Genomic DNA, 126,503 nt, shown 5'->3' with positions numbered 1-126,503 from the left:
ATGTTTTAGCAAACACTGGCAACAATTGGATATTTTTACAGGAAAGTGTTTCATGTAGTGTAAAGTGAGCTAAATCTGCATTTTGCTAAGAGGGCACACAAGCAAAGAAAGAGGGTGCAGCAGCGCCCCCTGTTAATATATATATATATATATATGTATATAACAACAGGACAACAGTACACACTATAAAATATAGTATATACAAACTATCCAGCTCCTCCCTGTGCAACAATGTGTTTAATGCTCCATACCTGTGTCATACCTGTGTCATACCTGTCATACCTGTCATACCAGCGGTGAAGCCACCTCCTCCAGGTGTAGTAAAACTCCGCTGACACACCCAGGTCACACCTCCCTGTGGAATGTGGGCAGCAGGACACCTGACACATGCGTTTCTGTCACACCTGTGTGTATCAAGTGTGTTTATGTTGCTGTGACACAAATCTGTACACATATGTGTGGATCGTGTGAAATGACTGGTGCTTCCTCTCTGTGTTGATGACATGTCACATGTCAGTATGTCAGTTCATTACAGACCAGAGACCAGTGTGACTCTTGAATGATTGCATGTCACTAATCTCAGCTAAAGAACGATTAGGCGTTGATAAACTAAGGTCGTGTAAATATCACGCCCCTGTGTGCAGCAGTCACAGACCTGGAGGTTAGGATCATAGGTCATTTATCTGATCTGGAGTTCAGTGGAATGTTTTGGTTTTTTTAAGCTTTACTTGTTAAACACGAGTCAAGGCTTTTCTGTTTTATGTCAAAGCAGCTGCTGCCTCTGGATACGCAGTGGTTTACTGAAGCTATGTTTCCACTCGCTGGAAACTCTTCAGTTTTCTTGTGTTGCCATTAAGAACATATCCCACATAAGCAGCAACATAATGCTGCTTGTTTTTTTGGCACCCTTCCTTTGGGCTACCACAGTAAAATGGTCCAGTACGGTGGCTCCACCCATCAGCTTAAATCTAAAAACAGTTAAACCTGTAGACTAACGTCAAACAAAGCTTGACAAACAGCCACAAACTGAGCTGCTGGACGTCCTCCTTTGTTGTCTGTTGTGTCGCGTTAACGTCGTTCATGTCCGTCACACCTGTGTGACGTCATGCTACGTGGCTAACTGACGCAGCACAGCCCGCTGTTTGCATGAGTTCTGCACGACTTTGTCTTTGTGTGTGTGTGTGTGTGTGTGTGTGTGACTGGACCTCACCCCAGAACCAGAGTGAAATGAAATGTCATTTTTATAAGCAAACCTTTGTAACCTGGTGACATGTTAGCATTTATTTGAAGTGTTTTATTACATTTTAGGATCAGACACAAATGATTTTTTATTCCACTCTTTAATGATGATTATCTTTCGTTGCTCATAGTATTTATTTTATTTATTTTAATGTACTGATCTGTTTCATTACAAATAAGATTTTATATTTGGGCTGTTTGTGAGTTCCAGGATAGCGTTTCCTCACTTCCTTTCCTAGCGTCCTTCTCTTCATCATGACTGTTGTGATGCAGAGCAGTTTTTATCTGTCAGGCACAGAGTTCCACTCCCTTGAATGAAATAAAGTTTGACTGATTCTGTAATGTTTGCATGAGATTGATGTTATTCCAGCGTTGGAGGACTCCTGTTATACTGTATAAGACTTATAATATATTATATATAATATAATAATTAATAAACCAAGACTTAAACTTCAGGAGAATGACTTGAACATTTCATTTTTACAGCACTGGACGCTCACTTTTATGAGCCTGTGTACAGACCTGTCATTACGTCACGTGCTGGAGCTGTCTTTGAATCAGTGATGAAAAGTTGACTGTTCTTGATGCTTGAGACTCGTCTGTGTGAGTCAGAGCCACCTCGGACTTGTTCACAGCTCAAATGAACTTGTGTGCTCTTGTTAAGAGTGTTCCACCCAGCACAGTTATTCTGCACCACTGAGAGGGAGGAACCCTCGAGGGAGACCAGCACGACTCTCTGCAGCTTCCAGACTTGGAGAGAGAAACTCCACAGTGCTGTGTGTGTGTGTATGTGTGAGCAGATGAGCATCATGTCCACTTCTTCTCCTCATTTCTCACTGAGGTCACATTCAGGAGCACCGCAGAGCTGTTCACAGACTAAACTGTCCCCCTTCACCTCAGCAGCAGCAGCAGAGTTCCAGCCTCTCTGGATGAATGAAACATGCCCTCACTCATGATCAGAATGCTGCTGGACTCGTTTCACAGAGCACACATTCCAGCCCACTGGACTCCACCCTCCTGGAATGCTTCACCTGTCATCACAAAGACAGACGACCTTTGTCTCGGGAGTATTGTTGCTGTTACGATGAGAAACTAATGACAATAAATACAACTTTCAGTGAGGATCAGTTCACTGAGAATGCACTAAAGTTTCTGTTGCCCTGAAACACAATAAAAAAAGGTCTAAGGGCAAGAACATCTCCAAACAACAGCCTTGTGTTTTGGTGTAGACTTCTTGGACTAAAGTATGATGTCATAGTCCCGCCGCTCTCTTTGTTCTCCCGTGTCGTTGACTTTTTAGAATGCTTTGCTTCTCTTCACTAAATGTCTGTAAGATAACTGTTAGCATGTGTTTATCGCAATGAAAAGTCATTATTATGGAATATTTTGGACTTTTAATTCTCCACATCTCACACACATCTGTGTCGTTCACAAGCAATTTTAGTTACTTATTGAAACCAATTTATTTCCTAAATGAGTTTTTTTGTAGAATAAAATCAGGTTTTGCCTGATGAAGATGTTTTGACTTTTTCCGTTGCTTGGAAAAAATCTGACTAGCTGACCCCTGATCCACACACACACACACACACACACACACACAGCATAGAAACACTTACATAATCTGGGAAAATCTGGATTCTGACTACAAATGGAACTCAGCATAAATTACCTTCACCTTTGAGAACTGAGGGCTGTGTGGATTAAGACAGGATTTTCTGGTTATTCTGGCTGGATTATGCATTGACTTGGTTTCGCTGGCACAAAAGTTACCATGGAGATTTATTTTGTGCAGTGAATCTGATCCAGATCGTGTTTTTTCACTTGATTTTCATTAAAAAATGTTTGATTCCATGTTAGGTTGTAGGTTATTGATGAAAAACAGAAATGACACGTCTCTTACACAGTCATTCACATGCAGCTTTATTTATTATATGATTACAATAACACGCTGCTGCTGCTGCTGCTGCTGCTGCTGTCACATGGTTCCACTTTCAGAATCAGAATCAGAATCAGAAGAGCTTTTATTGCCAAGTATGATTTGCACATACAAGGAATTTGTTCTGGTGTCATAGGTGCATAACAAGCATACAAAATTTAAAAAAAGTTAAGTGGAACAGTAAAAGTTAAGTGAAACAGTAGAAAAGTAAAAGTTAAGTGAAACAGTAACGTATATATACACAGTATATAAATGTTTTTTGTTTGTTTGTTTTTTTTTTGGTTTTTTTTTAAAGATGAAAAAGAGAAAAAGATTTATCACCTTTAGCTGTTGAATCTTTTTGAACTCTGAATTATGGAGATGTTTGTGTGACTGCACTGTTTTCCAGAATCAACGTTGTATCATGTTGCAGTTTTAATTTGTGAGCGTTTCCAACAGGGTTTGGCAAATGGTTAATGTTTAAGCATGAAACAGTGAAGCGTGATAACACTGTGAGGTAAGATAAGTAGAGCGTTCAGAGGGTTTTCTCTGTGAATGCTCTCCGTCCTCTGATTGGTCACCACTGTGTCACATGCTGCATGTTTCGGATTCACTCTTTGAACCTTGTGATGAGTGTGACTGCACTGCTCTCCAAGAGAGAAGGGTTTTTCACAGGTGAGGGGAGGATGGAGCAGGAGACAGGCAGGTAGACAGGCAGACAGACAGCTACAGAGGGCCTTATTGATCTAATCATCAGTGCTGGACCGACAGTGCACTGTGACTCACAGAGTGAGCTTCCTCAGCCTGAGGCCACACACAGTACATTTCTCCATGTTTTCAATGATAAAACATGCTCTTAAATACTCAACTGAATACAATACTTCAGGAAACCGATACTCTGGAGGGCTTTTACTTTGAAATTGATACAGGATGTGCTGTGTTTGTTATAGACACTGAAAATGTGAACCAGGCCGTACATCTGCTTCTCCTGTGCACAGCGTCAGGATCTTCCTGACCACCTCCCACTACAGGTTTCCTGGAACACCTAGTGGAAGGAGTTACAAAGCCCATGGAGTCTGGGGAAGCCTCAGGGTTCCTCACCAGGAACAGGAATGTTTTGCTGGGGAAAAAGAAAGAACCTGTGTAACCTGTCAAGGTTTCTTTGTCATACATCACAGGGTGAGGAGACACTGGGATGTCCCCCATAACACCATTAAAACCTCCACCTCTGAAAAAGTTGCCTCATACTCGTGCACGACATCTCCATGTGCCAGAAGTGATCAATGAAACGTGGTTTGCAGAGAAGACATTTGTGGGGCTGCAGAGTTCACTCATGCCTGTGCATGTCATCACCTGCAAACAGAAACCTCATACAAGTGAGACTCAAGAGAAGCAGCATGCAGGGAGTGGATGGATGAAGGACACATGATCCTGAGCTACAGATCAGACACAGACTCTCCCCCCCCTCCCTCCCCCTCTCCTGCCCATGTGCATTTGTTTTCAATGCAGTCGGACAACACAACCATCATCAGTCACGTCCATGCTGATGGAAGAACAGAGACCCGCCCACCCGCTGAAAACAGACCAGCAGCAGTTTATAAAAATTATCAAACAAAAGTACAGTCCTCACACAGAGGAATATTTCGATGATGTGTCTCATGTCCTCACACAGAGGAATATTTCGATGATTTGTCTTACGTCACACAGAGACACTGAACATAGTACCTCAGCTTCGCGGCTGAGACACAAACAGATCGCTGTCGTTGTTGTGGGCGAGTGCGTCTGCAGTTATAAAACCGATCAATGATTATTAGACTAAAACATGAAATATGCTAATTCTGATTTTGATCATGTACTCAAAACAGACGGAGCAACATAATGAAGACAAGTTAGGTTTGTCTATGATATGTTTGTAGTCGAGCTGTGATATTAAAACGTTTTACTTTTTTATGCTGCCACACTGTGACGTCTGTGACGTCTGTGAAGTCTATGGTGTCTGTGAAGTCTATGGTGTCTGTGATGTCTATGATGTCCGTGACGTCTGTGACGTCTATGATGTCTGTGACGTCCATGTCCGTGATGTCTGTGACGTCGGTGATGTCTATGATGTCTGTGATGTCTGTGACGTCGGTGATGTCTATGATGTCTCTGTGATGTCTGTGATGTCCGCGGACGCCTGTGAAGTCTATGGTGTCTCGCGATGTCTATGATGTCTGTGATGTCTGTGACGTCTATGATGTCTGTGACGTCCATGTCCATGATGTCTGTGATGTCTATGATGTCTGTGACGTCTGTGATGTCTGTGACGTCTGCTGATGTCCGTGATGTCTGTGATGTCTGTGACGTCGGTGACGTCTGTGACGTCTGTGACGTCTGTGATGTCTTTGATGTCTGTGACATGTTAGAGGACGAATGACTGTAGCTCAACATTAAATAAAACCACCGGACGTTCTGTAGTCTTTCTGTCTCCTGTGGGTTGGGCTTATCCAAAATACTGAAAACAAGGGGGGTGTTCTCTGAAGACACGCTGTGATCTGTGGAAAAGGGGTGCTCTGAAAACACCCCCATTAGCACTTGGTACATTCCTCCAGATGAAATCAAATGAACCATAGACTGTATGAAATTAACACGGCAAAGAGTCGACTTATCAGAATTTGAGTGGAACCAGAAAGTATCGACTGATTAATCGACCTGTCGACCGAGATTTTACAGCCCTACTAATGACTGAGGTCCTTTAAACGCAAACTCAATGGGGTCAAAGGTCAATATATCATAAACTCTGACTCACAAAATTGTTATTATGAGAACAAACCGGTGGCAAAAGTGGGAGGGGCAACAGCTTCACAATAAACTGAGCAACTGAGCGTGTTCCACTCAGGTCTACATGCTGTGGGATTATTGGTTAGTTTTGCAGTTTATGGAGAGGAACATTTGTCACAGTAGAATAAAAGCAGCTGCTGTCTTCTGAAACTACACCCGGGAACATGTATCCTTCCATGGTTGTGAGGTCATGTGTTCACAAAGCCATGAGGTTCCACTGAAGCTTCACATGAGTCCATGAGTAAAAGATTCACACTCATTACACAGTCTTTTTTGTGGGATTTGACTTTGCAGAGACAAAGGTGCTGCTGGTCTGTGTGATGATGAGGCAGCAGTGGATCAACAGCTCCTCTATGGACTTTGCTGTGGGAGCGAGCTAGAAAACTAAAGATTGTTTGGACTTTTGTTAAGTGGATCAAATCTGTTTTTCCTCGCTGTGTAAGCCGGACTTATACTTGTACACCTGTGACTCAGCAGCAGCAGCAGCATCTGTACATTTAAACATTTAACCATCCTTTAACTCTGCAAACGCTCTGTGAAGTTCAGCGACAGTGAATCCTCACAATCATAGAAAGGCATGGAACACATGGGTTTACAACCAGGCTCACAGACACACAGCATTCAAACAGTGGGAGGACACGGTCGAGTTTGACTGGTTCAGGCAGTGCTGCGCTGCTCACCACACCCCACACACACACACACACACACACACACAGTTTCACTGTTCATCTGAACTTAAGTGCATGTAAAGTGATGTAAAGTGTAGAAGGACAAATCCTTCGTTTCTGTACTTAAGTACTAAATGTTATGTATATTTCTCGTAACTTTTACTCAGAGTTGTTAAGGCTCTGTATTTATATGGTGTTCTATTCACCCATTCACATAAACTAGTGAAGCTGCCAGGCATGTGAATGAACCTTCCAGTTAAAAGACAACTCACTGTACCACTGAGCATTCTTTACTTTATAAACTCTACTTTTAGATCAATAAGGCCCTCCTATCAGAAAATGACTTTTGACACTTAAGTACAGAAAATGTTATACTTTAAGACTTTTACTGATGTAATATAGTACCCCTTTAAGGTACTTTAAGGTACTTTATACAAGACTGAAAGTGACTTTGTCAGCCCACAGGAAAATGTGTTGCTAACCACTTTGCCAAATTTGAATGATTAAAAAAGTTGTCGTCAGTGTTTGTACAGAATATAAAGTAACTGTCAACTGTGACACACACACACTTTAGTGGGGACCAAAGCAGGTAAACATGGCTGTTCATTCACGTTCATTCCCCATTAATATGACCACTTACATTCAGTGGTCTTACATTCCACAGCCACAAAATTGGCTCGCATTTCTGCTTATTTCGGATCAAGCACAAAAACCTGGTACTCTGCACTGCCCTCTAAAGGAAGTATTGTGTCAATGTCAACCAATAGAAGTCTGTAGGCTAGTGAGGGAGATCAGGTTTGGACAAAAACAGACAATAATGGAGTATTAATGGCCTTTAGGCTGCTGGAGAGAAACTGTCTTCAGAGCATCGCAGGGAGAATGTGCAGAAGCCACGTTCTGACGAGTCACTGCAAAGCCAAGAGTGCCAACCACTGTTCCACCGTGTGACACTGCTCTTTTCTATCATGTAGACCCTTTCATTGTATACAAACATTCACAGCCTAGCAAGAATGCACGTGCAGTTTAGAGTCAGAAAACGTCAGGTAAGCTAATAGCATGTATGCCCACGCTCCACCACACAATCATTCTCAATATGTTCTGAATATATTCTTTCAGACCACGAACAAAAGTCTGCCCGACCCAGCTTCCATAAAAGATTGAGTACATGATATTAGCAAGTGGCCGGCTATACGCCTTACCTATACGCTTACCTTATAGATAAAGCTAGCCTGTACATGCGAGAAAGTCTACACAAGTCTTACAAGGAACATTGTTAGCACACCATGATTACTAGCCGGCTGGCAGCTAACTACAAACTAGCTACGTCACACATAAACATGTTATTACTACAACTACTACTAATAATAATAACAACAACAATAATAATAATAATAACAATAATAACTAGTACCGCAAGCGGTAATTAACGGGTTCGAGCTTGACGGCTCGCGAGTCCCTGTGCGTCCACGTCGCAGCGCGAGTCCTCTTCCTCATCTTCCGTTCATTCACCGCTTGTGGTACTGGTTATTTTCAGCTGCATCCCTGCGCAATGTCATGCGTGTCCTTTTAAAATGGCCGTCTTCCTGTTGGGTGAAAGGCGTGTCTGTAAACGTGTTTAGGGAAGGTACCTTGACTTACATAACAAGGGTGCATTTTCTCTTTTTTCCCTCTGTTACTTTTTCGCTCTTCCCATTTTCCCTGGGTTTTTTTTCCTTGGCCCCTCTTGCAGTACCTTTTGCCCCATCTTTCCCTTTCAGAGCAGCATGAGAAACTGTAAATGTTAGATTTGATAGATTTGTAGGCAAATGCCTCCATCATGTGGCGAACAAAGGTTACTGCACTGACGAACCACTCAGTAGAGTTGATCCTGTGCAGTGTTCTTATGTCAACACCGTTGAACGATTTGTTATCATATTCAGCAAGCATCATCTACCATGTGTTTTACATGTTTTCATTCATTTTGAGTATGATACAATGAAATTTGTTAAAGTTATAAGGGAAATTGTGAACTTGTATTTTCTGTTACCACCAGAAGGCGCTGTTTTAAAATGTACAGTTTTTGCATAAGCATCTTCAGCAAGATCCCATCATCGATCGTCACGAGTTTGGTTAAGATCTGACCTTCCATCGCAAAGTTATAAGAGTTTGTTGTTGTAGCGAAATACCAGACGTCATATTGTCTGCCGTCAACAGGGGGCACTATTTTTGAAAGTGAATATTTTCATATAGGCATCTTCAGTGATTGACTATCATCAATCCTAGCAAGTTTGGTTCAGATTGGAATAGCATTCGCAAAGTGGTAGCAGTTTGTTTTTTGTCGCAAATATCTGACTTTGCAGTGTTGTCATTGCAACACTGTTGAACAATTTGTTATCATATTAGGCACGCATCATCTACCATGTGTTTTGAATGTTTTCCCAAATTTTGAGTTTGATACAAGGAAATTTGTTAAAGTTATAAGGGAAATTGTGAACTTGTACTTTCTGTTACCAGCAGGTGGCGCTGTTTCCAAAATTTACAGTTTTTGCATAGGCATCTTTAGCAAAATCCCATCATCGATCATCACAAGTTTGGTTAAGATCTGACCTTCAATCGCAAAGTTAAAAGAGTTTGTTGTGTGTTGCGAAATACCAGACTTCCTATTGTTTGCCACCACCAGGAGGCGATGTTTTCAAAATTTACAGTTTTTGCATAGACATCTTTAGCAAGGGCCCATCATCGATTGTCACTTGTTTGGTTAATATCTGACCTGCCATGGCAAAGTTATGAGAGATTGTTGTGTGTTGCGAGGAATCGTGATTTTCGCCAACTTTGCCGCCCTTCTTCTTGTTCGCCGTGAAACTTAATGAAAAGATTTTGATACCTTTGGATCCTCAACTTGTCCACAGTGACCTCACAAAGTTTGAAGGTGATCCCATGAAAGCTCTATGACAAGTGCGTTCACATACCATTGGTGCGAAATGGCCAAAATCAGCAAAAAATGTACTTTCAATCCAAGATGGCGGCTTTCCCGTTCGTTTTAGAGCATAGGCTGCTTTGAATATTTTGACCGTCCTGACCTAAGGAACGCGTGAGTACCAAGTTTAGTGCATGTACATTAAACGTGCTCCTCAGGAGGACAAGTTTTACGGGTTGTAAGAGTTTCGCCTTTTGTTGTGAAAAATATGAATGAACGCCAACTTTGGCGCCCCCTATCTCAAAAACCATGTGACATTTTAAAAAACTTTTAATAACTTTAGATCCTCAACTTATTCACAGTGACCTCAACCAGTTTGAAGGTGATCGAATTAAAGCTCTATGACAAGTGCGTTCACATACCATTGGTGCGAAATGGCCAAAATCTGCGAAAAATGTACTTTCAATCCAAAATGGCGGCTTTCCTGTTCGTTTTAGAGGTTCGGCTACGCTGACTTTTTTGACCGTCTGGACCTAACGAACGCGTGAGTACCAAGTTTCGTGCATGTACATTCAACGTGCTCCTCAGGAGGACAAGTTTTACGGGTTGTAAGAGTTTTGCCTTTTGTTGTGAAAAATATGAATGAACACCAACTTTGGCGCCCCCTATCTCGTACACCGAGCGACATTTTAAAAAGCTTTCAGTAACTTATGCTCGGCAACTTGTTCACAGTGACCTCACTAATTTTCAAGGTGATCGCACAAAAACTCTAGGACAAGTTCATTCAAATATCAGGTGTCATAGTGGCTGCTGTCACAAGGGGGCGCTGTTTTTGAAAGTGAATATTTTCAAATAGGTGTCTTCAGGGCCAGACTATCATCAATCCTAGCAAGTTTGGTTCAGATTGGACTCAGTTTCGCAAAGTTGTAGCAGTTTGTTTTTTTGTCACAAATATCTGACTTTGCAGTGTTGCTATGGCAACACCGTTGCGCCATTTGTTATCATAATAAGCACGCATCATCTTTCATGTGTTTTAAATGTTGTCACAAATTTTGAGTTTGATACGATTAAATATGTAAAAGTTATTACCGAAATTGTGTATTTGTTGTATTTTCTGTTACCACAAGGAGGCGCTGTGCTAAAAATGTACAGTTTTTCCACAGACTTCTTCAGCAATGGTCCATCATCAACCCTAGGTAATTTGGTTGGGAAGTGACCTTCTATCGCAAAGTTATAAGAGTTTTGTTGCCTGTGGCGAAAAATAAAAATTTTCACCAACTTTGCCGGCCCCTTTCTCGTACACCATGATACTTATTAAAAAGTTTTTAGCAACTTTAGATCCTCAACTTGTCCAAAGTGACCTCACCAAGTTTGAACGTGATCCCATGTAAGCTCTAGGACAAGTTCGTTCAAATACCGATGGTGCGATATGGCCAAAATCGGCAAAAAATGAATTTTCAATCCAAGATGGCGGCTTTCCTGTTCGTTTTAGAGCATAGGCTACGCTGACTTTTTTGACCATCCCGACCTAAAGAACGCGTGTACCAAGTTTCGTGCATGTACATTAAACGTGCTCCTCAGGCCCACAAGTTTTAGGGGGTGGAGCAGTTATTTGCCCCGCCCACTTTCATTTTTTAACGCACATTCCCCGAAACATTAATATACGTAATTTTACACCAGGTCTGATGGGGTTGCAAAATTTGGTGAGTTTTGGGGCATGGGAAAGGCCTCAAAAACGCAATTCATTTGGAGGAATAATAATAAGAATAATCTTAGCGATTATAATAGGGTTCTTGCGCAACCAAGTTGCTCGAACCCTAATAATGATAAGCATGGGTGAGAGCAGTCGCTGTTTCTAATGTCAGGTGTAACACAGTCTTAACACAAGTGTCTGTGTGTGTGTGTAGGGTGTGTTGCTAGGCCCCGCCCCCTCCTCGATGACTGACAGGTCTACTAAAGGAAAAGTGAGTGGAGCAGGTGATGAAGGTGCATTTCCGCTGCTGCCGAGTGTGTGAGTGTGTGTGGGAGGAGACGCTGTAACATTGACGTGGGTGTGGGGACATTTACTGTGGATACACAGACGTTACTGTGGGGACACATTGACACAGGGAGCAGTGGAGCGAGCAGCAGCCTGAGGATTGTCTTACCGTCGGTGACCTGTCTGTCACCATGTTCAAGAAAAAGAGCAAATCCACCGTGATCACGACGCCCAAAGCGACGTGAGTACAAGTGTTGTGTTGACTTGTATCATTAGCACCTGTACTAACGTAACCTAAACTTTCTCTTTAGAAAATATAGTCGCCGAATTGAAAAGTATAATAAAGTTATTCAAAAACAGTGTAGCCTTTATTCCAACAATGTTTTATTTAGCGCGCAGGTATGATTCTTATTTATTAAGGCATTTATTTGAATGGAGTTTGGTTGTGTACGTGCTACAGGAGAACGGCTGTAGGTTGACTGACATGTCAAATGTGCTGCATGACTTCAGTCCATGTCATGTTTGTGAAGTGAAGGTGAAAGAGTGAACTAACGTGAGGGTGTGGCTCAGAGACACACACGAGTAAAGGAGTAAGAACTGGTTTGATCACCCTGCAGCTTCACATGCTCCATATAATGAATAATGAAGAGCTTTCACAGCATCTGACCAACTTATTTATGTCATTAAACATACACAGTTACAGGTGTGTGTGTTTATGTTTACATTTCGAACATTTAGAACAATATTCTTTCTCAAAGTCACCTTTGCTTCAAACTAAAAGTTACCAAAATGTTTTGATTTGAACATGTGAACGGGCTTAAATCAGTGGAAACACATTTATTTTATCATCATTTTTGGCTTCAAAGACTCTCAGGCAGATGATAATAATCCTCCTCGCTGTCACACCACCGTACTTCTCTCCTAATGAAAATCACTCTATTGTTGGCTTCTACTCATCACTGAGGTTGAGATGGTGAAGATAATTGTAATCTTTGACAAACAACTTCCAGATAACTGTCAGTGGAGGAATTCTGAAGCTGAGGCTGAAACTGGTTTTACTGTGATCTCAGCTGTCAATGAAAGACATGTTCATTTCAAATGATGCATCTCAGGCCACTCTTACTCTGTCTGCTCCGAGCTTTGTGTTCCTGACGACGTCTGTGATCCCAGCACAGGAAGAGCAAGTTTATCACAATAATATTTTCAATTGCATTTGCTTTTGGTCAGGATAATCGTGACAGAGGTCAGAGGTCAGAGGGACAATAAGTAACTGTAACACCACAGTCATGTAGGTTTAAGTGCAGATGCAGAGACAGCGTTCTGCTTCTCGTTTTAATGTGTCCCTGTGGAAACATGTGACCTTCCAGAACCAGTTCCTCCCCAGAACCAGAACCAGAACCAACACAGTCACAGCCTGTGAGACTGTGGACATCACACAGATACTAAAATATGAAAATCCTTTGGAGGAGAACATTTCAGTGTCTGAATCAACATGTTTTTGTACGTAGTTATGCAACACAACAGAGTCAGTGGGTGTGTCTCATGCAGAAGAGGGCGGGGCCCGGTTAGTATCATCTGTTTTGAATTTTACATCATACGTTTAGATCATACACATGCACAAAACAACGAGAACCAGACTTTAAGACAAAGAAACATCATGCTAGTGTGACTGAAACTGTAGAAACTCTGGGACAATGTGATTTAGTTGTCTCCAGCCAGCATGTCCATGTCCTTCATCTGTGTCCATGTCCTACACCTATGTCCATGTCCTACATCTGTGTTCACGTCCATGTCCTACATCTGTGTCCATGTCCTACACCTGTGTCAATGTCCATGTCTTACACCTGTGTCAATGTCCATGTCCTACACCTGTGTCCAAGTCATACACCTGTGTCCATGTCCTACACTTGTGTCCATGTCCCACACCTGTGTTTATGTCCATGTCCTACACCTGTGTCAATGTCCATGTCCTACACCTGTGTCAATGTCCATGTCCTACATCTGTGTCCATGTCCTACACCTGTGTCAATGTCCATGTCCTACACCTGTGTCCAAGTCATACACCTGTGTCCAAGTTGTACATCTGTGTCCATGACCTACACCTGTGTCGTGTCCATGTCCTACACCTGTGTCCATGTTGTATATCTGTGTCCATGTCCTACACCTGTGTTTATGTCCTACACCTGTGTCCATGTCCCACACCTCTGTCAATGTCCAAGTCATACACCTGTGTCCATGTCCTACACCTGTGTTCATGTCCATGTCCTACACCTGTGTTGTCCATGTCCTACACCTGTGTTCATGTCCTACACCTGTGTCCATGTCCACCTGTGTCCATGTCCTACATCTGTGTCCATGTTGTACATCTGTGTCCATGTCCCACATCTGTGTCCATGTCCTACACCTGTGTCCATGTCATACATCTGTGTCCATGTCCTACACCTGTGTCCATGTCCTACATCTGTTTCCATGTCCATGTCCTACACCTGTGTCCATGTCCTACACCTTTGTCCATGTCCATGTCGTACATCTGTGTCCATGTCCTACACCTGTGTTCACATCCATGACCTACATCTGTGTCCATACACCTGTACCACACCTGTGTCCACGTCCATTTGTGTCCATGTACACCTGTGTCCATGTTCTACACCTGTGTCATGTCCTACATTTGTGTCCATGTCCTACATTTGTATCCATGTCCTACACCTGTGTCCATGTCCTACATCTGTGTCCATGTCCTACATCTGTGTCCATGTCCTACACCTGTGTCCATGTCCTACACCTGTGTCCATGTCCTACACCTGTGTCCATGTCCTACATCTGTGTCCATGTCCACTTAGAACCTGAGGTGTAAAAAATATGCTTGTGATACTTTTCAGGGAGCGATGGCGACTGACGACACTTGAAATGGAAGCAACAGCCAAATAGAGAGACAGCTGTTCCTCCGTCTCTGTCCTCGCCGTTAAGACGTCTCTGTCTTTGGCTGTCTCTGTAGGAGATTGTGTAGTATCAGTCACACAGCTCTGTCTTTAGAGGAGTGTCTTGCTTACACAAGAACCTGTTGCTTTGAAGGTTTAGGTGTGAAAAGTGTGTGTTTATGATCCCGAGTTTGTTTTCACACAAACCTCCTGCAGGCTGTTTTTCTCTTGGATTGTCCTCGTCAGGCGTGAACTCTGCAGGAAACACCCGTTCAAACTTGTTTAGTCATTGTTTTATATCAAATCCAGCTGCAGAGGCTTCTGTCAGTCAGTTTCCAGGCGTGGGTGTGGATGTGACACAAAGACCTGTGTTATATTGTTGTGTTCTGTAGTTCATGTCTGAAGGATTATCTTCACTATTAGTGCAATTCTTATTCATAATTAATAATCGTTGTAAAAGTGCTTTAAACTCTAAAACGATGGTGAAAAATAAGAATCTCAAACTAGAGCTTTAGACATCATGAGGTCATGGATTGACGAGAAAGACGCCAGCTCCCCCTGGTGACTCTTCAGTATATGGCAGTTGAACTGTACGTGTGTGAGCAGTCACTCATGGGAAATATTCAAGATTTTTAGCATTCTCAATTATGTTAAGACAATGTAGCACCATCAATGTGAGGGACTTTTTTTTGCTACCCTCACCACTTTATTAGGTACACCTGCTCAACTGCTCGTTAACTCTAATATCTAATCAGCCAATCACATGGCAGCAACTGCATTTAGGTAAAAAGACGTGGTCAAGACCAAGCATGTGAATGAGGAAGGAAGAGGATTTTTATATAAAGGAACCACGGTTTTTCTGTGGTGGTTACAGAGTGATGCCAGAGATCAGAGAAGAATGACCAGAAACTCACAAAAGCTTGTTACAACTGAAGTATGAAGAAGACCAGCAGAAGATCACACCAGTGTGCCTAATAAAGTGACCTTCATAATATGGCACTTTTATTCATAGCAGCATTGATAGCAGCAGTATCATGAATGCTATGACATGTAATCTCTTCCTTGTCACATGTTTGATATGGAAAAATATTTTCTTTTTTCTTACCAAACGTCCTGACGCCCTACACACACATAGCTTCACAGTGACAGTTGAACACACCTGTGCAGTGGGTGATACCTGTCACAGGTGTGTCACTTTCCTGACACATCAGACACAAACCTGCTCGGCCAGTTTGATAAACTCTCAGGAACAGAGTCGGTCAGTCAGTCCTGTGTGTGTGTGTGTGTGTGTGTGTGTGTGTGTGTGTGTGTATGGTGCACCTGCCGGTGTCTTCTCACTGTTAGGCTCACAGTAACTATAATATCACACAGTACAACAAAGCAGTCGTGGTGAATGCTGGTGAATGCAGTGATGCAAAATTCTATCTTTTAAATTCAAATATTAATGTTTGATGGGAATGTATTGTTAATATTTACTGGAGTCAGGATTTAGAAGCACATGTTCATTGTGTGACGTCACTTTATCGTCAACTACAAGAAATTGTCCAGAAAAGTGGTTCAGAACTGACGGAAGACACTGAGGAAAATGTGCTCAGGTCACTTCCTGTTTCAGCGCAGTTTGAGACCATGGTGTGAGACCATCACACCATGACGCACTCAGATCAGTTGTGCTTCATACACTCTCTGCACTCTCTGTACCTTCTCTTCAGGTCCTTCTCTTTCCAACTGACATCTGACATCACTGACATCACTGACAACAGTGACACCTCTGACATCACTGACAACAGTGACATCACTGACATCTCTGACATCACTGACAACAGTGACATCTCTGACATCAGTTACATCACTGACACCAGTGACATCTCTGACATCACTGACATCTCTGACATCAGTTACATCACTGACATCAGTGACATCTCTGACATCTCTGACATCACTGACATCAGTGACATCTGCATCAGTTACATCACTGACAACAGTGACATCACTGACATCTGTGACATCACTGACATCTCTGACATCACTGACATCACTGACATCAGTGACATCAGTGACATCAGTGACATCAGTTACATCACTGACATCAGTTACATCACTGACAACAGTGACATCACTGACATCACTGACATCAGTGACATCAGCATCACTGACATCAGTTACATCACTGACAACAGTGACATCACTGACATCAGTGACATCAGTTACATCACACATCACATGACAACAGTGACATCACTGACATCTCTGACATCACTGACATCAATGACATCAGTGACATCTCTGACATCAGTGACATCAGTTACATCACTGACATCAGTTACATCACTGACAACAGTGACATCACTGACATCACTGACAACAGTGATGTCAGTGACATTCAGACCAGAGGAAGCTCTGAAGTTCTGCTAATAATTATTTTGTCAAACTAACCCCCAGGGCTTTCGTCTGAGGGCTCAGTTCTCTCTCTCTCTCTCTTTCTCTCTCTCTCTCCCTCTCTCTCCCTCTCTCTCACTCTCTGTGTACTCGGTCTATGAGTCTGCATTTCTGAACGCTTTGCTAAAGGGAATTACCCAGAGTTCATAGTGTTTGTGGATAAACAGACCAAATGGCAATACTGCAATAAAAGTAGCTTGGAAGCGCAATTAACTCATTCCAAAGGTTTTTATTTAGTCAGAGCAAAGTAAGAACACACTCTGAGAAACTCTTTACATGTTTATGTCATGTTTACGTCATGTTAACGTCATGTTAACGTCATGTTAACGTCATGTTAACGTGACATTTTAGAGCGTCCTCCTGTTGTCAGTGTTTATCCCACTGCTGTTTGTTATGAACACTCTTGCAGCAATGACTCTAACAGTCGTTCAAATTGTTAGTAAAGTCATGAAAAGTGTAAGTTTGTATGACAGGTCATTATAAATGAGTGTGTGTGTGTGTGTGTGTGTGTTCCAGGGCTCCCTCCACAGAACTGAGCGTCCTGATCGAGAAGCTGCAGAAGAATGCCGACAAAGTGGAGAAGAACATCTACGACGTCGAGCAGAACCTCAACAAGGTAAACTCTGAACTCACCTTTTATTATCAGAAAAGTTCATTTGTCAAAGTGAAACTCTGGAGGAAGTTTAAGGCCGTCATGACTCACAGGACGGTAAACAGTGCAGACATCAAGCTGCATTATAAAATTCACCCTCTCCTCTGACATCCATACAAGTCTATGTTGCTTATTTATTGACCTTGAACATGATAATTATGCTTAATGATGTTCTATAATGATAATAATAAAAATGATGCATTTTATTTACACTTTACAAAGACAAACCAGAATGAAAAGCAGACAACAGGACGACAAGTAAACTGATCATGGAGAGTCAGTGAATTACAATAACATGATAACCCCAGAATTTATGTCACTAATACTTCAGACCACCATGTCATAAATGATTTTTATTTTGATTTAAAAAAATAAAAAACTCATCACTGTGTGTCCTCTGCTGCAGGACGTCAGTAAGATCAACGAGGGGAAGCAGCCGCTGTATCAGGATGACGCCAACAAGAGAATCCTCAACTCTCTGGAGCTTCTCACCGGTCTGGACGAGGACGCCGTCAACGCCAAGCGCCTCAAGCACCCGCAGGCTGAGATGATCGAGCAGGAGTGAGTCACACGCACGCTCACACACATACACACGCACACACGCGCACACACGCCACACACGCACGCGCACAGGCATACACGCACACGCAGCGCACACGCGCACACACATGCCACACAGGCATACGCACACCTGCGTGCACATGCACACAGGCATACATAAGTCACAGGACACAAGTCACAGGTCACAGGTCACAGGTCACAAGTCACAGGTCACAGGTCACAGGTCACAGGTCACAAGTCACAGGTCACAGGTCATGGGGTCACAAGTCACAGGTCACAAGTCACAGGACACAAGTTCGACTGATTGATTGGCTGATTGTACTCGATTCCATTGTAAATCGCTTTGGATAAAAGCGTTTGCTAAATGACATGTAACATACATGAGCTTTTTTATTCTTAATCACTGTCCCTGACTCTCATGTGGAGGATAAAGCAGTAGAACATGGATGGATGGTATGTTTCAGCTTCTTAAATGTGATTAATAATATATTCAAAACCATGAAGACGTCATTATTTCAACATTTTTTTAACATTTTCCAAACCAAACGAGCAACGACGGAAAAATAATCGCCATCATAATAAATGGATTATGATAATAATGCTGTGATACACCATGATTATTGACTATGATTGTGTGTGTACGTGTTCAGCATGAGACAGCTGCGGGAGAGAGTGAAGAAGCTGAGGGACGACCATGACCGCATCTACCACCTGGTCCGTACTGAGGGGGTTCCCACCATCAACTGGGGCAACATGATCGATGAGAAGATGGTAGGAAGTTCTCCTGCTGCCTCACACAGCACATTCACTCATTCACACATAAGCTTGTGCAGTGTTGCATTCAGATGTTGTGTTGATGATGGAAGATCTCAGTGGGTTCAGGTTTGGACTCTGAGGTGAAAATCATGTCTCGTGCTCCCTGAACCATTGTCATTGTGGAACATCCCTGTGTCATCAGGTCAGCTGACCTCATTGTTTGGGCACAGTGACCCCTGACCCCAGGTGCTGACTGTGGCCTCTTCAGGTATGAAGGCCCTGAGAGTTCAGTGCACACAGAGATCAAGCAGTATATGGCAGAATCTGACCTTACACTGCCCCCTGGTGCCTTTAGCGAGAACAGAGCGGACAATGTTACGTCTTCAGACTCTGATCAATTTTGTCTCATTCTGTGTCAGAGAACACTTCTATAAGTCTGCAGTTCAGAGGGAATCTTCAATTAAAGGGCCAGCTTCAGTGCATTTCCACCGGCTCTTCTCGCCTCGCCACGCCACGGTTTAAGTAGCGTTTCCACTAGCATAGCACCTGGTACCAGGTTCTATTTTTAGTACCTGCTCCCGTGAGGTTCCAAGCGTGTAAGTAGGTAATTATGCGATGATTGGTCAGACTGCCGGCCGTTGACTGGCCAGAGTCGTCCCACACACAAACAAGCCGAACAGTGCTGAACTGTAGATCACTTCAAACTACTGAACTATCTTAAAAATGTGGGTCTTTGAGTGTCCAGAAAAGCGCTATATAATGATGTATTATTATTATTATTGTTATTATTATTAATCGCCAACAACTACAGACGTGTGGTGTAAAGTCACTCGTCACGTGCAGAGTAGAGCCATTAGTGTCTGTCCCAGGTATAAAAGGATTGCATGAGAGCAGCTGAGGTGAGACCTGACACGGGGAGAAGATGAATGCAGCCAGGTCCATGTGTCACCAAGGAAGTCAAGTTCACACGGATGAAAAAGTTATGAGCTGGATGACTGAAAACCTTCAGCCTGTTTATTCAACGCAGCGAGAGGACACGAGTGTGTGACAGTGAAAGCACAGTTTCAGTCCGGTTGTCGAACTGGCCAAACAAATAACTTTGACACATATCTGACTTTATATGTGAGCTTCTCATACTTGGTTTGCAGAGCACTGTGAGCTTTGAGCAGCTCAGAGAAGTTACCATTGATCTGACTGTGTTTGACACAGAGGTGAGTGTATTCACTCTGCAGGTTCATCAGAGCTTTGGTCATCTGAGCCACTTCCTGCTCTTTGAGCCTGAGCTCGCTGTCGCCCACGTGTCCCATGTGTCCCATGTGTCCCATGTGTCCCATGTGTCCCTGAGCTCTGTGCAGGATGTCGGCCGGTCGAGGTTGTTCCCTCGCTGCCTTGGTCTCATAGAGCTGAGCGTGGTAGTGCTCGTGTGTGAGTGTTGAAGCCTGTAACACAGAACAGTGTGTGTGTCCTTTAGGCTCCGCCTCTGACTGATGCATCATAAACATGAGCTTGGCAAAGGTCGCTTGGTTCTTCGTCATGTTGTCGTCGTTCTCTGACGTCACTTCTGTGTGATACTGTGAGACAGAGCAGTGTTTGGCTGTAATTCGGTCATATTTGGTCTCCACATGCTCAAACCCCGCCCAACTCTTGTCCTTGTCCATCGTCAGCGTGGACATGTCGTACCTCATGCTGTCTGTGGCTGCGAAGGCTTTGTTTTGCGTCTCCAGTTTTTTGTACGCTCTCATGAGACAAGCGTTGTCCTTCACTTCCTTCTCCAGTCTCCTGTAAGCCTCTCTGTTGTCATGGTGTTGTTTCTGAGCGAGCCGTCTCTCACTGAGGGCGTCCTGCAGGTCTCCCTGCAGCCTCCGGTTCTCACTAGCCAGATGCTGGTTTTCCTGAGTCAGCAGAGCCAGTTGACGTGTGTCCTTCTCCTGAAGACTCTGAACCTGAAGGTGTAAAGCCTGGATCACTTTGTCTTTCTCAACATTTTCTTCAGTCAGCTCTGTGATTGTGACACAGTTCCTCCTCAGCTCAGCTCTCAGTTTCCCGATCACGTCCTTGTTATCTTGAAGATCAGCTGACATTCTGCTCATTTTCTTTGCATGTCCGTGCTGCTGCACTCTCTCTGAGTGCTGAAGATCAGCCAGCTGTGCCTTCAGACTGATGTTCTCAGTTTCTTCTTTCTTTAAAGCGTTTACAAGCTCAGCCTTTTGTTTTTCCTTCTGCTTCAGAGCTTCTCTCTGTGCTGCTCGGTCTGTTTCGCTGGTCCTCAGATCCTCTGCAAGAGCGTCTCTGTCTTTGTGTGTCTGCTGCAGGTCTTCTGTCTGTCTGGACAGATCTCTGTGAATCATCTTCAGATCCTCTGCGAGAGCGTCTCTGTCTCTTCGTGTCTGCTGCAGGTCTTCTGTCTGTCTGGACAGATCTCTGTGAATCATCTTCAGATCCTCTGCGAGAGCGTCTCTGTCTCTTCGTGTCTGCTGCAGGTCTTCTGTCTGTCTGGACAGATCTCTGTGAATCATAGTCAAGTCCTGTTCAAGAGCAGATTTGTCTCTTCGCTCCTGCTTCAGGACTTCTCTCTGTCGATCTAGATCTCTTTTAACCGTCTTCAGATCCTCTTTAAGTGCATCCTTCTCTCTCTGCTCCTGCTCCAGAGCTTCTTTCTGTCTTGCCAGATCTCTCTGAATTATCTTCAAATCCTTCTCAAGAGCAGATTTGGCTTGTTGCTCCTGCCTCAGGGCTTCTTTGTGTTTGGCTGAATCTCTTTTAACCTTTTTTAAATCCTCTTGAAGTGCATCCTTCTCTCTTTGATCCTGCCTCAGGGCTTCTTTGTGTTTGGCTGAATCTCTTTTAAGCATCTTTAAATCCTCTTGAAGCGCATCCTTCTCTCTTTGCTCCTGCTCCAGGTTTTCCTTCTGTCTTACTAGATCTCTGAGAATCATCTTTGAATCGTCTTCCAGATCAGGTTTGGCTTGTTTTGCCGTCTGTAGGCCTTCATGTCCACCATCACACTCACGTACCAAATGCTTACTGATCTCCTCTAACTCGTCACTATTTCCCTCCTTCGTTTCCTTTCCATTTTGTATCACATGACCGTTTTTCTCCACAGTCTCCTCCTCAGTCTCCTCCTCAGTGTTGGTCGGAGGAGGAGCTGTGTTTGTGTCAAACAGAGTGTCTCGTCCTCCATGACGACCTCTCCAAACTTCCATCTCTGTCCATTGAAGACCTTTGCTGCACGGTGGATCTGTGATGTTGGAGTTTTGACTTTGATGTTTAAACCTGTAATGTTGCATCAGTGTGTGTGTGTGTGTGTTTGTCAGTTGGCGTTGCTACTTCATTCTCAGGTTGACACCATAAAACTTTGAAACTTCTCATCTTTAATTCAAGTGACGTCCTCTATGAGTTCTGTCTGAGATCAAAGATCAAAGCAATGACTCCTGATGTTCATCAGGTTTGTCATGAAGAGTCTTTTATTAATAATTCTGGAAGTCTGTGCACAGAGGTGTGATGAAGAAATGCTAAAACCACCACATGACAATAAAGCATGCTGAACTGACACAGTGTGTCAGGTTTCTTATTCCAGTCTTCTGTTCATTATCATTTCACTGAAGAATTCTCAGCACAGACACAAGAACAACATCTAACTCCACACTAAAAGTTCAAAGTCTCCTGGTTGAACTGGGATCTGAACTTGTTCTTGCTATAAGGAGGAAGTCGCTTCTCTGTGTTTAAAGGCAGGAGTAAGAAAACTAAGGATGCACCGATTTTAAAATTATGGCCGATATCAGATATTAATATTGCTGTTATGGCCGGTAACTGATATCTACCTTAATTAAAAAAGAAAAAAAAAAAGTTTTGTACAGACTGAAAATCATGAGTTTTTGAATGCCTTCCTTTATTGTCCAAATAACAATGTTACAGGGCTACGGTAAAACACAAGTGAAGGTTTTTAGAAACCTTTACCATACACTTACAGTTAGTACAGTTTAACTCCTGTGCCGAATATTGGCCGATACCTTTATTAATGTCGATATATATTGTGCATCCCTAAAGAAAACCCCTCCTCTACTTGAGTACTTAAGCAGGAAAGAAAAGCCTGTTCCACAGGAGTGAATGAAGCACAGATCAAAGGCAAATGTCCCATGGGAAGGATTTGAGAGCAAAGATCAGTCCCACACAGTGTTCCATGCTTTTATTGTGGCTCTGCATACGTGATCCGGATCATGGTCTGGTTGGTTGGAGGTCTATCCATTTGCGTACAGAGACATTTTGATCTACGCTCATTGGTCACGCCCCTTGGAAGTGGGAGGTGACTTGACCGTTTCCAGGCAAGCATCTGACGTTAGTCAGGATATTCCTCAAGATTAACCACTGAACCACACTGTATGAACTCTTGTGTTACTCTGTCTCTGCTGTAAATCTGTCAGAGGTGTGAATGAAATAATCCAGAAATCTAGAGGTTTATCACCTGACCAGCTGTTGTGTGCAGTGGACTGAGAGTCTTTCTTTGTCTCCTTGTCCAGGACAACCTTTCAAACAAGGGCTTTGGGCAGGACCTGCCGTCTGTGGAGAACGAGGTGGAGGAACACAACATCTTCCACAGTGAGGTGGAAGCTCTGGCCCCTCATATCTCCACTGGAGGTGACAAGGTAAATAAGACAGATCAAATCATTGAGCCATTTATGTTCATAATGTCATATATGTACATATAGTACACTGAATTCATATATACATAATATCCACATATGTACACATATGGACCTGCATCTGGGTTTATTTAAAAGTGTGTAGCACTGTGTTGAATCATTTTTGACCTGATCTGTAATTAAACATGAACGTGATCTGTGTGTTCTCAACCTCTCTGCTCCCTGTGTTTGGCAGGAATACGTCAACAGTCTCCAGACCAAGTACAACAAGCTGCTGGTAACACACACACATACACACACACACACTAACCCTGATCCTAAAACCAGGTCTTAACCCCCAAAAATCCCTTTAAAGTTAGAAGTTAGTTACAAAATGTCGTCAAAAAGAGAGGTCTGTATGTTTGCTGGACCTCACAAAGATAGAAATACGAGTACACACACACACATTCTCTATTCTCTATAAGTGTCACAATGATTTTCATACTCCATGAATCTGTGGAAATTCTCGAAACAGTTTAAATGATTTCAGAAAATATTCACATTTAAGAAGCTGAAGAATCACAAACGGATTTATCCAGAACTAATTAATAATCCATTAATAATTGAATAATCGAGTAATTGAATAATATTTGCAGACAACCGTGTCCCAGGATCTCAGTCCCCGACAACTGTGTGAATCATTGAAACATGCTTTTATCACGTCTGCACACAAAGATTTTACATTTCATTTAAATAGAGTGATTTACACCTGAAAACAGGAAAGATTCTTTGTCAATGTCGTGCTGGCGCCCCCATGTGGCCTGTGAGACACAGAGACTGTCAGTGACGAGTGAACGTGTCTCCGTGGTTTAGGCCACGTCAGGTTCCCGTCAGCGTCACCTGCTCAGTCTGCGCGACTACATGCAGCGCTGCACCAACGAGCTCTACTGGATGGACCAACAGGCCGAGGAGAGGGTCAACTACGACTGGAGTGACAGTAACCTGGACTACCCCGCCCGCCAGAGGCAGTACGAGGTAACACACACACACACGCCCACACATGTCTATGTGTGCACAATAGTGAGGCAACAAATATATACAGAGGCTGTATGTCTGTCTTTACGTCTGTCTTTAAGTCTGCGTTTACGTCTGTCCTTAAATGTCTGTGTTTACGTCTGTCCTTAGTCTGTCTGTCTTCACGTCTGTGTTCGTCTGTCCTTAAGTCTGTCTTTAAGTCTGCGTTCGTCGTCCTTAAGTCTGTCTTTATTCTTACGTCTGTCTTTATGTCTGTCTTTCGTCTGTCCTTAAGTCTGTCTTCGTCTGTCCTTGTCTGTCATCTGTGTTTACGTCTGTCCTTAAGTCTGTCTTTACGTCTGTCTTTACATCTGTCTTTAAGTCTGTCTTTAAGTCTGTGTTTACGTCTGTGCTTAAGTCTGTCTTTATGTCTGTCTTTAAGTCAGTGTTTATGGCTGTCCTTAAGTCTGTCTTTACGTCTGTGTTTACGTCTGTCTTTACGTCTGTGTTTATGTCTGTCCTTAAGTCTGTCTTTACGTCTGTCTTTAAGTCTGTGTTTACGTCTGTCCTTACACCTGTCTTTACGTCTGTCTTTAAGTCTGTGTTAACGTCTGTCCTTAAGTCTGTTTCGTCTGTGTTCACGTCTGTCCTTAAGTCTGTCTTTACGTCTGTCTTTACATCTGTCTTTAAGTCAGTGTTTACGTCTGTCCTTAAGTCTGTGTTTACGTCTGTCTTTACGCCTGTCTTTACGTCTGTTTTTAAGTCTGTCTTTAAGTCTGTCCTTCTGTGTCCTCCCTACAGAACTTCATCAGTAAATGTCTTGAGAGTAAAGAGGCCACCATCACTAAGCTGAACGATGATGGAGAGAAGCTGATTGCTGCAGAGCATCCTGGGAAGAATGTCATTGAGGTACAGATTCATACATTTATAGATTATTGAACAGGTGGTCTAATACCTGACCACCAAGAAACAATCATGTGCTTTACTCTTTAATGTTTTTACATTTGAAAAGTCATAGATCACAACAATAATAATAATAATGATATTATAACTTTAAAAGTCTGTATGAACCATGACATTTACATAAATACAGGCTCACATGGAGGCGGTCCACGCCGACTGGAAGGAGTACCTGAACCTGCTCATCTGTGAAGAGAACCACCTGAAACACATGGACGAGTATCACAAGGTGAGACACAGAGGACACATGTGGACACATGTAGACAGATGAAGACGCACATACTCATCACTGTCTGTGTGTCCAGTACCATAAGGAGGCTCGTGACACCCAGGACCTGCTGAAGCGTCTGGACACTGAGGTCAACCAGAAGTACAACCCTGAGTTCAAAGACGTGTATCAGATGGAAGGTCTCATCAGGGAGCTGGATGTGAGCATGTCTTCACCTCGACGTCAGTATATACATGTACCATGTCCACAACAGAGGACAATAAGCTGTGTGTGTGTGTGTGTGTGTGTGTGTGTGTGCGCAGGACCAAAGCAAGGCCATGGACCACTTTGATGAGCGGGTCAAGGCTCTGCAGAAGCGCAGCCTGCAGGTGTTGCCTCTCAAGTACCGCAGAGAAACTCCTCAGAAGCTTCTGCCTGTTGAAGCTCTGTGTGAGTTTGACACGGACGAGGTACGTCAGCAACGTCTGCAGCATTTACAGAAACACAAAGAACTAAAATGATTTATGAAATTAAAATGATTGTGATTTCATGTTGTCGACCATGTGTGATGTGTGTGATTTCCTGTTGTGATTGTTGACTGTGTGATTTCATGCTGTGATTGTTGATCGTGTGTGATTGTTGACCGTGTGTGATTTCATGCTGTGATTGTTGACCGTGTGATTTCATGTTGTGATTGTTGACCGTGTGATTCATGTTGTGATTGTTGTGATTTCATGTTGTGATTGTTGACTGTGTGTGATTTCATGCTGTGATTGTTGATGTGATTTCATGCTGTGATTGTTGACCTGTGATTTCATGATTGTTGATCGTGTTTGATTGTTGACCGTGTGATTTCATGCTGTGATTGTTGACCGTGGTGATTTCATGTTGTGATTGTTGACCGTGTGTGATTTCATGTTGTGATTGTTGATGTGATTTCATGTTGTGATTGTTGACTGTGTGTGATTTCATGCTGTGATTGTTGATCGTGTGATTTCATGCTGTGATTGTTGACCGTATGTGATTTCATGCTGTGATTGTTGACCGTGTGATTTCATGTTGTGATTGTTGACTTTGTGATTTCATGTTGTGATTGTTGACTGTGTGTGATTTCATGCTGTGATTGTTGACCTGCGATTGTTGACCGTATGTGATTTCATGCTGTGATTGTTGACCGTGTGTGATTTCATGTTGTGATTGTTGACTGTGTGATTTCATGTTGTGATTGTTGACCGTGTGTGATTTCATGTTGTGATTGTTGACTGTGTGATTTCATGTTGTGATTGTTGACTGTGTGTAGGGGCAGATTGTGCGCGGTGAGCGGTACACACTGCTGCGTAACAACGGGACCAAATGGGACGTGAAGGATGCAGCTGGACGCAAAATCACTGCCCCCGCCGTCTGCTTCATGATCCCGCCCACTGACCCTGATGCAGTTTCCATCTCTGACAAGTGAGTGCATGCTAATGTAATAGTGAAAACAGTAGATTTAAAGATGTTAATTCAGCTTAATGTTATCAAATGAGATAAACACATCCACTCTATGATTACATCACAGTTATATGCTTTGGCTGGTGTGAAGCACTGCTGTTATTCAGCTGAATATCATAAATAAGACCTGATCTCAGCCGTTATGTTGACATGTGTTTGTGTGTGTTGCAGTCTGGCTGGTCAGCAGAAGTCTCTCAAACAGAAGATGGGAGGCAGTAAGGCGACTCTGCTGAAGCGCTTTGATGAGCTGAAGAGGGAGAGTGGCACAGGTACGTACCACATCCTCCAGGGTGAGGGTTCAGTCTCTTCTGACCTCTGACCTCTGAGAACTCTGCTCACTGAATCCGTTTCGGATCATTATGTGTGAAAATCTCTATTGATAATTGATAATGGTGAGTTCCATTTACATCGGAACGTTGAAGTTGGAACCCAGTTCACTGCGTCTGCACACAGACAGCCGAGTAACACAATCCTTTGTGTATGACTGATTTACATGTGTGTGTACAGTGGCAGCCATCTTGGTGTTGGTGAGTTTATTTCTAGTTGAAAACCAGAGTTCAGGAGAACTTAAATTGGAACGCACCAGAGGTGAATGCTAAAAATGACACTGCAGCTGTAAGTGTCAGGAAAAGCCCTTTAAATTATTTAAAGTTGAAGTGGTATTTATAAGGGCTTTAAAATAATAATAATAATAATGATGATAATAATAATAATAATAATAATAATAATAATGATGATAATAATAATAATAATAATAATAATAATAATGATGATAATAATAATAATAATAATAATAATAATAATGATGATAATAATAATAATAACAATAATAATAGCAATAATAATAATGATGATGCACTGTGATTGTGTGTGTGACCAAAGACAAGCAGGAGCAGCAATGCCGTCAGCTGATGGCCGGTCTGGATAAAGTGGTCAATGATCTGGACAAACAAGAGAAGGCCATTCATGGACGAGTGCGTCCACCACTGGAGCAGAACAGGCCTCTGCAGGACAGCGCTGACCGTCTGCAGGACATGGGGGTATGACCTCTGATTAACACAAAACACTGATGATAGTAGACGCGTGTTTTTACCTGAATGCTCTGTTTCAGGACATTGCTGCAGCTGTCCGCAGGATTGAACCTGAGAAATCCTCTAAAGTTCAGGATGCAAAGAGTTTCCTGGTCTCAAACCCGACGTGCACCAGTGCTGCTCAGCTTCACAGCAAAGTCGATGAAGCCAACAAGAAGTACGACAGGATCGAGGACCTTCTGCAGTGCTCTCAGGAGAAGTATGGAACCCACTTATCTCAGCTGAATCCTTATGTGTGTTCCGTGTTCTAATAGCTGCGCTTCACCTTTGTTTAAGATTGAAGAATTCCAACCAGCTGGAGACATCGCTGCAGAACGGGAAGACTCTGCTGTCGACCTACGAGAACAAGCTGGCCAGAGAGGAAGTGGCTCCAGCTGACATGTCTTCACTGGAGAAAACTCAGCGTGAGCTTGGGGTGAGTTCTCAAACTGCTCTATTTACACCTCGTATTCTGGCACCTGAGTGGATGAAGGAGAGACATAACATTTTCATATCACATGATGATCTCTTTTTTCAGGATGTTGCTTCAGACCTGAGGTCCAAGAGGTCAGTGATCTCTGACACGGAGCAGAACCTGCGCTTGGCTAAAAACAGCTGTGACAACATGGCCACCAAGTTCCAGGAGCACTGTCCAGACATCGAGCGTCAGGAAGCTGACGTCCAGAAACTCAACAAGCGTTTCAACAACCTCAACAGACAGATCGACACCAGGTGAGTGAAGAGTTTATCAGAGGCAACATGGAGACAGACATCTCCACTTCTGTTCTATACAAGGACATTTACTGTTTTGTTTCCTTTTCTATGCACTACAGTCAAAATTCCCCAGCTCCACTCTGATCACTATAAATATATATACATATATATGTATATATATTTACAGTGGGTACTTTCTGTACCCACTGTAAATATATATGTACAGTGGGTACAGAAAGTATTTTTTAAAAAAAAGAAAAAGTGAAATATCACATGGTCATAAGTATTCAGAGCCTTTGCTCAGTATTGAGTAGAAGCTCCTTTTGAGCTAGTACAGCCATGAGTCTTCTTGGGAATGATGCAACAAGTTTTTCACACCTGGATTTGGGGTTCCTCTGCCATTCTTCCTTGCAGATCCTCTACAGTTCTGTCAGGTTGAATGGTGAACGTTGGTGGACAGACATTTTCAGGTCTCTCCAGAGATGCTCAATTGGGTTTAGGTCAGGGCTCTGGCTGGGCCAGTCAAGAATGGTCACAGAGTTGTTCTGAAGCCACTCCTTCGTTATTTTAGCTGTGTGCTTAGGGTCATTGTCTTGTTGGAAGGTGAACCTTCGGCCCAGTCTGAGGTCCTGAGCACTCTGGAAGAGGTTTTCTTCCAGGATATCTCTGTACTTGGCCTCATTCATCTTTCCTTCAATTGCAACCAGTCGTCCTGTCCCTGCAGCTGAAAAACACCCCCATAGCATGATGCTGCCACCACCATGTTTCACTGTTGGGATTGTATTGGGCAGGTGATGAGCAGTGCCTGGTTTTCTCCACACATACCGCTTAGAATGAACGCCAAACAGTTCAATCTTGGTCTCATCAGACCAGAGAATCTTATTTCTCATAGTCTGGGAGTCCTTCATGTGTTTTTTGGCAAACTCTATGCAGGCTTTCATATGTCTTGCACTGAGGAGAGGCTTCTGTGGGGCCACTCTGCCATAAAGCCCAGACTGGTGGAGGGCTGCAGTGATAGTGGACTTTGTGGAACTTTCTCCCATCTCCCTACTGCATCTCTGGAGCTCAGCCACAGTGATCTTTGGGTTCTTCTTTACCTCTCTCACCAAGGCTCTTCTCCCACGATTGCTCAGTTTGGCTGGACGGCCAGGTCTAGGAAGAGTTCTGGTTGTCCCAAACGTCTTCCATTTAAGGATTATGGAGGCCACTGTGCTCTTAGGAACCTTGAGTGCTGCAGAAATTCTTTTGTAACCTTGGCCTGATCTGTGCCTTGCCACAATTCTGTCTCTGAGCTCCTTGTGCAGTTCCTTCGACCTCATGATTCTCATTTGCTCTGACATGCACTGCGAGCTGTAAGGTCTTATATAGACAGGTGTGTGCCTTTCCTAATCAAGTCCAATCAGTTGAATTAAACACAGCTGGACTCCAATGAAGGAGCAGAACCATCTCAAGGACAATCGGAAGAAATGGACAGCATGTGAGTTAAGTCACAGCAAAGGCTCTGAATACTTATGACCATGTGATATTTCAGGTTTTTTTTATATATATTTACAAACATTTCTACATTTCTGGTTTTTTTCTGTCAAGATGTGGTGCTGAGTGTACATTAATGAGAAATAAAATGAACGTTTTTGATTTTAGCAAATGGCTGCAATGAAACAAAGAGTGAAAAGGGGTCTGAATACTTTCCGTACCCACTGTATATCCCCTGTCTTCTTCTGTGCTCCCCTGTCGTCCTCTCACCTGTGGTTCTGTGTGTTGCAGGTCTCAGAGTCTGCAGAGAGCTAAGATGTCGTACAAGAACTACCGTAATGATTATGATAACCTGAACAGCTGGCTGTCTCGTATCCCAAACTACGAGCCTCGTGAAACTGACGACACCAGACAAGTGGAGACCAAGCTGAAGAATCAGAGGGTGAGTGATGAGCAGCAGATGATGAACACATGAGAGGTCTGATAGAAAACTGTCTAAATGTCTGTGGTGTTTCTGCAGAACTTGCTCTCAGATATCGCGAGAAAGGAGTCTGACCTGAACAATGTGTCCAAGAATGCTCAGCTGTACCAGCAGGCTGTCAGAGTAAGATCTTCTTCTACTGATCATCACTGTGAATGTGGACAAACACAGAGTTTGATAACTTACTCATCATTCTCTCCAGGACTATGAGATTGAAACAGAGAAGTATAGATCCCTGCTTGACCTGGAAGACGGACTCGTCCCTCAGACTTACAAGAGGAGTCGACTGGAATCTCCTGCAAATACAGTCAAGGCAGAGGTAAGTGAGGCACAGCGGTTCTTTACATGCCCCTCCTCTAAATGTCTTTTTATTATGTCAGTCACCAGGGACACATGGTGGAATAGTGGCTAGCACTATAGCCTTACAGCAAAAAGACCCAGGTTTCACCTGGTCCCAATGAGCTGTATGGAGTTTGGCTTTTGGCTTGTTCCTCTCCTTGTTCCTCTCTGTGATGGACTGTTGTCGTATGTGCACTGGGATTAGCTCGAGCAGCCCTGTGACCCTCATGTAGAGGATAACATTTTAAGCCTGCATTTCCCATAATGCAAAGCAATAGCAGCTTTGATTTAGACGACCCACCCCCATAAAAAGATAAAGGGCAACATATTTCATCTTCACACCGAGCCTCTACACTGGGCATGGGCTGGAAGTGGTGACCAGGTACTATTTTTAGTACCAGGTACTAAAAAGTACCTACTTAGCATGCTTGGAACCTCGCCAGAGCAGGTACTAAAAATAGTACCTGGTACCAGGTACTATGCTAGTGGAAACGCTAGTTAAACCGTGGCATGGCGAGGCGAGTAGAGCCGGTGGAAATGTGCCACTAGTGTCAGCTGGAATGTAACATGCCGGCCATGCTGGCTGGACTAGTTTCTATTTGAGAGTGGAACCTTTTCAGTTTTATTGAATCTGGAATCAGTTTACAACTTACCTTGGGGCTGACAGAGAAGAGATCTTTATTGTCTTTTTTGTTTATTGTGTATATGGTTGTATGATGAAGATGAACCACTGTACCGCCATTTTAATGTGTATGTGTTATTCATGACTCATGACTTCACCGTTTACAGGAAGCTGCCATCGAAGCTAAATTTACCGAGGTCAATGCTGTGCACAACCAGAGGCTACAGAATCTGGAGTTTGCAGACAGTCTTCTTAGACAGGTAAAAGATTTACTTTTACGTGTTTTCTATTGTTGAATCGAAGACAATAATATCTATATCAGAAATTTTTTTAAGAATGATTATGTTTCCCTCCACAGCAACCAGATACGTCCATAATCCAGTCTACTCATGTCAAATCAGTCCATGCTGCCCCAGGAGAAGAGCCTTGGAGATACAGGAAGCAGCTGGAAGATGAGATCCAGAGAAGGGAGCAGTTAGAAAAAGAACTTGAACTCATCCAAACTGACATCTATGTCCTTGAAGGACAGAAGCCCCAGGATACAATTGTCAAGAAGGAGCTGATTAAGAAGGTTCCTGACCCCCAGCTGGATGAAGAGATACACAAAGTCCAGCAGAGGCTCTCAGAGGAGCGACGCACTACTCATGTTCTGGAGAACGACCTGGAAGTGCTGAAGCTGAAGCTGCGTGGCCTCGAGACCGAGGTCAAAGAAGGGGCTCAGCAGTACACTGTGAAGGAAGTCCTGCGAATAGAAAGAGACCGTGGTCAGGAGGAGGAAATGCGCCGGCTTCGAGAGGAACTGGATGAGTTGAGAAGACAGAAGCTCATCAAAGACAACGAGCTGATTCAGATCCACAAGCAGGTTACTCTTCTGGCTGAGGAGAAGAACAAGGAGCAAGAGGTGATCACTGAAGAGGAGGTGATCAAAGTTCAGAATGACCCTCAACTTGAAACAGAATATCGGGTTCTCCTCGACAGGAAGCAGAAGGAAATGGAAGGCAGGCAGCAGCTGGAGGATGAACTGAAATTTCTTCAGGAGAGGCTAAGAAGGCTAGAGAAAGAAAAGGCCATGGCGGAGGAGAAGATTTCCATTAAGGAAGTGCTGAAGGTAGAGAAAGATGTTGCCTTTGAAAGAGAGGTAGACAACCTCAGAAGACAGTATGAAGATGAGAAAACGAGACGTAGATCATCACAGCGAGAAAAGGCTGACCTCCAGAGGAAAATTACCAATCTAGAGGAGGACAAGTCCAAAGTTGTCATTCAAGAGAAAGTGCGGGAAATTGTCCGTCCTGACCCCAAGGCTGAAAATGAGGCGGCCAATCTGCGGCTTGAACTCGTGGAGCAGCAGAGACGCTATAGAGATGCAGAGATGCAGTTTAGGTCCCTGCAGGATGAGTTGACCATGCTGAGAAACCGAGGACCCCAGGTGGAGGTGAAGGAGATCATCAAAGAAGTCATCAAATACAAGACAGATCCTCAGACTGAAAGAGAACTGGAGAGACTTCGCAATGAAATAGTGGATAAAACCCACCAGACAGAGAAATCAGAGATGGAAATCCGCCAGCTTAATGATGAAATTCAGAGATGGAAGGACACCAAACCCCAAGTGCAGACTAAAGAGGTGGTCAATGAAGTGCTGCAGTACAGAGAAGATCCTAAGACGAAGGAGGAGATTGAGATTCTGAAGAGGAAACTGGCTGATGAACAGACCAAACGCCTCGAGCTTGAAAGAGACCGGTCAGCCCAAGAGGAGAAGATCAGACTGAAGAAAATGGACCTGTCTCAGGTCCGTGAGAAGATTGTTCAGCAAGAAGTGGTGAAAGTAGAAGAAGACCCTATCCTCAAGTCAGAGTGTGACTCCTTCTCACTCAACATCAGCAATGAGCAGAAACAGAAGGATAGCCTGAAAACTGAGCTTTACCAACTGCAGAGGCAGAAGACTGACCTGGATCTGCAACTGGAAGAATTAGAGCGTGAGCGCAAAGCAAGACGAGATGCAGAACTGGAGATCCAGAGGCTTCGCATCAGACTCAATGAGCTGGAGATCCGAGACAAAGAGAACAGAGAGAAGGTGACAGTCAAACAGAAGGTGGTTCTGCAGCAGGATCCCCAACAGGAGAAGGAACACTCCATCCTTAAACTGCAGCTCGATGAAGAGAGGCACAAGCGTGTCCTGCTGGAGAAAGAGCTGAATGCCCTCATTCAGCAGCAGCTCACCCTGGAGAAGATGGATGTGAAGGAAAGAGTTGTCCGCACTGAGAAAGTCCAGGTTGAGAGGGACCCAGAGGCTGAGCTGGAGATCCAGAACCTTACTAGGACTCTGGAAGAAGAGAAAAGGAAAAAACGAGAACTTGACCAGGAGCTCTCTGTCCTCATCACCAGGATCTCTGATATGGAATTCACCAACACCAAGTCAAGTAAAGAACTGGACTACATCCGTGATGAAAGTAGCCGACTGCAGCAAGAAAACCAAAGGCTGCAAAATGAGATTCGAAAGCTTCGGTCTGAGATTGAAATCACCAGCAAAGAGACTCGGATTATCACAGAGTCTGCACCGAGGGAGGAAGGGAAGAACCTGGAGCTGAGGCTTGATTCTCTACAGAGAGAACTCGCAGATCTGAAGCATGTGACCACCACGAAGGAAGAGGAAATTGAAAGGCTTCAGAAGAGCCTACAAGCTGTGAGAATGAAGAGGGAGCAGAGGGAGAGCCATCTCCGCAGGTCTATCGTCGTCATCGATCCAGACACAGGGAAAGAGATGCGACCAGAAGAGGCCTACAAACTCGGTCTGATCGACTGGAAAATGTTTGTCAACCTGCAGAGCCAGGAGTGCGACTGGGAGGAGATTACAGTGAAGGGTCCCAAGGGGGAGTCTTCAGTTCTCCATGACAGAAAATCAGGGAAGAAGTTCTCCATCGATGACGCACTGCGTCTCGGGCACATCACAAATCACCACCTTCAGCAGTACAACAATAAAGAAATCACCATCCAGGAGTTTGGTGTTATGGTGTCGGGCAAGAACAAATAAATGACAACCTTTTAAAGAAATGCATTTGAAAAGCTTTGTATACACTTGCTTTTTATTTTACTCCTATTCTGACTTAAATACAGTGGTGAGTTGGCATTCTTCTGTTCTTTATCCATGTATTTATTCCCCTTTGCATTTTCAGTCTGTGGTACTGGCATGAATAATATGGATTGATATTAATATTGTTCTGGCTAACTACAATAACACTATGGTTGACTGGGTACGAGGGTTCTGAAATCCTTTGATTTGCTGAAATTAACAAAGGTACTAAACATTTGATTTATGGAATATGGATGTGTGCAATGCAAGCTTTAATAAAAGTAGAATCAAACTAAGGAAACTGTGCATTTTTTTTATTTCTCATCCAATTAAAGACTTAGATGTAGAAAAATACACAGTTCACAGACACCACATGCGACAACAATACTGCAGTTGTTTTCGATGGTTCTCCTGCCACTGAGTCCATCAGCCATTAATTATATAGCAAGATTCAGACAAATCCATGCAAGCAAATATGCGTATGTGTGTGTGTGTGTAGATATATATATATATCTATACACACACACATATGTGTGTGTATTTATATACATACACACATATATATATACACATATGTGGGGGGTGGAGTGGCTCAGTGGTTAAGACTGGTACGCTGTGTGCGAAAGACATCATGGTCTCAAGTTCGATTCCACCCCTGGCTGATTGAACTCGATTCTCGGGGAAATTTACTGCAAATAAAGTCAAGGTAATAAATAATAAATGTGCATTAACAAAAAAAGTACAATATATAAAGATATTAACTATAGGAAATAGAATAGAGTATATATATATATATATACATACATACACATATATGTATGTAGATATAAATAGGTATATACGTGTATATTATGGTCTAAATGTGGTTGCAGTCTCGTCTTCATATCTTTCCTAACTTCAGGGTGGAATGTGATAAACAAAGCAGAAAAGCGGATGTGACGTAGACAGGAAGGGCTGGTCTTCACGTGTGATCAGTGGGGGTGTGTACGTGTGTGCGCGAGCGTGTGCGCGCGCGTGTGTGTGTGTTGTCTTCCCCCCACATTTACTGTGACGTTTTATTAAAGTTGTAAGATGGCGACGGTGCATCTGAGGATCGGGGACCTGGTGTGGTGAGATCTCATTTAAACACATTTAAACGCACCAGCGTCTCATTAACGACACTGCGCTTTTATACGCGGAGTTACACGGTTTAGTTTTATGCTCATGTTTGTCAGTAGTGTTCGGCTGAAGGAGGTAGTGTTCGAACACTAGGTTAGTTGATGGTCAACCCAAACAAATTGCTAACCGAGCGGACTCAGTCAACAAGCGTCGACAGCTGCGAGCTCAGTCCTGGAAATGTGCGCTTTCGCAAACTCAAACCACGTCTTTTTTTCGACGACGCCTTCTTTGGTAACTTTTGTCAAACAGTTTGTGTTCCACTGTTGTGGTCTGTGACGAGCTTTGCTAGCATAAGCGGGTCTCAACTGTGGGGTGTTTTCGCGTGTGCTCGGCTTCCGTGTTCAGCTCCACTGGACTAGTTCTCTACGCAGCTCCTGTCGAGTCCATTTAAACCCATTTGAAGCCATTTAAAGCCATTCTCCAGTCTGATTTAGGTGTCAAGTGACGACATTTTGACATGTAGCCACACTTCTCAACATTACAACACAGAGAAAGTAGGACAGGTTGTCGTGTACGTTACATTACTCACACACACGGTTTTACTTCAACCCAGTCTACGGAGCATGTTAGGAGAAAAGGTAGAAAGTTATATTTAGCCTTGTTTGGTTTTAATTTCAAAATTAAAAATGTTGATATGTAACTGCGCAGTACAACATACTTGACATATATAAGCAGTTTTCATGTTTTGTTTAAAGGTCCAGTCTCTATAACCATAAAAATAACTTTAATTTAACATAAATACTACTTTTTTAGTATGTATTCTTGTTTTTTCCCGCTGAAATCAAGTGCGTAGGTTTGACTTCAATGTACTAAATAAAAAAACAAAATAACAGTCTATTTAGCGCCCTGTTTTAGTCATTAGTCATATGGTGGGACCTTGCCCTGTTATCATGTCTAATCATTTGCATCCCTAAGTAGGATTCCACCAACACTCTGAAAAATGCACCATATGATTAATTCATTATCTTCATATAATTATGAAGAATTAATTGCCATGTTGCATTTTTTCTGTATTTAAATTGGACAATTCAGATGGTAGATTATAATTTTTGCCATCTTACATTTTGACAACCGAGAGAAAATAGATGATTCGTATTTTGTTGTGTATGCTGCTTATAACAGGCGTTAATTAGATCAGTGGTTCTCAAAGTACCACCTGAGAAAATATTGAGCTCTCAAAGTAACACCATTATCATCAACGTTACAATACAGTCGTAAAAATAGGCCGAGCAAAGTCAGCTTCAGACCTTTCACTGGAGGTAGATTTATTCATTAAGATGATTTGCTCTCTCATCATCCTCTTCCTCACATATACTTCACACACTGGTATTGTGAAATTAGATTAAGATGAAATGAGAGATAAAGTGACTTATTATTGTCTTTCTTTAAAAAAGTTTTTATTTGTTTCATTTTCTATGATCTTTGCTCTACATTCCTCCGTTCCACTCAGTATTTCTGATTTCTCTGGTGATACACGTACCATAGTTTGAGAAACATAGAATTACATGATACACGTTCAAGGTACACAGTTCTATAAATACATACATACCGTACATTGCTCATTAGCAAATGAAACAAAAGAACAATTCCAAACACAAGCAGCTCTCGTAGAGCTTCTCACAATTTGGATTTGAGTAGGAACGGGTGTTTAAATAGCGCAGTGTCTCGAGTCAATGGTTCCAGCTAATGAGGTGCATTGTAAAAATCCAGATCCTGGTAAATTCCAGCATGTCTGCCGTGTCTACAGCATGTTGAGCTTGAAGTAGCAGCTTCAAGATGCAAGAAACTTAACCCCCCAAGTGGTTTTTGATGGCTGTGCTGGCAGCGTGTGAATGGATGTGATGTGAATTCTGATGTGATGTGTTGAAAAGGCTGCACATAGATTTGCTGTTTGTAAGTTAATAGGAGAATTGCAGAAACTGTGTTGTAAAGCAGCTTTTAAATGACCATCAAAACTTAAATCAAATCTGTCTTAACTACAAGATACTTGGTGTATATTGACATATATATATGTCATCCTGCATGACAGAGTCATTTAAATGTTCAGTTTTATGTCTGGTATTTGTACCAGACATATGCTGAGGTTAAGCAACAGCACAATGTTTACCAGGAGTAAATATATAACCCTTTTTTATTTCAGGGGGAAGCTTGGCCGTTACCCACCATGGCCAGGAAAGGTAAGCAGTGAAAGTTTCAGTATATTCAGATACTTGCACAACACTTTTTATTCTATTGTATTATATCATATTTCAGGTAGTAAGCCCTCCAAAGGATCTGAAAAAGCCCAGGGGCAAAAAATGCCACTTTGTGAAGTTCTTTGGAACTGAAGACCAGTAAGTTTGCCTCATATCCACGTGTGGTCACTGACCTGGCAGTTTACCCTCTCCACAAAGTGTTTAAAAGCTGTGTTTCTGTGTGCCTTCTTGTCCAGTGCCTGGATTAAAGTAGAACAGCTGAAGCCCTACCATGCCCACAAAGAGGAGATGATCAAGATAAATAAAGGCAAGCGCTTCCAGCAGGCAGTGGATGCAGTGGAGGACTTCCTGAAGAAGGCCAAGGGAAAAGAACAGGTGGGAAGAGGGTTTGTTTCTTTGCTATACCACTCATTGCATTTGATGAACACATCTGTTATATACCAGCCAAGTAACAATTATGGAACGTAAAAGAAAAAAAAGCGTGAGAGGAGGGGGAAAATAGCAAAGCCACCTCGTGCTGTTGGATGTAGTACATGTACTTTTACTTGTAAAATATTTGCCTCAGAAGACAATGTCATCATCAGAATAGCTTCCAATTAGTTTTTGATTGATTAATGAAGCTATTTAACTGCAGTGGGAATTGTGTTAGTGAGAGATTATGTAACCCTCATCAGTTTTGTTGAGTGTGACAGGCCATCTGCAACCAGGTCTTTCAGCATAAAGATTCAATGTCATTATTTTTCTCAAAAATACAAACACATCTATCCCTGCCCTGTTAGACCTGGTTAGGGAATTTGGTAAGATTTCAGGCTATAAGATTAATAAATCTAAAACATCAATAATGCTGTTAAACCACAAAGAAAGGGGAAACCCACCTACAGTAGCTGCACAATTTAAAGTTGCTGACTGCTTCACTTATTTAGGCATTCAAATTGTACCAACGCTCAATAATATTGTAGATGTTAATTATGGGCCAGTTATGCAAGAAATCTCAAAATCTTTGGATAGATGGGTGTCTTTACCAATGTCATTAATAGGGAGGATAAATACTCTCAAGATGAATGTGCTTCCTAAGATTTCATATCTATTTTCCTATATGAAAACACTTTTCACCAGGTTTCTATGGAAACTGTGTGTAGTTTTCCATAGAAACTATACACAGTGTGTCACTATTGTATTTGCCCTATGATAGAGGGGGACTTAAATGTCCAAATCTGCTCTGGTATTATCTGGCTGCCCAGTTGAGAACACTGATGTTCTGTTATACAGAAATGGATTCTCCGCTGTGGAGGGAGATGGAAGATAATGCACTTAATTTGCCTTTACCTATTTAAATGTACTCAGCTAATATTAAGAAACTTAAAAGGAACACATAAAACCAGATGGTTAGAAACATGATTAGTGTGTGGCACCAGTTTAGAAGATACCTTAAAGAAAAAGACTGCCTTTCCCTTTTTAGTCCAATATGGGGAAAAAAGTCTTTTCCCACAGGAAGAGGAGATGGAGGATTTAAAATCTGGGCTTGAAGAAATCATTGTCAAATACAATGTTGTCCGTAGCCAGTTCTTCAAATACTTACAACTGCGGAACTTCATTAGAACACAACAAAATCAATCATTATCCAGCCCGGTATTGTCTACAATAGAAGAAATAATGGTTAACGACTGCCATGGAAGGGGCTTGATCTCCAGAAACGTCGCCAAAAAGGCTGGTGGCATGGAGAGAAGATTTGCAGGAAAACATCAGTGACGAGTGGAAGAGAGCTTGTGCCAAGGCCCAGTCACAAACTTTTAAAGGGGACATATTATGCAAAATCAACTTTTTAACCATTTTAATACTGATATTTGGGACTCTGGGGGCCCTACCAGTCGCCAAAGTGTGGAAAAACAATACTCAGTCATGTTTTCGTGGTTCCGCTTAGTGTAAGTATAGGCGATAAAACGCTCGATGTTGAATTCCCTGCGCTTATGACGTCAGCATGCGCATTTCACCGCGAATGTTACCGCCCCACCAGTAAGTTTACTTTGCGAGCTCCACCTTAGCTCCACCTTGTCCCTGCGAGAGTGCAGGCGAGGGAGGAAGAGCGGTATTATGTCAACGCGGAGGGACAAGTGTGCTGTTGGTGGCTGCACAGTGGAGCACAGTGTTTTACAGAGGATTTTATATATGAAGCTAATGTGCCGGATAAAGTCAGCAAACGTGTGTTCGCACCACTTCGCATCAGACTCTTGCCTGAAGCTCTTACTTACTTCTAGCTCTTATATGTACCCAAATGTTTAAATGCACTTTTGTAAGTCGCTTTGGATAAAAGCGTCTGCTAAATGACATGTAATGTAATGTAATGTAATCAGACTGCGGCCAGCGGTCACCGTATTTAGTCAGGCGACGTATTTCACCAATGTACAAACACACAAATTGTTAAGAAAAGATCACATAGAGCTCATAACTGACCATTCTGACACATCCTAATTAAACATATTTGTTCAGTACGTCCTCCATGACCGGAGCACAGACTCAGTCTGATACAATCACATAAAGCAGCTGTTTATGCATCTCGCCGCTGACGATCGCTGAATAAACTGTATGTTGCTATATCAGACCGGAGACTGTGCTCCGGAGACCTCACCACCACTGACCAGCTCCGGTGTTCCTGCGAGCTGGCGATCAGCGGTGGCGATCAGCGGTGCTGCACTCTCTGTGTAGAGCGGCGATCTGCCTAAACTGCCGCTGGCTATCAGCGGTGACACAGAGAGTGCGGCACCGCTGATCAGCGGTGGCGATCAGCAGTTCTGTTCATAAGTGTTTTTAACTGATTTACAGTTCGACAGTGTTCGGCTCGATCCTTATGTAGGACGTCTCTTCCTGTGACGGCACTCTCGCTGTTTTCTGCGCACGCTGCCATGTTGATATTGTCAGAGAACTAGTGGAGGGAGGGGGAGACGAATAGAGCTGTAAAGCGCTGTAAAGAGGACAAATCAGAAACCCCCTGGAAGAAGTGGGTGTGTGTTTGCCTGTGTCTCATTTGCATATAAAGGGACCATGCACGAAAACCGAGCGTTCTGAAAGGGGCGGGTTTAGCATGGTTATTGAACTACTATGATTCTTCATCCTTATGGTATTTTGACCAAAGCATGTCACTGACATGTTCATTAGGACACCAGGGAACTATTTTAATGGGGGAAATAGGGTATAATATGTCCCCTTTAACACGCGCCTTAAACTACTGCAGCACAATTGGTTAATGTGTACATATCTGACTCCAGATAAACTTAATAAATTCAACAGTGCCATACCATATGTTTGTATAAAATGTGAAAAGGAAAAGTGTACACTTTTTCACTGTTTCTGCCAATGTCCTCAAATTAAAAATCTCTGGGAAGAAGTGAGACAGTATATTGAGGATATACTGTATTAACCATACAATTACCTCTAGATCCTAGGTTTTTTTATTGAGTATATGCCCAACTACCTTCAACATTAGAAGAAATCATAGAATATTTTTACATATAGGCTTACTGTTGGCCAAAAGAGTCATTGCCTTAGCATGGAAGGAGGTGGATAGGTCAAGGATAGGTAAATGGATTTCAGAATTATCTACTTCTTTACTAGAAAAGATAACATACATATTAAGGGCAAATAATCAATTTTTGAAAACATCTGGGGACCCTTTCTTCCGTTGTCTAGTAATGGACTGACTTATCCCGTGTGGTGGAAACACCTAGTGGTGATTTATAATGTAGCCCTTTGTAGCCCACCTGGAGGAGATGTATAGTAGTGGATACAGAATTAGTAAGCATTGATTGAACATGACATGGTGCTCAACAAACAGTTTAATGTAATTGTTTTTTTATTATTCTTATTTTTTTGTTTATTATTTTACTAATTCATTTTATGTGTATGTTTGTATATTTGTAAACTTTTCGGGATATGGGATAATGTTTTAAGGAGTGTTATGTGTATGTTCAGATGTGTTTGGACTGCTTAGTGCGTGATAAACTGTTAAAAATAAATTTAAATATTGTTGAAAAAAAGTTTTCATTCATGACATATTCACCACTTTGGACCTGCTGAAGATGTATTGCCAAATGATCTGATGTTTGATGTCTGGTGTTTTTGACAGAACTCTGAGGGCAAAGGAGACTCGAAAGGAAAGAGGACGCCCAACAAGCCACTAAAAATACTGGAGGAGGACGACGAGGATCTCAGTGCGCTGAAAGACCCCTCTGAGAAGGTCAGCAGTACTTTGACGAGTAAAAGCAAACAGGTGTTGAAATCAAATCAGTTTTTCTGGTTGTTTCGTTGTCTGTACGGAGGTTACTCTTAAAGGTCTAGTGTGTGGCTGAGCTCTATACACAACTTTGTTTTTACTCACTGGACAAATTAAACATCTTTTGAGGTTCGATGCCGACTGGGGGGTTACATAGTTTCTCCAACGCGCTTGGGAGGAAATGGTGATGTGACGGCTGTTCAGTTGCATGTTTATTTGTTGCTTATTGTTTACACACTGTATCTGTAAGTCAACAAGGCGTTAGACTCCACCAAACTGGAAATGTACATTTAATGTCCTACAATTGGGCAGCCCGTGGCCAAGTGGAAAGGGAACTTGACTTGTAACCAGAGGGTCGCCAGTTCAAATCCCCACCTGGCCAAAAAGGGCTGGGGTACCCCTGAGCAAGGTACCCAACCCCCAATGCTCCCCGGGCGCCACTCAGTGTGGCAGCCCACTGCTCCTAATTCTAGGATGGGTCAAAATGCAGAGGAATACTTTCCCTAAGGGGATTAATAAAAAACTAAAACTAACTTAAAAAAAAACTAAATTGAAGTGATCATATCCCTGCCAAAGCATTGACATTCTTAATCACACTTCTTGATTAAGTCCATAATTCACGCACACAGCTGTATGTTGAAGGAAATCAACCACAATGTTACAGTCCATGTCACTGGTTTATACCGCAAGACCAGTATATGAATAATGGACTGGTATATGACTAATGGAATGTGGCTCAGCAACACACTGTTCGAGGGGGGACCCTTTTCACTGCTGCACCACACATGCGAAAGGCTAAGCTGAAGTGGGGTAGTAATTGCAGCTATGATCATTTACTCCACCGCCTTAGAAGATAATACATCTGAGAGAACCAAGAGTGTATATAGTTACGTTATCAGACACACACTCAACTGAGCTTCTCACTCACTGAGCGCTAAAAAAAATTCCAGTTGTATATAGGGATGGGAACGACACAGTATTTTGAGAGTCGATTGTCGAGGCACCCGTGTCGAATTTTTGTCGAATTGTTGGTCCTTTTTTTTTTTTTTTTCAAAGTAGCAGCGTGGAGGGTGGAAAAAATTCTCCACTGTACGACTTCATTTTAGGCTCAGAAACATGGCTGTAATGTCCAATATTCACATCAGAGCAGTGAACAACAGCTACACCAAACAAAGAGATCAATCATGCTAATCTAATCACAAATACACAAATCACAAAAACATAGATACTTAGAGTTGCGACCACTCGCAGCAATGTTTTTTTCAACAAGTAATACCCGCACCCGCCAGCCACCTGATCATCATTCATTGTAGCAGAAGTCGGATAAATATAATATGTTGCTGTGCAGATCCTCTACGTTAACTAATTTCTGCCTCATTTCAGATCCAGTCAATATGTTAACCTACATATTATTTATTTGTTTATTTATTTCATCCACAACCCACCCGCATGCAATCCATTATTGATGTCCGTGGGTGTAACCGCCAACCATGAAATCTTTAACAGGTGAACTTATCTCACCATTTCGGCCTAGTTTTTGTCCAAGAACACAAGCACGTCCACGTGTTTGGGAAGAAGGCGAGGGCTGAGTCTCTCTGCTGGCACGGATGTGTCAGGGATGCAGAGGGTAGGCTCATGTTTTTGAACCTGTGCTCGTTAAGTGCCCACCAGTGTGCAGGATCTTGACTGGGTGAGATGCCGTCTTCATTTATGTAGCGCACTTTATGATTTGCCCTATGTTTATTTCAATAGGCAATGCATTAACTTGAAAGACAAAATACAATTCACAAATACACATGACAATCCCACAAGCCCCGTCCCTCGACATTTGTTTCCTACCTTTTTTTTTTTTTGAGGTTGCAAAAAAAGTCCCATCCCTAGTTGTATACCTTGAAACCGTTAGAGTAAAATACAGTGATAAGAATTTAGTTAAATATCTGGGGAGGTGCATGTCATGGGTATGTAACTACACATAGGAAGAGAATATGCAAGCATAAATCTGTCAGGCTTTACCACCACAAGCGATTGTTATCATGTTTCGAGCAGACGTGGAACCACTATGTCACTAGTGCACCTGTAATAACCAGGGCGGTCTGTACATGTCAGTAGTGTTTACATTCACACTGAAGGTGAAGCAGAACATATTCTTTATACACAGCCAAACAATGCAGGGCATACATAGTTACACATGGACCCAAGAGTTTTAAAATGTCTTAGTCCAGGTCAAGTGAATTTAATGAATCCATTAATGAAACTTTGGTTGATGTGATCGTGGAAGTGGTATTAAAGCCCAGTCTGTGTTTTAGTTGTCTCAGTAAATCCCAAAGAGACTTATGTTAAAATGCTGGAAAACCTGGTACTAGCAAAAATGCTCTTTGAATATTAAATGGTATTATTTGTCCAATATTTAAATATTCTAATCTTATGAGAGTTAACTTTAGCAGCTTAAGCGACACATTAAAAGACCCTGATTAATTTCGTCACTCGCACCACAAATTAGGTCATCAATGGAGTTCATCATTTTCAATCATTGATAGAAACATTTGGAGTTTGTATATTTTTAAATATATTATGAAAAGTCACAGTAACTGATTTTATATGCTCCCTATTTGGTACCTTAGACAGGATGAGAAGCCCCAGGTGATGTTAAGCTCGTATAGTATAGTATAGTATACATTAGGGCTGTCAAGTGTCCTCTATAATCCTATTCCAATTCCATTCCTCTCCACAATTCATCAATGCATCAGATTCTTAGCAATAAAGAAGGAAATGACTGTATTTAGGTCATTGGGTATTTGTGATGCATCCTTTAGTTGTTTGCATTACAGATGATGTGATGAACCCACTGAGAATAGAAGATGTCATTTTTTTTCTGCCATTGTTGCCAAATGCTAAAGGTGCAACCAACAGATCACAAAACCTACAATTTAGATCAAATCACTTTTTTTTGAAAAACAGGTTGGATCATTTTTTTTAGATCTAACCAAAAATGATTATTCTTGAATTAATTTAAACTATCTATTTTGGCTCTTGTTTCTACATCGGCTTTTATTACATTTACCATTTCATATTTTTATTACAGGTATTATATATTTCTAATTTGCAGTCTGCTTCCATGTCGTCACTAAACTCAGTCAATCTGATCACATGACTGCTGCTGCTCTGGTGACCAGAGTTTTCTCTCACTAACTCGGTTTGTCTCGACGGCTCACTGCAGCTCTGCATCTATATTTAGGGAATTATTAGGTCAACTTTAGAAAGTAAAATTTACAATTTATCGACCGTGGTTACGGTAACCTTCACCGTCGAGAAATTTTACTAAGACACTGGTAGCTGTTTCATCAAAGTCTTCTGGGAGTGCAGAATGTTCTGTACATGACTTTCCAACATCATGCGTTACACTGAAACACAGAAACTCTTATGTAAAACGATACAAACACCATGGTTCTGGTCTGCTTTTATAGATGAGCATGCCTATTCAGGATGGAATATTCTTAACTCCAGTACACGAGAGCTAGTGAAAGTAATGCAGGGTTTACAGCAGGTCCCTCTAAAGGAGCAGCTAACGAGATGCATTCAAAGACCCTGGTAAATGTCATCACTTCATCGCGATCTACAGCATGTTGAGCTTAGAGGAGCAGTTTCACGATGCATTTAAGAAACCTCTCAAATTTCTTTTTATTTTATTTTGAATAGATGCAGTAACTGATTAACATTTTATAATCAAGCATATAATCAAATTTTCATGCCTATCTGCGGTGCGTGTATTTATTTGGGTCTAACATGCAGGTGCTCAGTTTTGCATTTTGCGCCGTTAAATAAAACTTGTTTATTTAAACTGTTTTGGCTTCACAGCACATGTCTTCTTTCCAGATACTGCCAGTGTTACAGCAGCCGTGGTTGTAATGCACAAACAGAGTTCAGTGCCATCTGCTGTGTTTTCATCATGGTACAGTTCGGTTTGAAATGGTAAAGCCCTGGGTCAGGCTTGCGTTTCCACTGATAACAGTACCTTTACTCGGTAGGCATGGTGTCGGCTGCGCATGATGGCCGAGCCAGCAAGATACGCTGCATGATGTCGTACTGGTGCAGCAGCGAATGTGGACATCGGCACACCAGACAATAATGGAGGACATCCAGCAGCTCTTCTTTTCCTGCTCAGTTTGGAGTTGTTGTAATGTGGGTGTTGAAGAGAAAGACGGCCAAACAACAGAAAACTCTGTTGGACAATCAGCTGACTGTCATGGGGGGAGTTGGTCTAGCTGCACCCTGACCTTACGGTACCATTTTCCTCTGGTACCCCAAGAGAAGAGTGACAAAAAAATGGAACTGTATGGGGCTAGTTATTTTCAGACTATTCCGAAAGGAAACACAAAAATAACCCCTAAATTGTTGCTCTTGATGGAAACGCGTCTATTGTCTTAAATGGCTGGTTCACTCAAATGTGCGACCCGCATCTCCAGTGGTATGACCCATGTCTCCAGTGGTGTCCATCTTTGCACATCAGTCAATGGTTTTGAGATGGAGGTGAATAGAAGTTGCTCAACGCCATCTCTTTAACACATGGTGGAGAATCAGCCGTCCCCAACTACAGCAAACAGGCAGCAAACTCACCCTTTGATTTTAGAAGGTGAATGTGTGTCTTTCTCCTCCTTAAGGACTTGACTGACTCTGACCCCGAGCCATCAACTGTTGAGAGGCTGGGGGCTGGACCTGGCTCAGGATTCAAATGGGAAAGCAGTGTAGGTGAACCCCAACACCCCCCTCCCACAAAGCCTGACTTGCCCTGCTTTTCTTTCCTTTCCTCCTGACCTTTAACCTTTGGCTTTACTCACCAACAACTGCAGACCTTTCCCTTTGACGTGTGTGTGTGTGTGTGTGTGTGTGTGTGTGTCCGCCCACCCGCCCACCCACAATAGGTGTTCTCTTGATGAGCCTTGTGGCCTGTTGCTCAGCTTGCTGTTCAGAAACCAGGGTGAATGACCACTTGTGTATTTAATGCTCTGAAGGCAGTGTGACCCACACGTGCACATGTACATACAGAAACATTGGTCTGGTCAGCTGATCTCGTGTGTCAGTCGCCCATTTGTCCAAACCATCTAAAAAGCAGTTTTCAGCTGCAGTTAAAGCACAACAACATCTAAAGTCTGAAAGGCTTCCTGAATTTATTCTGTTATTTACTGTTGGCATTGTAGATGGGATTGAGATGCAGCTTCACCTCCTAATGCAGCACAAAAATGAAGCCAACATATCCCTGATACAAATGTGCTCTGCCTCTGCTCTTGGCTTTCTACTCTTATTGTAGTTTTTTTGTATCCCTGTCAATAACAACAAGAACTCTTCCTAGAACTGTATAAAAAAAAAAGCAGGGTTTTTAAAGTCATCGTACAAATGAATTGACTGAAGTCTTTTTCTGTTGCAGCCTGTGAAAGATGACCCACATTTCCATCACTTCTTGCTGAGCCAGTCTGAGAAGGTATGAGGCAGCATTTCTTTTCAGGTTCAGAGTCGGCGCTTTATGGTCTGTCAGTGTGATGCTCTGGTGTTATTTAATTAGATTTCTATGTGATATGGGAACAAATCTTATTGCAGTATACTTTATATATAATTTATATAATTTGATATAAATCAAATCAATATTTCTGTAAGGCTGGGCGATTTGGTGCATAAATAATATCTGGACGAGATATATGGGGTAGAGTGGCTCAGTGGTTAAGACCGATGCCTTGTGTGCAAAAGACTTCAAGGTTGCAAGTTCAACTCTACCCCTGGCAGGTTGTACTCAATTCCCTTGTAAGTTGCTTTGGATAAAAGCGTCTGCTAAATAAGTAATGTAATATATGGGGATATAAAACTGCACACATGGTGTTTCCCTGTGCTCATGAAAGGTTTTCTTTTGGGATGTTTGTGCTTCTCAAAGGAGAGTGACAATACATGGTTTATGATCTTAAAATACTGAATAATCAAGATCATATGTAGTGTGTTTCACAAATGTGTTCAATATAATAAATCTGATTATTAATGCAAAACCGTAAAAAGTCGTCACGATATGACAGCGTCCAAAATCTAAGACCATATCATGTCTCATGTTGTGGATATTGGTATAATAGCCATACTACAGAGTTTAAAGTTTATAACTTTTAAACATAAACAAGCACATCGTTGGATTCAAACTGTTGCCAAATGAGTTCACAAATGCTGCTTAAGCATATCCACTCTACATGACTCTCCCCGTCTCTCATTTCAGCAGTTTTTTGGTTTTCATGACACTTCTGTATCACCACTGAGCAGGTGAGGTGGAAGGCTCTCAGAAACCTGGTCGCCGGTTCTTAAAATATGGGCTCCCAATCTGCCTGCTAGCAAAACCAACAGGGGGTGATGTAATTATGGGGGTGTCACGATTAGGTCACAACTCGATTCTCAATCATTTTTCTCTCTTTTAGTGCAGATGGATCTGCCATTTTTAGTCTGGGATCATTGGTTTAACTCGTTTCATTTTTGAATTCCCATTTCGATTGTGTACATGTCATGAGTGATATAATATCCATTTGTTTGGACTGTACCACACTGTAGTCAACTGGAAACCAACTATAAAAAGAAGAGAAGTCATAGAGGGTCATGTAGCTTTGGCTGCTCTGACTTTACTTGAGCAATCTGTTGTTAAAGAAAAAATGCATGCAGGACGTCACACTGGGGGTGTGGTTAAATCCTTGATTACACCTTTGCTTTCAAAGGTCACTTTAAATATTCACTTCTATCTGGACACACTCGGGCCGAGTTTGCCCGTGGAACCTGCATTTCTCGCGACACAGTTCAACCCCCACACCCGTTCCTCATCCCCGATGTAGGTCTTTTGCAGTTTAACTGAAACAGCCTGCAGCTTAACTGATAAATCCCCGTTCTTTGTCATCCTGTGGGGGATTTGCTGAATGGCATTTCTGCACTCGGTCCAGGTCTGTTACTGCAGACGACACAGACGATACTATTTAATTACATCGCTAAATGTACAAATCAAGGCAATTGACAGCAGAGGTTTAGTACTTGGTCTTAATTAATCATGTTTTTTATTCATTTAAATTGTATTTGTTTGCAATTCACAAGTCCGTACTAACAATCTCTTGATTTGGAATTAGGTCAATAAAATGATGTCATTTTATTCTTTACCAGAACATGTTGTTTCATTCTCACTTAACCAGTAAAGTCAATCATTTATTTATTTACATGGAGGGTGAAGCGTCACTGCAAGTAAACAATGATGATGTATGATGGTGCTTAGTGTCAAAGCTAATGTTGCAGCTAAGTCACACTAGCAAACCTGTTTCTCATGAGTCGAGTTACTATAATTTACATGTTGGTCAATTGATACAGTTTGTTGCACTTAACAGTAATAACAGACCTCTTAATGTTGCTATTAGCCAGTCATCACTGCACTGCTGCATGAAACTGCAGTGACTTTGAGTGACTAGTGACTTGTAAAGCAGTTGTTTTCAGTGTAAATGAAGTGAAAACGAGTTAATTAAAACTAGTTGTTCAGTTCTTCCTCCATGACCGCCACAGGGTTTGTGATCAGCAGTGCTGTCTCTAAATACACCAGACTTACAGTTCTCAACGGGTCGGGCCGACCTGACAAACCTGACCTGAAAAAATGCACAAATGAGGCAGGTCGGGTCAGGCCTCAGGGCTTCCTTTTTTCCACACATTTATTGCTGGTTGTAAATTATATCTCGTTTGTTGTGAATCATCGCTGTTCACGTGTGGTGAAGGTTAAATCTGTAGAGGGGCAGACCTGACGCACTGTATGAGTAACCAGTAACAAAACTGTAACATTCCTGTGGCCGAAATTAAACCAGTTGCGGATGCTGCCGTTTTTAGGATTGTTAAGTCTTTTTAACTGATCTACAGTTCACCATAGTTGGACTGGTTCTTGTGTCGGACGTCTCTTCCTGTGACGACACTCTGACCAGTCAGTGGTCAAGGTATCACCTCAGCTCACTCTGAACCTCGCCAGAGCAGGAACTAAAAAAAGTATGTGGTACCAGGTTCTATGCTTGTGGAAACGCAACTTAACCGTGCCAAAGCAAGTCGAGTCGGTGGAAACACGCCATAAGTGGTTGCTCCACAGCCTTTTCGCTCAAGTCGCATTACATTCTAGTTTGCAAATGTATTCATTTATGGATCACTTATGACTAAGTTGTGGTTACACAGGTGGAAATACAGAAAAAGAATAGTACCAACTGAAGCTGTCAGTATGGTAATCCTAGTCACACCTTCTTATCTTTTCTTGTGCGCCTGATTTAGCGTTGAAAGCGTTTCCCCCTTAAAAATATCACATCAATGCCATTAAACAATAAACATGCACAATGACTCCAAAAATACCAAAATGGTTTGAGTTCATGTAAACAATGTTGTTCTTTGCTGTTTAATCGTACTCTCAACTTTCTTAGTAAATACAAGAAGGCAGACTTGGAGTGTTCTCTTTACAAGAGCGTGTTTATCATCTCCTGTTCATCTGCCTTCCTGCTCACAGCCAGCCTCATCCATGGAGCCCATCAGCAAGCGTCTCAAGGTCATTGAAGAGGTAAAGTAACTCGTTAAAAGTAGTTTAAATGTTTTTTTACATGTGTAGAATTATCAGGTAACATTTTTCTTGTTGATTGTGCAGGTCACGGGGTCAACCTCTATCCAAGCAGCAGACAGCACAGCCATCAATGGCAGCATCACACCCACTGATAAAAGGTAGTAACACATTGTCACTATAGCATTACTGAATACCTTTATCAAGATGACCCACTAAATGTAGCTGGACAGTTTGAAAGACTACACCACAGCTCGGGTTGAACCATTTGGAGATAAAGTAAGAGTCTAGGTTGAGATGGTTTGGTCACATGTAGAGGAGGGATAGTGATTACATTTGACAAAGGGTGTTGAAGAAAAGAGGATGACCACAGAGCCGGATCATGGACGTTGTGAAGAAGGTAACTGGTGTAACGGAAGATAACACAAGATGGAGGCAGGTGATCCACGTATGATCATGTTTTCTCATGTGTTTAAAAGTTTGTTCTCCTTCCAGGATAGGGTTCCTGGGTCTGGGGCTGATGGGTAGTGGCATTGTTTCCAACCTGCTGAAAATGGGTCACGTGGTCACAGTGTGGAATCGCACAGCAGAAAAGGTGTGTGGCAATTTCATTATTGTTGTTGTTGTTGTTATTATTAATACTGATGTTTTCTTTATTCATTATGTGAAAAACTAAATGGACCATACATAGACATAAGCAACCACTCATTCACAGAGGCTTATGCTGCAGTCACATGGTAGCAGAGCATTTTCTTTGCATCATTCGTTGAAAAGCACAAAGATATTTTTGCTTCATACAATGACCCCGAAAAACAATCAGCACTGAGATTCTCTGACTAACGTCAAGGCCGTGTCGGACACATATTCTCAACTCTACTCCCCTAATCTCAATATAGCTTCACATTCAAAGAACACTATATCTAAGAAATCTTCATTTTTTTAAAATTTATTCTAAAACAGAATTTACTATGTATGAGTAACGCATGAACATTATTGAAGCACTGTTAAAGGTCACAGGCTTCTGTCATATATGAAGCAAGCAAAGGGACACGAATAAAAAGTAAAAATAAATATATATCTGTGCGTGTGTATACAATAAATACTTAAGTCAGTGATAATAGTTAAGAGCATGATTGATAATAAATAAAACCTAGTTAAACATAGTTCAAACCAAGCAGCATGCTAAAAAAAAAAGAACGTGCATCAATCAGTTTCCATCAGAGAACGTGCAGAGGACGCTTCAGGGAAGAAGCTACCCCTCTGAACTGAGAGGTGTATAGAACTGTATAGAAACTGTCCTAAACAAAACATCCACATCAAAAAACAAAGATTAAACAGTGCTGTGTTGGAAAGTAACTTAAACCGAAAGAAAAAAATGTTGCAACATAACTGTGACAGGAAACCTGACTGACACATTTTCTTTCCTGTGACTATTCCAAAATAACGGCTGTGTTTCATTAGTGAAATACCCGCAGACCCATGTAGGGCTGCAACCATTAATGATTATTAAATCAATCGTCAAGTTATTTAATATTTTTATATTTTAGCATTGAAACTATAATTTTGGTAAAATAGCTTCTACATATGTTTATATTAACCATTACATAAACCTTACACTGGGTGGTGGTCTAATACATGTGTTACAGTGTATATCAGTGTCTATTATCAGCCCAAGCGCTCCCAATATATTAGCCTATCAGATATCGGCAAAAGTCCAATATGGTCCATGCCTAGAAACAACTACTTGGGGTTGTGGATTTGATTGTCATCAAAACCAGTTTACAGGTGAATGACTGCCACCTACTGAATGTGAGTGTGGATCAGAAACCTAATGCACAGCCATGTGGCCATGTGCATGCTGACTCTACTGCCTACTGTGTTCCAGTGTGACCTGTTCATTCAGGAAGGGGCCAGGTTAGGCCGCACCCCTGCAGAGGTGGCCTCAATGTGTGACATCACCTTCTCCTGCGTCTCTGACCCAAAGGCTGCCAGGGATGTGAGTATCAACTCAACTGCACCTCATGGCTTCTTTTTGTAATGTCTCTGGATTATGGGTGAAAAACCCTGTCTGTCTGTCTGTCTGTCTGTGTGTCTGTGTTGGTCCAGTTGGTGCTGGGACCCAGTGGAGTGCTGCAGGGAATCAGGCCAGGAAAGTGCTATGTAGAGATGTCCACTGTAGACCCAGAAACCATCACAGAACTCTCACAGGTACACACACACACACACACACACACACACACACACACACACACACACACACACACACACACAAAGAATGACAATGTTTACATGGATTCCATTGTTTGTATTTCAGGTGATCACCTCACGGGGAGGCCGTTTCCTGGAGGCTCCAGTGGCAGGAAGCCAGCAGCTCTCCAATGATGGGATGCTGGTCATCCTGGCAGCAGGTGACAGGACGGTGTATGAAGACTGCAGCAGCTGCTTCCAGGCCATGGGCAAGACTTCCTTCTTCCTGGGTCTGTATAGAGTTGATTCCACATGAATGACCTAGACTGTGGCAGCCATCAGCTGACTAACCTGCTCCCATAATAACAGAGGAGCTCCAGAGCTGTGTTTTAGATCCATGCACAGAGCAATTAGCAGCAGTGTTTGCTTGTGCTAGGGCTGAGCATTTAATCAATGTAATGAGTGAATTCAGTCATTCAGCAGAGTCGCTGCTAATATTTAACATGATTATTATCAGTGGGCAACTGTGCAGCAGCTGCTACGTGTTGCAAGCAGCAGTGGACGGGGCACCTGGACTCAAGACCTCTCACCTCTCGTCCAAGAGAAGTCTTGAGTTTTGAGAAACGTTGTCCAGTTCGGTCACTGACCCTTTGACCCAGTCTCAGGTGGTTACGGTCACCTGAGAGACACACTTTCCATTGTGTATGTGCATACGTGGGAGTGTGTGGTTGAGTTGGACAGTTGAGTATGTGAAGCATGAGAAGCTTGGTATTGCACCAAGGTAACATTAGCAGAGACAACGAGAAAAGACCGTCTTCTGTCATTGCTTTGAAGGTGAAGCAGGGAACGCAGCGAGGATGATGCTGATCCTCAACATGGTGCAGGGCAGCTTCATGGCCACCATTGCAGAGGGTCTAACTCTGGCCCAAGCCACCGGCCAATCACAGCAGACCTTCCTGGACATCCTGTGCCAGGGACAGATGGCGAGCACCTTTGTAGACCAGAAATGCCAAAGTAAGTCATGAAGAGTTATTCATTGACACACCTGCACTGTGCACATGACAGTATTCTAACTCTTGTTCCTGCGTCTTGTAGATATTTTACAGGGTAACTTTAAACCAGACTACTATTTGAAACACATTCAGAAGGATCTGAGGCTAGCCATCTCCATGGGAGACATGGCCAACCATCCAACTCCAATGGCCGCAGCTGCCAATGAGGTACATTCATTCATTCATTCATTCATTCATTCATTCATTCATTCAGTCATAGGTCTCCACGTTTCTTAAATGTCTTGAATTGTGCTGAGGAAAGTCTTCACATCAAAAAACATATAAAAGGTTTTAGGCAGTTGATTTTCTATGAATGAGCTTATGTAAGAAAAATCTCTATCAAATCAACCCTAACTCTGATGAAAGGATTCTCCATCCATGTTCACTATATATGACTTTATGCACTTTTTTTGTCTATGTTGTGAAGAAGTAAAGAAATCCACGGATGTTTTGACAGAAATGATGTGTCTGTGTGTGAATGACCTTTGACCTCAGTAGCAGAGTCTGGCTGCAACTTTTACTCAATTAACTATGTTGATAATGGATTCATTGCTTTTATTTAAATAAAAAAAACGCTTTCTCTGATCTTTCAGATTCTGGAATGCAAATGTTTTCTGGTTTCTTTGCTTCGTCTCACAAAGAAATCATTGAAACTTAATCATTTAGGATTGTTTAGAAACCAGTTGATGAATGGAGAAAATAATGTCATCATTAGTCATGATATCATTAGTTGCAACTCAAGTGAAATATTGAAACGTGACCAGTGGAGACCCGTCAGAGAACCTTGCCTCGGGTCCAGAGCTGGAAATATGATCCAGGTTTGCATTGACTGAAGCTTTGAAACCTAACGGCACAACAATAGCTGTTCATCACAGGGCAATAAATACTACATTAAATAACCATGAGAGAGCTCTCACATACACACACATACACACACACACACACACTGCTCACATGAGGAACAGAAGAAATGATTATTCTATCATTTACTGTGAACAACAAATGTGGTGGAAAATGTTGATGTTGATGAAAGTAAATGACCTCTGCTTTTAAAATGATACCAAAGACAATATTTGAAGTCATTAAAAAATGTCGTGATCTGAAGCGACTGTGACACAGCTGCCAGTGAGCAAAAAGATGATCCACAGACATGGTCATCGTTCCTACCCTGAGTAGTTCTGGAATGTGTGACCTGGTAGAATTCCCTGCACACAGGAACTGACGAGGGCAGCAACATATGAGAGCATAGCTGCAAACAAAAGTCACTTTTCATGTTTATATGTTCCACACTGCAGCTGTAACACTTGAATGTAACTGAAGCTGCGGTTTGTTTTTGTGTTGCTGCACAGGTTTATAAGAGGGCTAAGGCGCTGGACCAGTCAGACAACGACATCTCTGCAGTCTACAGAGCCTACATCCACTAGAGTGCAGTCTTTGATCTCTTCTTCTTTTCTCCTTCACCATTTACTGAGTTGTTATTTTCCTCATGGAAAAACTTTTTTTTTATATATAAATTTGAGGCAACCTTGAGCGCTGTACTTGACTGTGCTGATGGTGTGTTCAGACCAACTGTGTGTGAGTGTCGTGCAGTAGATAAGTCATGGTAGATGTAGATTTCAGGAGCTAACCTGGTTATCCTGCTCCATCTCAATTTCAAATGCTTTTATTCTCCATTTCTGACTCGTCAACATCTGACAGGCCATCTTTTTTCTTCTTGACAGATTGTAGCCATTTCCTGAAAAAGTCTAAACAGAATGTTGACACATGATAAAAGCAGCAGGAGCTTACAGGACACGAGTATCGCGAGGTTTTCCTGCTGTGTTCTCTTGAGGACTCAGACGTGACGTAATGATTTCAGTGCTGGTGTGAGAGCAGCTCATAGTATTTGGTCTGAACACACTGTGAGTGAGTTGCTGGTTTGAAGACACCAGGGCAGAGCACACTGACTCCGTCTGTTAAAAAAAACAACCGTATGATTTTTTTTTTTGTTTGTGTGCAAATGAAGAGTTTATTTAATTTAGTGTGATATTTTATTTCCTTTTTTTTTTTTTAATCAATGAGAGAAAACACCAAGAACACGTCACTGCATTGCCTTAATATTGTAACCCTCTCAATGGTCCATGTATTTATTTCTGCTTGTTTCCAGGTCTGATGTGTGCTTTGATGTTGCTGTTAAAACAGAGCAACAGGCCACACGAGGCCTTTCGCATGCAGTAACAATCAAATAGCACTCGTCATGTTCAGTCCCTTCATTCTGTTGTTTTATTGGAAGAATTTTCAGTGTTTTTTGTTTTTCTCTTTTTTTTTTAATATATTCCCCTGCAACAAGATTAATCTAGTTGAGTTGTATTTTAACTGAAGTTTCTAATGAATCATTAGTGTCATGTTTTCTTATTTTAAGTTATAAAAACAAGTGTTTGGCTTTAGAAAAACATGAGACTTGCATTAAAGAAACAAGCTAATCAAACTGTTTGATGTGGATTAGTGGAGGCAGTGTTTTACAGTCAGAGGGAGGGCTCTCTCTGACCTGAGCTCCTCCTACCACAGGAAGTTGTGAGTGGGAGCTTATGTCATTCCAGCCTTAGTCAGACACTGAGGGTCATTCCTTCAACAGGAACTGTGATTTCCAACTGGGGAAGTCAGATCAACCCCGACATGGGATTTAAGATGGCTGCCACTCACATAAACACCCCCACCTCCTGATAATAACCCTTGTGTTACAGTACTCAGTAACTGTCTATGTGTGTAGAGTGTTTTTATTGACTGCTATTGCTTTTTGTCAACAAAAAAGGAGTAAAACAGATCATCTGCACCATCATCTTAGTTTACTGAATGAGTTTTTGCTGTGTGACTTGTGGGGACTGGTGCTGAGAAATGACAACATGTCAGTATGTCCGCACGTGAACATCAAGCTTATGCTGCATTCCATTTACATCGCAGCTCAGAAGTCGGATTTGGGAGTGACGTCACCGCTGCGCACCGTTCTCCTGGCAGAAGCAGTCAATAACAAAACTGTGCAGTGAAGCCACATGCCTACAGTCGTACTAATATTATTATTATTATTGTTATTGTTATTACGTGTACCACTGACTTACTGTGAAACAGACGTGTCAGTGTCTGTGGAGCAGCCGTCTTGTAGTCCCATGCAGGGTGTGGTGAGTGTGCTCTTAGTTGGACTGGAACATTAATGGGAAAATCCAAGTTCTGACCTAAAGTGGAATGTACCGTTGTATTAAAGATAATTTAGAATGCATGCGTCCATCACTGCGTGCTGTCTAAAGCAGTTCTAAAGCAGCTGAAACACGTTTGTAAACGTCTAAAGTAAGGATCAACACTGGGGTAGACATGGAACCATGTGACTGAAATAACTGCAGCTCACAATATTCATCTGTAAAAAAAAAAAGTCACTCGTTAACGCAGTTATTTTTTGTTTTTACATCGTAGACAGAAACACGAGGTATTTTTGGCGTGAGTTAAGAGACGCAGACTCCCCGGTGAGACTTAATCATTAAAACCATGTTGGTGAGCTGGACCAGTGGTTCTCAAAGCTTGGGTCGGGACACACACATGAGTCATGGGACTTGGTTCACAGCCATTTATCAGTTTTGGGAAACACTGGCATAGATGGCATATACAACATGTATAATATATTATTATTATTATTATTATTATTATTATTACAGTCCTGCTCTTCTTCCACTGTATCGTGAAATGAAAAAAAGACCTATCCATGAATAAGTAAATGAGTCTATCATTAACAAAATAATGCACTTGTGTATGAATTATCCCACATCCCATTTTGAAATATTTGCCAACATGAATTATATTTGATGTTTTTAACTGAGGTAAAGAACTGTTTTTAGAAGCCATGTAAATAGTTTTAGGTTGACTATAGTCTTTCTTCTATGTCTACAATAACTAGAATTAATGACGTCAACTTGTCTTTAGTTTGAAATGCAACAGGACAACAGCGTCACCTTTTTCTTTTACCAGTCGATTGTTCAAGTGTAAATGGTTAATTGATTTGTGGCTTAAATAATAAATCATTGAGTTAGATCATGTATGAAGAAAGTGTGCTTTTGGGGGGAGCTGTATGATTTTGTGTACATGGGAAATATCAAGACACGAGTAACAGGTTGTTTAATAAATCCTCCCCTGATCAGTGACATGTTTTTATCATTGAATATTTTAATATTTCAGACAACAGATGCTGATGTCTTTCCCAGCTCCAATTTGCTAATCCCGATGCAAATGAAACACAGCATAATTCCATGATAAGCATTGCATTATAATGCACTTACTCATAGATCACATCAGGTGTGTATCCAGTGGATAAATCAGTGGATAACAACAGCTTTTTATAATGTCTTGTAATGTCAGGGACAGACTGGGACAGAAACTTGGCCTTGGTATGTTGACATTTAAGACATGTAAACACCTTATCGTGACAGACAGATACAAGCCTTCACCAAATAAATCATGTAAATGTAACTTTAACTGTTAATAAAAGAAGGTCTGAAGGGAATAAAAGTTTAAATAATATATTAAAATCAAAGCTTGGACGACCCTGACACTCAAATCCAGCACATCTTCAGAAGTGGGCGGGGCCACGTTAATAGTGAACGTGTGACCAGCTTAATGCTGCATTCAAGTGCGTCGTGTTAAAACTGAAAACACTGCGTTTCAAGTCTGAATGAACAGGTAAATGCATCATTCCCAGTTCAGTTTTGTCACAGACTGAGTTTTCTTTCATCAAAAGACTTTCGGTCTCATTGCTTTCAATCACATTATTTGTCACGTTTTTCAAAAATCTGTATCGTTTCATGTGTGTTAAAGGACGCTCGCAGGATTCCCCACCGTCCTTGAAGGCAACACACCCTCCGCTAAACTAGGCAGTGGTGAGACTCGTTCATTCACAGGAGCGGAGAAACGCAGTGGGACGTGTTTTTCTCTACGGTTTGCGTCTGTAAACTGCGCCAAATGTTAAACCCGCAGAGGTCTCTGTCCGAGCTGCCGAAAATGTCCGCTGCCAGTCAGGTGGAGAGAGCGGTGCTGGTAAGCTGCTCTGTGTGTGTGTGTGTGTGCGTGTGTGTGTGTGTGTGTGTGTGTGTGTGGGGCAGACACTGAAAAACAACAAACACGACGCAGTGTTGCCGCTGTTAGCATAGAGGGACCAGTAGCATCCGCGCGCTATAACGCAGGCTCGCGCTGTCAGTCATTAAGTGATGGTGATTAAAGGCCCGCGCGTGGACTTTGTATTTACATCCTCGTGAGGACCACTATGGTTTTCTGTCCTTACAACTGTAAAGGGACTGTTGATGACGTAAGACCTTGTTTTAGGACAAGAATTATATTTAATGTGTGTGTTCGTTCGTCAGATACGAACATCAAATCAGCGACTGTTTACTGTAATTAAAATAACTGTGTTTGCTTTAAATGCAGTGGCGTGCACAGACATTTATAAGAGCAGGGACGGAAATGAAAAGGGCACCTACCTGGTGCCACAAGTGTATCATGAACCACATTCTCACACAGATATACAGGGACATCACTTACTATGACCAAGATGTTAATTTTCTATAGAGGAGGGAACGTCCTAACAACACGTTTGTCTTTTGCAGGACAGGAAATGATGTTACACCGGCATCGTATAACAAAGAAACATTTATATTTCACTTTAGATGCCACAAATGAACATGTTTACCTCTTCTTCCTCATGTTTTTACCTCTTCTTCCTCATGTTTTTACCTCTTCTTCCTCATGTTTTTACCCTGCCTCATGCCTTTACCTCTTCTCTCTCTCTTCTTCCTCATGTTTTTACCCCTCTTTCCTCTCTTCTTCCTCATGTTTTTACCTCTTAACTTCCTCTCTTCCCTCTTACTCTCTTCTCCATGTTTTTACCTCTTCTTCCTCATGTTTTTCCTCTTCTTCCTCATGTTTTACCTCTTCTTCCTCACATGTTTACCTCTTCCTCTACGCTTTTTTACCTTTCCCTTTCTTCCTCATAAGTTTTTACCTTTCTTCCTCCGTTTACCTCTTCTTCCTCATGTCCTTTCCCTCTTCTTCCTCATGTTTTCTTTCTTCTCCTCTTCTTTTTACCTTTCCCTCATGTTTTACCTCTTTCTTCCCTCATGTTACCTCTTCTTCCTCTACACATTTATCATGTTTTTACCTCTTCTTCCTCCTCACCTCTTCTTCCTCATTCTCTTTCTTCCCTCATGTTTTTACCTTCTTCTAGATACACGTTTTACCTTCTTCCTCACATTTACCTCTTCTTCCTCATGTTTTTTACCTTTCTTCCTCATGTTTTTTACTCTTCTTCCTCACGCTTACCTCTTCTTCCTCATGTTTTACCTCTTCTTCCTCCTGCGTTTACCCCTTCTTCCTCATGTTTTTACCTTTCTCATGTTTTTACCTCTTCTTTCCTCACATGTTTACCTCTTCCTCATGTTTCCTCATGTTTTTACCTCTCTTCTTCCTCTTTTTTCTTTTTCCTCCGCTTACCACTTTCTGTTTTACTCTCTTTTCTCTTTAATGCACCCTTCTTCCTCACCATTCTTCTTCCTCATGTTTTTACCTCTTCTTCCTCCTGTTTACGTTTACCCTTCTTCCTCATTTTTACCTCTTCTTCCTCATGTTTTACCTTTCTTCCTCATGTTTTAATATTCTTCCTCTCTTCCTTTTCTTCCTCCGCATGTTTTTTTACCTCTTCTTCCTCACCTTTCACTCTACTTCCTCAATGTTTACCTCTTCTCCTCTACCTCTTCTTCCTCATGTTTTTTACCATGTTTTTACATATTCTTCCTCATGTTTTTACATATTCTTCCTCACATGTTTACCTCTTCTTCCTTGTGTTTTACCCATTCTTCCTCATGTTTTTACCTTTTCTTCCTCCGTTTTTACCTTTTCTTCCTCACCTTTAACCTCTACTTCCTCACGTTTAAACCTCTTCTTCCTCACGTTTACCTCTTCTTCCTCACGTTTTTACCTCTTCTTCCTCGCGTTTACCTCTCTTTCCTTACGTTTACCTCTTCTTCGTCATGTGTTTACCTTCTTCCTCAGTTTTTACCTCTTCTTCCTCATGTTTTTACATGTTCTTCCTCACATGTTTACCTCTTCTCCCTTATGTTTTTATATGTTCTTCCTCACATGTTTACCTCTTCTTCCTCATGTTTTTGCATATTCTTCCTCACATGTTTACCTCTTCTTCCTCTGCGTTTACCTCTTCTTCCTCACCGGTTCACCTCTTTTTCCTCACATGTTTACCTCTTCTTCCTCACGTTTACCTCTTCTTCCTCACATGTTTCCATATTCTTCCTCACGTTTTTACCTCTTCCTCATTTTTTTACCTCTTCTTTCTCACATTTTACCTCTTATTCCTCATGTTTTTACCTGTTCTTCCTCATGTTTTTACATATTCTTCCTCACATGTTTACGTCTTCTTCCTCATGTTTTTACCTGTCCTTCCTCATATTTTTATATATTCTTCCTCATGTTTTTACCTGTCCTTCCTCATATTTTTACATATTCTTCTTCACATGTTTACCTTTTCTTCCTCACGTTTTTACCTCTTCTTCCTCACGTTTTTACCTCTTCTACCTCACATGTTTACTTCTTCCTTAAATCCAGGGTTTCGGTCTGCGTGTTGTTCCTTTGTCTTTTATTGATGGACACAGAATCCCCTTCATTCTTTCATTGGACATTATAGCCAATTGGTTCGTCAGGTTATTTATATCAAGATGTGCTTATAGTATGCAATATTTATTAAACATGATTCAAATCTACTGTAATATAAAGTATTAGAAAATGTCATTTGGACAGGCATTATGTAGTGTGGACGGATTTTCCTTTAGCTTTAACACTGACATCTGTAGCTGTGTGACCACATGACTGAAAGTGCAGGGTTCAAATGACAACCTCATAAAAGACATAAAGCTATGGAATAAGGTGTGTGTGTGTGTGTGTGTGTATTAGAGGCTGAAGGGTTTATTAAAAAATCTGTCTAGTTCGGTACACTTCTCACGGTTCAGGACACGTGTGTACAATTCGGTTTATGACGCGTAACGTAGCGTATCCTTGCGCCAGTAACCCAGTGGAGTTTTTTTTTATATGTGTACATGTATTGTTGACCTGCTCCAATACACCTGATTCAAATGGTCAGCTCTTCACCAAGCTCTGCAGAAGCCTGATATCGAGCTGTTCATCTGAATCAAGTGTATTGGAGCAGGGTAGTGTTCCCTGAGCACCAGGGTTGGGAAACACTCTCTTATCTCATGTATCTTTCTTGATTTTGTCAGGAAGAGGAATTCAACTGGCTGTTGAAAGAAGAAGTGCATTCTGTCCTCAAGCAGCTGCAAGATGTCCTGAAGGTAAGTGGTCTACAGCTAATGTTCATGTGGTTGAAATGATGGTTCTTAAAGGACCAGTCCACGTGATGATATGTTGACTGATCTAAAACTGTCCACTGTGGCTCAACATGAACTTTGAAGGACAAAATGACAAGATACAATGAGACAAACAGCTGCTGCACAACCACGTTCAGAAATACACTACAAATGAAGAAATGCAACTCATTAAAGAAAGAGTACAGAAATATAGCCTCATACACACATTTACACAATTGAAGCAGCCAATTAAAATAAGAATCATGACTAAAGTAAATTTTTCAGTGAATGCCCTTTGAGTTTTGAGTTCTTCTGCCAACTGTGAGCAAAGGTGATGATGATCGATCTCCCATCGTGCACTCAGTCCTTTCCCACTTTGGAGGGAGTCTGTAACCCTTAAATTTAGATTGTGGCCAAAGTGATGAGTAAACAGTCACTGTAGGGCTCCAACTAACCATTAACGAGATTAAAGGACAGCTCTAGTAGTGCAAGTGAAGAGATAAAAGAATAGAAGAAGAAACAACAAAACAGTGCACCAATACCTTCGATGAAAATTAGAAGGATATGTAAAAAAGTATTCAAAGTATTTACAGTGGGGGCCAGTAAGGGAAATATGCAGTATATGATAGTGCATACAGTACATTGTACAGCAGAGTGGATAGATGTTATTTTAAATATATATATTGCACTTGGTAAAAGGAGAGGAAAGTTGCACATTTACAATACAGTATATACAATACATTCTGTACAACGGTAGATGTACGTGGATGTTCATCAGTGTTTCTCAAACCTGGAAATGAAAATGTTCTCAGATGTTCTTGTTTTTTCCAAAAACCATTGTGTTTTAATGAGAATCCCAGAAGGGGACATATTATGCAAAATCAACTTTTTAACCTTTTCAATACATTACATGTCATTTAGCAGACGCTTTTATCCAAAGCGACTTACAATGGAATCAAGTACAATTAGCCAGGGGTGGAATCGAACTTGCGACCATGATGTCTTTGGTACACAAGGTAGGGTCTTAACCACTGAGCCACTCCACCCCAATACTTATATTTGGCACTCTGGAGGCCCTACCAGTCTCCAAAGTGTGGAAAAAGAATACTCAGTCATGTTTTTGTGGTCCCCCTTAGTGTAAGTATAGGCGATAAAACACTCCATGTTGAATTCCCTGCGCTTATGACGGCAGCATGCACATTTCAGCGCGAATGTTACCGCCCACCAGTAAGTTTACTTCGCAGCTCCACCTTAGCTCCACCTTGTCCCTGCGAGAGTGCAGGCGAGGGAGGAAGAGAGGTATTATGTCAACACGGAGGGACAAGTGTGCTGTTGGTGGCTGCACAGTGGAGCACAGTGTTTTACAGAGGATTTTATATATGAAGCTAATGTGCCGGATAAAGTCAGCAAACGTGTGTTTGTGTGTTCACACCACTTCACATCAGACTGCGGCCAGCGGTCGCCGTATTTAGTCAGCGACGTACAAACACACACATTGTTAAGAAAAGGTCACATAGAGGTCATAACTGACCATTCTGACACGTCCTAATTAAACATATTTGTTCAGTACGTCCTCCATGACCGGAGCACAGACTCAGTCTGATACAGTCACATACAGCAGCTGTTTATGCAGCTCGCCGGTGCTGCACTCTCTGTGCAAATCAGTTAGGGGCATAGGGACGCCACCGCTGATCGCCAGCAGTGAGCGGCGAGCACCGCTGGCGATCAGCGAGCTGCCTAAACTGTCGCTGTATGTGTGAGTGCCGTCACAGGAACAGACCTCCGACACATGGATACTTAGGGACATCACCGCTTATCGCCAGCTCTCCGGAGCACCGGAGCTGGTCAGCGGTGGTGAGGTCTCCGGAGCACAGTCACCGGTCTGATACAGTCACATACAGCGGCAGTTTATTCAGCTCGCCGCGCGCCGCTGGCGATCAGCGGTGGCGATGAGTGGTGCTGTTCCTAAGTGTTTTTAACTGATTTACAGTTGGACAGTGTTCGGCTCGATCCTTATGTAGGACGTCTCTTCCTGTGACGGCACTCTCGCTGTTTTCTGCGCACGCTGCCATGTTGATATTGTCAGAGAACTAGTGGAGGGAGGGGGAGACGAATAGAGCTGTAAAGCGCTGTAAAGAGGACAAATCAGAAACCCCCTGGAAGAAGTGGGTGTGTGTTTGCCTGTGTCTCATTTGCATATAAAGGGACCATGCACGAAAACCGAGCGTTCTGAAAGGGGCGGGTTTAGCAGGGTTATTGAACTACTATGATGCTTCATCCTTATGGTATTTTGACCAAGGCATGTCACTGACATGTTCATTAGGGAGCTATTTTAATGGGGGAAATAGGGTATAATATGTCCCCTTTCATTTTATTAATCCCCTTGGGGAAAGTATTCCTCTGCATTTGACCCATCCTAGAATTAGGAGCAGTGGGCTGCCACGGGGAGCATATGGGGGTTGGGTACCTTGCTCAGGGGTACCCCAGCCCTTTTTGGCCAGGTGGGGATTTGAACCGGCAACCCTCCGGTTACAAGTCAAGTTCCCTTTCCACTTTTCCACGGGCTGCCGTAAACTGAGCTGAGCTGAGCCGAGCCGAGCCGAGCCGAGCCGAGCCCATACTAAAATGTGACGTCAACAAACTGCCGGCCACTGATTGGTCAGAGAGTGACGTCAGTCACAGTGCTGAACTGTAGATGAGATAAAAAGACTGATTAGAGCACCTGTTCTCCTGGACATGTTTGGATGGGTCTTTTTAATGTAGGTGATTCATACTGAGGCTGGAGGTGTCTCTCATGACATGCCACGTCTTCAGCTCCAGCATCTTCCATCATTATTAGGCAGATAATTAGCGAGGGGCTGCAGGCTTCATTTATTTGACATATGCGCAGTACACTGAGCAATGAACTTCTAAATAATAATAATAACAATCTGATAATCGACCGGTGTTTAAGCTGGGCTCCTCCACGTTAGCGCGAGCTGCGAAGCTAGAGGTCTCGAAGTGTGCAAAAAAGGAGTTAAATTCCTCTGCTAGCGAACGATCCACAGCAGCCGATGATTCTTTACGTCCTCTATAGTCCGTGATATTCCAAAGTCCCTGCCACATATGCCTGCTGTCCCGATCGCTCAGTGATGCCTCCACTTTGTCTTTGTGCCGCCGTTTGGCAACCCTCACCTTCCTCCGGAGCTCGTAGGACGCCTCTCTGTAAGGGACCATGTCAGAGCCTTGTGAATAGTTCCATCGACCCATGGTTTCTGGTTTGGGAAAACCTTCACAGTCACCACGAGGACGATATCATCTATAAGCTTAGCAATGAAGTCCGTCACCACTTCCATAAACAGACTGACGTCATCACCGGAGGACTCCTGGAACATGTCCCAGTCCACGTGGCACAGTGCGTCCTGCAGCATGGCCTCTGATTGGGCAGACCATCGTCTGACCTGCCTCGTTGCCGGGGCAACCATCCTTAGCTTCTGTAGCCTTGTAGCTGTCCTTATAGCAGTGGTCCAGTGTGTTACCTCCTCTGGTTGTGAATGTCACATGCTGGAAAAGGTTCGGCATAACTTTTGTGAGATTAGCTTTGTTGAAATCACCTGTCACGATGAGGGCAGTGTCCGGGTGCTTGTTGTGGTGTTTGTTTATTGTGTCGTGAAGTGAAGCCAAAGCAGTGTCCGTATCTGCATGTGGTGGGACGTAAACAGCAACAATGGTGACATGAATCGCTAGATGTTCCAGATGTGGCGAGCAGGAACGTGAAAGGACTGAGATATTCCTTGGATCACACCAGTTGTTGTTTGTCATGAAGCACACGCCTCCCCCCTTGCTTTTACCAGATTCCTTGGTCCTGTCCATGGGAAACATGGAGAAAATATCTGCAGGAACAATGGAGTGGTCTGGCACAGCGGTGGTCAGCCGCTTTGTTTGACTCCGTGAAACAAAGGATATTGCAGTCCCTTATGTCCCTTTGGTAGCCTACACAGGCCCTGATCTCGTCCAGCTTGTTGTCCAGGGACTGGACATTAGCTTGCAGGATATTGGGCAGCGGTGGAAGGTGTGCACTCGCTCGCAGTCTGTTGCGGATTACGGCCCTTTTCCCCCGATGTTTTTTCCTTCGTTTCCGTGGAGGTTAGGGTGAAGGTCCATTGTTTGGGGCTGCGTCCCATAGGATCTCCTTCGGCCAGATAGAGCAGAAGTGTTTAAATCCTAAAATCGTGAGTGGAGATGTCCCTGTGACACTCAGAAGTAAACTGCGGTCACAGACTATCGTTGTAGAATAGAATAGAATAGAATATACTTTATTAATCCCTTGCGGGAAATTCTTTCGTCACAGCGCTTGTGGGAGACGTTTTCACAAGAGAAAAGATGAAAGTCTCATAAATAACAAAAAAAGCACAGTCTCAGAGGAGCAGTTGCGACGGCATCCGGACTCACCCACACCATCTTGGTATAAATGCTTTATGTGGGTGTTGCCTCTCTTTATACAGAACTGTGCAAAAGTCTCGTTGTTGTTTTTCTTCTCATTCTCAACGCGTTTGTGTTGGAATGATGGAGTCTTCATACAACATAACAATAATAATAATGTCCACATGTGATATTAGGACAAACACAGATTATCATTAGTGCTGTACATGTCTTTGTCTTACAGAGATGTAGCTGCTACTAAAAATACTCACAACAAAACCATGTCTATATGTGCTAATAAATACAAGCAAATGTATATAAATACTTTTGTTTTTATTTGGATTCTAGATGAGTGAGATTCAGTTTTTTCTCTGTAATAGTTTACCATGCATGTATGTTATGGATTCATGCTGATTTCTAAATGTGCTGTTGTCAGCAGGAGGCCTCCAGACGCTTCTCAATGCCCACTCCAGGCCTGGAGAGTCAGCTCAGACAGGAGAACTTCATCCTTGGCAGCTCAACGTAATACTTCACTTCAATCTCTAAGCATTTCACGTCAGAGTGGCGCAGACGTGCTGTCTGTTAGAGCTCGTCTTTAGCAAAGTGGCTGCAGAGAAGTCAGGTACAAGGTCATTGTAGACTCAGTCGCACCATGGCTGCAACACATCTACAACATAAGGCAACGTTGAAATGTTAAAAACCAAAGGTGCTGTTGTGGTCACTCTCACATGCTAGCTCAACTGCAATAACTAATAATCATAGTTCTTATAATCATAATAAGTTGAGTTTGAGGGAGGTGATGGTGCTTTAGAACATTTGAGGTGAAAAGGCTTCCTCATGGTATTGTTTCCCCTCCCATGAGTCATGATCCTCTATATAAGGATGTGTATGGATTTTAATATATAATCATGTGACATCGAAAGATAAACACAGCTTGTACTATTATCATGAGATTTCTAACAGGAATATTGTTTTCTGCCATCAATTTTATATTTGTACAGAAAAACAATGGGTTTCAGCAGAGTAATGAGTAAGAGGGCAGTCTCAGGAGTCCTTTTCAAAGTCACTGAGGCTCCATTCAGACCTGCTTTCAAAATCTGTCCCTAGACCTGTTGCCCATTGTGCCTATGTGGCTCAGCACTGCCCCCTATACTTTCTGCCTCACCCTTTGCATTTTAAATAGGTCTCGCACATTCATTAAATATATTAGACAGACTGTAGTACGTGTAGAATCAAACAAAGAGGCAGCAGTGGGCATGAGCCAACTCCTGCTTCAGTCAGTGTGTGCGGCACAGAGTGGAGCTCAGCTCATCGCTGCCTCACCTCACCGCTCTCTCATGTATTTGAACAGGAAATGTTTAAATTCAGAGATTTTGACCAACGAAATGTTGAAATCATACAGAAAACTGATCTCTAAAAACCTGAAGTCAGATGTGAGCATTTGTTGTTTTGCAGCATGGATCAAGTGAAGGGTGTGCTGACTCTACAGGGAGAGGCTTTGACTCAAGCGGTAAGTTTGACTAGTTCAGCCTTTCTATATTGTTTGTTTGTTAAATTAAAGTGTGATTGAAGCTCAATGTATACCTTAATGATTTGTTTTTCTCAACAGGACATAAACCTGAAGGTTGCCAAAAGTAGCCAAGTGCTGCATTTTCAGTTCAGAGAGGACAAGCAGTGGAAGCTTCAGCAGGTCAGTGTTTCTACATATATCATTCATTCATTCATTCATTCTCTCTTTATCAGGTGGATCACTGACATGAATCCATGGACAGAGAGAGAAACCTATTGTTTGCACATTGTTCACGTTTTGCGGGGTGTTAATAATTGATTACTTATCTTGGATTTAAATACAGACTCCAATCAGACCTGGTGTCAGTCTGATCCTGGGTGATCATGAGTACAGGTCTGTCCTGAATGTGTCCCCAGATCCAGTCACAAAAACCCTGTTCAGAGACAGTCTGAGTGTGCATAAACCCTGTCTCTTTAGCTTTTACATACTGTATATATAGAGTGGCAGACGCAAAGCAGTGGATATGGGAGAAGTTCAGAGCGGACATGGAGAAGGACTATCGGTCTGCAACAAGGTGTTCCTGGAAAATCATTTTGGGCCTCAGGAGGGGAACGCGGTGGACCATCCAAGCTGTGTATAATAAGGATGGGACACTGTTGACCTCGACTGAGGAGGTAACTGGACGGTGGAAGGAACACTTTGAGGAACTCCTGAATCCGACATCTGCGCGATCACATTTCTCTTGGGGCATCACACTTCTCAGCCTCCCTGGTAAGGTTTACTCCAAGGTGCTGGAAAGGAGGGTTCGACTGGTAGTCGAACCTCAGATTCAAGAGGAACAATGCGGATTCTGTCCTGGTCGTGGAACAACAGACCAGCTCTTTACTCTTGCGGGGATCCTAGAGGGGGCCTGGGAGTACGCCCATCCGGTCTACATGTGTTTTGTGGAGAAAGCGTATGATCGGGTTCCCAGGGAGATACTGTGGGAGGCGCTGCGGGAGTATGGGGTGAGGGGGCCACTAGTTAGGGCCATCCAATCCCTATACACCCAAAGTATGAGCTGTGTCTGGGTTCTGGGCACTAAATCAGGCCTGTTTCCTGTGGGTGTTGGGCCTTCGCCAGGGTTGGGCTTTATCACCAATCCTGTTTGTGATTTTCATGGACAGGATATCGAGGCGTAGTCGTGGGGGAGGGGGGTTGTGGTTTTGGCGGGCAGAAGAAGAAATCTCTGACAGAACCAGGCTCAGAGATATGCAGTCATCTGCCTCGACTGGTTGGGGTGAAAGGAAAATGGGGGACAGAGTAGAGGTGGGGGACAGAAAGGGGGGAGCGAAAGGACAAGAGGGAGATGAGGTAGAGGGAGAGACCAGGAGCAGATACACAACAACTGTATCAAGTTACAAGTTTATACAGTCAATGATTACATGTTTATAGCAATACAATGTAATTTATAAGGCAGCAGCAGAGAGTGTTGATAAAAATTGATAAATGAAAAATTATACCAATATCGACTTTAAATTATAGCACAATAATGATGGTGATGATATGTATGATATGGATAGCCTCGAAAACTGGATCTGGATCCTACAACTTGCAAGATGAGAATACAGAGAGAGAGAGAGGGGGAAGGAAGGAAAGACACAAACTAGGGAGAGAAAGAGACAAGATTAATGACATATACAAAGTCATATTCATGCCCTGAGTGTGAGAGAGTGAATGTACATGCCCCACAGGACCCACATTTTTAATGTTAGGGTCAGAAGGCCAATACAGCCCATCATGAACACGCAGGCAGATGTTGGAGGTAGCTGCTGATTTAGCCTACAGTTGTATGTAAGTGAATACATTTTAAAGCTAATATTTGCTGAAAAGCGACATTGTGCCAATAATATGGTGCATCCTGGGGCGAGACGCTGAAACTGTGAAGCAGATGAAAGTGAAGCGTGTGCAATGTGAACACACTCATCTGTTAACATGGAGACAAAATGATAAACATGACCAGGCCGTACAAGGAGTGAAGAGTGAAGAGAGTTCATTAAACACACTCATTCATTACTGTCTCACCTCCCTCTGGTCTTGTCCAGATCCAGGATGCCAGGAACCACGTGAACCAGGCTCTGCAGCTGCTCACCAGCCGTGACGACACCTACCACTTCCAGACGGGGGCCGAGGTCAATAAGGTCAGTCCCACCTCAGGGCAGCTGGGTCCAGACCGCTCTCTGTTACTAACCTGATGTTTTTGCTGCTGTAGCTCATGGATGCAGTGATGCTGCAGCTGACGCGAGCACGAAACCGGCTCACCACCCCGGCCTCCATGACCCTGCCTGAGCTGGCTACCAGTGGTCTGATGGTAAACAGAATGAATGGTGGTTACTTTGTTTGTGTCCACTTCCTGTTTCACCGAGCACACACATGTGGCCATGGTGGTGAGAGCTGCCATCATATATGACAGTGAGACCGGTGATGAGAGCTGCCGTCATGTATGATAGGGAGACAGGTGACATATTTGAGATAATTACGTAATTGACAGCTCAGGTTTAGAGATAAAGTCAGAGAGTCAAGGTTGAGATGGTTTGCTCACGTGCAGCAGAGAGAGTGATTATACTGGGCAAAGGATGTAGAAGATGGAGCTGCCAGGCAGGAGGAAAAGCAGAAGAGCAGGTTCATGGATCTTGTGGAGGACATGAGGACAGTTCAGAGAGTGGAACGCTTCAGTTTGGTGGGGGCTAAAAAAGGTAAAAAATTCTTTTTTGTGGTAAAAAACACTGTAAGTAACACTGTTGCGTATTCTTTTTTACCACAATAACCAGCCCCCACCTTTTTATGGCACCCTTCCCTCGGGGTACCAGAGTAAAATGGTATGGTTTGGTCAGGGTGGAGCTAGACTGGCTCCACCCACCACAGTCAGCTGATAAAACATCACTCGTCTGATACTTGTCTGACACTCGTCTAATACCCGTCTAACACTCGTCTAATACTTGTCTAACACTCGTCTAACACTCGTCTAATACTCGTCTAATAATCGTCTAACACTCTCTTACAGAAAATGTTCACTCCTCCCATGCCTGGAGATGTGATGGTGAACTTTTACATCAACCTCAGCAAACTGTGTCTGACTGTCTACCAGCTTCATGTGCTGCCACCAAACACCACCAAGGTTAGACACTGAGTTACACACTGAGTTACACACTGTTACACATCGTTACACACAGTTACACATTGAGTTACACATTGAGTTACACACTGTTACACATCGTTACACACAGTTACACATTGAGTTACACACAGTTACACATCGTTACACACAGTTACACATTGAGTTGCACACTGTTACGCATCGTTACACATCGAGTTAAACACTGTTACACACTGAGTTACACACTGTTACATACTGAGTTACACACTGAGTTGCACACTGTTACACATTGTTACAGTTACACACTGTTACAAGTTGCACACTGAGTTGCACACTGTTGTTACACATTAGTGTTGTTACACACTGTTACACACAACACACTGTTACACAACACACACTTACAGTTTCGTTAAATACTGTTACACACTGGAGTTACACACTCGTTGCACACTGTTACACGTTAACACTGTTACACCAAGTTAAACACTGTTACACACTGAGTTACACACTGAGTTAAACATTGAGTTGCACACTGAGTTAACACTGAGTTAAACACTGAGTTACACACTGAGTTACACATCCTTACACACAGAGTTAAATACTGTTACACACTGAGTTGCACACTGTTACACATCGGTACTGTTACACACAACACATACACACAGTTACACAAGTTGTTACACACTGAGTTACACACTGAGTTGCACACTGTTACACATCGTTACACACTGAGTTACACACTGTTACACACTGAGTTACAAACTGAGTTACACACTGAGTTACACACTGTTACACACAGCTCCATGTGACTGATGTTGGTTTGTCTCCATTTCAACAGAACTTTAAGCCAGCAGGAAGTTCAGTGCTGCACAACCCTGGAGCCATGTTGTAAGATGTTGAAGCTTTTAATTGTAAATGTTTGAATGTGCTGTTAAACCAGAGAAGCCAGCAGATCATTTTCACAGCAGACAAGTTGTTTCTTCTTATAAATGGATTAGATTATTTAGCCATTGACTACAATCTCGTAGTGAATAGTGTTAAAAGCAGAGGATAAAATTGCTAAAAACACTGAAAACAAACCATCTCTGCAGAAACATGTGAAGAGTAGAGCATTCCACAGCTGTCATTCCTCAGTGCTGTCTCTTCTCTGGAATACCTTCTCCCACAGCGAGCTCAACAACAACCGCTTCGAAGTGAGCCATGTTCACAAGGTGGAGTGTGTGGTTCCCTGGCTCAGTGACACGCTGGTGTTCTTCACCATCTCCCTGCAGCTGTGTCAGCAGCTCAAAGACAAGGTGCACGACAACTCTTCACATTCACTGTTCTAAGCTGACTCTATGCAGTCCCCTTTATCCCCTCATGACATGGACATTTAAACCCCTTTTTTCCTTTTAGACCACTAAAAGAAAATGTCAATGTTTTCCACCAATATCATAAGATTTAATCACTAATGTTACCTTAAAAAGACCCAAGATTCCACTCTGAGCCGGTCTGTGCAGGTCTGAGCAGGTCTCAGCATGTCTGTGCAGGTCTGAGCAGGTCTCAGCATGTCTGTGCAGGTCTCAGCAGGTCTGTGCAGGTCTCAGCATGTCTGTGCTGGTCTGTACAGGTCTGTACAGGTCTGTGCTGGTCTGATCAGGTCTCAGCAGGTCTGTGCAGGTCTGCATCACCTGCATTGTAGTTCAGGACAAACACACAGTCATGTTTTCTAACAGAAGCTTCAGGGTTGTCAGAACGAACTGTACCATGTTTAACCTGTAGAGGGAACCAGAGAGTGAGCTGAGATGAAGTAGCATTAGTTTCTGTTTGACCTGCTTTACATGTGAAAGTTTATTCTGTTTTCTGATTAAACTTTAAACATCTGCTCTACATCAGGAAGGAACTGTGAAAAATAATATTAATTATATCAGTGGACAAAAATACTTCTGAATGTATGAAAATATAAACGACCAAATACAGCTGTTTGTGTTCAGTAACAGATGTTTCACTGTAAACCATGAGATTAAAAATAATCCTATCATTGTTTAATCAATGAAGCTGCTTAGAAGCCAATCATGATGACATCATTAACAAAGTGACCTTGTCATTTATTGTATATGATAATATAATAAAGATCATTGTGTTTGTGTGAAGTCCTGTTCTGGTGATGTCATCACACTCTTCTGATGATGTCATCACACTGTTCTGATGATGTCGTCACACTGTTCTGATGATGTCATCACACTGTTCTGATGATGTCGTCACACTGTTCTGATGTCATCACACTGTTCTGATGATGCACACACTGTTCTGATGATGTCACACATGATGTCATCACATTCTGATGATGTCATCACACTGTTCTGATCATCACACTGTTCTGATGATGTCGTCACTGTTCTGATGATGTCATCACACTGTTCTGATGATGTCGTCACACTGTTCTGATGTGATGTCACACTGTTCTGATGATGTCATCATGATGTTCTGATGATGTCACACTGTTCTGATGATGTCATCATGATGTTCTGATGATGTCATCATGATGTTCTGATGATGTCATCACACTGTTCTGATGATGTCGCACACTGTTCTGATGATGTCATCACACTGTTCTGATGATGTCGTCATGATGTTCTGATGGTGTCATCACACTGTTCTGATGATGTCATCATGATGGTCTGATGGTGTCATGATGTTCTGATGATGTCATCATGATGTTCTGAAGATGTCATCACACTGTTCTGATGATGTCATCACACTGTTCTGATAATGTCATCATGTTCTGATGATGTCATCACACTGTTCTGATTATGTCATCATGATGTTCTGATGATGTCATCACACTGTTCTGATGATGTCATCATGATGTTCTGATGATGTCATCACACTGTTCTGATGATGTCATCATGACGGTCTGATGGTGTCATGATGTTCTGATGATGTCATCACACTGTTCAGATGATGTCATCATGATGTCCTGATGATGTCATCATGATGTCCTGATGATGTCATCATGATGTCCTGATAATGTCATCATGATGTCATCACACTGTTCTGATGTCATTATGATGTCATCACACTGTTATAAAGGTAATGACACACATTGTAATCTCCTGCACTGAAATGAACAGAGTATTATTGGATGTTTGCTCGTTAATCTGGACTAATACAAACTTTTTTTTGTTTTTTCAGATTTCAGTCTTTTCCAGTTTCTGGAACTACAGACCTTTCTGATCCGCACACACACGCACGCGCACACACACGCACACACACACACACACACACAGTATAGTATAAGGGACATCCTGAAAGTTAGTTCATTGTTAGTTGTGTATTTGTTATGTATTTGTTTGTCATTGAATGGTTCCGTCTAACCCTAACCATGATGAGGAGACGGAGCCAATCAAACCTCACCAGATATGAATATTTGCCAGTGGTGTGGACCTAGTGACCAACGTCCATCAAGAACTGTATCTCTTTATCTTTGTTTGGTTTACATTCATGCTACGTAATACTAAGTATTGATCCTAAAGTTGTGGTCTGAGCTGATGTGTACTGTGTACTCAGGGTTAGAAGACTGACACAAGCTCATAGTGGGAGTTTATTTTACAATACTTGATGTTTCCATTGCATGTTCTTCCGCACCTTTTTAAAGACACTCACGTTGACGTCATTGGATTTTCTTGAATGAGTCTCTTGAAATGGGAGTTCACAATCATGGCTCTGTTGAGTTTGCATGTTTTCCTCGTGTGTGAGGTTAACTGGACACTAAACTGACCATGGTTTTGTCTCTGGCGACCTGAGCTGAACTTTCACCCCCTGATGTGGAGGTTAAAGCAGTGGACCGTGAATAAATGTGGAAACAGCACTTACTCAAATCCAACACTTCAGAGTTTTCACAAATGCTGCTCAGGAGTTTGGAAAAAACCCTTTGTTTTCATTCATGTCATCTTTGTTGAAACTAAAATGACATTCATTAGACTTTCATTCAGATATACACAGTAATACAGATGACACACAGGACTGGATCACAGTGCAGTCATGTTGTTGTGATGTGTTTGTGGTGTAAACAGTGAAGTGTTGTCAAAAGCTCCCACTGTGGGTTCTGAGAGGGTCAACGAAAACCAGTCACCATTAAGCTGCCGGTTGTGTTGATGATTGTTTATGTTTGTGTTGTGTATGTCATATTTTTGTCTTTTTTTGCACTTTGTCGAGTCCATGTTGAATCAAAACACTAATCCACTGACACAAGCAAAAAGTGTTATTCTGAGAATCTGTCTATCATATAAATATATATATAGATATTTATATATCTATAGATATTTAATTGTGGAAATAAGTGATCTGTGCAATAAAATATTCTATGATGATCAGTCTCTCTTCATGATTCTGTGACAGGAGCCTCGGTGCTGACCCCTGACCCTGTGACATCAGAGAGTTTCAGAGAGCAGGTTCAACAAACTCTGAGTTAAAACCTTAACTCTGAGCTGTGAAACTCTTGAGTTCAGCTGATCAGCATTAGTTCAGTTCACTCTGAGTTGAGTGTGTGTGTTGGGAATGAAAAAAGCCATCATCAATGGAGCTCTGATACTACGATTCTCCATGGCAACAGGTAAACAAAGAGCACAGCCTTTTGAATCCAGTTAGCAGAAATATGAACATGTGACATTTATGTGAAGAGAGGAGTCAATAAATGAACACTATTACATTTTATACAGTGTAATTCACTCATGCATCCTTTCATTAACGATGATAATGCTGCAGTCCTACCATTATGTTACATTTGATTTGATCTTTATTCAGCTGGAATCTGAAGACACAAACTGAAGATGAGAAAACCATCATTATAAAAGTGTCCATGTTCAAACTGACTCACTTTTTTCACTCTATTTTACATGAAACATTTTGCTCAACACTATTTCATGAACATTGTCAAACATTAAGATTTCGTCTGGGAGATTCTAAAAGTCACTTCTAAACCACACTAAAGTTAAAGTGTTTCCAGCTGCATCATCATGATGTGTTCAATGACAGGAACATTTAACTACAGTACAGAGTGTCTGCAGTGATGATGAGCCTACAGTAACACACACAGTCACAGTCTTGTCCACATCATCATATATTCATCATAAAAGTGTTTATATCACAGAAAGTCCTTGGGCTGATGAAGTAACCATGGTGTGAACTATGGGGGTGTCAGGAGGGTCTCACCCCCCCAATGAGACATGAGCTCCCTGGAAACATGATTTGTGAGATTTTGGGGCCGTCTCTAAAATATAGTTTTGTGTGTGTGTGTGGAGGTTGGATATTTAGTGATATATGCTGACTTAAGACAAGTAGACGTACAGACTTGTCATAATGGCAAGGTTCCGTCCCACAACCCCTCACCTCTCTCTGTCTCTCGGTCTCTCTGTCTCTCCTACAGAATCTGAGTGACTGTTTCACATGGATAATTCCCTGCTTTTAGGTCAGAGGTCAGTAACACACCTGCGTTAATGTGGGCTGTATTAACACAGCATATGAATAAGTTGACACTTACCGACATTTATCCAGGCACCAGCAGGACTTCCATGGTTTAATCAATCCAAGTCCAGGGATTTGGGATCTTGCAGAAACTTTTGTGATTTAACGTGACTTCAGAATAGAAGCAGACATGGAGGCAGACTGTCGTCGTCAGTCAGATAGAACCAGGGGGGTATTCCATCAACGTAGCTAAGAATTGCCAGACTTAGGTGTAAGCTTGAAGCTTGACTAAGCTCCACCTCCCAATCTAGCTCCAAGTCGTTCCATCAAGTGAAATCAGCTGGCTCCACCTGACGCTTAGTCAAGCCTCACCTGTTAAGCCTCAACTTGTGCACGCCCACAGGGAAAATAAAAAGCCCATTCTAGTCGAGCGCGATAACTGTCAAAAATGCCGAAAAGCAAAGGAAAAGAGCGTGCAGAGATGTTCTCCTCATGGAGGTATATGAGGATTACAGCCACATAATCTGAAAGAAGGGCAATACAGCGGCAATCAATAAAGCGAGGGATGTGGCGTGGCAGAATATTGCCGACAGGCTGAATGTGTAAGTGACAAAGAAAATGAAGTATTTCAGTGTCATCATGTTTTATAAATCCTCCATCAAAGGGACAAAATATATGTAGACAATAATCTACCAATTGATTTCCTGATGGTTTTTGTTTTAAACTAATCAATTATGTGGATCTATTAATGCAACCAAACCCCTAAAATGAAAAGGAAAATCCCCAAAGAACAAAAAGACAGCCCTAATAAGTAACATTCATATGAACATAATTAAAATAACATTATTGTTTCACTGCAATTTATGTGAAATTCTCCATATTTGATCATTTGGCAGCCCTAGTAGTAATGTTAGAAAGTGATATTCATCACATTCATCAACTGATTGTTATGCAAATCGATGGGATAGCTTTCATTTATTTCCTGCATGGCCAATTGTATAGAATTGATATCATTTTCATTTAAGCCTGTCATTTTTACATGCTGTATTTTGTCCCACATGCTATATATTGAATTGTTGTGTTTTCATTTTATTTTATGTAAAGCACTTTGAATCACCTTGTGCTAAAATGTGCTATATAAAGTTGCCTTGTCTACATTTTTGATAATAATAGGCTACATTTAATCAAAGTATTTTACATGACTCATCACATTTATCATACAATTGATGGTAGATTATTACATGAAGAAATGCAATGTTGGTTATCATTCTATAGGAAATAATCATATGACAGATCTATTGATTATTTATCTAGAATCATTTAGCAAATCAAGCAATTCAATGGAGACGAGGACCCTATTACAGTAAGTGAATGCAGGTGACAGCAAATCAATCATCTATCTCATATCAATCAGAGGCACTAACCCTTGTTACATCAAAACAATGATCTCTTTAAAAAAATCTTTTTGAATTTTTACTAATTAGTTTAGTTTTGTATTTATTTGTGTCTTATTTTTTATTATATTTTATTTTGGTGATAATGTTCTTTGATGTACTTTGATGTACAGAACTCAAGACTGTTCACTGTCCTCGCTCCCAATCGACATCCGTACAGCGGAAAGCCTCCACATCTTCCGCCGCCGACTAAAAACACATTTCTTCCGACTCTACCTCGACTAAGACGACAATGAGAAAAAAAACAAAAAAAAACAAACAAAAAACGTATACATCGCACTTATGACTAGCACTTCATAGTTTGGTTTACTTGAAGCTCTTACTTACTTCTAGCTCTTATTTGTACCCAAATGTTTAAATGCGCTTTGGATAAAAGTGTCTGCTAAATGACATGTAATGTAATGTAATGTATAATTATTAGTATAAATAATTTCCCTATTTCGTGTTTGTACGTTGCTGACTAAATACGGCGACCGCTGGCCGCAGTCTGATGTGAAGTGGTGCGAACACACGAACACACGTTTGCTGACTTTATCCGGCACATTAGCTTCATATATAAAATCCTCTGTAAAACACTGTGCTCCACTGTGCAGCCACCAACAGCACACTTGTCCCTCCGCGTTGACATAATACCGCTCTTCCTCCCTCGCCTGCACTTTCGCAGGGACAAGGTGGAGCTAAGGTGGAGCTCTCCAAGTAAACTTACTGGTGGGGCGGTAACATTCACGGTGAAATGCGCATGCTGCCGTCATAAGTGCAGGGAATTCAACATGGAGTGTTTTATCGCCTATACTTACACTAAGGGGGACCATGAAAACATGACTGAGTATTGTTTTTCCACACTTTGGCGACTGGTAGGGCCTCCAGAGTCCCAAATATAAGTATTGAAATGGTTAAAAAGTTGATTTTGCATAATATGTCCCCTTTAAGCAAATCAAGTGTGTGGACTGGACTTCATTGGACTTGCCAGTAAGTGTATCCAGCGTATTATTAAGTTTAGCCTGTCCTATAGCCCCTCAGTGGCTTTAAGCTGGGGCTTAGCCACTACAGACATCATCAGACTGCCGGTCTCTGATTGGCCAGAGAGTGTCGTCACTGAAGAGTCATGAGTGCGACGTCAAAGCCAACAATGTCCAGCTGTTGATCAAAGTTAAAGTCCTGAAAATGTGTGTTCATCTCCATCGTTTATCAAAGCAATTGTCTGGTGTATCAGAGACAGCTATTCTGTCAACATCTTTTAATCTGAGTCTAATGAGTGTTTGTGTCACATATAAACCACGTCACAGCAGGTTTGTGCAGCTGTGCAATGCTGACCCCGCCCACATTGAGGAGGAGTCATGGAAAACAATGTGTCTCATACCAAAGTGTGTGATGGAAAAGAGCCATGAGTGAAGGAATAAAGACAGATTTTTACTCCATATAGATTTGAATTTAAGCTTCTGATGAAAACATGAGCATCCCTTTAAAAAAATACATACAGGAAGTTCTATTAAAATCCACAGGGACAAGCGCTGTATCCTCTCTCTGCTGTATCCTAGCAACAACCGTCACATGGTGACAAGTCAACAACATCAGTGAGTTACAGTTTTGTCACTCGGTCATAAGGTGCAGGTGAACAACAATTCATCTTCATGTTAACAGACTAATGATTGGCACAATCTTCTTCTTCTTCTTCTTCTTCTTCTTCTTCTTCTTCAGTCATCTGTGCAGAGCTTGAGCTATCAGGGCTCCAGAGCCATGTTCTCCACACCAACCTTCTGCCGCCGAGGCTGCTGACGAGAAAACAAGAACAGTCAACCACTACACTGATATCTGCTTGCAGCACCATGTCTACAAATACAAATGAGACACTACTGTGTCACAAGACTGTTTCACCAGAAAAGAAGCAGTGGAAACAAACCCTCAAGCACAGGTCTCACACTGTGTCAAAGAAGTGTTGAGTCAGGACGGAGGGTGGCATGAAAATGTACCTGTGTGTATGTGTGTGTATGTATATATACACACATACATATATATGTGTATATATACACATCTAAGCTTAACCATAACTACTACTGGCCTAACTCTGACACTAACCTTAACCATAACTGACGATAAGGAAGTGGAAATGTGTAACCAGATTAAAGTTAATGAGTGACAGAGTGTAGCTGACCTTGTGATCGTCGCAGCAGCAGCAGCAGCAGCAGAAGCAGCGGATGATCACCATGACGACCAGCAGCAGAATCATACCTGACAACACACACACACACACATACAGATGCAGTTATGCTGTGTAATCCAGCAGAGACAGCAGCAGGAGATATTCACTGTTTCTCTATTGCCTCATCACTTTACTCTTACTCGTGGACCAAACCAAGCTGTTCTTCTCCAGAGAATCACAGCTTTAAACCTTTGGAAAAAGTTTAAAAAGTTTAGATTTTATTGAATAAGCGGGAAGGAAACTTCCTCTGAACCTGCAGACACCTGTAGCGCCTCCTGGAGGAGAGTGGGCTGAACAGTCTGTGGTTTGGTTGTCTGCCTCAGCTTCACAGCGCCCCCTCTCACTCACAGTGCTGTGTGAGTGAGAGGGGGCGTGGCTACAGTAGAGCGGCGAGAGCCAGTGATCGCTTGTTTTAGCGATTTATTTAACGATATCTTTTGCATGACTTGATCCAAACAACGTCAAACTTGGCACTGCACTTACTCATGCCCGTAACAAGACACCTGTTACGTTTGAAATTAATCGAGAGATACACGAGTAACACACACACACACACACAAACGTTCCTAGAATTTATAGATAGATGAGAATCTGAAAGCTCCTGTCTCTGAGCACTGTACAAACACAACTACACCACCTCAGCTGCATTAAACACAATCATATGGATTATTCGTTGAATATTGTAAACTCCAGCACATGAGAGCTAGTGGAAAGAATGCAGGTTTACAGTGTGTTTAGATAACGAGAGCAGCTTCAAGATGCAATCGCTGATGAAACGTTTGTCTATTTTGTAATAGAATAAACACATTAACTGTACAACTTCTTATAATCAATTAATGATGTCCATCATCTAACCACTTCTAGTAGTTCAGTCACTTCTACAACTGACCTTTGTGTCCTTGGGTAAGACAAGTGCCCAAGTTGCCCCTGACAGCTGTGGCACCGCGCTGGTCTCAGTCCCCGGGCTTTACCGTTCCAGACCAAACCATGGAACCACTGTCTGTCTTTGTCATTACGACTCGACGATTGTTCTGCATTGTCTGTCACTTTCAATCATCCACGTCTATTTAGTAGGGCTGAATGATTTTGAATAAATATCTAATTGTGGTTATTTTGACAGGAATTGCGATATGATTCGTCATATCAGAGGCAACGGTCATTTTTATATCATTATTCTAATTTTAATTTAAAAAACCAACATGTTTAAAATGATTATTGTGTGATGTTTGTGCAGATTTGTGATTTTGAACTTCCTTCAGTCTGGAGAATTACACGTGCATGAGGCAATAATTCATCCAAAATGATATTTTGACGCTTCCTGTGATTTGAAAATTGCAGTAGGTCATATTTGTTCAGCCCTGCTCTTTAGGGCCATTTTCAAAGGTCCCATTTTCAGGGCCTGGATTTTTTTTTTTTTTTCAAATTCACAAACTTTCAAGGATTTCAAGGACCCGTGGGAACCCTGTGTAAATGACCTGACTACATGTGTCTACTTTGTCTTTGACTCACCAATGAAGATGAAGAAGACTGCAAAGGAAGCGATGTCCCAGTCCGACTGGAAGAAGTGTTTGGACTCAAATCTGGAGATCACGTCATTGAACTGGTTCTCAAAGTCGTCCTGGAGAGTCCGGTCCATGGTGTAGTCTGCGGTCACACACACACACCATATAGCAGTTAGTTTCTTATGACCTTCAGTGACAATAAAAAGGTTTTCACCTCTCATTCACTTTTGAAATATGTTGCTGGTGCATGGATTATAAAGTTTAAGTAAATATAAAAATAAAGCTGATGGTCATGAATGAATGAATGTAACCAGCTGGAAATAGAACAAAGTTTCATATCCATGCAAGTGAATGTTTTCCTGTCTCAAATGTCTTGTTTCTGTCCATAAATGAACAGAATAGCTTTGTTAATGGTTTCCTGGTTTCATGAAGCAAAGAAACCAAAAATGATTCACATTTAAGAAGCTGAATAATTGATCTGATTATTAATTATTATTAGAACCATGACTGTGTTTAAATGCACAGATTCTACAGAGGCTCGTCACATTTATATAAACACACCTGAGCAGAAACTACTCACAATGTTTCAAATCAGATTGAATTTGTGAAACTTGGAAATAGGTCACTTCTGCACAATCATTGCTGCTTTAAATCACGACTACAAATCTAATCTAAAGTGAATCCTAACTTCACATGAGTCATCTGTGACTTATGAACAGCCTTACTGCTGTAACTGAAGTAACAGTGTCATCATTCTTGTTATTATTACTGATGTCGCAGACGATCATTAGCGCACACCTGTTTGTTGACAGCTAACAGTCACGTGACGCCACTGAACGCCGTTCACAGGAAATAAAAGAGTAAATCACGTCTTCATGTTCAGTACATGCAAATGTTGTGAGGGATAATTTCTATAATTTCTCTACCTGTTACAATGTTTCCTTCTTCACAGGAACAACACGTTTTTTTACCTGGAGTTGCGTCGCTGTATTTTCCCTCCCTCACTTCCGGGTGCGAAGGACGAACCTGTGCTCGCTCTGTCTGTCTCTCTCTCTCCCCCCCCTCTCTCGCTCTGTCTGTCTGTTTCTCTGTCTGTCTCTCTCTCTGTCTCACTCTCTTTCTCTCTCTGTGTCTCTGTTTCTCTGTCTGTTTCTCAAATCAAATCTAAAGGGTCTTTATCGTCATGGTAGCGTGCATCTTACATTGCCAAAGCATATCAATATATATGTGTGTGTATATGTATATATACATACATATGTATGATATATATCATATATCATATCAACATTGTTCATACACTCTTATTCACACACTATATACAATATGTACAATATCTGTATAAACACATACTATGGGTAGTAAATACAGAGAGTAGCTGTTCAGTAGGTTACCTGCTGGTCGGTAGGTTAGATGCTGGTCAGTAGGTTAGATGCTGGTAGGTAGCAGGTTAGCTGGTTGGTAGGTAGGTTTGCTGCTGGTCGGTGGTTAGGGTTGGTAGGTTAGCTGCTGTCGGTGGTTAGCTGCTGGTCGCAGGTTAGCTGGTTGGTAGGTATGCGGTCAGGTTAGCTGGTTGGTAGGTTAGCTGGTCGGTAGGTTAGTCGGTGGTCAGGTTAGCTGCGGTCAGTAAGTTAGCTGGTCGGTAGGTTAGCTGCTGGTCGGCAGGTTAGCTGGTTGGTAGGTTTGCTGCTGGTCGGTAGGTTAGCTGGTTGGTAGGTTAGCTGCTGGTCAGGTTAGCTGCTGGTCGCAGGTTAGCTGGTTGGTAGGTAGGTTTGCTGCTGGTCAGTAGGTTAGCTGGTTGGTAGGTTAGCTGCTGGTCGCAGGTTAGCTGCTGGTCAGCAGGTTAGATGCTGGGTCAGGTTAGATGCTGATCAGTAGGTTAGCTGCTGGTCAGTCAGGTTAGCTGCTGGTCAGTAGGTTTGCTGCCGGTCAGTAGGTTAGCTGCTGGTCGGTAGGTTAGCTGGTTAGGTTAGCTGCTGGTCGGTAGGTTAGCTGCTGGTCAGTAGGTTAGATGCTGGTCAGTAGGTTAGATGCTGATCAGTAGGTTAGCTGCTGGTCAGTCGGTCAGTCGGTTAGCTGCTGGTAGGTTAGCTGCTGGTGCAGGTTAGCTGGTTGGTAGGTTTGCTGCTGGTCAGTAGGTTAGCTGCTGGTCCAACTGTAATGCTGCTTTCAAATTTGATATAATGTTGTCAGATTTTTGTAGATGTCATTTTTAGTCCTAGGTATGTGTGTATGTGTATGTGTATGTGTATGTGTTTGTGTTTGTGTATGTGTATGTGTATGTGTTTGTGTATGTGTTTGTGTATGTGTTTGTGTTTGTGTATGTGTTTGTGTTTGTGTATGTGCTTGTGTATGTTTGTGTATGTGTATGTGTATGTGTTTGTGTATGTGTTGTGTTTGTATGTGTTTGTGTTTGTGTATGTGTATGTGTATGTGTTTGTGTATGGTTTGTGTATGTGTATGTGTTTGTGTATGTGTATGTGTGTATGTGTTTGTGTTTGTGTTTGTGTATGTGTATGTGTGTGTGTGTGTATGTGTATATGTTTGTGTATATGTATGTGTGTGTGTGTATGTGTATATGTTTGTGTTATGTATGTGTGTGTGTGTGTATGTGTATGTGTTTGTGTATGTGTTTTTGTGTGTTTGTGTATGTGTATGTGTATGTGTATGTGTGTATGTGTATGTGTGTTTGTGTTTTTGTTGTATTTGTGTATGTGTGTATGTGTTGTGTGTTTGTGTATGTGTGTATTTGTGTATGTATGTATGTGTGTGTGTGTGTATGTGTATGTGTGTATGTGTATGTGTATGTGTTTGTGTGTGTATGTGTATGTGTGTGTGTGTTTGTGTGTGTGTATGTGTGTGTGTATGTGTATGTGTATGTGTTTGTGTGTGTATGTGTATGTGTATGTGTTTGTGTATGTGTGTGTGTGTGTGTGTGTATGTGTGTGTGTGTTTGTGTGTGTATGTGTATGTGTATGTGTATGTGTGTGTGTGTGTGTATGTGTATGTGTATGTGTATGTGTGTATGTGTTGTGTGTGTGTGTGTTTGTGTGTGTGTGTGTGTGTGTGTGTATGTGTTTGTGTATGTGTTGTGTGTTGTGTTTGTGTATGTGTTTGTGTATGTGTGTTGTGTATGTGTTTGTGTATGTATATGTGTATGTGTGTGTGTATGTGTGTGTATGTGTTGTGTGTTTGTGTATGTATGTGTGTGTGTATGTGTGTGTATGTGTGTGTGTGTGTTGTGTGTGTATGTGTTGTATGTGTGTATGTGTATGTGTGTATGTGTGTGTGTGTGTGTGTATGTGTATGTGTGTGTATGTGTATGTGTATGTGTGTGTGTGTTTGTGTATGTGTTTGTGTATGTGTTTGTGTATGTGTATGTGTTTGTGTATGTGTTTGTGTATGTGTTTGTGTGCTCAGCGTGAACTGGGGTCTGGTTCTCTCACTCTGAAACAACATGATGTTTGAAGGTGGTCTAGGAGCTGTTGTAGTCCCTCAGCAGCACTAGATCATCACATTACAAGAGACATTTGATCTGTATGTTGTTCAGGATGAGGCCTGGAGCTGACACTCATCTCATGTTAATGTAGATGTTGAAAAGTGTTGGGCTCAGATTATTTCCTTGCATTACTCCTCGGTTCTTTAGTCTTCAGTTTTGACTGCATGTCATAGGTTTTTCTGTAATAATTGGAGCAGGACACCCTCATGCCAGATCAAATGTCAAAGCTTTTTCAAAGTCTACAAAACAGGAAAATATTTTTGATTTATTTTGATTTAAATGTTTCTCTATAAGAGTGAGTAGAATGTGGTTCTGTGGTTGTGACTGTGAGAATACTGTGATCAGTGAGGTATTGCTGTAATCTGCTGTTGATCCCTCTGTAGTTGTTAGGATCTAAGTTATCTCCATCTTTGAAGATCTGCTCCAGATGTTTATATTGTGTAGTGTGTTTTGTTTTGTTTTAGGTACAGGGTGATTTTGTTGTGGTCTGATAGGGGGTCAGAGACTGTAGAGGCTCTGAGGTGATCTGTTATCACCAGATCTGTTATCATGTAGTCGACGGTGCTGCTGCCGAGGTGGGAGCAGTTTGTGTGTCTCCCATACAAGTCTCCTTTTAGCCTACCATTAACTATATACAGTCCTAGTGATCGACACAGCTGTAGTATTGTGATGTAATGTGATAGCTGAGGGAAGTTAATGTCTGATTGATGTCTGTCTCCATGGTTAGTAATGTTGTTCTAGCATTGATGTCCCCACAGACAGGGTAAGATCCAGGGTAAGACCCAGGATCTGGGTCTGGTAGTGACTGATATCATCCTCTAGCGAGGAGAAACAGTCTTCTTTAAAGTATGGGGTTTCAGAGGGGTTTATATACATTGCACATAAGAATATCTTTTCTTTTATTTATTTCTTGTCTCCCTTTGTATTTTAAGTCTATTTTTACTGCTTGGATGGAGTGTGTGAGGTAAGTTGTATCCCCCCTGAATCTCTGCCTTGAGTGACTCCCTTCTCTAACAACAAACCCTGGATTCATCCTGAGATAAAGGCTCTCCTTAAGGAGAAAAAGAGAGCTATGAGGAGCTGAAGTCTGTACAGAGGGAGCTGATGAGAAAGATCAGGGAGGGGAAAGACAGCTACAGGAGGAAGATGGACTCTTCCCAGGATGTAGGGGACCAGAGGTGTGCTAATGACCTGAACTTATTCTTCAATAGGTTTGATCAGCCTCCTACCCCTCCCCTGACCCAGCCAGCACTGCTGCAACCCCTTTCATCTAAATCACCAGTACACTGCCCAATCTCCAGGCCCCTCCCTACTGTTCACAGCTCACCTCCCACAAGCTCAACTCCTTTCATGTCACAACCCCCCTGCTCCAATCTGTCCTTCACACCTAACCAGGTGAGAAAAGAGTTAAGGATCAAGGCGATGAAGGCTGCAGGTCCTGACGGCATCAGCTCCAGGCTCCTCAAATCCTGCACGGTGCAGCTGTGCGGGATTATGGGGATCATCTTCAACACAAGCCTGAAATTGGGGCGAGTACCACAGTTATGGGAGACCTCCTGTGTGGTACCTAGATTATGGATTATTTGAGTGATCGACCCCAGTATGTGAGGACTCTGGATTTGTGTATCCGACACGGCTGTCTGCAGTACAGGGGCCCCACAGGGAACGGTTCTGGCTCTGTTCCTCTTCACCCTGTACACTGCAGACTACTGCTCCCCCTCCTGTCACCTACAGAGGTTCTCAGATGAATCTGCAATTGTTGGCCTCATCACAGATGAGGACGACAAGGAGTACAGGAACTTGTCCAGAACTTTGTGGACTGGTCCCTGCGGAACTGCCTCCAGATCAACGTGGGGAAAACTAAGGCACTGGTGTTGGATTTCCGCAGGAGACGACACTCTCCTACTACACCGGTGAACATCCAGGACATGGACATTGAGATGGTAACATCTTACAAATACCTGGGTGTTCACATAAACAATAAACTGGACTGGTCTGACCATGCTGCTGCGCTCTACAGGAAGGGTCAGAGCAGACTCTACCTGTTGAGGAGACTAAGGTAATTTCGAGTGCAGGGAGAACTCCTTAAGACCTTCTATGACTCGGTAGTGGCATCAGTCATTTTTTATGAAGTGGTCTGCTGGGGCAGTAGTACCACAGCTGCAGACAGGAAGAGACTGGACAGACTGATTAAAAAAGCCAGCTCTTGGATGTTCCCTTGACCCAGGAGAGGTGGTGGGAGAGAGGAGAATGGCTACCAATCTATCATCTCTGATGGACAATCTCTCCACCCCCTGCAGGACACCATCACAGCACTGGGCAGCTCCTTCAGTAATAGACTGAAACATCCTAAATGTCTGAAGGAGCGTTCTCGCAGGTCGTTCCTTCCTGCAGCTGTTAGACTGTACAACAAGCACTGCTCGTAGTAGACCACACATAACCAGGCGCCTCACTCCTTCCGTCTACATTCAATTCTGTACACAAGCACAATATACTATTTATGCTGTAAATATACTGTGTATATTCTTGCAGCCTATAATGTACATTCTACATTCTATTTTTTACATTCTAATTGTTTATAGTCTAAGTGTTAATATCTTCTCATATTGTAATTTTCTTTTTTGGTAATGCATATTTATTATTTATGATCTTTATGTTGGGTATGTGGTTGGGTGGAGTGGCTCAGTGGTTAAGACTGGTACCCTGTGTGCAAAAGACCTCATGGTCACAAGTTCAACTCCACCCCTGGCTGATTGTACTCATTTCCTTGTAAGTTGCTTTTGATAAAAGTGTCTGCTAAATGACATGTAATGTATCTTTACTGTCTTGCTGCTGTAACAATGTCAATTTCCCCACTGCGGGAAAAATAAAGCTTATCTTATCTTATAGTAGTTTTGTCATCAAATCTGCGCTATATTGCCGACTTTTATTCATTCAATGAATTTCATTTAATTTCATTAATTCATTCAACCGTCCTCAGCGAGCAGCTGCAACATTATACTCAGTATGTTTACATGCACAGTTTAATTGTCTAACTAAGAGTCTGAGTATATGTGCCAAGGAGAAAATCCATTGTACGGCGCTGTATCACTTTAAGCTAGAGCGTAGTGACTCAGTTTCAAGGAGTTGTCGGACTATGGATCGTAATACCCTCATATGTTAGTCCGACAAAGACTAGTTTGAGTTCAGCCGGAATAACATAAGAAAACTGAATTATTGTCTGAGGTACGGAAGTTGCTAGTATTTGCACAATGCTGTCATGAAAGCAGACTCACTCTGTTCACAGATATGTGGAGGAAACTAAAACCTGTTCCGCCCAAACAACAGAGTCTGACTGTAAGGTTGATACAGCTCAGTTTTTGGACTGGCATGATACTTTTTGTTGATGGGATGTTTCATGGTTTTTACTACTTGGCTATTTTTTTGTGGAGATATTTCTGTAACCCAGTTATGTTGTGAAGTATACAAATGTTTCTTTTCCTGGTTTCCAGAGAAATTCTGTTCCCATAATGTTCCAGTAGACACTCTGCTCTTATTTGTATTGATAAAAGCCAATGAAGGTAAATACTTCTGTTTATTCAATTATGGACTCCAGCGATAACATCTCTCACCAAAACACTGCTAGCATCACTATGGCCTTCCCTCCATCAGTTGTGGCATGTCTCCACAGACAGGAAAACAACACTTCTATATTGAGAAACAGAGAGCAAATAGGCTTTGTGTGAACTCATTTGACATTTTTGTTCAAAGATTAGTTTTGAATACATAACATGATGCAGTATAATTGTTTTAAAAAGGTGTGATAGGAATTTTAGTTTAATTGTCCAAATTACAGATTTAATTGTCATTTGGCCTTACACTCTTGCATGATAAGAAAAGGTGTCTACTCCATATCCTCTTCCCCTTCCTCATCAAACTCGCCCTCTTCCTCAGCAGTGGCGTCCTGGTACTGCTGGTACTCAGAAATCAGGTCGTTCATGTTGCTCTCAGCCTCAGTGAACTCCATCTCATCCATACCCTCGCCTGTGTACCAGTGGAGGAAGGCCTTGCGGCGGAACATGGCGGTGAACTGCTCTGAGATGCGTCTGAACAGTTCTTGAATGGCTGTGCTGTTGCCAATGAAGGTGGCAGACATTTTGAGGCCACGGGGAGGGATGTCACAGACCGCCGTCTTAACGTTGTTGGGGATCCACTCCACAAAGTAGCTGCTGTTCTTGTTCTGCACGTTCAACATCTGTTCGTCCACCTCCTTCATGGAAAGACGGCCTCTGAAGATGGCTGCTACTGTGAGGTAGCGCCCATGACGTGGGTCACAAGCAGCCATCATATTCTTGGCATCGAACATCTGCTGAGTGAGTTCAGGCACTGTCAATGCCCTGTACTGCTGGCTGCCCCGACTGGTCAGGGGGGCAAAGCCTGGCATGAAAAAGTGCAGTCTGGGGAAGGGAACCATGTTAACGGCCAGTTTCCTCAGATCAGCATTGAGCTGTCCAGGGAAGCGCAGACAGGTGGTCACACCACTCATGGTGCTTGAGACAAGATGATTGAGGTCACTGTAGCAGGGTGTGGTGAGCTTGAGTGTGCGGAAGCAGATGTCATACAGGGCCTCATTATCAATGCAGAAGGTCTCATCTGTGTTCTCAACCAGTTGGTGCACAGACAGGGTGGCATTGTAAGGCTCCACTACTGTGTCTGAGACCTTGGGTGAAGGAACCACACTGAAAGTGTTCATGATGCGATCTGGATACTCCTCTCGGATTTTGCTGATGAGCAATGTGCCCATGCCAGAGCCGGTGCCTCCGCCCAGCGAGTGTGTGAGCTGGAAGCCCTGGAGGCAGTCGCAGTTCTCTGACTCCTTCCTCACCACATCCAAGACAGAGTCCACCAGCTCAGCTCCCTCTGTGTAGTGACCTCTAGCCCAGTTGTTACCTGCTCCAGTCTGCCCAAAGACGAAACTGTCTGGTCTAAAGATCTGGCCAAATGGACCAGACCTCACAGAGTCCATCGTCCCTGGCTCCAAGTCAAAAAGCACTGCACGAGGAACATACTTCCCACCTGCTGCCTCGTTAAAGTACACATTTATTCGCTCAAGTTGCAGGTCGTTGTCCCCATGGTACGTCCCAGAGGGGTCAATGCCATGTTCGTCACTTATCACCTCCCAGAACTTGGCTCCAATTTGGTTGCCACACTGGCCTGCCTGCAGGTGTACAATTTCCCTCATTGTGATCAAAATTTGAAAGTCTTGATCAATGATGCAGAGAGACCGATTATTCGGTAGAGTACTGTGTGGACTGAGAAGGTTTTACTTAACCGTTTATCCTGGTGTTTCATGGCATCTGTAATTTTGCCTTGAAAGACGTGATGTCATATTCCTTTGAGGTATAAGATGCCTTTTATCTGAGGTACCAACTGTCCTCCTTCACAACATCCATGGATCTTCTCTGTGGTATTCCTCCTTTCCTCCTGCCCGGCAGCTACATCTTCAACATCCTTTTTCCAACATAATCACTATCCCTCCTTTGCACGTGACTAAACCATCTCAACCTTGCCGCTTTAACTTTATTTCCAAAGGGTTCAACCTAAGATGTCACTCGAGTAGCTAATTTCTAATCCTGGTATCCTGGTCACTCCCAACAAAATTGCCTGAATCACCCACATCGTCTACCACACAACATATTGCCAACTTCTTTTTCTTCTTCGTCCTCCATGGGGTTTAATTGCAGCTTCCACCTCAGCACCACCAATGTGTCACATTCTTTCTGTTAACCCCGTTACTCTTGAAAAATGTCAGCAGCTACTATCCTGACCATTCCTACCACACTTCAGCACACACTTAACATCTCTTCCCGTCATCCCTGGTTGTCTCAGTCCCCCATCATGTACTTTCTTTTCAGATGTTTGCCCTGATATTGCTCTTCAGATGTACGCTGACAATAGAGTTCATGCATCTGGAAAAACCTTTAAGTTAACCAAACATTTAGAAAAAGTATCAGTGTGGCTTGAAGCCTCTTGTTTGACACTAAACACTAAAATGAATCCATTGTTTTTTCAATTAAAAAGTGTCCTGCAACAGAATCCCTGATTGTTACAATTAAAGTTATATTTTAAGAGTCATCCGAACAAGTAAAACAATTAAACCTAACCTTAGCTGTTTTAAAATGATAAGAAACCTCTTGACATTTGACTGTGCCTTGGTGTTTCTAAATTCAAAGATACATCTGATTGTCTTTACAATTAGGCCTTGAAAATCTTGTATAGAAAACAAATAACCATTTATAGTGACTTGTTCTTAAAATAAAACAACAAAACGAAACTCGTAGTAGTTGACGTGTCGTCTTCCAGGTCCAATGAATGAATTACACATGAGCGTTGTATGCAATCACCAACATTTATTAATCAAAACGGACGCGGCGGCGGTCAAAAAAATGTGTGCTTCCCCAGTCAGCAGCATACCTGCCGAGTAATTACCTGTTGGTCTATTTAACACCTTCCTGCACAGTGCAGAGCGCCACCTACTGTGGCCTTCAGGTAAGTATGGCTCTAACACCATTATTGTCACATCTTAACTCAGTATAATATCTTGAACTTTGAGAATTTTATTGATTTTCACAATGAAGCCTTTTTATAAATATTGAATAAATGTTTAGCTCCTCTGCCTCTTTGTAAATACATCCAAAGACTACTAGAGCAGCATTAATACTAATTTAGTTTAACATCGCAGGCTCGGCCATTCCAACCGACCGGTCAAGAGCTTGGGGAAGGTTTTTGACAGCACTCTGAGAGACACAACATCTATCAAGTCAACCTGCTCCGAGTTGGACAGCTGGCTGAAATCTGTGGACAAGTCTGGCCTACCTGGAAAGCTCAAAGCCTGGATCTACCAACATTCTTCCCAGGATCCTGTGGCCCACTCCTCGTCTATGCCGTCCCAATTACTATGGTTGAGTCCTTAGAGAGGAAGGTCAGTAACCATCTGTGAAGATGGCTTGGGCTACCCAAAAGCCTTAGCAGCATCACACTCTACAGACTCAACAACAAGCTGCAACTTCCCTTCAAATCCTCAGAGGAGGGATTTAAAGGGGACATATTATACCCTATTTCCCCCATTAAAATAGTTCCCTGGTGTCCTAATGAACATGTCAGTGACATTCTTTGGTCAAAATACCATAAGGATGAAGAATCATAGCAGTTCAATAACCCTGCTAAACCCGCCCCTTTCAGAACGCTCGGTTTTCATGCGAGGTCCGGAGACCTCGCCACCGCTGATCGCCAGCGGCGAGCTGCATAAACTGCCGCTGTATGTTACTGTATCAGACCGGTGACTGTGCTCCGGAGACCTCGCCACCGCTGATCGCCACCGCTGACCAGCTCCGGTGCTCCGGGCAGTTTAGGCAGATCGCCGCTTGCCGCTTTATGTGATTGTATCAGACTGAGTCTGTGCTCCGGTCATGGAGGACGTACTGAATATATATGTTTAATTAGGACGTGTCAGAATGGTCAGTTATGAGCTCCATGTGACCTTTTCTTAACAATGTGTGTGTTTGTACGTCGCTGACTAAATACGGCGACCGCTGGCTGCAGTCTGATGTGAAGTGGTGCGAACACACGTTTGCTGACTTTATCCGGCACATTAGCTTCATATATAAAATCCTCTGTAAAATACTGTGCTTCACTGTGCAGCCACCAACAGCACCCTTGTCCCTCCGCGTTGACATAATACCGCTCTTCCTCCCTCGCCTGCACTCTCGCAGGGACAAGGTGGAGCTAAGGTGGAGCTCGCAAAGTAAACGTACTGGTGGGGCGGTAACATTCGCGGTGAAATGCGCATGCTGCCGTCATAAGCATAGGGAATTCAACATCGAGCGTTTTATTGCCTATACTTACACTAAGGGGGACCACGAAAACATGACTGAGTATTCTTTTTCCACACTTTGGTGACTGATATCGCCTCCAGAGTCCCAAATATAAGTATTGAAATGGTTAAAAAGTTGATTTTGCATAATATGTCCCCTTTAAGGTATCAAGAGCAAGCGCTGGAATCCAGGTGTGGACTGGCAGGAAGTTGAGGGTGGAGGAAGCTGTCCAGGAGGCAGGGCTGCATCACAAGAGCCTGGTGGGAGTGGTCACACAAGGCCGAGTTGGGCTCGGATCTTTTCCAACTCCCCAATTGAACACAAAGGGGAGGGAGAGGCAGTTGTTCAAGAGGAGGTGAGAGCAGCAGTGGAAAAGTTAAGATCCTGCAAGGCAGTGGGGATGAAACAACAGGGAGCCTGGACCAAATGGGAGAATGCGGTTGTGACGAGAGTAACTTGGACCGAGCTCTGGAAAGCCAAGCCTCACTGTATCAAGTTCCTCATCCAGGCAGTGTATGACGTGCTTTGAAGCCTGTCCAACCTGCACACATGGGGGATAGCAGAGACACCTGCATGCCCCCTGTGTTCCAAGCAGAACCCTAGAACTCCTTATTATCAGGATGTTCTAACAAGTCTGTTAGAATCCTTCAGTTAATTCAAAATGCTGCAGCACGAGTTCTGACAGGAACTAGAAAGAGAGACCACATAACTCCAGTGTTAGCTTCTCTACACTGGCTCCACCCACAGTTTAGAATTCAATTTAAAATCCTCCTCCTCACGTACAAAGCACTTAATGGTCAGGCCCCTTCATACCTGAAAGACCTAGTCTTACCTTATCACCCTAATAGACCACTTAGGTCACAAAATACAGGTTTAAGAGTAGAATGGGAGGCAGAGCCTTTAGTTACCAGGCTCCTCTCCTGTGGAACCAGCTTCCAATGGTAGTTCAGTTCTCTGTATTTAAAGTTAAACTTAAAACTTTCCTTTTTGATAAAGCTTATAGTTAGAGCTGGTTCAGGGAAACCTGGACCATCTCTTAGTTATGCTGCTATAGAACTAAACTGCTGGGGGATTTTCCTGTGGTGCACGCACATTCACTCTCTAACACTCAGGATTTGATTATGACTTTTTATATGTCATTAACCTTGTCTCTAACCTGATACTGATCTTGTCCTTTCTCTCCCCCCATTTTCTGTCCCCCACCTCTCCACTGTCCCCCATTTTTCCTTTCACCCCAATCGGTCGAGGCAGATGACCGCACATCTCTGAGCCTGGTTCTGTCAGAGATTTCTTCTTCTGTTAAGAGGGAGTTTTTTCTCTCCACTGATGCCTAGTGTTTCATGGCTCATTGTGTGAACTGTTGGGGTTCTCTGCTCTCCTTGATGTTGTCTATGTACAGTGCCTTGAGATAATGTATGTTATGATTTGGCGCTATACAAATAAAATTGAATTGAATTGAATTCAACACATCCGCATCTGCTGGACTAGGGCTCTCGGAGATGGTTGATACAGATGGAGGCATGATCAAGTCCTTAAGACCATTGCTGAAGCCAACAGTGCTGGACTTGTGTGGGCAAAGCAGTTCCGACCTCTGTAAAAGACTGGCAGCTGTTGGTGGACCATCCGCAGCACCGAAACGGCAGAGAGGGCCTCAAGATGGCTGTGGCTCAAAAGAGGAGAGTCGTGGAGGCATGGTAGCTCAGTCATCTGGACAGAAGCTGGGGTCACCTGGAGGAGGGTGTATAATGTTGAAAGACCCGAAAACACCCGACGATTCCAGGAACATCACTGACAATGTGTCCAGAGGCATCAGTAGATGTACGTACACAACACACTATTTAGCTTCAGGGACGAGTTTGAAGTCAAATTCAGGTATGAATATGTATAATTTATTAATAATGAATGAACAATGGAACTTGACAGATTAGGGGGCACCCAGAGTTGAACTGGGGACCTCTTGATCTGCAGTCAAATGCTCTGCCACTGATGGACCATTTATGTTCAATGGCTGTTACCCTATTGTGGTGACTATCCAAAAACAAAAACTTATTTGTCACCTGATGGTGGTTGGCGGAAGAACTTTACTCGAGTTCAGAGGAAAAACAAAAAGGAAAAAAGGTTGTGCAAAGTTGGTCCTGGCTTTCCTTTGGCTGTCTGTAAGAACTGTGTGTCCACCACCATCCAACTCAAACTAATTAGACCTCATTTCAGGCAGCTGGGCTGCTGCTGTGTCAAGCAAGCAAAAAGAAAAAGGTACTGCACCCTTGTGGTCAAAAATAAAACTTGACGCTAACTCAAAAGTGGCTCCTACACCTATTACTTGAAACCTATCCTTGCACTGCTGTAGTTCTTACATTACTACCATTACTTTGTACATTCATGTGGATCTCTGATTTAAAATCTTTTACTGTCCATATTATTCATGTGGATTTTTTTTTTATCATACTGTTTATGTTGTGTGTGATATCCTAAGCCACTGGGACCTTGAATTTCCCATTGGGGATCAATAAAGTTTGTGTTTTTTTTTTTAATTGAACATTCCAGTTTGCTGTGGTTTTTGTTTTGTTTTCACAGTCAGAACTGACAGAAAAAAAAACATCAAGGCAGTAATGGCAGCAGTGTGGTTGTAGTATAACACGGTTGGAACCTGGCCTCAGATTTCTTCTCCTTGTCAGTAGTCATGTCCCTACAGTTGGCACAAGAACACCAGTTCACCCCTGACACAGCAGGGCATCAAAAACCTGGTTTTGTCTCCAGCAGCTGAGCCGTTAGATCTCTGTGCTCCTCCAGAGTCGTCTTCACCACAAGTCTATCAACATAAAACAAAGAAGAGAGAAAAATAAAGTGTTTGTTTGAACAATGTTTGACAGATAAAATGACAGTGAACAACATGCTATGGTTTGTAGTTTATTCAGTATTACAATAACATAAAAGTATGGAACATAATTTGGTCTGTGCATAAATATTTTAAATATAGTTTTCATAATCATTCAGCTGAAGTTACTCAGGCAACAACTGGGTTATGATTGTGTGTTGTAGGCGTTGGTGGCAGATTTTAAGGGCCTTCAGGACGAGGGTAGGGGGCTGACATCTTTAAAACAGACAAATGCAACGATTAATATATGCATGGCCAGGATATAAAATCCAAAAATTAAATATTACAACTGTGGCGAGAGTAAGGAGGAAATCTAACTAAGTAATACATTTTAAAGTTAAGGAGCTGACAACGCCACTTTGGGATTTCCACTTTGGGACTTTAGCGCCCTGGCACTAAAAAATACAAAAATTAATTACATGAATAAACTCGGGATTATAATAACAATAATAATAATAAGACTGGGCAAATTATGTTACAAACAGCCCGTGGCCAAGTGGAAAGGGAACTTGACTTGTAACCAGAGGGTCGCCGGTTCAAATCCCCACCCGGCCAAAAAGGGCTGGGGTACCCCTGAGCAAGGTACCCAACCCCCAATGCCAATAGAGTTAGTTTGGGAGCCCACTGCTCCTAATTCTAGGATGGGTCAAAATGCAGAGGAATACTTTCCCTAAGGGGATTAATAAAAAACTAATTAAGTTTATAAATTGGAAAAAACTATATATAAATTGCCCAGAATAAGAAAATATCACTAATTACTCAAAGAAAATAACCAAATCAAACACAATAAACCAAAGAATTACAACTGGGCAAATTATACTACCAAAAATAATTTACATATAATTCCCCAAAATAATAAACATATAACACTATATAAAACACTTAAATAATATGCCCTAAAAATATATGTAACACAGCAGTTAATGAAATCAAAATAACCAAAATCAATCAATCCTTCCAGTTTCCTTGTTGCTCGAACCCTAAAAAAAGGGCAGGTGAAATAACAAAATCAAAATGAACAAAATCAAAATGAACCTAAACTAAAACATCAAAATAAAACAGCAAGCGCACACAATGCCGCGACACAGTCGCAAGACAGCGGCAATGGGAGAAGCCGTGAAGCGCAACAGTATGGCGTCAAGGCAGGGCAGAATCAGATTTAGACAAAGCAGCAGGAGACAGTTGATAGTGACGTTCACGTTTTAATCAGCCAGGTGGCCAACATTAATCTAAAAAATATACAAAATTAGCACTTGTATTATTACAATATTTTAAACGTGGCAATTAAAACAAAAAAACAAACCTTGTTGCCGAGTTTGATGCACAACCATAGGGGGAGAGCGCGAGACACCCTGCAACCGGCATCCACCACCACAAACTGGAGAGACAGCCCACCTTGAGCGTGGCGTGTAAGCCCAGCCACTCGAGAGCCAAACACTCCGACCGGAAGTGACGTGTTTACAGGAATGCAGAGAACGAGACCCGGTAGAAAATATATCCCACATTTATAGTCCTGTCCACCTACAATGCATAGCTACCATTGGTGTTCAAATTAAGTGCATGAGATGGAGCACATCCATGCTGCTACATTCTACCCCCGCTTCTTGCATTGTCGTCCCGATGATGGACAAATCAAACAAAACCACATTAGAATGTTGACCAGCCGTTGAACGCATGGTCCGGCGTGGAGCCATATGTCCAGGACTAGGACAACGGACTGGGAGAGATACCAAGGATTCTGATTCTTCAGTATGTGAAGCTGTCAAAGGGCCACACTCAGAGGGGTTGGGGTCTGACGGTGGAACTGGCATTTGGGGAGTCGTCAGGGTCACCACAGTTGACCTAGTGGCGGGCACCGCCTGAGAGGCCAGTGGGGGTTGTTGCCTAAAAACCAACAGATCATAATCAAATGAGCATTCATTTTCAGGAAGTGGTTCTTCCACCAGTGGTGGATTAAGAGGGAAAGCACCACCAGGTGAGTCTGCTCCAATCACAGCCTTCAACATTCTGCGATGGACCTGCCTGACCTTGGTCTGGTCATCTGGCACAATTGTGTACACTGAGCCACTTTCTGCAGGTGCCCTCAACACTCGATATTTTACCGAACTCCAACTATCCCGGGTTTTGTGGGGCCCCCTTGCACTGAAGTCCCGCAAGAATACCAACTGACCCTCCCTCAGTGGCAGATCTCTTACATGCTGGTCATGGGCTTGCTTTCGGCGGGCTGCTGCCTGTTGTAAGCGCTTCCTTGTACCTGCAAATGCCACCTGCAGTCGAGCTTGGTGCTCCTCGACCCATTCATGGACTAAACCATTAACAGGACTCTCAACCCTACCCAAAAGAAAATCTAGTGGCAGCCGAGGTTCCTGGCCAAACATCAAAAAGAACGGAGACTCTCCAGTAGCCTGATGGGGTGTCGTGTTATAGTCCTCTTTCGGGAGACGGGTAAGGTGCGCAGCAAGTTGTGGAGCGTCCGGTTAAACCGCTCACACTGACCATTCCCTTCAGGGTGGTACACGACTTCACAAACAGACAGACTGCAAAGTTGCTGTAAAAGCGAGCTCTCAAAGGTACGGCCCTGGTCGGAGTGTAACCGAGTGGGGATACCAAACTTGTAAAACCACTCCGACACCAGGACCTTAGCTACTGTGGGGGCACGCTGATCCTGGGTGGGGACAGCTATAGTATATTTACTAAAAACATCAGTCATAACCAAGACATTTTCAACATCATTCTGCAGGGTCAATGTGGACTGAGACAGCTGTACCTGCTCCTCATGGCTGGGACGCTGCTTTTTACGCCAAAATTTCAGCAACTCAAGGATCAGCCTGCTGGAGAGAACAGATCTCAGAGATTGTGGGACACTCACAAGAAGGATCGATCTCTGCTGCCTGCAAGAGTGGAGTGGAGTGGAGTGGCTCAGTGGTTAAGACCCTGCCTTGTGTACCAAAGACATCATGGTCGCAAGTTCGATTCCACCCCTGGCTAATTGTACTTGATTCCATTGTAAGTCGCTTTGGATAAAAGCGTCTGCTAAATGACATGTAATGTAATAATGTAATGCAAGAGACCAGGTGGTCCAAAGGCCTGAATGTAACCAAGCTAGGTTTATCAAAGGAAAGGATTCCCGTAACAAGTTATACTGGTGTGGAAACAAGCAAGGTCAAAGTGGTGTAGGCATCGTGATAGCTGAGTGAGCTGAGAAGGTCTTTGAGGTCCAATGTATCTCAGATAGGATCCTCCTGTTGAGACTTGTCATTGGCAAATCTGTTCTCACTTTTCTCTCCATCTACACACCTCAGATCGGACACTCAGATGTTGAAAAAGAGCGCTTCTACAATCTGTTGCAGAGCACCATTGCCAAGATACCCACCTCAGAGACCCTCTTACATATCGATGACTGGAATGGTCATGTTGGGTGGGTTGCCCAGGGCTTTGAAGAGGTCATCCTCAACCTCAATAAGGGGAAAGGTGAGGCCTTAGACCGGGGCAACTACAGGCGCCTCAAGCTCACGGACCATGTCATGGCTATCCGTAAGATGGTGAACATTGACAATCTTAGGGTTCGCCTTTGTGCCTGATGTTTGTTAAGCCACCCAGGGCTACCTTGTTGTTGGAGACCAACCCGGTGATGGTTATGATACAGATGTCCCTGAAGGCCCTTTATAGGCGGCAGTGAGCGTGTAGCAGGTCCACTTTGTTGCGGAGGGAATGGACATTTGCCAGGATGATGGAGGGAAGAGGTGGTTTGAAGGGACGTCTCCTTAGCCTGTTTCGGATTCCTCCTCATTTGCCCCTTTCCTGGGTCGGAGTTCCAGGGGTAGGACCCCGCAGGCTTGATGTTACATGGCGGTGAGTCCCGCAGAGATAGGTCTTCTCGGCTGTAGGTGAGTAACTTTTCATATATTATTGGTGATGTTGTATGGTCATCACAGATTAGAAGTAGCATCGCTCAGCGATCATAAGGACAATGATTAAATCGGACGAGTTTGCCATAGTTTGGCATCGAAGACAGGGATGAAGACAAGAAAAATTTAGACAAGACTTAGACAGTCGAGAGCGTACAGAGACCTATGTTGTCGCAGCAGAGCATACGCCAGGTAGTCTCTGTCGCTCCTCCTGCCCTGGCATCCTCAGTTGCTGATAGAAGGACAAGATAGCACAGATGTTTGTCATCAGTTGACTGCTTTGGAACAGCAGATATTGCATGTTGGACTGTTGCCACCTCCTTGACAGTTTTATGGATGTTCTCTGGAACATCCATAAAACATTCTCTGTTCTCTGTTCCTGGACGTGCTGGACTGGCCACTGTATTGCCCTGGGGTGGAAGGCATCTGCATTCTCTACTCAAAGACCACCAGCTAGCCAGCAAGGTCTAAGTCAGAAGCTATCTATCTATCTATCTATCTATCTATCTATCTATCTATCTATCTATCTATCTATCTATCTCTATCCATCCATCCATCCATCCATCCATCCATCCATCAGGGCCTTTCAATTTGCTATTGTAATCACAGTGTAATTCCATGACACATTCAATTTTATTGAATTTTTGGCATGACAGCTGCTAAACTGGTAAATAATTTCTATATTTCTGTATTGACTTTTCGATACAGCTTTTTGTAAATTTCATGAATGAGTTCTATGGTCTTCAATGAACAAAACAAGACTTTTTGTTGAAGTCTATTTTTTACTACTTGGCTATTTATTTGTAAAGACAAGATATTTATGTAACCCAGTAATTCAGAAAGAGAACATGCAGAAGTGTTTAGAAGAATTTGTGAATACTCTTTAAGGCGACATATGTTTCTTTTATGGTCTCTAGAGAAATAAAGAAAACTGTATATTGTTCCAGTCGTCACATTGCTTACATTTGTATTGATTAAAGCGGAATTAAATACTTTTCTGTATGAATCATTAAAGCTCCAGTGATAACTTCTGATGCAAAAACACTGCTTGCATCACTATGGTGTAAACTATGGCCTTCCCTCCATCGAAATTGATGTAAAACTTAGACCTGCTAGTGAAGTGCGGGATTGTTACCAAAAACACGAAAACAAAACACTGCTACATGAAAAAAACACATTAAAAGTCATGTGGAGCTGACTTAATTAACATTATGTGAACTCATTTGTAAATGGTTTGAATGTAACAAATATTTGTTCATGTTTAAAGGTTATGCCTCCAGCTTTAGATACATTTCGTTAAGATTATGCAGACACGATAATCCCTCTCAATGGTAAGTGAATTACAAAAAGTTTGAGACTATTTTATATTCTACATTTAAAAGCAATTGGGCCCTACACTCTTGTATTATAAGATCAGGTTATGTAAGTGTCTATTCCTGCTCCTCTTCTCCTTCCTCTTCAAACTCGCCCCCTTCCTCAGCAGTGGCGTCCTGGTACTGCTGATACTCAGAAATCAGGTCGTTCATGTTGCTCTCAGCCTCAGTGAACTCCATCTCATCCATACCCTCGCCTGTGTACCAGTGGAGGAAGGCCTTGCGGCGGAACATGGCGGTGAACTGCTCTGAGATGCGTCTGAACAGTTCTTGAATGGCTGTGCTGTTGCCAATGAAGGTGGCGGACATTTTGAGGCCACGGGGAGGGATGTCACAGACCGCCGTCTTAACGTTGTTGGGGATCCACTCCACAAAGTAGCTGTTGTTCTTGTTCTGAATGTTCAACATCTGTTCGTCCACCTCCTTCATGGAAAGACGGCCTCTGAAGATAGCTGCGACTGTGAGGTAGCGCCCATGACGTGGGTCACAAGCAGCCATCATATTCTTGGCATCGAACATCTGCTGAGTGAGTTCAGGCACTGTCAATGCTCTGTACTGCTGGCTGCCCCGACTGGTTAGGGGGGCAAAGCCTGGCATGAAGAAGTGCAGTCTGGGGAAGGGAACCATGTTAACGGCCAGTTTCCTCAGATCAGCATTGAGCTGTCCAGGGAAGCGCAGACAGGTGGTCACACCACTCATGGTGCTTGAGACAAGATGATTGAGGTCACTGTAGCAGGGTGTGGTGAGCTTGAGTGTGCGGAAGCAGATGTCATACAGGGCCTCATTATCAATGCAGAAGGTCTCGTCTGTGTTCTCGACCAGTTGGTGCACAGACAGGGTGGCATTGTAAGGCTCCACTACTGTGTCTGAGACCTTGGGTGAAGGAACCACACTGAAAGTGTTCATGATGCGATCTGGATACTCCTCTCGGATTTTGCTGACAAGCAGTGTGCCCATGCCAGAGCCAGTGCCTCCGCCCAGCGAGTGTGTGAGCTGGAAGCCCTGGAGGCAGTCACAGCTCTCTGACTCCTTCCTCACCACATCCAAGACAGAGTCCACCAGCTCAGCTCCCTCTGTGTAGTGACCTCTAGCCCAGTTGTTACCTGCTCCGGTTTGGCCAAAGACAAAACTGTCTGGTCTGAAGATTTGGCCATATGGACTAGACCTCACAGAATCCATCGTCCCTGGCTCCAAGTCAAAAAGCACTGCACGAGGAACATACTTACCAGCTGCTGCCTCGTTAAAGTACACATTTATTCGCTCTAGCTGCAGGTCATTGTCCCCGTGGTATGTCCCAGAGGGGTCAATGCCATGTTCATCACTTATCACCTCCCAGAACTTGGCTCCAATTTGGTTGCCACACTGGCCTGCCTGCAGGTGTACGATTTCCCTCATTGTGATCAAAATTTGGAACTCCTGAATAATGATGCAGAAAGATCAAGTTTCACTGAGTTCTCCAACAATTGTTGAAAGTGAGAAGGCAGAATCGTTTACTTTGCTGTTTGTTCTTTGTGTTTCATGGCATCTGTAATATTACCTTGAAGGACATGATGTCATAATCCTTTGTAGTATTTAGGCCGCTGCCTTTTATCTAATGTAGATTGTAAATGACAGTTTATGTACTCAAAAACATTCCAGCAGGCTGTACATGAAGAGGTGTAATGCAGCCCCCCACATTTCGAAGTTCCAAATCATATTTTGAAGTCTGAAGTTCCAGTTCCAGTGTATATACTTGCATGATGGAAGAAAAAGATTTAACAATGTCACTGCCAATCAAAATAATAATGAATGACAAGCCGACATTTCCAAAAGACAGTTATACCAAACCTACTAGGGGTGTTATTAATAAAATCATCAAAAGACCAATAACACCTGATGGAATTGGATCGAAGAAAATTTAAAAATATTTCGATGAAACAGGAATTCCAATGTGTTGAATAAAACTAGCGTAATTATACAGAGAAGAGAAGTTATGCTTGCAAAACATATTCCAGGTTAGTAACATTTGCTGATGTAATTAAGCAAATGTTTTTCCACCAAGTGGAGCGGTTTGATATGATACGTGTTTTTTTCCGTTTCCATTAGGAATAGTACCAAAAGAACTGGCCCCATATTCCATTTTTCGGTACCCTTCACTTGAGGTACCAGAGTAATGGTACAGTTCCACTCTCGACAGTGATCTGATTGGGCGACAGAAAAGCGTCACAACCCTGTCACAACCCTGTGACAGGTTTTTCTTCAGTGCCTGCAGTCTATTCTTATACAAACCTTGGTGTATTGTAGACAACAGCCACAAACCAAGCAGGAAAACAGCTATTGGGGTCCTCTGTTGTCATCCACTGTGTTGCGTTCGATGTCATCATTGTCGTAGCGCTGGTAGGATATCACACTATGCATCTCGCTGACTTGGGCCATCGAGCACAGCACACACCCCGCCTACCAAGTAAAGGTTCTGTTCTCTGTCGAAAAGACAAGCCTGACCCAGGGCTTTACTGTTCCAAACCATACTGCACTGTACCAAACCGAACTGCACTATGATGGAAACATGGCTTATAATATACCCCCAGGATATTTTTTATGAGTTTGGAAACAGGTGGAGAGGATATTATTACGGACCTGCAATATCCTGACATCGTGAATTTCCTGAATAACTTCCCTTCATCTTATGCCATTGAGTCACTGAAAGTTCACAAGAGCCTGGAAAGAAACAAATGGACGATATCTGGCTTTGTGACAAACATTCAACTCTGGAGTCTACCGGCTAAAGATTGTGTTGTCACTGAATAATATACATAAGGTTAGCATTAGCAACGGGCAGTGTAATGTAAATAATTGCTGTTAGTGTTGCTGTGTACACTAGCTCTTGGAGAAACCAGTCTGAGTCCATGATTTACCAAGAGTACCACAAAATTCTTTGCATGTGGTTTCTCATTCATGCTCACTGTGAGCATGTTTCATAGAAGTTTTTCCTCTCCTCCGTGTCATCGGATTTATGGGGATCTGGTAAAATGTTCTCCTGTTAGCCTGTCTCCATCTGTTTTGGCACATCTATATCCACCATATTCACGTTTATGATGAAAACAGTGGGTGAAGAGACAATTTTTCTGACATATTGCCTGATTCATTTGTTGTCTAGTATTTACATCAATAGAGGTAAACAGCTTCATCATGAGGAATTCTATGCTTTTTAATGAAAACAACTTGAGACTTTTTTGTTGAAGTGCGGTTTTATTTTTTCAATACTTGGCTATTCATTTGCTAAGAAGGAATATTTATGTAGCCTAACAGAACATGAACAAGTGTTTATTTGTGAATGCTGCTAAAAGAACCTGTTTCTTTTCCTAGTTTACACTAAATATGCTATATATTATTCCAGTTGACATATTGTTTACATTTGTTTAGATAAAGAAGCGGAAGTAAATACTTTTATTTATGATCATAAACGCCTGAGTGATGACTTCTGTTGCCAAAGCACTCCTAATATCGCTTTGGGGTAATTTATGGCCTTCTCTCCATCAGGTGACATAAAATGTATCCCTATTTGTGTAGCACAGGGATGTTACCACACATCACACACCAAATGTTAACACTACTATGTTCAGAAACACAGAGTTGTGTGGAACTAAGTGACTAAATTAGCATGGTGTGAACTTGTGAAAATTGTTTGAATGTCACTTCTTTTTCCAAGTTAGGCAATAAAGCTAAGCAAGTTGTTTAAATATCTATCATATCTACATATAATTTTAGTTTGAATTAACTTAATTTATTTAGGTTTAATTTAACATATGACAACATAAAGTTGAAATCTGCCTCCATCTTACCCTTTCCCCTTTGTGGCTTCACAACTGTCCTCATGTCCTTCTTCACAACATCTATGAACCCTGTTTGTGGACTTCCTCTTTTGTTCCTGCCTGGCAGCTTCATCTTCAACATCTTTTGTCCGATTTAATCACTACTTACTTGTTCAAATTATTGACTAAAATAATTAATAATTGGGCCCTACACTCTTGCATTATGAGATCAGGTCATGTAAGTGTCTATTCCATATCCTCTTCCCCTTCCTCATCAAACTCGCCCTCTTCCTCAGCAGTGGCGTCCTGGTACTGCTGGTACTCAGAAATCAGGTCGTTCATGTTGCTCTCAGCCTCAGTGAACTCCATCTCATCCATACCCTCGCCTGTGTACCAGTGGAGGAAGGCCTTGCGGCGGAACATGGCGGTGAACTGCTCTGAGATGCGTCTGAACAGTTCTTGAATGGCTGTGCTGTTGCCAATGAAGGTGGCGGACATTTTGAGGCCACGGGGAGGGATGTCACAGACCGCCGTCTTAACGTTGTTGGGGATCCACTCCACAAAGTAGCTGCTGTTCTTGTTCTGAATGTTCAACATCTGTTCGTCCACCTCCTTCATGGAAAGACGGCCTCTGAAGATGGCTGCGACTGTGAGGTAGCGCCCATGACGTGGGTCACAAGCAGCCATCATATTCTTGGCATCGAACATCTGCTGAGTGAGTTCAGGCACTGTCAATGCTCTGTACTGCTGGCTGCCCCGACTGGTCAGGGGGGCAAAGCCTGGCATGAAGAAGTGCAGTCTAGGGAAGGGAACCATGTTAACGGCCAGTTTCCTCAGATCAGCATTGAGCTGTCCAGGGAAGCGCAGACAGGTGGTCACACCACTCATGGTGCTTGAGACAAGATGATTGAGGTCACTGTAGCAGGGTGTGGTGAGCTTGAGTGTGCGGAAGCAGATGTCATACAGGGCCTCATTATCAATGCAGAAGGTCTCATCTGTGTTCTCGACCAGTTGGTGCACAGACAGGGTGGCATTGTAAGGCTCCACTACTGTGTCTGAGACCTTGGGTGAAGGAACCACACTGAAAGTGTTCATGATGCGATCTGGATACTCCTCTCGGATTTTGCTGACAAGCAGTGTGCCCATGCCAGAGCCGGTGCCTCCGCCCAGCGAGTGTGTGAGCTGGAAGCCCTGGAGGCAGTCGCAGTTCTCCGACTCCTTCCTCACCACATCCAAGACAGAGTCCACCAGCTCAGCTCCCTCTGTGTAGTGACCTCTAGCCCAGTTGTTACCTGCTCCGGTCTGGCCAAAGACGAAACTGTCTGGTCTAAAGATCTGGCCAAATGGACCAGACCTCACAGAGTCCATCGTCCCTGGCTCCAAGTCAAAAAGCACTGCACGAGGAACATACTTCCCACCTGCTGCCTCGTTGAAGTACACATTTATTCGTTCAAGCTGCAGGTCGTTGTCCCCGTGGTACGTCCCAGAGGGGTCAATGCCATGTTCATCACTTATCACTTCCCAGAACTTGGCTCCAATTTGGTTGCCACACTGGCCTCCCTGCAGGTGTACGATTTCCCTCATTGTGATCAAAATTTGAGTCTTGAAAAAGTATTTGGAAGCACCAAGTTTTCCCTGTTCAATTACTCCACCAACTGACTCACCTACAAAAGCAGAGTACTTTACTAAACGTCTTTCTTATTTGTTCTTGGTGTTCACCTGACCTCTATAATGTTACCTTGAAAGATGTGATGTCATATTCCTTTTATCTGACGAAGATGGATGTACACCACTGTGTAAAAATCTTAGGCCCCCAATAGTTTTGTTGTTGTGGCAATGTTATAATGACCATATAGTGAGTGGTGGCCAAACGTGGCTTCATGAAACTTCAAACCCTTTTGGACAATTGTACTGAAATTGTATCAAAGCTTCATTCATCAAGCATGTGGGTGACATCTGCTGGCACAGTGGTGGTTGTTTAGCCTTGGAAAGGTGCATGTGCACCTTGATTTTGTTGGTTTGTGAAAATTACATAAATAAAGCTGATGTCGCCAGGAACTGTTTGGCCAGGTTGAACAAGTTTGGGTATCGGGATTTGTGCACCATCCAGTGATCTAATGGGTCTTGTGATCTGTCCAGAGATTCCGCATTCTCTGATTTTCTGGCATCTTCTGTGTCTTTATCAAGAAGCTATTGGATGCCGTTTGTATAGATTCAATCACACTTTACTCTTCTCACTTTTAGCTCAGTTTCTTCACATTTGAGGTAGAAATTAAATGCTAAATCTAAATGCTAAATCTAAATGCTAAGTCTAAATCTAAAGCTAAATGTTTAGAAAATAAGCAAATAGCCCACGCCTGTCATGATCCCCCTCTCAGTTCTTCTCTCCCTACCGGCCACTCCCTCCTTATCAGCTCAACTCCACTCACCTGTTCACCGCAGCTGCACCTGATCACTAATCAGCCCACTATATATACTCACCTCCACCATGCACTCACTGCCAGATTGTTCTATGTCATCCATACTAGCCTCTCCAGTGGTTTTTGGACTGATTCCCTGGTATCCACTCTGCCTGTCCCCGACCTGTCTGCTCTCTTTCTGTTCCAGTGATCGACCCCCTTCCGCCCCCAAAAACGGATTCTGCTTGCTCCCCACCTGTCTTCTGTCTGCTCGTTTCTGTGGCGGAACAGCTCAGCATTAGATCCATTCCTGCTATCTCCTCTGTGTCTGTTCGCATCTTCAGCCACAAGTATCACCAGCTGCATCCCACAAAGCAAGTTTACATGACTGTGCCATCTTTGAACTGTCCTTTGAAAAGGTGTAAAATAAAAGTAATTACCGACTGTCTGCCTACGTGTGCTGCATTTGGGTCCTCTCCCAACCCATTACAGTACAGTCTGGCCAGACATGGACCCAGCACACACCGTCGAACCCACTGGCATGCCTGGGTCTACTTGAGACTCAGCTCCAACACCATGAGGCTCGTGGAAAGGTTCGTGGAAAGGTCCCGTGAGGGGATCCTCTTGCACATTCTCAGTTTTGTATGTGTATGTGTTATTTTTCCTTTTCCCTTATAGGAGTGTCAGAGCCACTCAATACACTGTAATCTATACATATTATATTTAAATACATATACAAAGACCATGCAACTTTAATACAAATCTAAAATTTGAAGTTAAAATAAATAAAACATTAATAATATACAAAGTTTCAAACTGTCAGGTCAAAACATTTACTGAGTCAACGGATCATTTCAGGCCGAGGTAACGCTGCTCTGTGCCGGGCACTGTGGGCAGTGAGCGTACACAGAGGCTGAGCTGATTTCCTCTGACAACGTAGCTGCCAAACTATAAATATGTCATATGTTAATACACAAAACACATTTTGAATTCTAAATGACTAATTTCTCATTTCAAATGATCTTAAAATTGCGTTCACAGAAAACTAAACAAAACTATCTACAGCCAAACATCAGCTCCCTCATCAAGAAAGCCCAGCAGAGGATGTACTTCCTGTAGCAGCTGAAGAAATTCAACCTGCCAAAGACAATGATGGTGCACTTCTACTCCTCCATCATTGAGTCCATCCTCACTTCCTCTATCACCATTTGGTACGCTGCATTTGGTACACTTAGTGGGGATGTTAAACATAAATGGACTCAGAGTCAAAGAAAAGTAAACATCCATGTATTAATTTTACAAGCGACGCACAGTGATGTGACCTTTGAGGTAGACGTCAAGGCCAGCTGGTCTTAAGTCACAACACCACACTCAATTGTGGAGTGGTCTTCCTGTTTTCCAGAACTTTCACTCCTGGAGGTCGAGCATGTTATAGAGAGGGGAGGTGTCTTTTAGCCAAAGCACACTGAGAATTTGAATGTGCTTTTTAAAACAGTTTACGACAGACAGAATTGCTGTAGCTCGGAGGATTTTTTTATCTTAGGTGATCCTCATCCAGCCTCCCAACTCACTCTGAAACAGCTGGTCTATTCTCAGGGGCATGTGGATGTGTGGAGAAGGATGCACACAGAGTCCAGACAGTTTACATGGCCCCATCTGAGAGAGAATAGGATCTCCTTAGCCAGACTTGACATTTGTTTTATTGTTTTAAACACCTTTTTAATGTTTTTAAGTCTTGTACAATTATGTCAGCTGGTTTTACTGATCGTTATTTGGTTTTATGTCATGTTTTTATTAAGAATTTTTCACCTAAAAGTACATACTGGCATTTACACTCAGATTTAACACTTGATAAAGCTTTTAGAGAGGCTCTTATTTATTTTTGGACTGCTTTTAGACAGATAGAATGTGATTTTACATGTCTTACACATGGCAAAACTGAAATCGAACACTTGTGTCAACAGCATACATTCAATGTGACACGAGACACCTGTCAATCTATCAAAGACTTGGCAATATTGTGGAAACATTGAGTGATTCCACAGGAAATGAAGGATATATTGAAGTCCTCAAATCCAAACATTTAGCTTTGGCCAACCTGCTAGACACCTGCAAGTACAAGGTGCACTGGTCTGGTCCCAGGTCCAGAACATCACAGCGATGGCTGCTCCCTCTGTCTTTTTCTTCAGCCTGGAGTAAAAGCATGGGCAGAAAAAAGTAATCCATTCTCTGCTTTTAGATACAGGGCAAGAATTCACTGAGCCTGGCCGAATCAGAAGGCGAGCTGTGGATTTTTATTCCTCCCTTTCGAGGCACTGTTTGAGGGGTTCTGTGGTGAACTACCTCAGGTCTCTGAGGAGACCAATGCAAAACTCGACAGGCCATTGCACATGCTGGAGCAACACACCACTCAGCAGAGTATGCAGGGGCGGTGCCTGGCATCGATGTGGAGTTTTACAAAGTTTTCTTGGATATCTTAGCACTTGATTTTTGAGATTATTCTGATAAAAGTTTGGCCTCTGTTTGTTTGGTTCTCTGTCACTGTCCTGCCACAGGGCTGTCAAAAAAGGTAACCTGCAAGATACCAAACTCTGGCGCCCTCTGTCTTTACTCTGTAATGATTACAAAATTCTGTCCAAGGCTTTGGCTGCCAGGCTAAGAGAAGCTGTGGAGCAGGTCATCCATCGGGACCAGACCTACTGTGTGCCTGGCAGGACTATGGTAGAGGACACACTGAGCTACCAATAAGCTACTGTCGCCCCTACTGTATGTATGTATGTATGCATTGGTCTGTCTGCATCACAATGCATCGGAGAAACATTTGTTTTCAAAACCTCTTACTAATGTGTGAATGATATTTTTTAAAATTGGCATAAAAATGTCCCAGTTTTGGGATCAATAAAGTCTGTCTGTGACAGTTCTTCTGTCCAGCTCAGTACGGTCTGTATTTATCTAACACTTTTCTAGTTTTGATAACCACTGCTTCACATACACTTTCTCTATGTGCAGCACATGTTTCATACCCACTCACATGCTGCAGACACAGCCACCAGGAGCAACGTGGGGTTAATTTTCTTGCCTAAGGTAAAATTGGCATGTAGACTAGCAGCACTGGGAATCGAACCCACAATCTTCTGGTTGAAAGACTGCTCGCTCGCCCAGAGGAAAGAGTTCAATCCTCTTTAATGAACACCACATGAGACTTTGTTGTTGAAGCGATGTTTTATTTCTTTTACGACTTGGTTATTCATTTGCTACGCAGGGATATTTATTTAACCCAAACAGAACAGTGTTCATTTGTGAATGCTGCAGATATGTGAAAACACATTGCTTACATTCGTATTGATAAAAGATAACGGCAGTAAATACTATATGTTTATGGAATTATGGATCATGAACGCTCCAGTGTGTAACTTCTGTCACCAAAACATTAATAGCATTACGTTTCCCTCCATCAGTTGTGACCTAAAATTCATCTGTTTGTCCAGTGCAGGAATGTCACCACACACAAAACACACCAAAATGAGAAACACAGAGAGTTGTTTTGAACTAATTGGCTAAATCAGTGTTGTGTGAAGTTTGAATGTAGAAGACCTTTGTTTACTGTAGTTTTCAGGTATATTGTATGTATAAGTTAGGCACTACAACTTTATCTATATTTTTCTAATTAATTTGCTTTGTCCTCCACATTAATGTAGTTTTAGTTCATTGAAATGCAACAATAAAATAATTTATATTCTTTCAATATTGTTTCATCATCAAAGTGTAGCCTTGTAAGTGGGTAGTATCATGGCAGGACCTCTTTCTTGTTTCACTGCTGTTGGCATCTGCAATGTTGCAAACTGAAACATAATTTCTTAATTTGATAACATTATCCTTTAACAACTTTAAGCGGAAGTTTTGGGCCATTGAATTTTAATTGTCAAAATGTTTTATTTAAAATCACTAATCATTCACTCTTGCATTGTAAGAACGGGTTGTGATAGGAGTTTAATCCATCTCTTCTTCACCTTCCTCATCAAACTCGCCCTCTTCCTCAGCAGTGGCGTCCTGGTACTGCTGGTACTCAGAAATCAGGTCGTTCATGTTGCTCTCAGCCTCAGTGAACTCCATCTCATCCATACCCTCGCCTGTGTACCAGTGGAGGAAGGCCTTGCGGCGGAACATGGCGGTGAACTGCTCTGAGATGCGTCTGAACAGTTCTTGAATGGCTGTGCTGTTGCCAATGAAGGTGGCGGACATTTTGAGGCCACGGGGAGGGATGTCACAGACCGCCGTCTTAACGTTGTTGGGGATCCACTCCACAAAGTAGCTGCTGTTCTTGTTCTGCACGTTCAACATCTGTTCGTCCACCTCCTTCATGGAAAGACGGCCTCTGAAGATGGCTGCTACTGTGAGGTAGCGCCCATGACGTGGGTCACAAGCAGCCATCATATTCTTGGCATCGAACATCTGCTGAGTGAGTTCAGGCACTGTCAATGCTCTGTACTGCTGGCTGCCCCGACTGGTCAGGGGGGCAAAGCCTGGCATGAAGAAGTGCAGTCTGGGGAAGGGAACCATGTTAACGGCCAGTTTCCTCAGATCAGCATTGAGCTGTCCAGGGAAGCGCAGACAGGTGGTCACACCACTCATGGTGCTTGAGACAAGATGATTGAGGTCACTGTAGCAGGGTGTGGTGAGTTTGAGTGTGCGGAAGCAGATGTCATACAGGGCCTCATTATCAATGCAGAAGGTCTCATCTGTGTTCTCGACCAGTTGGTGGACAGACAGGGTGGCATTGTAAGGCTCCACTACTGTGTCTGAGACCTTGGGTGAAGGAACCACACTGAAAGTGTTCATGATGCGATCTGGATACTCCTCTCGGATTTTGCTGATGAGCAATGTGCCCATGCCAGAGCCGGTGCCTCCGCCCAGCGAGTGTGTGAGCTGGAAGCCCTGGAGGCAGTCGCAGTTCTCTGACTCCTTCCTCACCACATCCAAGACAGAGTCCACCAGCTCAGCTCCCTCTGTGTAGTGACCTCTAGCCCAGTTGTTACCTGCTCCAGTCTGCCCAAAGACGAAACTGTCTGGTCTAAAGATCTGGCCAAATGGACCAGACCTCACAGAGTCCATCGTCCCTGGCTCCAAGTCAAAAAGCACTGCACGAGGAACATACTTCCCACCTGCTGCCTCGTTAAAGTACACATTTATTCGCTCAAGTTGCAGGTCGTTGTCCCCGTGGTATGTCCCAGAGGGGTCAATGCCATGTTCGTCACTTATCACCTCCCAGAACTTGGCTCCAATTTGGTTGCCACACTGGCCTGCCTGCAGGTGTACGATTTCCCTCATTGTGATCAAAATTTGACAGTCTCGCGCCTAGAAAGCCCAACTTTTCACAGTTTTCACACTGAAAAGTAGACAGGTTTTCTTAACTGTTCCAATAATTTGATGTTGGCGTTTCATAGCATCTGTGTTACCTTGAAGGACATGATGTTACATTCCTTTGAAGTTAAGACAGTGCCTTTTATCTGAAGTAGATGTAGTTGATTACAATGAAGATTCTTTCCATTGATGTATGTTACAGTGCAAAGGTCAAAGGCCACTGTAGTTGTGTTGTAGCAATGCAGTAATAATTATACAGTATAATAATTTCTCAATCACTTTGTTAGAACACATGTAGAAACATATATGCAGTTTTAAAATAACAAATATTTTTGAAAAATTTATAGTGTGTCATTATTGTATTATTGTGAGGACCAGTCTTCTCACCAAGCCACTTTTAGATCAGCGAAAGAGTGTGTCACCCACACTTTCCACTGCTGCAGGTATGCAACATTCCAAATTCCAACAACTAAAAAATCCTAAAGAAGAAAGAACACCTTTCATATTTAGTGCCACCATTTTGTTCTCTGCGATCTTGCTTACAGCCTTCTTTAGGTCTTTTTCAGGGTCCAAGCACTGACTGGAGCACTTTTAAGAGCCTTGTCATGTTGCAATCTGCCCACGTTTTAGGGTGTTCCAATGAATCTTGCAGGTATTATAGAAAAAGAGAACAATTTCATATTTTGTATTCCCACCAGTCATACAACAGGCTTCTGCCCAGACATACGCCACCCTCACCTTCCTTTGATCTGTATGCGGGTTACTTTGGCGACCATGGTAGTGGCCAACAGTATATCCTCTTTTTAAGGCCAATCAGTCCTCATTGATAACCTGCAAAGTCAGTCATTGTGCCACCTACTGACAACAGAGAGAGCACACCTTTACAAACATTGTTTCATTTACATTAAAGCCCACATAGACAGGAAGCTCCAATTAACGCTGCGTTTGTGTGTGTATCTGCGTCATTACCTCGTTTATGAAACCCTAAAGTTTCAGAACAACAGTTCAGCCACTGCTGAGAAAATAGTGTTGTATTGTTTTCCTGGGCTCTGCGAAGCGGATCGGCACTTCCTTAAGTTGATGTCGTCATCAGCGTCAGTGAGGAGATATTTTGATCGGCTCGTTTGCAGCGATTAGGAGGTTTTTAATCATGAAAACAAGTTAATATATGTAAGTAGACCTCCATAACTAAAATATATGTGACCATGAAAACAAGTTAATATATGTAAGTAGACCTCCATAACTAACATATATGTGACCATGAAAACAAGTTAATATATGTAAGTAGACCTCATAACTAACATATATATGTGACCATGAAAACAAGTTAATATATGTAAGTAGACCTCCATAACTAACATATATGTGACCATGAAAACAAGTTAATATATGTAAGTAGACCTCCATAACTAACATATATGTGACCATGAAAACAACTTAATATATGTAAGTAGACCTCCATAACTAACATATATGTGTGATACAAGCATTCTATGTCACCTTTAAGCTTTCAGGGTTGGGTCTACATTTGCTATACTCTAATGTTTTTTGTACTATACTTCTTCAGCCACTTAAAAGTAATTAAATTTCCTTCAACTCAATCAAATGGTGACTGAGCTCAACTTTCTTGACAGGATCCATCCAACATCAATCCATAGTCCATCCAATCCATCCATCCATCTATCTAGTTTAAAGAGAACAGTTTGATATGACAGTTGCTAGACTGATAGACCTTTTACTGAGCAAATGTGTGCCCTTCAATTAAGAAATCATGAGACGTTTTGTTTAAGTGGTTTTATTTGCTAAGATGATACCCAAGTGTTAATTTGTGAATGCTGCTAAAAGCACACACATTTTTGTTACTTTTCCTGGTTTTCACAAATACAGTGTATAAATATATACACGGTGCGTCAACTGGAATAATAATTCCAGTTGACGCACCGTTCACATTTGCATTGATAAAAACTAATGAAAGTACAGGAAACACTTTTGTTTAATTATGCTGTGTAATTCATCATTACTTCACTGATTATAACATAAAATTCATCTTTATTTGTGCAGCGCTGGAATGTTGCCCACAAAATCAAAACACTGTTATATTAAGAAACACATTGAGATGTGTGGAACTAATAGACTAAATCAGCATTGTGTGAACCTGTGTTTATGGTTTGAATGTAACAGATTTGTATTTAAAGGTTACGCACGACAGCTTTGAATATATTATCTAACTTTGCATTATGATGTATCAGTAAAATAATTTTAATTATTCTTTCAGCCACTCCCTTTAGGGGTTGCTCCAGCAGATCATCTGCCCCCATCTTGCGCTATCCCTTATGTCTTCTTGTGTTACACCCACTGTCCTCATGTCCTTCTTCTCAACATTCATGATCCTTCTCTGTGGTATTAATTGTATAACTTATCATTCACTCTTGCATTGTAAGAACGGGTCGCGATAGGGTTTTAATCCATATCCTCTTCCCCTTCCTCATCAAACTCGCCCTCTTCCTCAGCGGTGGCGTCCTGGTACTGCTGGTACTCAGAAATCAGGTCGTTCATGTTGCTCTCAGCCTCAGTGAACTCCATCTCATCCATACCCTCGCCTGTGTACCAGTGGAGGAAGGCCTTGCGGCGGAACATGGCGGTGAACTGCTCTGAGATGCGTCTGAACAGTTCTTGAATGGCTGTGCTGTTGCCAATGAAGGTGGCGGACATTTTGAGGCCACGGGGAGGGATGTCACAGACCGCCGTCTTAACGTTGTTGGGGATCCACTCCACAAAGTAGCTGCTGTTCTTGTTCTGCACGTTCAACATCTGTTCGTCCACCTCCTTCATGGAAAGACGGCCTCTGAAGATGGCTGCTACTGTGAGGTAGCGCCCATGACGTGGGTCACAAGCAGCCATCATATTCTTGGCATCGAACATCTGCTGAGTGAGTTCAGGCACTGTCAATGCTCTGTACTGCTGGCTGCCTCGACTGGTCAGGGGGGCAAAGCCTGGCATGAAGAAGTGCAGTCTGGGGAAGGGAACCATGTTAACGGCCAGTTTCCTCAGATCAGCATTGAGCTGTCCAGGGAAGCGCAGACAGGTGGTCACACCACTCATGGTGCTTGAGACAAGATGATTGAGGTCACTGTAGCAGGGTGTGGTGAGTTTGAGTGTGCGGAAGCAGATGTCATACAGGGCCTCATTATCAATGCAGAAGGTCTCATCTGTGTTCTCGACCAGTTGGTGGACAGACAGGGTGGCATTGTAAGGCTCCACTACTGTGTCTGAGACCTTGGGTGAAGGAACCACACTGAAAGTGTTCATGATGCGATCTGGATACTCCTCTCGGATTTTGCTGATGAGCAATGTGCCCATGCCAGAGCCGGTGCCTCCGCCCAGCGAGTGTGTGAGCTGGAAGCCCTGGAGGCAGTCGCAGTTCTCTGACTCCTTCCTCACCACATCCAAGACAGAGTCCACTAGCTCAGCTCCCTCTGTGTAGTGACCTCTAGCCCAGTTGTTACCTGCTCCAGTCTGCCCAAAGACGAAACTGTCTGGTCTAAAGATCTGGCCAAATGGACCAGACCTCACAGAGTCCATCGTCCCTGGCTCCAAGTCAAAAAGCACTGCACGCGGAACATACTTCCCACCTGCTGCCTCGTTAAAGTACACATTTATTCGCTCAAGTTGCAGGTCGTTGTCCCCATGGTACGTCCCAGAGGGGTCAATGCCATGTTCGTCACTTATCACCTCCCAGAACTTGGCTCCAATTTGGTTGCCACACTGGCCTGCCTGCAGGTGTACGATTTCCCTCATTGTGATCAAAATTTGATTCTTGAACAATTGAATACTGAGTTTCAGAGTAACTGAGAGGGCAGAATCCTTCTAATAGTTTTCTTCTAATAATTTATCACAGTTCAGACCTGCTTGTCAAATTATTATTATTCTGTCCCTAGAATAGTTTACCTAACATTTGTTGTTTCTACTTCTAATAATTTTTGGCAGGCTATATCCTGAGAAGTGTAATACTTCCCTCCACAATTCTAAGTTCTTAATAACAGTTCAAAGTTACTCTTCTGCCTCTTAGCATCTGTAACCTCTGATGTCATCAAGGAATATGCGCTTTCATGTTACCTTAAAGGACATGGTGTCATATTCTTTTTTTAGTATTTAAGCTTCTGGAGTTATATGGTCTTAGTTATATATCTGTTTGTGCTGCAGCATTTTGAATGAACTGAAGGGTTCTAACAGATGTGTTGGAACATCCTGATAATAAGGAGTTACAGTAATCTAATCTAGATGTAGCCGGGTGGTAAATAACCCCAGAAGTTCTTGTTTTTATGTGTTCTTTGTTTATTGTGTTCTCTTTACTCCATGTACACAGAAATGCACACAGACACTTATTGGTCACAGGGTGGCAGCATTGAGCCCAGTTAGGGTTTTGCCGCGAAGTGCATTCTGGGTTGTTGTGGGTTTTTTTTCCCTCTGTGAATGCGTGCCGGAGATCGTACAAGTGGGTAACGGACACTTGTTTCATTCGGACGGTTGTGAACACTACAGTATGCGACAACCACAATTACCAGCTAACTTCGGTGCTGAGTAAAGAAAGCTCAAACACGTGGTGAAGACGAGTGTTGAAGTGTAAGTGTCTGTGTACATGCAAAATTGTGTTTGTTGAATTGTTAGCTTACTGACCTTGTATTTTGTTATGTGTGATTAGTTCCTCGGCCACTGCCGTACTTTGAGACTTTTTTTTGTATTTTATTTTCTATGGGTTATTGGTTTGGACGACTGTCCTATTGCATGGAGTAAAGCTATAAAACCCCAGTTATTGTGTCCTGTGTGTGTGTACTAAATTCCCACGGGCAACACAATTTGGTACCAGGAGTGGGGTTGTAGCCAAAACATTTTTTTTTTTGCAATTGGCAGTTGTAGCTTAATTTTTTTATTTTATTTGAGAAAGTACGGCAGTGGTGAGGATTGCAGGAGAAGCCTGTGGGTGGACATGTCGGAGAGGCCAGCCTGTAGTGGAAGTGGTGACCAGTGAGAGACGAATTGAGGGACTCCAAGTGGTGCAACTGTTTCCTGATCAACACGGCTCATCCAGATCTGCGTTGAGGATCTCACTGCGACATCAGCTCTGCTCAGCACTTCATCCAGCTGCTAAGAGCAGGACTCAGCAGTGTCCCACGTTTAAGACTGTTTTCACTGTATCCTTGATTTTAGTGTTGGACTTAAAATTCACTTCAGACTGGACTGAGTAAAAGCTAATGTTTCATCATGTCTAGTGATTCTGAAGATGAGGTTGTTTCATTTCATGGGGATGACCGGTTCAGCCAGGCATCCGAGGAGGCAGAGGGTACAAGCACAGATGCTACAACAGAAATGCAGATTCGCATGCGAGAGCTCACTAAATTGCGAGATGAACTGGTCAAGTTAAATGACGAGATGGAGGCTCAGAGGGCAAATGATAACAGTGCACCCACCCGTTCATACATCTATGTTCCAAGAGAACGCCAGATTCAAGCATTTAGTGGGGAGGGTGGTACGGATGGGAGGTCTGTGGAAGAGTTTATTGAAGAGGTTGAAAGGGTTTTAAGATCCAGAGAGCATACAACAGAGGGGCAGTGTGACTACATACTATCTCTGTTGCGTGGTCCTGCATTGGAGGAGGTTCGACTATGCATGGGGGGTCAGTCAGTGGGGCCCAGTGATTTATACTCCTTTTTAAGGAATGCATTTGGGGAAAAACGCAGCATTACACAGCTTTTGCAGACCTTTTACAACCGTAAACAAGCAGAGGGAGAAGACCTCCGAGACTACTCCCATGCACTATCCCAGATCTTGAGCTCTGCAGTGAAGCAGTCAGCAAATGTGATACCTAATGAGAAATTTGTTCTGCGGGATCAGTTCATAGAGGGTTTAAGAGATTCAGCTCTCCGACGTGAACTCAGAAAGATGGTCAGGGACCAACCAGACTGTAGCCTTTTGGATGTGAGGCGCGAAGCTCTCCTGTGGGAAATGGAGGAGAGCAGGCCCCATCGTCCCAGAGTTGTTAAAAGCAGCCAGGTTAAGTCGGAAGTTTCCGAATTTTCAGAATCCCAGTTCTCTGCTACTGAGACAAACACTGGCCAATCTACTGCGTTAGGTGATGTTCAAAGAGCAGTAGCTCAACAGGGAAAACAGTTGGTAGAGTTAGGCAAAACACTTGCTGACCTAGCAAGTGCTGTAACTGAGCTGAGTAGACGTACCACTGAAATGGCTTTCCACGAGCCCAAGCCACGAGCTAGACCACAACCACGCGTGCAACCGCGGTTCACACCAGACGGTCAGCCTATCTGTTTCAAGTGTAGAGGCGTGGGCCACATTGCGAAAAAGTGCCTGCAGGCCAAAAGAGGCCACGATGAAACAACACCTGGTCCTTACGTAGTGCAGGAAAACTTTCACCCTCGGTTGCCATGAGCCAGGCGATTCGAGGGGGGTCTACTGGCTCACCAGTAGTAACACTAGACAGAAGTAGGATCTTAGAGCGTGCAGTCGGGGAATGCAAAACTGTTGAACTGAAACTTCAGGGAGTCTCAGTATCATGTCTACTTGACACTGGTAGCCAGGTCAGCACAATTTCTGAGAGTTTTTTCATGGAACACTTGTCAGATAAAAGTGAAGACATTCATCCTGCATTTGAGTGGTTAAAGATCACTGCAGCAAATGGATTAGACATACCTTATATGGGCTATGTAGAACTTGAGGTCGAAGTGATGGGTCTGACTATTCCAGAGCGAGGCTTCCTGATAGTTAAGGATTCTGCACACTCTTCCTCTGTTCCAGGACTCATAGGGATGAACGTTGTCAAAAAATGTCGAGAGCTCGTACACACTGAGTTTGACACCACACTACAGAAAAAACTTGACTCGAACTGGAGAGAGGCTTTCAATAATCTTCATGCAGTAACTGTAACAGACAGACTCTCCTTTGCAAGAGTGGCGAGTAGGGAGATGGTCCATGTTCCTGCTTTATCTGCCACCACAGTCATGGCAAGGGGACTTAGGACTGTGAGTGTACATGGCCCTTTAATGTTGTTGGAGCCTGGGAGTGTACCCTTGCCTGGTGGTTTGGTTGTTGTGCCTACCCTAGTTTCATCTGAGAGTCATATGTTTCCCGTACAAGTCATGAACATGTCTGATGAAGATATCTGGCTGAAGCCAAGGATCAGGCTCGGGGTTTTGACTCATGTAGACAGTGTAAAAAGTGATGAACTTTGTGAGATACAGTTCCACAGAATCTCAGCAGATACTGAACAAGTGAGTATAGACGAACATCCCAAAACATCCACAGATGTACAGTCCATCCTCGACCAACTTGATTTCAGTGGCAGCACAGAAGAGCGGGCACAACTGGCTTTGCTGCTGGAGAAATATTATTTTGTGTTCGCAACGGAGGATGCAGATCTAGGCCACACTGACAAAGTGAAACATGAGATCAATCTCACAGACGACATACCTGTGACACAGCCATACAGACGAATCCCACCCACACAGTACAGTGAAGTCAGGGAACACATAGGCAAGCTGTTAAGGAAAGGAGTTATCAGAGAAAGCTCAAGTGCCTATGCTTCACCGATAGTACTTGTGAGGAAGGTAGATGGTAGTCTAAGACTATGTGTCGACTACAGAAAGCTTAACTCCAAGACAAGACGTGATGCATTCCCGCTACCGAGGATTGATGAGAGTTTTGACGCATTGAGGGGGGCGAAATTCTTCTCAACTATAGATTTAGCGAGTGGGTATCATCAAGTGGCCATGCATGAGAGAGACATGGGTAAGACAGCTTTCACTACACCGTTTGGCCTATATGAATATGTGAGAATGCCTTTTGGTGTTTGTAATGGGCCAGCGACATTTCAAAGACTCATGCAAGTCACTATGAGTGATCTAATTTTTCAGATACTCCTGGTCTACCTAGATGATATCTTGGTTTTTTCAGAGACATTCGAGCAACATTTGGAGAGACTGGAAACCGTGCTGAAAAGACTGGCAGAGACAGGCCTTAAGGTGAAGTTGCAAAAGTGTGCTTTCCTACAGCAGTCAGTAAAGTTTCTGGGTCACCAGGTGTCAGCGGAAGGTGTGGGGACTGATCCGTCCAAGGTCTCCGCTGTTAACAACTGGAAGGTCCCAACCACGGTGAAAGAGTTGCAGTCTTTTTTAGGTTTCTGTAGTTATTATAGGAGATTCATTCAAGGTTTTTCACAAATTGCTGGACCATTACACGACTTAGTCAACAAATGTTCAGGTGAAAAGAGAACAAAAAAAGCAGGTAACCAGTTTGGTGCTATGTGGACACATGAGTGTGAGTCATCTTTTGAACAGTTAAAAGGAAAACTTACCTCTGCTCCCATTTTGGGTTTTGCTGATTTCACACAGCCCTTCATAGTTGAGACAGACGCCAGTCAGCACGGATTAGGTGCTGTATTGTATCAGCAGCAGGGTAACGCCAAGCGCGTCATAGCCTACGCAAGTCGCCGGTTACGTCAGGCTGAGAAAAACGACAGGAATTACAGTAGCATGAAGTTGGAATTGCTCGCTTTGAAATGGGCAATTGCTGAAAAGTTTAGAGGTTACTTGCTGGGTGCAAAATTTGTTGTCCTGACTGATAACAATCCACTCTGCCACCTCAAAACAGCCAAGTTAGGTGCTATCGAGCAGAGGTGGGTAGCTCAACTGTCTGTTTTTGATTTTGAAGTGAAGTACCGTCCTGGTAGTAGCAATGCTGCCGCAGATGCCCTCTCTAGGCAGGAGTTTGCAGGGGAGCCTGAAACTGATCCTGATTCAGATTTTGATGGTTGCATTGCCGTGTGTAACCTGATTGAGAGAGGGACCGTTCTGGATTCTGACCTTGTCACCAAAAGTCTTGAGTGTTATAAGGTGAGACAGATCCGTGCTATGGAGTCAAGTTCAGGTGAGGTAAGCATGAGACAAGGCAACACACCCACACTTCCAGGTTTTACCAAAGAGGAGCTGATAGGTTTTCAGGCTAGTGACACCACCTTGAAAGAGTTCAGGACATTTTGGGATCAAGGGAGGAAGCCTAATGCTAGGGAGCGAGCAGCTCTATCTAGCTCTGTGAAAAGACTGTTGAAACAGTGGAGTCGTGTACAGGAAAAGGAAAAATTGCTGTACAGAGTTGTTAAAGATCCACGTCATGGTGAAGTGTGGCAGTTACTCGTACCTGTTTGTCTAAGAGACCAAGTCTTAGGGAGTGTACACAACCACATGGGACATCAGGGCATAGAACGCACTGTGAACCTGCTCAGAGGGAGATGTTTCTGGGTTGGGCTTTATGAAGATGTTGAGAGTTGGGTTAAAAACTGTGAGCGGTGCATTTTGACAAAGATGCCTCAGCCAAAAATCCAGGCTCCTGTTAAAGCATTTCTAGCCTCCCGACCCCTGGAAGTGGTGGCTATTGATTTTACAGTGCTAGAACCAGCTTCAGATGGCCGGGAGAATGTCCTTGTTGTGACTGATGTTTTTACCAAGTTCACACAGGCATATCCTACCAAGGACCAAAAAGCAGTTACAACAGCTAAAGTTCTGCTTAGAGAGTGGTTCATGAAGTATGGTGTCCCAGAGAGGTTGCATTCGGACCAGGGCAGGAATTTTGAGAGTGAAGTGATTGCACAGCTGTGCAAACTCTATGGAGTCAAAAAGACACGGACAACTCCATACAGGCCACAAGGAAATGCTCAGTGTGAAAGATACAACCGCACCCTCCATGACTTGTTGAGGACACTCCCTCCAGAGAAGAAAAGGCGTTGGCCAGAGCATCTTCCTGAATTGGTGTATGCCTATAATGTTACCCCTCATTCAACCACAGGGTACTCGCCTTATTTTCTGCTTTTTGGTGTACAGCCATATCTTCCAGTTGATGCATTGTTAGGGCATGAGTGTATGTCAGATCGTACACAGGACTGGTTGTCTGTTCATCAGGAGAGACTCCGACAGGCACATGAGAGAGCTAGAGAGTACTCAGAGCAGAAGGCAGCTGAGAGGATTGCGCTGCAGAATGAGAAGGTGTATTGTCCTCCTGTAGACATTGGACAGGTTGTTTTCCTACGTCACAGACCCTCAGGGAGAAATAAGATTCAAGATGCATGGAGTCCAACAGTCTACCAGGTAGTTGACATTCAGGGGACTACACACACTGTTGAACCTCTAGAAGGAGGTCCCGTCAAAAGAGTTCATAGGTCAGAGTTGAGACCTTGTGCAAAACCAGTTCCCAAACCCAGAACCAAAACCAGGTCACAGGCCAGTACACAGTCTGTAGTTGAGGATGTGCCTCCCGAGTTACCTGACCCAGATTTTGTTGTTGTTGAAGAGATACTGCCTCCTCAGTTTATGCAGATACCAAAGCTTCAATGCGTGCCCAACCAGGTTAATTCACCTGTAACAGCCCCTTCTGATGACAGTGGCAGTGAAGAAGTTGCGGAAGATGAGGAAGATGTGGGAAACGGTGACAGGGAGTGTGTCAACAATGATTCTCATTCAGACATTAGTGACCGTGAACTGTTCATTGGTGCAAATGGGAAAACACACACTCTAACAGGCATGGCAAACAGAGCTGGAAGTAAAGTCTATGCCCCTATACCGGCTATTAGGCGAAGTAAGCGGACAAATGCAGGGTCTCATCCGAATCCCTTTAACTTGCCGAAGTCGGCCTGCAATGCTGTCTCAGTTAGCACCGACATGGTTTCCCAGGTTCTGACGAGCATTGGTGCTGCTCTCTTTGAAAAGGCATTGCAGGGAGCATTTGAGTCAGTTAATGTTCGGTAGTCACCGGGGACGTTGACTAACTGCAGGGGAGAATGTAGCCGGGTGGTAAATAACCCCAGAAGTTCTTGTTTTTATGTGTTCTTTGTTTATTGTGTTCTCTTTACTCCATGTACACAGAAATGCACACAGACACTTATTGGTCACAGGGTGGCAGCATTGAGCCCAGTTAGGGTTTTGCCGCGAAGTGCATTCTGGGTTGTTGTGGGTTTTTTTTCCCTCTGTGAATGCGTGCCGGAGATCGTACAAGTGGGTAACGGACACTTGTTTCATTCGGACGGTTGTGAACACTACAGTATGCGACAACCACAATTACCAGCTAACTTCGGTGCTGAGTAAAGAAAGCTCAAACACGTGGTGAAGACGAGTGTTGAAGTGTAAGTGTCTGTGTACATGCAAAATTGTGTTTGTTGAATTGTTAGCTTACTGACCTTGTATTTTGTTATGTGTGATTAGTTCCTCGGCCACTGCCGTACTTTGAGACTTTTTTTTGTATTTTATTTTCTATGGGTTATTGGTTTGGACGACTGTCCTATTGCATGGAGTAAAGCTATAAAACCCCAGTTATTGTGTCCTGTGTGTGTGTACTAAATTCCCACGGGCAACATAGATGTAACAAAAACATGGACTAGTTTTTCAGCATCCTTTAAAGGGGACATATTATACCCTATTTCCCCCATTAAAATAGTTCCCTGGTGTCCTAATGAACATGTCAGTGACATGCTTTGGTCAAAATACCATAAGGATGAAGAATCATAGTAGTTCAATAACCCTGCTAAACCCGCCCCTTTCAGAACGCTTGGTTTTCGTGCATGTTCCCTTTACATGCAAATAAGACACAGGCAAACACACACCCACTTCTTCCAGGGGGTTTCTGATTTGTCCTCTTTACAGCGCTTTACAGCTCTATTCGTCTCCCCCTCCCTCCACTAGTTCTCTGACAATATCAACATGGCAGCGTGCGCGGAAAACAGCAAGAGTGCCGTCACAGGAAGAGACGTCCTACATAAGGATCGAGCCGAACAGTGCCGAACTGTAAATCAGTTAAAAACACTTAGGAACAGAACTGCTGATCGCTCTGGAGACCTCCCCACCGCTGACCAGCTCCGGTGCTCTAGCGAGCTGGCGATCAGCAGTGGCGATCAGCGGTGCTGTCCCTATGCCCCTAACTGATTTTCACAGAGCGGTGACACAGAGAGTGCGAGGTGGCGATCAGTGGTGACACAGAGAGTGCAGCACCACTGATCAGCGGTGGCGATCAGAGGTGGCGATCAGCCACCGCTGATCGTCAGCGGCGAGCTGCATAAACAGCTGCTTTATGTGATTGTATCAGACTGAGTCTGTGCTCCGGTCATGGAGGACGTACTGAACAAATATGTTTAATTAGGACGTGTCAGAATGGTCAGTTATGACCTCTATGTGACCTTTTCTTAACAATGTGTGTGTTTGTACGTCACTGACTAAATACAGTGACCGCTGGCCGCAGTCTGATATGAAGTGGTGCGAACACACGTTTGCTGACTTTATCCGGCACGTTAGCTTCATATATAAAATCCTCTGTAAAACACTGTGCTCCACTGTGCAGCCACCAACAGCACACTTGTCCCTCCGCGTTGACATAATACCGCTCTTCCTCCCTCGCTTGCACTCTCGCAGGGACAAGGTGGAGCTAAGGTGGAGCTCGCGAACTAAACTTACTGGTGGGGCGGTGACATTCGCGGTGAAATGCGCATGCTGCCGTCATAAGCGCAGGGAATTCAACATCGAGCACTAAGGGGGACCATGAAAACATGACTGAGTATTCTTTTTCCACACTTTGGCGACTGGTAGGACCTCCAGAGTCCCAAATATCAGTATTAAAATGGTTAAAAAGTTGATTTCGCATAATATGTCCCCTTTAAGGACAGAATGTTTCTAATTTTCATAACGTTCCGCAGGCTGTTCTGGAAATGAGTTTTATGTATGAATCAAATGACAAAAATAACTCCAAGGTTCTTCACAGTAGTTCCACAGGAGAGGAGGAGCCGGGCTTTTTTGTAAGCTACAAAACCATCTTTTCAGGCTATATAAAATTCCTCTAGGTTACTGGAACGCCATTTTCTTTCTAATCTACATAGCGCCTGTTTAAGAGCACGAGTATTGGAGTTAAACCATGGTGCTCACCACCTTCTTTTTCAGAGGGGCAACACAGTCTAATGTAGTACGCAGTGAGGCTGCTGTACTATCAACAAGGTTATCTATGAGGGTGGGAGTAAAATCACAAAAGGTACCTTCAGATG

At 42.9% G+C, this 126,503-nt stretch overlaps 9 protein-coding genes across 27 annotated transcripts; 3 read left to right on the top strand and 6 right to left on the bottom strand.

Annotated features, from left to right (window-relative positions):
* The first annotated feature begins 11,534 nt into the window (after positions 1 to 11,534).
* On the top strand, positions 11,535 to 35,193 carry ppl (periplakin). The gene is made up of 22 exons (XM_044050941.1): positions 11,535 to 11,757; positions 17,387 to 17,486; positions 17,929 to 18,083; positions 18,734 to 18,854; positions 23,357 to 23,482; positions 23,715 to 23,756; positions 24,332 to 24,493; positions 25,274 to 25,381; positions 25,566 to 25,661; positions 25,738 to 25,860; positions 25,964 to 26,110; positions 26,941 to 27,092; positions 27,303 to 27,400; positions 28,014 to 28,171; positions 28,243 to 28,421; positions 28,499 to 28,637; positions 28,740 to 28,933; positions 30,680 to 30,830; positions 30,909 to 30,992; positions 31,072 to 31,188; positions 31,998 to 32,090; positions 32,189 to 35,193. The coding sequence occupies exons 1-22, from the start codon at positions 11,708 to 11,710 to the stop codon at positions 34,856 to 34,858; spliced, it is 5,265 nt and encodes a 1,754-aa protein (XP_043906876.1). The 5' UTR covers positions 11,535 to 11,707; the 3' UTR covers positions 34,859 to 35,193.
* Positions 35,194 to 35,924: 731 nt separating this feature from the next.
* glyr1 (glyoxylate reductase 1 homolog (Arabidopsis)) lies at positions 35,925 to 58,497 on the top strand. 2 transcript variants are annotated; one of them, XM_044051857.1, is made up of 16 exons: positions 35,925 to 36,006; positions 38,196 to 38,232; positions 38,309 to 38,388; positions 38,487 to 38,625; positions 42,371 to 42,481; positions 47,176 to 47,259; positions 47,940 to 47,993; positions 51,045 to 51,095; positions 51,180 to 51,253; positions 51,588 to 51,687; positions 52,978 to 53,088; positions 53,199 to 53,300; positions 53,407 to 53,569; positions 54,114 to 54,293; positions 54,375 to 54,499; positions 55,681 to 58,497. In XM_044051857.1, the coding sequence occupies exons 1-16, from the start codon at positions 35,969 to 35,971 to the stop codon at positions 55,753 to 55,755; spliced, it is 1,524 nt and encodes a 507-aa protein (XP_043907792.1). In that variant the 5' UTR covers positions 35,925 to 35,968; the 3' UTR covers positions 55,756 to 58,497. The 2 variants fall into 2 exon arrangements, with proteins under 2 accessions (XP_043907792.1, XP_043907794.1); XM_044051859.1 differs by lacking the exon at positions 47,176 to 47,259.
* Positions 58,498 to 59,195: 698 nt separating this feature from the next.
* Positions 59,196 to 76,114, top strand: rogdi (rogdi atypical leucine zipper). 2 transcript variants are annotated; one of them, XM_044051860.1, is made up of 11 exons: positions 59,196 to 59,386; positions 62,629 to 62,700; positions 67,553 to 67,638; positions 68,572 to 68,626; positions 68,726 to 68,806; positions 70,711 to 70,806; positions 70,878 to 70,976; positions 71,670 to 71,783; positions 72,601 to 72,650; positions 72,931 to 73,057; positions 74,937 to 76,114. In XM_044051860.1, exons 1-11 carry the CDS (start codon positions 59,312 to 59,314, stop codon positions 74,976 to 74,978), a joined length of 897 nt encoding a protein of 298 aa, XP_043907795.1. In that variant the 5' UTR covers positions 59,196 to 59,311; the 3' UTR covers positions 74,979 to 76,114. The 2 variants fall into 2 exon arrangements, with proteins under 2 accessions (XP_043907795.1, XP_043907796.1); XM_044051861.1 differs by having other exon boundaries at positions 59,197 to 59,386; positions 67,556 to 67,638.
* Positions 76,115 to 80,050: 3,936 nt separating this feature from the next.
* On the bottom strand, positions 80,051 to 83,417 carry smim22 (small integral membrane protein 22). 3 transcript variants are annotated; one of them, XM_044051337.1, is made up of 4 exons: positions 83,335 to 83,417; positions 82,371 to 82,505; positions 80,814 to 80,890; positions 80,051 to 80,433 (listed from the first exon to the last, which is right to left on the bottom strand). In XM_044051337.1, the coding sequence occupies exons 2-4, from the start codon at positions 82,495 to 82,497 to the stop codon at positions 80,383 to 80,385; spliced, it is 255 nt and encodes an 84-aa protein (XP_043907272.1). In that variant the 5' UTR covers positions 82,498 to 82,505; positions 83,335 to 83,417; the 3' UTR covers positions 80,051 to 80,382. The 3 variants fall into 3 exon arrangements, with proteins under 3 accessions (XP_043907272.1, XP_043907271.1, XP_043907273.1); XM_044051336.1 differs by having other exon boundaries at positions 83,290 to 83,393; XM_044051338.1 differs by having other exon boundaries at positions 80,051 to 80,430; positions 83,290 to 83,393.
* LOC122785477 (tubulin beta chain) lies at positions 80,051 to 91,080 on the bottom strand. Of its 6 annotated transcripts, none has more exons than XM_044051282.1 (2): positions 89,781 to 91,080; positions 80,051 to 80,353 (listed from the first exon to the last, which is right to left on the bottom strand). In XM_044051282.1, the coding sequence occupies exons 1-2, from the start codon at positions 91,078 to 91,080 to the stop codon at positions 80,304 to 80,306; spliced, it is 1,350 nt and encodes a 449-aa protein (XP_043907217.1). In that variant the 3' UTR covers positions 80,051 to 80,303. The 6 variants fall into 6 exon arrangements, with proteins under 6 accessions (XP_043907217.1, XP_043907218.1, XP_043907219.1 ...); XM_044051283.1 differs by having other exon boundaries at positions 80,051 to 80,350; XM_044051284.1 differs by having other exon boundaries at positions 80,051 to 80,347.
* Positions 91,081 to 101,925: 10,845 nt separating this feature from the next.
* Positions 101,926 to 103,269, bottom strand: LOC122785483 (tubulin beta chain-like). Of its 2 annotated transcripts, XM_044051303.1 has the most exons (2): positions 103,230 to 103,263; positions 101,926 to 103,097 (listed from the first exon to the last, which is right to left on the bottom strand). In XM_044051303.1, exons 1-2 carry the CDS (start codon positions 103,261 to 103,263, stop codon positions 101,926 to 101,928), a joined length of 1,206 nt encoding a protein of 401 aa, XP_043907238.1. The 2 variants fall into 2 exon arrangements, with proteins under 2 accessions (XP_043907238.1, XP_043907239.1); XM_044051304.1 differs by having other exon boundaries at positions 101,926 to 103,269.
* Positions 103,270 to 105,905: 2,636 nt separating this feature from the next.
* Positions 105,906 to 107,255, bottom strand: LOC122785481 (tubulin beta chain-like). 4 transcript variants are annotated; one of them, XM_044051294.1, is made up of 2 exons: positions 107,078 to 107,243; positions 105,906 to 106,981 (listed from the first exon to the last, which is right to left on the bottom strand). In XM_044051294.1, the coding sequence occupies exons 1-2, from the start codon at positions 107,241 to 107,243 to the stop codon at positions 105,906 to 105,908; spliced, it is 1,242 nt and encodes a 413-aa protein (XP_043907229.1). The 4 variants fall into 4 exon arrangements, with proteins under 4 accessions (XP_043907229.1, XP_043907232.1, XP_043907230.1 ...); XM_044051297.1 differs by having other exon boundaries at positions 105,906 to 106,850; positions 107,178 to 107,243; XM_044051295.1 differs by having other exon boundaries at positions 105,906 to 107,077; positions 107,210 to 107,243.
* A 4,793-nt stretch (positions 107,256 to 112,048) lies between these two features.
* Positions 112,049 to 113,392, bottom strand: LOC122785480 (tubulin beta chain-like). Of its 3 annotated transcripts, none has more exons than XM_044051291.1 (2): positions 113,221 to 113,386; positions 112,049 to 113,124 (listed from the first exon to the last, which is right to left on the bottom strand). In XM_044051291.1, the coding sequence occupies exons 1-2, from the start codon at positions 113,384 to 113,386 to the stop codon at positions 112,049 to 112,051; spliced, it is 1,242 nt and encodes a 413-aa protein (XP_043907226.1). The 3 variants fall into 3 exon arrangements, with proteins under 3 accessions (XP_043907226.1, XP_043907227.1, XP_043907228.1); XM_044051292.1 differs by having other exon boundaries at positions 112,049 to 113,220; positions 113,353 to 113,386; XM_044051293.1 differs by having other exon boundaries at positions 112,049 to 113,392.
* Positions 113,393 to 115,879: 2,487 nt separating this feature from the next.
* LOC122785482 (tubulin beta chain-like) lies at positions 115,880 to 117,223 on the bottom strand. Of its 4 annotated transcripts, none has more exons than XM_044051299.1 (2): positions 117,052 to 117,217; positions 115,880 to 116,955 (listed from the first exon to the last, which is right to left on the bottom strand). In XM_044051299.1, exons 1-2 carry the CDS (start codon positions 117,215 to 117,217, stop codon positions 115,880 to 115,882), a joined length of 1,242 nt encoding a protein of 413 aa, XP_043907234.1. The 4 variants fall into 4 exon arrangements, with proteins under 4 accessions (XP_043907234.1, XP_043907236.1, XP_043907235.1 ...); XM_044051301.1 differs by having other exon boundaries at positions 115,880 to 116,824; positions 117,152 to 117,217; XM_044051300.1 differs by having other exon boundaries at positions 115,880 to 117,051; positions 117,184 to 117,217.
* Between the last annotated feature and the right edge of the window lie 9,280 nt (positions 117,224 to 126,503).

Source organism: Solea senegalensis, linkage group LG19, assembly GCF_019176455.1.
Source record: "Solea senegalensis isolate Sse05_10M linkage group LG19, IFAPA_SoseM_1, whole genome shotgun sequence".
Classification (NCBI taxonomy): Eukaryota; Metazoa; Chordata; class Actinopteri; order Pleuronectiformes; family Soleidae; genus Solea; species Solea senegalensis.
This window is presented reverse-complemented; position numbering and strand designations above follow the sequence as displayed.

Excerpts from the sequence above, each read along its gene's own strand:
- ppl (XM_044050941.1), top strand. The coding sequence starts at position 11,708 with ATGTTCAAGAAAAAGAGCAAATCCACCGTGATCACGACGCCCAAAGCG. Across the intron at positions 18,855-23,356 it reads ACATGATCGATGAGAAGATG|GACAACCTTTCAAACAAGGG; the intron begins GTAGGAAGTTCT and ends CTCCTTGTCCAG. Across the intron at positions 28,422-28,498 it reads CTGCAGTGCTCTCAGGAGAA|ATTGAAGAATTCCAACCAGC; the intron begins GTATGGAACCCA and ends CCTTTGTTTAAG.
- glyr1 (XM_044051857.1), top strand. The coding sequence starts at position 35,969 with ATGGCGACGGTGCATCTGAGGATCGGGGACCTGGTGTG. Across the intron at positions 38,389-38,486 it reads TTCTTTGGAACTGAAGACCA|TGCCTGGATTAAAGTAGAAC; the intron begins GTAAGTTTGCCT and ends CTTCTTGTCCAG. Across the intron at positions 42,482-47,175 it reads TGAAAGACCCCTCTGAGAAG|GACTTGACTGACTCTGACCC; the intron begins GTCAGCAGTACT and ends CTCCTCCTTAAG.
- rogdi (XM_044051860.1), top strand. The coding sequence starts at position 59,312 with ATGTTAAACCCGCAGAGGTCTCTGTCCGAGCTGCCGAAAATGTCCGCT. Across the intron at positions 67,639-68,571 it reads TTCATCCTTGGCAGCTCAAC|CATGGATCAAGTGAAGGGTG; the intron begins GTAATACTTCAC and ends GTTGTTTTGCAG. Across the intron at positions 71,784-72,600 it reads TGCCACCAAACACCACCAAG|AACTTTAAGCCAGCAGGAAG; the intron begins GTTAGACACTGA and ends CCATTTCAACAG.
- smim22 (XM_044051337.1), bottom strand. The coding sequence starts at position 82,497 with ATGGACCGGACTCTCCAGGACGACTTTGAGAACCAGTTCAATGACGTG. Across the intron at positions 80,891-82,370 it reads AGTCTTCTTCATCTTCATTG|GTATGATTCTGCTGCTGGTC; the intron begins GTGAGTCAAAGA and ends GTGTGTTGTCAG. Across the intron at positions 80,434-80,813 it reads GCTGCTGCGACGATCACAAG|CAGCCTCGGCGGCAGAAGGT; the intron begins GTCAGCTACACT and ends TTTTCTCGTCAG.
- LOC122785477 (XM_044051282.1), bottom strand. The coding sequence starts at position 91,080 with ATGAGGGAAATTGTACACCTGCAGGCAGGCCAGTGTGGCAACCAAATT. Across the intron at positions 80,354-89,780 it reads CGCCACTGCTGAGGAAGAGG|AAGAAGAAGAAGAAGAAGAA; the intron begins GCGAGTTTGATG and ends AGATGACTGAAG.
- LOC122785483 (XM_044051304.1), bottom strand. The coding sequence starts at position 103,263 with ATGAGGGAAATCGTACACCTGCAGGCAGGCCAGTGTGGCAACCAAATT.
- LOC122785481 (XM_044051298.1), bottom strand. The coding sequence starts at position 107,243 with ATGAGGGAAATCGTACACCTGCAGGGAGGCCAGTGTGGCAACCAAATT.
- LOC122785480 (XM_044051293.1), bottom strand. The coding sequence starts at position 113,386 with ATGAGGGAAATCGTACACCTGCAGGCAGGCCAGTGTGGCAACCAAATT.
- LOC122785482 (XM_044051302.1), bottom strand. The coding sequence starts at position 117,217 with ATGAGGGAAATCGTACACCTGCAGGCAGGCCAGTGTGGCAACCAAATT.